The 121896-nt window shown below is 37.8% G+C and overlaps 3 protein-coding genes across 10 annotated transcripts in view; 1 reads left to right on the top strand and 2 right to left on the bottom strand.

The window, feature by feature from the left end:
• Positions 1-8485: 8485 nt before the first annotated feature.
• IntS2 (integrator complex subunit 2) lies at positions 8486-47036 on the bottom strand. Of its 2 annotated transcripts, none has more exons than XM_071684570.1 (20): positions 46361-47036; positions 45131-45272; positions 43429-43645; positions 42141-42271; positions 40582-40794; positions 37196-37368; positions 35816-36016; positions 32283-32466; positions 30103-30251; positions 29279-29462; positions 28023-28201; positions 22617-22816; positions 21973-22122; positions 21204-21356; positions 19506-19683; positions 18146-18401; positions 15746-15853; positions 13907-14126; positions 12985-13158; positions 8486-10444 (listed from the first exon to the last, which is right to left on the bottom strand). In XM_071684570.1, exons 1-20 carry the CDS (start codon positions 46642-46644, stop codon positions 10233-10235), a joined length of 3708 nt encoding a protein of 1235 aa, XP_071540671.1. In that variant the 5' UTR covers positions 46645-47036; the 3' UTR covers positions 8486-10232. The 2 variants fall into 2 exon arrangements, with proteins under 2 accessions (XP_071540671.1, XP_071540670.1); XM_071684569.1 differs by having other exon boundaries at positions 10043-10444; positions 18131-18401; positions 46361-46856.
• Positions 47037-47364: 328 nt separating this feature from the next.
• Positions 47365-70713, top strand: VhaSFD (V-type proton ATPase subunit VhaSFD). The gene is made up of 12 exons (XM_071684571.1): positions 47365-47457; positions 47714-47766; positions 50586-50667; positions 52674-52860; positions 55662-55880; positions 61398-61505; positions 62615-62715; positions 63416-63569; positions 65188-65297; positions 65990-66217; positions 68538-68651; positions 70114-70713. Exons 1-12 carry the CDS (start codon positions 47405-47407, stop codon positions 70169-70171), a joined length of 1467 nt encoding a protein of 488 aa, XP_071540672.1. The 5' UTR covers positions 47365-47404; the 3' UTR covers positions 70172-70713.
• A 6017-nt stretch (positions 70714-76730) lies between these two features.
• The window catches only part of LOC139760855 (kinesin-like protein KIF19), a 71234-nt gene continuing 26068 nt past the window's right edge, over positions 76731-121896 (bottom strand). The window contains exons 6-24 of one of the 7 annotated variants that reach the window (XM_071684561.1): positions 111250-111342; positions 109780-109884; positions 108167-108304; positions 107915-108037; positions 107120-107355; positions 106797-106975; positions 105919-106073; positions 102780-102851; positions 100319-100378; positions 98254-98407; positions 95666-95683; positions 92089-92210; positions 91068-91129; positions 89434-89529; positions 81579-81821; positions 80498-80608; positions 79225-79299; positions 77656-77864; positions 76731-76985 (exon numbers count right to left, since the gene is read on the bottom strand). In XM_071684561.1, coding sequence (XP_071540662.1) covers positions 76876-76985; positions 77656-77864; positions 79225-79299; positions 80498-80608; positions 81579-81821; positions 89434-89529; positions 91068-91129; positions 92089-92210; positions 95666-95683; positions 98254-98407; positions 100319-100378; positions 102780-102851; positions 105919-106073; positions 106797-106975; positions 107120-107355; positions 107915-108037; positions 108167-108304; positions 109780-109884; positions 111250-111342 — 2361 coding nt within the window. In that variant the 3' untranslated portion in view covers positions 76731-76875. Of the gene's footprint in view, positions 76986-77655; positions 77865-79224; positions 79300-80497; positions 80609-81578; positions 83129-89433; positions 89530-91067; positions 91130-92088; positions 92211-95665; positions 95684-98253; positions 98408-100318; positions 100379-102779; positions 102852-105918; positions 106074-106796; positions 106976-107119; positions 107356-107914; positions 108038-108166; positions 108305-109779; positions 109885-111249; positions 111343-121896 lie in introns of those variants that run through there. The other 6 variants (XM_071684567.1, XM_071684564.1, XM_071684562.1 and 3 more) reach the window with 6 other exon arrangements.

Raw genomic sequence — 121896 nt, 5'->3', positions numbered from 1 at the left:
GCCATGACTGCCAATCCTAACTTTACAGAAAAGGAAATTTAAATGATAATCACAACTTAACGTCGCGAGAAATGTAGACAGTACTCCAAAGAGCTTCTTTAAAATCAAAGTTATTCTGTGGCTTCGTGCGACTTTAAGAAGCCCGCAAGTCGATCAACCCCCGAGGAATCTCTATCAGGCGAGTACCTAGGCCGTCGCGCGTCCAGACGACTCTCGTCCTAGGCTACATTGCTGCCGCGCCGCGAGCCTTCACGCGTAGTCTTCATGAAAGAAAATGCTGTGTCGCTGATACCAGCTTTTGTAAGCTGAGGGGGTAACCAAACGAGTATTTCACGGTTATGGGTAAGTAGAAGACGCCTCAGTCGAGACATTTAAGAGCAAAGCACGGTATACTTGCGTCCGAGTTGTGTCGGAAAGAAGATTCTGGTGGCAACTGGCAACTGCTTGGTAGTGTCCAGCTGACTTTGGAAGCAGCCGTGCGTATTATCACCGTAGGTTTTTCAGTGTTTGCTGATGATGTTACTAAAATTAAGGACCCTTGCTTGTCTTTGGACGAGACGAATATAATATCAAGGAAGAAATCACTCACCTAAGAATTGGTGTCGTCATTATACCCAAGGAAACGTTTACTGTCAGACCAGCCGGCAGGGGTCGACATCTGCCACTTGTCCGTAGGGCGAGACGACTCACCCTCACAGTCACTCTCAAGGCAGTCGACTCCCTCAAACCTGGAAAAATAAGCAACTACCATCAGATGCCAACATATGACGATAATAAGCACGTAAATCATATTAAAAAGACATAAACTAATAATCTTATTAGCCCTATTCAGATAATACAAGTTCGAGCACCGCATGTTCCCCGGATTTTGAGGAACAGCAAATCCACGCATCTCTTTCAGCATCGCAAATATGATGAAAACGAAACAGGCGATGGCCCGCTCGAGGGACACTCCCGTCTCCACCTGCTTAAATGCGTCTGAGCGATTTTGTGAACACACTACAGAACTATAAGACAGAGGAAAAAATATAAGAATTGATGCATTCATTTGTTTCTCTTAGCCGCAATGGACACCATCTGCATAAATATGCATCTGATAGGCAGTGTCCACTGACCCTTGAGCACTTTAGCAGATAATCGTCCGTAACATAAGGGATATCAGTATTCATGTCGAGTAACCCCCTTCACTGACCTTCCCACTCTTCTCCCAGACCTGGTCTGTGAGGAAGAAATCTAACCAGAGACAGTCTGAAAGACGGCATCAAAATTGTAAAATACTGTCTCGAGTAAAGAAAGCTAATGATCGGGGGAAACCCTCTTGATGCGAAAATTTCCGCCAGCCATTATTGAGCAGGCGAAATCACGCATTACTCTCGGATTTTACAGCTAACCATCAGCTCCCAGTCAAGGATAAACAGAACAAGCACCATTCTTCCGATCTGCTACCTTTACGACCGATTTAAATAACTGACCAAACCTTCGCTTTGCTCACTTTCACTGATCTTGTCTGCAAAAAAAAAAAAAAAAATCTAGCAACTACCTTCAACACAATCTCTTCCCAGGGCCTCGCAGCAGGTTCACCCACATTGAACCTCTACCTCCTCCTCTCCTCTAACCCTATATTCATCCTACCAGTCTTAGGACTACAGCAAGGTAAACTGGAAAGCCTGTACAGTTATACAGTGCACATATATCAACTTGCAAAAACTAATCAGTTAAACAACAGATATACACAGATCGAGCACACACAAGCAATGCTGACCGAACATCAGGCTATCATACAGTTACTTTCAAATCAGTGACTACCACCGTTACCCCCAAACCAAATGAATGCAACAAAGACCATCTCAACTACAGACCAATCAACCTACTTCAGTTACTTGAAAAACATATGAATGTGTCACCAGCCTGTCTCAAACTATGCCCAACGGACAAGGACTTCCTTCCACACAAACAATTAGGATTTCAAACTCATCACTCCTCCCCAGGATGAACTCAGCATGTCTACAAACTACTCTGCACCAAAAGAAACACATGATAAAGGACAACTGTCCCTATCAAAACGTTTAGAAGGCCTTCCATACAGCCTGGCACACCAAGGCCATAGTTCTACAAACTATGCGCTATATTGAACCTTCCTCTTCCCAAAGTGAATATTGGATATGGAAGTTATTCTCAGTACAAGTTGCTAATATATAACATCAAGCTAGTTGTCCTGTGAAGTTATATGAAAAAAAATAATATTAAGGAGGCGAAGGGAAAGTGTAAATCTCCGACGCTAAATATGCTACGAAAATTCATTTTTTCTAAATACTGTACTCACCCTGATTGATGTACTGTTCGTTGGAGAGGTTCGAAGTCATCATCTTTCCAGCAGTTCAATGTACGCTATCATGCCTTGTTTGTTTATCATACTGGTGAGTCAGTCCAGACACGCGGCGCTAAAATCAGTGTCTCACCAGATGCCAGAATTGTTAAGAGATCACCTGCGATGCTTCCGAACCCTCTAAAGGCATTTCGTTCACCTGCCTTTAACGGAGTTCAGTCAGTCATTTTTTTTTTTTTTATCACTGAACATTTAAAATAAACTTGAATGCTTTGGTAAGATTTTCATGGGTTAAGTTGATTAAAGCCATATTTTCGTTGATATACTACTATATCCTTATTCAATATCGTTAAATGTAAGGCCCCAAATAATGCTTGGCAACTTTTAATGTGTTCTCTACAATACGTAGAAAACTGAACAATGTCATTAAATATCTAGGACTAACGGCGGGGCGGAGTTGAAGTAGACTTTTAACAATGTTGTTACTATGTCGGTATCAAATTGGCGCCCAATGTCAACAAACGGCCACGTGATACCCAGTAACAGATAAATCTAATATTCTTTTATCCCTCCAGATATACATAATTCTCTCTACTATTGTCATATTCAATATCGTTCAATAAAACAATGATCTGGAAGTGTTATCGTGTTCTTGAATCATGATAGTCAAATCTTTATGGCGATGCGAAGATCACATGGTAAATTATCGGGAACATTATTTTCACCAAAGTACACTCGCACAGCACAACAACAGACGCAATGGGGCTCTTCTCGACAAACACACTTGATGCTACGAGGTTGCGCTGGAGGTTGATGTGATTCCTCCTATGATTTGCATCTTTTATTAACTAAATTTCTAGCTAAATGTCTACCTATCCAGGTAACTATTTGAGGTTCTGCTACGAAGACAACAAGAAAAATTACACATCAAGCCATTAAAACTTCTCACATATGTAAGGAACTAAAACCTACCTATTTCGCCTGCACATGTCAATCTGATCTCCGAGGTTCCTGATGCAAGACGGCACTAATATCTACGAGTTACTATTAAAATGACTTATAGTGTTCACTGGTCCTGGACTGTCACGAGCACGCGTAAACCTCAAAATGGAGAAAATTCGAGGTATCCGAGGCACTTGTTCGAGACTGGTTCGATGTATTCGAATCAGTTGTTTCGAGCAGCTTCGAAATGAGAGAACTAATCGTCTAAGTTGGCGTAACATATTTCAAGCAGCCGCCTTAAGTCTTCTCCTATCAACACAAAATACTTAAGAACTGTAAAAATTACATACGTTTGTTTCAGAGTAACGAACAGCGACCAAAACAACAAGAGAAATAAACAACTTTTTGTTGCCAAAACTTCTCACAATCAGTCGTCACGCGTGTTCCGTTTCCCACAAGCTGCCTCGCTGAAATTTAAGACGACGACATACGATTAATATTGGAACCATTTTGCTTCAGAAACTTGTAACTGATTAACCTAAAGCCTTTCATGATTCAGAAATCTCGTAAAACATGAAGCGCGGGCCTACACGTATCTCAGGCATGTGGGAAGTCAAAGGAAGTACATGGGCGATTGAAGCTTTTGTAATATATTGATAGGCTAATACTAGGTTCAATGTCAGATTAACGCTTAGGTCACGTAGTCCCGGTCTTAACCCCATCCATAAAAAGAATGGTGAACTATTTCAATCGTGCATTTTTTCCTCGTTTTATTTGTCAATGAACGATTCTTTTTTTTTTAATCTTTTTGATTATTTCGCTTGGCATTTTAGATATCACACTGTGTCTTTCAGTAATATTGTTTTCGAATGTTATGGTTATGCAGCGTTTGGGAGGGTTCTCAATCACTGATTGGGCCCAAGACCCTACTAAACTTTAATCTAGCCCTTGATTAGGTTAGCTGTATAAGACTGTTAAATGTCTACATTTTGTTGTAGCGAAAGAAAAATCACCTAAACGAAGCACATAAATTAGACCATCTACTTTCGCAATACTGCAAATCAGAGTATGTATGATGTAAAATTCTGTTTAGAACGTGCTTATCCAGTGTTCAAAACATGGGCTGGACTAGCTGCAGGGCGTGGAATCAAACGAAAAGCATGAGACGACGAATTAATTACGTTTGGTCTAATCACTTACACAAGTTTTCCTTTTTGAGGGGAGCCTATTGATAGAGAAAATGCAATTCTTCAATATAGGGCATACTATAGCCTTGGACCAAGAGTGATGGTTAAATATCAAGGCGATCTCATTATCTTTATTTCCTCAGTCTGCTCGAAAAACATTTTCATTTTTCATATATTTCTTTGGCATGTTCGCAGTTCTCAAGATGTGAATATCCTTTTAGAAGGGTGGCACCACTGAAAGCGCGAACAGGTACGGCTCATTTATGGACGTTATTAGTATCAGAAGGTTAATTCAGGGGTCGAGTATGGTTGGTTAATTGGAGTTACAGCATCATTAAAAACACTCTAGCCAGTCTACGTCAAGAATTAGCCGCTAAAGTCCAAAGGTAGGTTGACACAGAGAGTTGCTACGTATCAACGGATTCAATAGATGAGAACGAAAATAAAAATTAGTCTGGGGTGAGAGGTAGCAGTTGGTGGTACAACAAAGCCAGGATGTCCGAGGCTACACACATGAGGTATCTACACTTCCTCACATACACTCCTACACAAATTAAGCTATGTTAACAAAGGAAACGTCGACAAGGGTCAGATTAAGACACAACACACACGAATGATACACCGTGAGACGAGTAATGATACTACATATCGTCATTAGTCTTATTATGCGAGTCTGTAGGCACCACACGCACATACACATAGTCTGTCTTACTTCTGAAAGGTAGTGTTGGAAGACGGCTAAAGAAAATATCAGCTCTTCACAAGACTCAGTGGCTGCTTCTTGTTAACAAAAGAGGTTTGTGCAACACCAGAAAGTGAATCATTAAAAGTCACAGATTAAAAAGGAGTTACTTAGATGACAAGATAATCATGACGACCTGAACGATGACAAAATGCTAACGAAACCAACATGGAAAAGTTACTATATTCAACCGTTTTGCACCACATCTGTGACCCTCACCAAGGTAGGCAGGCAGAGCAAAGTCAGCGGTGCTTACAGTTAGTTTTCATTCTAAGGATCCGAGTCTATCCCAACCTAATCTCTAACCTAACTTAGTTCATGGAGTTGACAGCAACAGGGAATGGACTCTAAGGCTCCTGGGCCACGTCAAGGATATTAATTGTACATTTATTGATTTTACTGAACCAGAATATTCACTGGCAATAGGCTTGTTTATGAAGGGGTCAGTGATAAGGGGAGTAATCCGGGCTTGACTAACAACGTGTGTCAGATCTCATGATTTACTTTTCAAAATTTCTAATGTAAAGAAGCACTAAAAATAACAAGTGCAATTTACGTACATTTTGTTAAAACATTTTGTTTATAACGATTCCCAGCAGCAGCCAAATAATGGCTGGCCTGTCAGGAGCATTCATAATCCAATCGATTCGCCAGGAAACTAAGATGATGTAATCGGTGATGTGTTATAAAATTCGTGGAGTATCATCCAAATGCTTGCCTTCCAAGTAAAATTATCATCCCTTACTGCTCTATTTGGCTCATCTCGTATGATATTTGATCATTCAAGCTTGTTTTTAAGATAGCGGAATCGTATATCTCTATGGAGGGATAACATTCGATATTATTACCAAACTGAACTACATGCGCTGTGGCTGTCAAAGATTATATGCTATAAAACATTGCAAAGGCCAGTTCGGGTTGCGGGCGGCTGTGAACCCTGGTGCTCGAAGCCTCAAGTACCAGAAGTCATGTTGCTCACCCTTACCAGTATACTTATTTGATGATACTAGTATTTCTAGCATATTTAATGATTCCAAATAATTGTAAGAAAACTTACAACATTAATTCCTCTCATAAACATAAATGTAAGCAAATTTTACGGAATCATGATGGAGTACCAGGCCCAACTCAGCGATAGCCAACCTTCCTTATGGACCACACCTACACCAACTAACTGTAAAGGTGTTGTAACTGTTTACTCCTAAAACCTGACATTCTTTTATGTTCTAGATTATACATAAGATGAAAAGATTGACAACAAAACTAAATGTTTTCACAAAACAAAGGTTTTCTCAATTTACATAGACCCTGTTGCCTTGTTTGTAAAATGTATATATACCCATGAGTAAAATTCTAATGCTCAAGAATAAAAAAAAGGGCCAGTGAAATCCTTTGTTTTGTAACGTTTAACTGCAGATGCCAAATACCTCTAGGGATGCAAGGATTGAGAAAAAGAGATCAGTAACACGTCACACAATAATACATCTAATCAACATTAGCAAAGGTGTGAAGCTATGAGAGTAGCTACCGGTGGTGCAGAAGTAAGGACAGTGATGAGGCAGGAGCAATGTCCGTCCGAGTCCCAAGGTGCTACTGTAAGATGGGTGAGGTACTGGACGGGGACCTGTGGTACTACGGCAAGGACAAGATGTTGTCAAGGTTTTGTGGTGCTCCTGCAAGTGGGATGGGATACTTTTGGGGCTCAGCAGTGTTGCTAAAAGTGGGCTGAGCTTGCTTGGGGCTCCTTTAGGAAAGAGGCATATTTGAGCCCTGTGTAACTCATGATGTGTAGGTTGGTATGGTGATCAAAGCTTGAGTACCAATATGGTACTGCTGCTGAATAGGGCTGAAATCATCGGTGTTGTTCTTTTTGTTATTGCTAAATTACTGGTCAGCACGACCTAAGGAAATTCATGGCTTAACAAGTTTCATAATTAGGTACAGTAGTCATGTTCTCTTTTCATAAAGGTTGTTCTACTTGTGAAGTTGAATAGGCAATCTTGCATCACATAGTCCCCAAGTCGTTCCTGATCAGAGTCGCTATTGTGATAATCATCATGCTCTCAACAACAGCACAGTTAATTCGCTGTCCCATCCCGCATCTCTAAGACTTTTCTCATGACTTACACGAATCTCTGATCTTGAACATACAGCCAGTTTGTGTTCACAAGATTTCTGTTGAGCCTACTGACATTCTCATATCCATGGGCCCTGCCTGTTCAAGATTATATACATACTTTTTGGACTATGAAATGAAGTCCAGCAGCTCCACTTTACATCAAATATGCTAATCAGGGTCTTCCTGTTACAGTTCTACCTGATATTTTAGTATCTAGTTTCTTCTTTGTGGAGCATCTGCAGCACCTTTTCAAGCAATTCTGAGATTACAGACTCTAGATGAAATCCATCATGTGTTTGGACCTTCTGCCATCATGTTCAAAATGCACTCCACTCTCTTCCTCGCCCTTGTTTGAACAACTTGGAATTTTATAACCAAGCAAGTTGTCTGTCCTAGGGTCAATGTAGACATCTGGTATTCAGTCCAGTCTTGTCTCCAGTGCTAGACACTTTCAACAGTTTCCTCTTCTCACAGTTTCACTGTGATGTATGTCAGTATTGTGTAATGTCATTCCCCATTACATGGTGACTGCTACCTTTTGACCTGTGATGACCCTTAATACAGAGGACCCCAAGCAATACAAATGCTTGCTGAGTCAACTGCTCATGCCTGCTCCCTTGGTTTGGTGTACCTTCTACTTTTTTCATGCACAAAAGTTGTCAGTCTGAACCAATTGATCAACCAAAATCTACCACACAGATTGTAAGAACTTCAGTAAACACAAAAATACCACCACCATCATTATCTACTTCCCTGTTCTTCTTCTTGGGTGTTTCTACCAGCACCAATTGTCCAACCAACTTTGTTCCCACTGATGGAATCCCAGTGTCATACCTGCTATAATAAATGCCCCTGTGCTGACTGTCCCTACACCAGTTAAACCTTTTTAATACCTACTGCTTTTTGTCCCATAAGGTCCTTAACCTTCACCATCATATTTGTTCCTGCCATCCTCTTTGTTGCACCAGCCTCTCTAGGGGCAACCATCGCCAAATTGTCATGCATGGGATATCAACCTTCCTTCTGTACTTCTAATGCCTGTGTGATAAAAATAATAATAAATGATAGTTTAATGAATTAACTGAAGCCTGAGTCTGAAAATATACAGGGAAAATACATTGTTATTGAGTGGGGCAATAAAAGTAGGAGGGAAATTAAAAAAAAAAAAAGTCTTTACACATATATTGGCATGTTAATGTACATTTTTGCAGTGACCGAAATGGTATGGACAAAATGTAACCCATCATGCTCAGCTCAGGTGAGAGGAAAATATGGTAAAAAATTAATAAAGAAATGATTCATAGCTCCTCTGGTATCCGTAAACCTGACTTTTAAAGGTAAGAAGGATATGGGAGGAGGGATATTCAAAATGGCTGGGAAGGAGCTACTCTTGGTACAGTTGTGGTGCCAAACTGTAACTTGGGAATGAGAAACCTCAGGTAGCAGAAAACGAAAGTGGTGAGGACGTTTCAGTAGCTTCTTCCCAAACTGCTGGATGAGGGCCACATGATGGCTAGAGAGAGTTAAAGGGGGCCAATGTGTTGAGCAACTCATTGGTAGTAATGTTGATATTGCCTGAGTATATACCTTGAAAGGCTGAGCTGAAGTCTGTCCCAAATTTCTTCCTGAATGTGGGGTTGAGAGCTCTAGCTCCAACCCAGGCTGTTGCTAAACATAAATACTTATGTTTATAGCCATTTCATATGTGGTGGGTATGGCAGTGGGAATGGATGAAGGCAGCATGCAAGAATATGTACATGAGTATATATGTATATGTCTGAGTATGTATATGTATGTATACGTTGAAATGTATAGGTATGTATATGTGCATGTGTGGGCGTTTATGTATATACATGTGTATGTGGGTGGGTTGGGCCATTCTTTCGTCTGTTTCCTTGTGCTACCTCGCTATTGCAGGAGACAACAACAAAGTATAATAAATAAATAAATAAAAAGCCTTGTAAGCAATGTCTTGAAAGGACGTCTCTATCTCTGGTGGGGTTAGATGTTTGGTGAATGCCTTCCTTCTTGTAGAAAAATATAAGCTATAGTGAATTCCTCTATCACTGCCCCTGCAACTGTTAGGAATAACAATCCCTGCTCTCTGTTTCCTCCTTATACAAAATTCAGAAGTATTTGGATTGAGAAATAGTGTGGTGCTTATAATAACTGGTTTAGAGATTGTGACTTAGGTACAAAAAAAGAAATTCACAGAAGAGGAAAGACCGAAACAACTCGTGACTGTTCTCCTTCAGAGCGAGACAAGTGTTAAGTGTTAATTCCTGTCTTATCATTGAAGAAAACAATAAGGTCTCTGAATTGGCATTGAATTAGCATTTGAAGACCAGATCCATCACTCCCTCAACAAGACCAGGCTTATTGAATGTTCCTCAAGAAAGGGAGAGGTATACAAAGGATACATCAGCAAACTTGAAATAAGTCCTCCTCAATAGTAGATAACAAGGAGGAAACTTCAAGATACAAACTGGTTAACACAAACTAATATTTCACCTGGTTTAGTTATACATCCTTTTATTCAGAAAACCAAGGCCTAGTTAATCACAGTAACAAACTTATAAAGATATGTTTGTCCAGATATTTGAGAGTATCCTTCACACATAGTGTACCTTGGATACTGGGACTGCCACATCAAAATTGCACTATCCTGTGACAGGTCATAGGGAAGTGTCTCCACAGTATGTTGTCCAGTTGAATGAAAAAATATATTGTAAATAAGACAATTTATAAAAAATCTTTTATTCTACATATAAATTCATAGAGACAAAGTTTTATTCACATAAGGCATACAAGAGCATTCACTTTTCTTGGTAAAGGTACTATTCATAACAAATAAAAAAGATTATAACTAGTTTTTAATGCAAATTGTAATATTATACATCCTTTTTGACATATAACTTAGTAAAGGTGATGAGTCATTGTGCTCTCTACAACCAACTTCTTAAAAGCTGCAATTATATGGGCATAGAGACCATCTTCTTGGGGAACTCTACGGGTAAGGTGTTTGTGGGGAGTCTTGGGAGAACTACCTGAGGGAATACACTCCTCATAATCCATCTTATGCCCCTCCAGATCTTCAATCTTTTCTTCATCAAGAGCATCCAGAAATGCTGAAAAAGAATTATGATGTACTATAAATGACCACTGTATATCTCTCCCACAAAAAAATAGCTTCATTTTGATAATGAAATTCATATCTTAGTATAACATAACTTTTGATGTCTAACTTACATATAATGAATATAGTAAATATTACATGTTCAGTGCATAAAAGATTTCATGACTGGTGACATGAATGTAAGAACTGTAATATCAATGATGGTCAAGTTCTGATGCTCTGATCAGTAACCTGTGAACCTTTATCATTTGAAATATTAACTGCAATCCTTGATCTCTTGTAACATTAATCATCAAAGAAATGCCTTCTTATTCTTAATCCTTGTAGGATAATGGTCTAATGAATATGGAATATATTTAGCTTATTGCAGCTTGTTATTTGTTAGTTCCATTGTTCTCATCAACTTATATGTAAATAGCAGAAATTTCATGATATTCACCATAGGAATAACCAAAAGTGCAGCCACAATTTTTCTTAGTAAGGAGCCCAATACCAAATTTATATTTGTTAAATGCCTTTATATTACTTCTATTCTATGTGCAGTGAGAAGTCTTCAAAAGAATGAACATTTTCAGTGAGAGAGATTTTACAGTTTCATAAATGCAAAAGATTCCCTGTCATATTCAAACTCAATATTGAACCACTTTTTTTCCTAGGGGAATGGCAGTACTATCTGATCCCATCACCTCTGTCTATGCCTCTGAGTATCGGATAGTTTTCACAGAATCCTCAGACAGCAACCTATCAAATATTCTTTCACAGATACATCATTAAAACACTACTCTCTTCCCTAATCCTCTTCATTCTAAACTATAATATTTCTTGGGCCAAATGAACCACTCATCAATGGTCCTCACCCAAATCTACATCCAAGTTTGCAACATACAAATACTGACCAAACAACACATCATTACAATCCTATATTTTCTTCATAAAAGAAAAAAGTGACATGATAGTAACTGAGGCTGAATATGGATGACAAATATACAGGAAATCAATATCAAGCATATTATTGGAAAGATGCTTCTGTAGGGCATTAAGTGTACAGAATTATCAAAAGCTTATCTTGAGCTGTTTTTCCATGAAATAGAATGATGTATAATAACAGAAAACTTAACTTACTAAAATACAATTTTTACAATATAATGATTATTTTTCTTTCAAAGCTGTTACTAAACTATAGTACACAAGAAAGGGTTTCAGTTTTCTTATTCTTGAAAAGTTCAATACTAAATCAATAAATTAACAAAAAATTTTACATAAAGAATAGTAAAAAATATCAAATAGATGTAAAATATAAAAGGTATCCATAATATTCTGAAATAAAGGTGGCACTCAAGGATGCACTTTATATCAACAAGAATCTTTTTTCTTTATTATTATTTTACTTTGTCGCTGTCTCCTGCGTTAGCGAGGTTGCGCAAGGAAACAGACAAAAGAATGGCCCAACCCACCCACATACACATGTATATACATACACATCCACACGCTTCTCACCTCCCACGCTTCTCATGCCACAAGCATCTTTTGTGCAAGCCATCACTGCTTCCCTAAATACATCCCATTCCTCCCCCACTCCCCTTACATCCTTTGTTCTCACCTTTTACCATTCTGTACTCAGTCTCTCCTGGTACTTCCTCACACAAGTCTCCTTCCCAAGCTCACTTACTCTCACCACTCTCTTCACCCCCAACATTCTCTCTTCTTTTCTGAAAACCTCTACAAATCTTCACCTTTGCCTCCACAAGATAATGATCAGACATCCCTCCAGTTGCACCTCTCAGCACATTAACATCTAAAAGTCCCTCTTTTGCGCGCCTATCAATTAACACGTAATCCAATAACACTCTCTGGCCATCTCTCCTACTTACATATGTATACTTATGTATATCTCTTTTTAAACCAGGTATTCCCAGTCACCAGTCCTTTTTCAGCACATAAATCTACAAGCTCTTCACCATTTCCATCTACAACACTGAACACCCAATGTGCACCAATTATTCCCTCAACTGCCACATTACTCACCTTTGCATTCAAATCACCCATGACTATAACCCGGTCTCGTGCATCAAAACTACTAAGACACTCACTCAGCTGCTCCCGAAACACTTGCCTCTAATGATCTTTCTTCTCATGCCCAGGTGCATATGCACCAATAATCTCCCATCTCTCTCCATCCACTTTCAGTTTTACCCATATCAATCTAGAATTTACTCCATCACACACTCCCACCACTCCTGTTTCAGGAGTAGTGCTACTCCTTACCTTGCTCTTGTCCTCTCACTAACCCCTGACTTTACTCCCAAGACATTCCCAAACCACTCTTCCCCTTTACCCTTGAGCTTCGTTTCACTCAGAGCCAAAACATCCAGGTTCCTTTCCTCAAACATACTACCTATCTCTCCTTTTTTCTCATCTTGGTTACATCCACACACATTTAGACACCCCAATCTGAGCCTTCGAGGAGGATGAGCACTACCCGCGTGACTCCTTCTTCTATTTCCTTCAAGAACATCTCTTAAAGTCACTTACTAATAGATTTTGGAGCTGGAGCAGCTGACAAGGCAGACTGGGCAGAAGCGACTCTTCCATACATCACCAACAAATGTAAGAGTTCATCCATAAGTGCTGGGAATGCTCTGCCAATATGAACTAATGAAGGCAGCGATGCTTCCATGATTGCAAGTCTCTCCTCCTCACCTAAGACTGTTGACATGCATATAATTACTAGGATATAGATTCTAAATGTCTGGGTTGCCTACATTTTTATATATACATCTTATACACAACTAGTATTTAACTTACATGTCACCAGTGCACAGCATATAGTAAATCTATATTTCAGCCTTTATCATAAAATACTGAATTATTCATAACATCATACAAGAAGAGTTATGGGTCTACAAACTGAAGATTTCATACAAGAAGAGTTATGGGTCTACAAACTGAAGGTTTCATACAGGAAGAGTTATGGGTCTACAAACTGAAGATTTCTTGTTCTCCTTCAGAGAAACAAATACAAAATGACTAAACCCATCAAGTTCAACCAACCTAATGATCAGAAACTAAAATACAGGTCTTTCATATGGGAGTATTGTGAACAGATAAGTGCATCAGCTCCATCTTTAATCTTCAACTGGCGATCAATCATAAAATCAATTTCACAACTTTGATAAAAATTCAGAAAGATATATCAAAACTCATATATGGACTCCACAGTCTGACTCATTTGTATGAATGTGAGGCTATATTCCATCACCCATCCTGAATCAAGGATTGACGAATAGTCTAATATTCAAACAAGATGAATAACCTTGAGCAGTTCCTAAAAGATTTACCAAGATATATGCAAGCTTATGGATAACTAAATCTCAGGTTTTCAAATCAAGCCACTGTTCAATGGTGTGTGTTAATGTACTGAAAAGAGATAAATCAAATGTTAGTAAACACTTACCTGAGAGAAGAGTAGCCAATGTATTGATTCCTAATCTTGAAATACTAAGTGTAGACGGCATAGCATTTTGGAGAGCCAGATGAGAGGTGAGCTCCACAGCAAACAACTGCTTGTCCAAATCAGGAAGTTGAAGCAGTTCTGGTATCCAGTTAAGGCCAATAGCAATATGCATGGAAGGAACACCTCGAACAACTGGCCCTAGTAACTCACCAGGGTAACCCTGAGAGGAAAAAGAAAAAAGTAATAATAACTGAGGAAAGCCAACGGGGTAATGGCAAAAAGCAGAAAAATATGAGATACAAACTGAGGATTTGAGAAAATGCTAAATGTGTGAGATGACAAGGAGGCAATGTGCTGTCAAAGGACTAAGGCTGGGAATATGAATCAGCCATGGAAAAAACCATGGAAAGGCCTGTGGGGCCTGGTTGTGAATAGTGGGGCTGTGGTTATGGTGCATAACATATGAAAGCAAAAGACAGGATGTAAGCAAATGTGACATTTTCTTTTTATGTTCCAGGTGCATCTTTGCTAATGTGGAAGGAAACAGCAAACAAATATGAGAAAAAAATGACATTTATGGATGTGGGAAAAGTAAGCATATAACAAGTGTGACAGCAATTCTCCGTGGAAGGTGCTATGAATAAGTGGCCTGGGAGGAAAGCTATTAGAAGCAATGAATTTATATCAAGATGGTAAGGTTCGAATCCTAGCAGAAAGAAAGAAGGGTGAATGATGCCTGGTGAAGGTGAGTCTATATCAAGGGTGTAAGATGGCATTATGACTGTTTAACCTGTATATGGTTGAGGAGGTGAAGGAGGTGAATGTGAGGTTTTTAGAGAGAGGGCCGGGTCTGCAATCACCTAGGAGTGGGAATGGGCCTGGAAGGTGAGTCTGTTCTCGTTAGCAGATGGCAAGGCTATAGTGGTTCTGAGTAATCGAGGCCTACACATACAGGAGGGTGCTCAGTGTGCATGGTATAGAGAATATTGGAGTGTTATGCTGTCAGTGGGCTGAACCAGGGCATACGAAGCAGTCAGGGAAGACCTAAATAAGGGCTGTGGAGTATGTTGGGAAGTGGGGGCTCTGGGTGTAGTGCATTATAAATGACAGCCATAGAGTGGATGTGAGCAAATGAGGTCATGCTTCATATGTTCCTGGTGTAACCTCGTTAAAGCAGAGAGTGGTGAAAAAGTATAAACAAAAAAAATGCACAAAAACCTTGTTTATTAAAACTTAAAGCCTCTAGTAAAATCAAATAATTGTGATTGAATTTGAAAATATTGTTCTAAGAGGATACCAAAAAAAAATACTTGAGTGCCACGCCAGAGAGATGGAGGATGTAATATATATTTTACCAGCTAATAAATATTTTACCAAGTGAAAAAGAAACACAATGGGAGTAAACATCGAAACCTTAAAAAGAAAATTTGATGTATGGTTATTCAATGAACCAGATCAACCAAGAGGTGATGCTCACAAAAGAAGAGTAGCTACAAAAGAAAACAGCTAAACAACTACCAACAAGATATGTAGTGAGCACTAAGTTCTAGCCCTACCTCAGGGAAAATCTTGTCATGTATACACTTAGGTAAAGAACCTATGAAGTTCCATGACTATTCATCAAAAAGTGGATGAGAACTGAACTCAGAAGTAAAAATGCATGCACAAATATGGACATGGATACAGGGTAGTAAAATATTTCTACTTCACACAGAAAAACCATACACTACTTTTGTTCACTTTCCATCAATCTACACATCTAAATATATAGCATATATGACACAAATATTGAATGACACAAAAAATGAGCACATCAACAAAAAAAATTCATACACCTACTTGAAAGTGAACCAACTTGGCTAAGGTTGTATCCTTGAGAAATGCCTGATGGATGTATGAACAGACAATACTTCTTATCTCTTGTAAAGCCAATGCACCTGCACCATCCTGAATTATTAAAGAAAAATCACATTGAGCTCTTTAATTCTGTATGCTGCAATCATCAATATCATCATCAATTAGTACACATCCTTGCATTCCTAGTTTGCTAAACTACTGTTCTTTAATAAGTAAAACATGTACACAATCAAAAACAAACATAAATTAAAAAGTGCTGAGTTCTCTTTAAATAAGAATCATTACATCATTTATTAGAGAAATCAGAAAAAGCAGTTTCCATCATAATCTGAACCCTACCAACAGTAAGCTATTTCAAAATGGGAAGAGTGAAAACTAATGAGAAAGTGAACCATACTTGCAATTGCACATGAATATCATACTCTTGTGGCAAAATCAAGGATCTAAAAGAAGCATCTAACTTGTTACAAGGAATATCTAGTTTTTTCTTCAAATTACTCTGCATTTAACAAGAAGTAAGAGGAAGATTTACTCTTTGGCTATGATTTAAGAAAACCTGGTTAGGGAAAAATTTCTCTCAAGCTTTAAAACATTTCTTGACCACAGCTGATGCTACACATGAAATGGGAATGGGAACAGGTCTATTCCAACCGAGTCTTTATAAGAGTTAAGTCCAACTATAACGGAAACAGTTCTACAATATTTCTGAGTCAGAGGGTTAACAAGTTCTAAATTCAATATTTTCAAAATATTTGATTTCCTATATATGTCACCTGACACAGCTGGCAGTTTACTCTCCAAAACTCTTTATCCTCTCTCCATAAACTATCTCCTTGGTACTATTTAAACATGTCCCTTCATATTCATGCATCTGTATACTGTATGTCCCTCCTAATCCCTCCCTCATCTATCCTCTTTTTACTGTTCCTCAAAACCTCTCTCTTGCTATATTTGCCTCCTTATACATATATCAATCAAATGTCTTCTATTTCTTTATCTACACAGCCTAATAATATCACTACCTGACACACCACTTGTTTCTCTATCAAAGCCAATTCTCATTCTTCCAATAAGTGGCTTCCTTGTTTCTCACATTCTTCATCCTTAAACAACTTGTCTCCTCTACCAAATTCTTAACACTGTCCCAAAATTTGTCCTTACACTCAATTGTGTTCTGAATATTGACTTAGCATCAAGTTTACTGTGTCCTTGTAGAGCCTATTTATCTCATTATATCAACCTCTCAATTTTAACCCCACCTTCAACCCTGCTCTCTTTATCATTGCTCTACATCATTCTTGAGGTACCATTCAAGTAACCTACTGGACATAGTTTTATGAAAAACCCAAAGCCTTTCTTCACTCAATGTCCACCACATATTCTCTCATTTCACATTGTAACCCTAATCAAACTGTCCACAACTGCTTTTTCTCTGCCTAAATAAACATGTTAGATATATATAACTCACACTCTATACCAAAGGCAAAAAAATTCTCTTTTAACAATCCTTTCATCCTCTTACTTCTAGCCTCCCATTCCCGCCCCTCTCAGCCACTTTCATCAACACACAAAGGATATGTGAGCAATATTCTTTCTCCCTTATCCCAGGGTTATCTGACACAGTTGCAGATAATGTAATAAAAATCAATGCCAACTACAAAACATGTGAAGCAAGCTGGATGGTACAATGCCTACTAGCTGGATAGAAATTTCGAATAAGTTGACATGTTAGATGCAACAAAATGTACAGTCAGTCAACATATTGTATGGTGCATCAATGCAAACCACTTTCATGTATATGTGCTCATGTCAGTTACCTGAAGTTTAAGACGCTAATTTTATTCTTTTCATACACATTCACCTTTTCCCGCATTAGTGAGGTAGCATCAAGAACACATGACTGAGCTGAGGGAAAAAATCTAAATATCATGGTATTGTCTCAATCAATGATTCATATCTCTGTAAGCCCTTAAATGTTTCCAAAAGCCTTTGGTACATATAAATACTGACATTATCCAACTATTCATCCATCATCTATCTCCATTCCTATTTACATGATACAAATTACAAACATACAGCCAAGTATTTTTTAAGAGAATTAATTTGCTGACCAGAAGTCCCAAAACCCTATCTCACAGGCAGGCAAAGGGCAGGGACCCAAATCCCCCCTAAAAATAATAATAATTTTTTCTCTCACACTAAGAAATTACCCCTCCTTTATGTCTTTCCACTAGGATAGACAAAATCCTGATCATTAGACATTCCCTTGGAAAAAGGCATATCATCATTGGAGAATCTAACATACTTAGCAACTCACACACTAAAAAAGTTTATCTTCAGCTACAATCGGGAAAAAATTTCACTTACAGAAAGATTTCCCACCTTATCTTGGTCTTTCATTAGGCATGCTTCTAGCAGGATCTGCACAGCAGCACTTTCTTGGGTCAAAATAAGAGCACCTCGTAACTTTTCTCTTTCTTCTTCTAAGGCCTGTGGTGAGGTGCTGTTATTTCCCCCGGAGAGACAGTGGGAGGTGCTCACGACAGGAGTGCTCTGCATTTGCTGTGAGAGGAAGGTGCGAGAAGACAGCAGGTACACTTGTAGCATGTATATCACCAGCTGAAGAAGAGGTGCACACCTGTGGATAAAAGTGTATATCACAGTGTGCTATAAGAATTTTACTGTTTCAGTAACTTTTTCAAGCTGAGGTCTACTGCGACTGGAGATTTCAATGCATGCCAAGGAGAGTGACTGAAATCCTTACAGAAAGATGGTGAGGGGATGAAGTCTTCAAATTTTCCATTATTAATCCTCATTTTTTTTTTTTCATACTATTTGCCATTTCCCGCATTAGCGAGGTAGCGTTAAGAACAGAGGACTGGGCCTTTGAGGGAATATCCTCTCCTGGCCCTCTTCTCTGTTCCTTCTTTTGGAAAAAAAAAAAAAAAAAAAAAAAAAAAAAAAAAATCCTATGTGTGCTCAAAAAATCTATTTTTCTTTTTATGAAATGGGCATTGACATTAAAAAGTAAGAAGGATAATGAGAAAGTTATAACAAATACCTTTGTCCTGATCAGATTCCCTGCTTAATGAGGGCTAACGGAGGGATGTGCTTGAAGTGTCTGAGAGTTCTCAATAAGAATTGAGGACATGCAGGGAAATTTATTTGTTTCTTTATTTCATGGCCTATTCTTATATTATAAACAGGCACAGCACTAGTAATAAATAACATGAAAATATATTAAAATTCCAAACTATATGTGCTACAAATGAGTAATGAGGAAGACTGGCTGGTACATGCAGAGAGATGCTGAATTTTGTTGTTGTTAATATTGGCTTCACACCCTAAATTCATACACATGCTCAGCATTGGCAAAGAGTAAAATGAACATATTTGGAAATACTATACCATACATGCTGAAAATAGGTGTGAGGGAAATTGATTGGCATGTGAGGGGAGGTTATCAGACATACAAATATTCTGACTCTTTATCTATCGTTTCACCATAGTCCTTAACCACTTAAGGATCACATAAAGAGAATATGAGAGGCAGTTTTTATGTAAAACACAAAACAATTATTCCTTTGGCATTTTCATTTGACATATATCTATAGCTAATATATACTAATTCTTTGGTATCTTCATTCAACAAATATTTATCCCTAATATATATGTTTATATGTTCTTTAAACATATAAAAAGACAGAAACAAGACCTAATTAACATAGCTTAATTCACATACCTATAAACCTTTTCATCACACCGAAGTACATATAGGGGGTCCAGAATTATATCATCCTCAGTGAGTGTCTTTCTTGACCTACACTGAAGTTCCTCTGGTAAGAGCCCCTCCACGGTCATAGCCCACAAGCGTCGAGGAAACAGTGAATTGAGCCGCATCCAAACTTGTCGGTATGTATCTAAAAATCAAAAGCACAATTATGGTTACAATAAAATATGTGACAAATCAATTTATACTCCTTGCATGCATAGCAAAAATGGTTTCCTAAACAATACCAGTCCAAAAGATTTTCAAATGATTTGTCATATGAAAATGAAGTAATTTATTGTAAGTGCTTCAGTATATGGCCTAAGAGAGAAACTGTGATGGTTATATGAAATATAGTTTAATATTAGTCTTTCAGTCCAATGGGCAGAGCTCCCCCTCATGCACTTATAAGACACAACTGGGAGTAAGGTTATTATAAGCCTCCTCGTGTTACCCTAGTGTATTACTGGAAAGGTAGTCGGGACATGGTACTGAAGAAAAACTGGTTTATCCCTGTTTCCTCCACTAATGACTAGAGGATATGGACTGACCCATTCCTGTCTATCTATCAAGGATAAGAACTGACCTCCTCCTATCTATCTATCTATTGTCGATGCCTCTTCCCTTTGGAAACTCCCACAAGGGGATGGACACAACAAAAGTCTCTGTAACTACCGAACTTCAGTGCCTATTCCTACACTTTTATAAAGGATATTTTTTCTCCATAACTGGTGAATTTTAGTGCCTGTTCCTACACTTCTATAAAGGATAAAGATCCCATCAAGCACTACTGCAGATGGCTAAGACTTTAATAACATTCTAGTGGGATTCTGACATGGGAGAGGGGGGCCTCAATTCCAATGAAATGGCCTTCCATTCCCAAAATAATCCACCACTATATCACTGACATACTTGCCAGGGGACAGAGACTTTAAAGAAATAACGATGACTAAGAATCACCTCTCAAAGTCCCGAAGATGACTCCAGAAGTAAAATTATCCTGGATAACAAGATCCTTACAGCACACTAAGATATCTAGATACAAAACATGCATCATGGGTTACCTGAAAGACAAGAGCTCTAGGAAAAAATAAAACTCTTAGAAGGGATATAGTATTCTTGGTGAGAACCAGGGTCAAAGAGGTTCAACTAGTTATATCTCTTCTTGTTTGCTTAGCCTATAAAAATCTCTCAGCTTGGTTCCCACCTCGAAAATCACATAAATATAATCATAAAAAAAAGGCAAAAACATCGCATGAAAGGTAAAGAAACCCTAACCAAAGGTACCATGAAAACAAGCTCTTCTATATACATACTAATGGAGCAGGTTACAAGAACATTCTTCTCACCTACTAGGTTATTAAAGTACATGGGACCTTTTAATTATTCTACTAGGATATCAGGTTTATGAAGCATTTTCAACCAAAACACTATTACTTGACAACTATGCAAATGATATCAATAGATAATGTAGTTATCAAGTCTACTTTAACATCTGGCATGATTAGAAAATGCTTGTAATTAAAAAGTCAAGGTTATATCCCCATATGGGCATATGCCTAATCCATCTTTTTTCTTTTGTTTTATGAGGAACCATTCAGTGATATGAGTAATCTCACAAAGTCTCATTGAAATATAACTTAATTTAAAAAGGTTCATTGAATTACTTACCTAAAACCTTACGTGGTACTCCCGGCTGTAAAAGGCACTTCATGGAAGCAGTGATAGGAGCAGCCAATGGCCATAGTTGATGAGGAGGCATTCTCATTAAGCGATCAAGTAACACCAGCAGTCTACCAGGCTTGTCTGCTGCATCTTCCATAGCTATGGGAACAATTGTAATCTGAATATAACTTTCATCAACACTAGACAGAGAAGCCACTTGACTAACTGAGGATTTATGCACTACTTGCCATCATGGGTGATGATGAACATCACCTATGACAGCAGACAAAAAGATATGATCAAATAACTGCAGACAATATCTTCAAGTACTGCAACTATGCCTAAAGCCTTAGCCTATGGACAGTGTAGTACACGAAATGAACAAGCAAGTGAATAAGAGTTCTCTGTGCTATAAATGTGAACAATATGCATAAAGTGCTTGGAAACAATCAATGGCAAAAGAAGAAAACCTATATATAAAGACATGGATAGATTAGGTTTCACTCAACAACTGGATTAAGCTGAGAATGAGGAATGAAAAATGGAACATACAGAGATAAATCTAAATCAAGAAACTATTTTCTTTACATAAATGTGATGGTGATGTATACATATACTGGTTTTGCATCCTGTTGGAACTATTAACAAGACAGCCAATATCTAAATATCAAAACAAAATGTACATTCCTCTGTCAAGTGACAGAGTACCCAAAATCTCCCCCTCTAAGAACATTCTACATATTACCACCAGTACGAAAACTGAAGAGTAACAAACCTCTAGTGACAGACAGAGGATCCAGGGCAACTCTTGGTGGTAAGATACCAAGGCGTGAATCAGCAGAGGGACTTTGGTAAAGCCAGTCTTCCACCAAACAAAGTTGTGGATAGTGACTTACCAACAACTTTACCAGAGGGGAAAACAAACCTAAGAGATGAAATCATTATCAAAATACAGATTACAAAAACAGTACCTTTGAATTTCTAAAAGTTCTAAATTTAGGTAGTCTTCAAATATGATTTCAAATTGTAGTTTCTGTGCCTAAAGTGTAAAAGAAATGTAATGCTGCTTACTATGTCACAAAACAATATCAGCTTAAAAATCATACTGTGGCACTATTTCTTCTAGATGAGGTATATGAAATACCATACATGAAAATAAACCTTAGATAAATCTGAGAGCACTGAGGAATGTGTGGAAAAAAAGGTCATTATCTGGGAGGGAAAAAATAGGTCTGCTTCAAGGTATAGTAGTCCCAGAGATGTTATATGGATGCAAGGCATGGATTCCAGACATCCAAACCATTTCAAAAAGGAGCACATGAGATATAAGCAAAATTCTTGTCGTTTTCAGAGAATGATTTAATATTCTTTCTTATATGACAGCATCACAAAAGTAGCTAAGAGTCCATACCAACACACCTGCATATAACCTTTGTTCCTTTTGTGCATGTGAAAGTAAATATCTGATGGGAAGCTGAGTAAACAGATGCGGGGAGTAGGAATGTACACGGCGACTGTTGGCAAGTAGCTGGTGTGTGTTGTTCAATCGCACATCCTCATACAGCAACAAGTAGTACAGCAACAACAATTGGGAAGTCATCACAGAAGCAACAGACACACTGAAATAGGAAAAATATAGTTCAGTGAATGCTGTATCAAGTAAGGGAATAGTCAGAATGTTAAAACTCCTAAGACTGACTAGCACAACCTTTATCTTTATTTCTTTTTTCATTTTCAAGATACAAAAAGGCTTTTCTTAGTCAAATCATTCAAGTTATGTAAACAAAACAAAAACGTGAATGTGAATCAACAACATAACACAGAATGAAATATAAAGTAACTTGATAAATCAGCATAAAAACAACCTGTGTTATTGGAAAATGTAGGTTTTGAAGTAAATCAAAAACAAATCTAATGAAGGCAGAGTGCTAAGAACAAAAGAGAGACCATTTCCTTGCATGAGGTTTAGAAGACCATTTCACTTCCTAAATAAGGTGCATCCACTGTGATTTTATTCTCTTTAACCACTACAACATGAACAAATCCAGCTAATGCTCATTCATGAATGTTGAATGATACTAACAGCAATCCACCCAGTATTATGATGTCACTGCAGAAATGCATGAGGTACCTCCCGACGCACATCATCTCTCGACCTCAGATCCTGAAATGCAACAGTGCTCCACTGATCAAGATATGAGACTTGCCATCCATCATGACTAATGGGATAAACATCCATAAGTTGCTCACAATATATAGCTCTCAGAGATAAAGGTTCCATGAATCAGACACTCCCTTCCCCCAGGACTGAGTTGTGATAGCTGCTTGTCTACCAAAAGGTCAATCAAGGGCAACAACAAAAATCAAAGAAAACAGAAGTGTGACTAGTTGAAATTAATCCCAAGGTTGGCATTCCCCTAAGGTACAAACAACACAATTCTAGTCCCAATTTAAGAGCAAATCCTTCTCCCTGGGGAATAATCCTCTAAAACAACAGAAAAAAACAACACAAACTTATGGAAAAGTCAATTGCATGGAGAAGAGGAGAACATCTGCAGTAATGGAAAGTGCTAGGGCTCCTCAATAGTACATAAAGCAATAATAATCACTTCATACATAATAAGTGAATGTTGGGGTGAAGAAGGTGGTGAGAGTAAGTGAGCTTGGGAAGGAGACCTGTGTGGGGAAGTACCAGGAGAGACTGTGTACAGAATGGAAAAAGGTGACAACAATGGAAGTAAGGGGAGTGGGGGAGGAATGGGATGTATTTAGGGAATCAGTGATGGATTGCGCAAAAGATGCTTGTGGCATGAGAAGAGTGGGAGGTGGGCTGTTTAGAAAGGGTAGTGAGTGGTGGGATGAAGAAGTAAGAGTATTAGTGAAAGAGAAGAGAGAGGCATTTGGACGATTTTTGCAGGGAAAAAATGCAATTGAGTGGGAGAAGTATAAAAGAAAGAGACAGGAGGTCAAGAGAAAGGTGCAAGAGGTGAAAAAAAGGGCAAATGAGAGTTGGGGTGAGAGACTATCAGTAAATTTTAGGGAGAATAAAAAGATGTTCTGGAAGGAGGTAAATAGGGTGCGTAAGACAAGGGAGCAAATGGGAACTTCAGTGAAGGGCGCAAATGGGGAGGTGATAACAAGTAGCGGTGATGTGAGAAGGAGATGGAATGAGTATTTTGAAGGTTTGTTGAATGTGTCTGATGACAGAGTGGCAGATATAGGGTGTTTTGGTCGAGGTGGTGTGCAAAGTGAGAGGGTTAGGGAAAATGATTTGGTAAACAGAGAAGAGGTAGTAAAAGCTTTGCGGAAGATGAAAGCCGGCAAGGCAGCAGGTTTGGATGGTATTGCAGTGGAATTTATTAAAAAAGGGGGTGACTGTATTGTTGACTGGTTGGTAAGGTTATTTAATGTATGTATGACTCATGGTGAGGTGCCTGAGGATTGGCGGAATGCGTGCATAGTGCCATTGTACAAAGGCAAAGGGGATAAGAGTGAGTGCTCAAATTACAGAGGTATAAGTTTGTTGAGTATTCCTGGTAAATTATATGGGAGGGTATTGATCGAGAGGGTGAAGGCATGTACAGAGCATCAGATTGGGGAAGAGCAGTGCGGTTTCAGAAGTGGTAGAGGATGTGTGGATCAGGTGTTTGCTTTGAAGAATGTATGTGAGAAATACTTAGAAAAGCAAATGGATTTGTATGTAGCATTTATGGATCTGGAGAAGGCATATGATAGAGTTGATAGAGATGCTCTGTGGAAGGTATTAAGAATATATGGTGTGGGAGGCAAGTTGTTAGAAGCAGTGAAAAGTTTTTATCGAGGATGTAAGGCATGTGTACGTGTAGGAAGAGAGGAAAGTGATTGGTTCTCAGTGAATGTAGGTTTGCGGCAGGGGTGTGTGATGTCTCCATGGTTGTTTAATTTGTTTATGGATGGGGTTGTAAGGGAGGTAAATGCAAGAGTCCTGGAAAGAGGGGCAAGTATGAAGTCTGTTGGGGATGAGAGAGCTTGGGAAGTGAGTCAGTTGTTGTTCGCTGATGATACAGCGCTGGTGGCTGATTCATGTGAGAAACTGCAGAAGTTGGTGACTGAGTTTGGTAAAGTGTGTGGAAGAAGAAAGTTGAGAGTAAATGTGAATAAGAGCAAGGTTATTAGGTACAGTAGGGGTGAGGGTCAAGTCAATTGGGAGGTGAGTTTGAATGGAGAAAAACTGGAGGAAGTGAAGTGTTTTAGATATCTGGGAGTGGATCTGTCAGCGGATGGAACCATGGAAGCGGAAGTGGATCATAGGGTGGGGGAGGGGGCGAAAATTTTGGGAGCCTTGAAAAATGTGTGGAAGTCGAGAACATTATCTCGGAAAGCGAAAATGGGTATGTTTGAGGGAATAGTGGTTCCAACAATGTTGTATGGTTGCGAGGCGTGGGCTATGGATAGAGGTGTGCGCAGGAGGATGGATGTGCTGGAAATGAGATGTTTGAGGACAATGTGTGGTGTGAGGTGGTTTGATCGAGTAAGTAACGTAAGGGTAAGAGAGATGTGTGGAAATAAAAAGAGCGTGGTTGAGAGAGCAGAAGAGGGTGTTTTGAAATGGTTTGGGCACATGGAGAGAATGAGTGAGGAGAGATTGACCAAGAGGATATATGTGTCGGAGGTGGAGGGAACGAGGAGAAGAGGGAGACCAAATTGGAGGTGGAAAGATGGAGTGAAAAAGATTTTGTGTGATCGGGGCCTGAACATGCAGGAGGGTGAAAGGAGGGCAAGGAATAGAGTGAATTGGAGTCATGTGGTATACAGGGGTTGACGTGCTGTCAGTGGATTGAATCAAGGCATGTGAAGCGTCTGGGGTAAACCATGGAAAGCTGTGTAGGTATGTATATTTGCGTGTGTGGACGTGTGTATGTACATGTGTATGGGGGGGGGGGAGGTTGGGCCATTTCTTTCGTCTGTTTCCTTGCGCTACCTCGCAAACGCGGGAGACAGCGACAAAGTATTAAAAAAAAAAAAAAAAAAAAAAAAAAAAAAAAAAAAAATATGTATATTGTACTCAACAGACTAAAGTACACTTAGAGTACTCCACAATCTTAAAAATTATAAAAGATACTAATCCACAGAAGGGTGCAAAAAACAGGTAAGAAACGGAAGATTGGTACAAGATTTCTAGTGTGCATGCAAACCACAAGAATTCTAAACTGCTGGGCAGATCAATTCCCCTGTAGAAAATTGGTCACTGAAGTCATCCTGGTGGACTCTGATTGGTTGAGGGTAGGTATGAAACAAGTGTGCTGTTGCTATCACAAGATACTGGTTAGCAATGGGTTGAGAAAACTTGTGCTACCCCACCATTTAGACAGAATATTAGGTGCAAACCCTAAAATTATCCAAGAGATATCTCAGTGTTCATGGGACAAACCAGGAGGAGAGAAATCAGTGAAACATGAGCTGTTTGTGAATATTAAAATCTGGCTACTAGGATGAAGATATATCTCCATAAAAGATTCTTTAGCATTAATGAAAGCAACAATTTGTTTCTTCAAGACAGATAAGCACAGAAGAACCATCTACTATGACTCAAAATAAAAGATGCCTGTCTTATTGTCTTCAGCAAAGCATGATAATTCCTGGCACTATATAAGGTTACATAATATCTAGTGTAATGCATGACAGAACTGGTGATCAAATTCACTTCAATCCACAAGCAAGTACAACTTAGCGGCTCTGCACTGTAGAGGTGACCCTCTCATTATTTTGTTTTTAAGAAAAGTAAGTAGAAATTAATTAGGATATCACAAGTATTTGTAAACCTGACTCTTAAAGGAATAATGGTTAAATGAAGGAGGAATGATAAAAGAAGGAAGAAAATTCCAAAGCTTAGTTGTTCAAGGAAAGACAGGCATTATAACAACCAACCGTCGAGTAGTCAGTCTAGACACAAAAACTGTGAGAAGCAGCAGCCAGATGTGTACTACAGGTCCAAATCCTTAGGGAATTGAATGTATACAAGCAGCTCATAAAAACAATGGCCAAATCAATATCTACAAAAGAGAACAGCTACATTATGTTGTATGGAAAGAGACTATCGAAGAGAGGTGATGCCAGGAGAATTACTGAAATGGAAAGCTATACAATCTTTCCTCAAAATTGATCATTCAATATACGTGGCTGCAGTTCAATAACAATCTAGCAAAACAGTCTTCCTACTTTCTCACCAGGTTCAGATAAAAAGCTTTAACAGTAATAAAATAAGACTAAAAATGATGTTCTTCCTCAGCAAGGGGTGCTAAAAAAAATGTATGCCATGGGTCCAAGTCTTGAGGATGGGACACAAACAGACACCTCACATGAGAAGTGACAAAAAAATACTTAAAGACCAGAAAGGAGGCAATATCACGGGAGTGTAAAGGTATGGCTAAGAAAGGTGACAAGAGGATAAATAAGTTGGAATACTACTGACTCCACTGGCTAAAAGAGAAATGGAAGAACTACCCCAAATATGTAATAAGTACTCCATACTGGGGGCAAACGAGACTGCCAGTGTATATGGAACAGAGAAAAGTAATTGTGGGAAACTATCCAGTACCCCCAGCTTTTAAGATACAGGTTTTGAGACGTTCAATGTGTCAGTTTCCACAACATACTGAAGGTTATGATTACATTTAACATACAACTGTGTTCTGAAATTAGAAAGTACAAAAGACAACAGATTTAGGAAAGAGTTAAAGGTAATACTGCATTATGGCACTGTTGAGTTTAACCAGATTACTGTTTCCCGAATCAAATAAACAATTAAAATTAGTAAAACAAATAACAATACATAAAGTAACCTACCCATTGCTAGATGAAGATGTATGATGACCCAATTGTGTTGATATGATGGATGGTGATGGCATAATGTGCCCTAAAGATGGACTGGACACAGCAAGAGATTTTTCACGAAGAAGTGACCGTTTTGTGCATACACTCCTGAAGGGTGCTGCAAGAGGCTTTGTGACTGGCCCTGAGTTGTGCTAAACCAAGAAAAAATGAATTATAGGTAAAATCATTTATCAAATCAAAAGCAGTGAAGTACAACAATATTACAAATACTCAGAATATAATCAAAATGGATTGACAAACCCAAGTACATATATGTTTTTTCTAATACATGCTTGATACTTCCCACATGAGTGAGGTAGCATCAAGAACAGATGACTGAGCCTTATAGGGAAAATTCTTCTTGTTAAGTCCATTGACAGCATATCATCCCCTGTATGTCATATCATTCCAATTCACTATATCCCATGCATGCTGTAAACCCTTGTACATGTTCAGGCCCAATGCAATCAAAACCTTTTTCACTCCATCCTTCCATCTCCAACAGGATCTTCTTCTCCTTATCCCCTCCACTTGTGACACATATACCCTTTGTCAACCTAAACCTTTTTCACTCCATCCTTCCATCTCCAACAGGATCTTCTTCTCCTTATAACCTCCACTTGTGACACATATACCCTTTGTCAACCTATCTTCAAATATTCTCTACAAAGCTCAAACTATTTCAACATATCTTCAGCTCTTAAGCATACTCTTCTTATTAACACACCTCTCTCGTACCTAATAATATCTTACTCGATCAAACCTCAGCATACCATATATTTATGCTCAAACATTTCACTTTCAACACATTCATCCTCTTTCATACATTCTCATCTGTAGTCCACGCCTTGCATATGTAATACTTGTGGGACTACTATACCTCCACACATGTCCATCTTTGCCCTCCCAGATCATGACCTCTCTCTCTCCCCACACATTCCTTAATGCTCCAAAGACCTTTGCTTCCTCACCCATCTTGACTCACTTCAGCTCTCATGGTTCTATTTACAAACATATCCACTCCTAAGTATCTAAACCATGTTCATACTACCAATGTAAAGCTTTGTAAGGGGTCTATTGAACTGCGCCTCATAATCAGTCACATTGTTACTCATAATCTTTTAGAATTCAGTTAATAACAGACTAAAAGTATTCCAAATAATGCTTATGTTTCATGATCTCCATACAATATGATGCATAAATAAATACTGAAAGCACTTTTTCATTACCACAGGCGATTTCTCTGTAAATATGGACTGCGAGAATACAGCTGTTATTTCATCTTCTGAGATTGGCTCATTAAAGGTATCAGACAAACCACCTTTACTGGCTGGTAAGATGATGGTATTCACATAAACTTCAATCAACTGTGGCATGACTGGGTGCAGTGGAGTGGAAGATGCACAGATCTGGCTGTAACAGTCACAAAAAAAATCTATGTATTAAACATACTCATGTCAATAGTTCAGAAATCTGTTAAAAACAATGAATCTAATTCCATCCTATCTATGCCTATTCACTAGCATTTTCCAATCTTGCCTGGTGGGTTTGTCCTCCAATTTTCCATAACTCTATTTGCACATGGGTATCAGAGTTATGTCAATAACTGCTTAAACATGGTAGGAAAAAATAAAAGTATCATGATTCCCTCTTTTGTGCAAAGGCTACATATTATAGAGGAAAAATAAGGTGGCCAACATCTGCAACCCTACAGTTTAACCACTAGGATTATACATTATTTGGTATGTAAAGTTCTGATCCAGGCCCACCATTATAAACTTGGAGTCAGCTGGGATGATTGTTTTTAAAACAGTTAAGGTGGTCTAGGCAACTAAATGCCAATTTATGGCCATCTTATAAAGTCCATTAATTTTCCTGTTTTTCATAATCAATTCAGGATCAATTTCTATGAAAGATTCCTGGCCTTAACCAGCAACTTTCTAAAGGTTCCTGCAGCCCAAGGTTGTACTACTTCCAAGAGCAGAGATATGTAGACCCTTAATCTTAAAAAAAATCTATCCACTGACTTTAATTAATCACAATATCTACTTACTTATAAATCCAGTCTTTAATTGGAACTTTATGTTTAGTAAACATTCTACTCTTCAGCTGATGGTACACACAGTGAACTGGAAGAAATCCTGGAATGTTGGCATTCAAACCAGAAGTTACAGGAACTTTAACAGCATGGGCAGTGACAACCTGCAAGGCAAAATTAGACTCATGGATATAAATGTGGAGATAGCTTCCATCAATTACATCAACAAAAATTAAAACATAATACAAACATTTATAAAAAATAAATTGCAGTAGTCTGGGATTTTGGTGTATTTTTTGTCAAGGCCCTCGACATCTCCAAAGTATTTGACAGGGTGTGGCATGAATCTCTACTTTCTAAATTTCCTTTCTTTGTGCTTTCTGCTTCTCCATTCCTAAATGTAGACCTTCCCCTCTAGTCACTACATGGCAATAATCAATGGTGGAGTGATTTCCCCTTTTTAATCTAACAACAGTGGTGTTCCTTAAGGTTCTGTCCTACTGCCTACTCTCTTCTCTCCACAAATGTTCCAGTAATTCAAGTCACAAGACAGATCAACTAACCCCATGCAGTAATGCACTGGTTCTGGTGATAAATTTACCTACCTGGAGTGCCAATATAAAGAGAGATCCAATTCAAAGCTTCCTTCCCTACAGACATTTCTGTTGACAGTGTGTGACCTTGATACAGTATCTGCCCAGGCACTGCATACTCCTTGGAAACATGAAGCTTGGAAAGAAAGGCCTATGGACAAAACTAGGAGAGAATCTTTGCTTCTCACTCTATGTAGGGCAGGGATTTGCAGGAGCCTTTTCTTCAGCAGGCAGTGAACAGCAACACAAATAAAATTCCACACTCCAGACAAAGGACATTAAGAGAGATAAAAAAAAACATGAAAACCAACAGCTCCCTCTTAGTCAATATGAGGACTTTTGTTCCTCCATCCAAGAGTCAACATTTATATGACACTCTAAGGAATAGAAACCCCAAGCATGAATTGATGCATCCATTCAAACAGCTGTACATCAGTCAATCAAATTAAGGATTCCAGAAGTTCCCAGGGAAGTGTTGGATGATATCTGCTTTCTGCAAATTGCTGCAAAAGTGAACTTCCATAGATGCTCAAGCTGATGTCAAGACACAGTAGCATTTGCATTGTCCTGAACTTTGTCCCTGGTTAGACAAAAAGTGTTTAGTCTGAGAGTTCCAATCTATTCCCAGCCACATAAAGTTCTGGCTAGGAATTAAGTGGAATTTTTAAAGGATGATGAAAAACCTACTTTTTGAGAGGTGTTCTCGACTTGAAACCCTTGCTGATGCATTCCTCATATGGAGATGAAAACACCGAATGGTTCTCAAGGTAAACCAGAACTAACACTTCAAAAAATTTTAGGTTTGGAAACAAAACCGATATCACTTCAGTAAAAATCTGTTGTCAATGCATATAGCAAATGGCACCACCTTGAAATGATATGTCCAGGAACCAATTTCAAATGCCAAACAGATAATCAATCTTGTGCGTACTGAAATGTCCCTTCATACATATATGTTGAATATCTGTACTTATTATTCAGCAATCCTGATTTTATAGCCCCTTCAAAAAAATCTAGAAATGCAAATCTACATAACTAAGTGCTCTAAAATCTACTTAAATCATTATTTCTTTAGAGAGTAAACATGGTGTAAGCATGAAGTTTCTATCATGTACTCTTCTTGAGTTACTGAGCTAACAAGGATGTCTACAGAGAAAGACATGAGAGTGATGATAAAAATTTGCACAGTTATGTGTTGTCTGGACATAAAATCATGAATTCAAATATGGCATGATGTGTGTTTTCGAGAGGGAATAAATATCTGTCAACCTAAATCTCAATGCAATCTGTTTTCAGTCAATGAAAGAAAAAAAAGTGCCCATAAATGCCACTCTCACACCATACAGAAAGGCTCATACTTCAAAGGAGGGGATATCTGTAATCATTAAAATCTCAATCCTTATATTGTATCAGTTAGTTAGCCATGTTGAAACCAATGATCAAAAGCAAATGAATGAGTACTGGTATGATCTGTCACAAGTAGTGGTGATACATAATATCATATGTTTTCTTTGACTTCAACTTATTTGACACTTCATGTGCATAAGATACAGTGCAGTGCTTTCTAAGAAACAATTTTCATACAGTAACAAAAATCTTTACCTGCTCTGTAAAGACATCATGAGTAAAAATATACTTGATGCGTGAAAGACTTGCAGTACGAGTGATGACCTTCATCCCCAAAGCAGCGCTAACTAACTCAATGATAGCATTTAGCTGCTGCACATGAAAATGAATGGCCATCAACAGAAGCATCGCACCAAAGGATGACGACACACCACTGGCTCTTGAAATACAGAAGAGAATTTAATTTTACAACATGATTACTTTTCTGGTGAAAATACTCTTTTACAATTATGAAAATTTTTGCTGCAGAATCCTACAAACTACACACTCACCAAGGAATTCTCTGTTTTTGGGTAAAGGCAATGTTTTCTGATTACATGACAAATGCTATCAACCTGTGAAAATATGACAGCCTTTAGTGGTTTAAACAAAAAGGGAATATAAACGTGGACTGGAACAAAAAGACCAACTGGTGTAAACTTTGAGACAGTAAAGTTGCAGGGAGTTTCTGTCACTACAATCTTTATCCTTTAAGATTTTTCAGTTCATCTTATTAGTAAATAATTTCTATCTGTGTTTGGAAACAAATGATACCTATCAAAGAAAAACAATGGCATTACAAAACAAACAACAACCTGCAAATGGGTCATACACGCTGTGAAAGAGTTTGCATTCTTAGAACTGTCCCTAACACCTGAAAAAGGTGTCAAAAACTTTTCAATTGGTGGATGTAGTTCAATGTTATGGACTTAATAATCCTGGTAGTTGACAGACCTAAAACCAAAACAACTAAACTGGAGCATGTAACATCTCATGAAGCTGGTCTTCAAAAGCATAAAACTGTCCACATTTATGTTAAAATACAAATCTAGGGCAGAAAACTCCATTTCACTGGACAAAGTATCCTATTTATGAGTGAATACAACGTTGTAACAAATCTTTAGACATTAATTACTGGGCAAGGAAGAAACATTGTTGCTAAAAGCATGACAAGAGTAATAATGACAAACAGACACAATGATGGCTTATGTTGTCTATAAACACATTTTCAAACTATTTCTCCCACTAACATCCAAGCTCAATCAAATTTTTTTGACAAATCTTCAAAGGCAAAATTTTCAGCTTCATGTCTACCTGTTTGATAATACAATGTAATGCTGAGAACACACTGGAATGTTATTATGGTACGTTAATTAAAAAAAAACATTCACGGAACACTATTAGTACAAAAAATGTGTGGAAATAGGGATAAAATTTGAAGGAAATTATGAAAATATGAGTAGAGGGACACAATACATGCAAATGAATTACCATGAATTGATGATACAATATGCCTCAAATGCCAAAATGAATGGATGAAAATGATCATAAGTACACACTTTTCATTAGCAGAGTCACAAAAGTGATTCTGTAGGCAGTAAACATAAAATATAAAAAGAACAGTTTTATTTAACACCAAGAAGTCAGCCAAATAAAATTCATCCCTGACTACCCTGCCATAATTATAAGTGCCTGGACCACTTATGGCCAAAGTTTAGTTTGCTTATGAATTATTATATTACAAAAATTCACATTTAAACAAAGAAGTTCAAAAGTTTACATCCCAATGATTTTTCTAATGGTATTTCATTAATCTGTAGAAAGGTGAATATCAGAGGTTCATGTTGAAATGACACAAATTTATATACCACATACTGTATGTTATAGTATTTGAATAATCACTCTTGGTAAATAACAGTTACTCTGAAGTAACATTAATTCATTATAAACAACTGGTACCATAAATTTACTAGTATCATAAATCTAATCATAATCATGCCAAAGTGAAAAAAGTTTTTTACTTCTGCTGCTGTTAAGTCTCATGATAAATGAAATAAAATTTGCTTAAATGTCTGGAGGAAGGTGACAGACTTGATACTACTATTTCAACAAGATAAAATTATTCTAATGTGCATAGGTAAATTTAAAGACAAAATAAGGAGTGTAAGCTGAGTGCAAGCCTTTAACAGCTCCATGATCACATAATTTGTCACTGAGTGGTGTACAAAATGGAAATCTTTTACTGAGTATTTGAACTGAAGATCAAAACCAAAGGAAAATTCTTTTAGGAGCAGCAACTATTCAAGAAACTCTTTGATGTATGAAATAAAGTGGGTGAATCATCTATCACTGAAATATAAAAGAAGGTTCTGGCTTGTCTGAATGTTTCAAGAGAAAAACTAATCTAATGTTATGCTTTGCACTACCATGGATGACAGTGAAGAGGTATATAAAGGTACACCCCAGTATCCTCTCTCTAACAATAATCTAAACAAACCCATCATAAATGTCATCTTCAATAAGCTAAAGTCTTGGCCCAAAAAAGGGCAAGAGTGATGAGTTAAATGAATGATAACAATATAAACCAGTGTACATGCAACAAATAAGCCTAATATCTACTTACCACAGACTTACACCTGTTAATTCAGATGATCCTAACAAAACATAAAATACCAAAAAGTGTAATGGGAGCTAATGATGGTTATAGCCATGAGTTTCTCACTGGCTCCAACCCTCCTAACAATCCCTAATTTCACATCTTAAGTCATAACATGGTGCATGCAAACATTGGCTGAAGCCTGCACTATCTACAGTTGAATTCCATCAGGTAAGATATATGCATCACAGAGTATTATTTTGTCATGAAATCATTGTAAAATGTAGAGGGTGAAAAATAACTTAAAATACTATGAAATGTTTCTTCATTTGAATGAATATTTTTGACATGAATGATATGATGCAAGGTTTTGTTTTTAACTATTGTGCAACTATGAATTCTCCCTCCACCTATGAAACACAGATCCTCTTAATCAAGTTTTCTTCACTTATCTTCTCCAAACATATAAATCATTTCAGCACATCTAGTCAGCCCACTAAATCAGCCTGTGCTTGCTACCTTACCATTCTCTTAGATTGTCATTCTTTACACAATCAATCTGATCCCACAAGACATCTCACTGTCATGCATTTCATTTCCATCACATCCACCATTTTCATTTCTTTAACATTCAAAGCCCACAAGTAGAATTCATACAACACTGTTGGGACCAATACAACTTCAACGATAACCATCTTTGCCCTATGAGATGCCGACCTCTCCTTCTACAAGCTCCATAAAGGACCTAATAACTTAACTCATTCTTCCACCTTGTGACTCTCTTCTGCCCCATCATCCATCCACTGCCATTTCCTCTATCAGGTACCTAAGGAAACCCATTTCCCCTCGATCAAAACTTACTATCTCTTACCATCCTGTCTTAACCCCTGATGCACTTCATCACCTTATGCTTGTTTACATTTACTCTCAACTTTCTCCTTTCACATTCTCCAAAACTGTCAACAGCTTCTAGTTTGTTTCTGGAATCTGCCACCATAGTAGTGTCACTTGCAAATAGCAAATGTTTGATCCCTCTTGTTTCCCCATCCCTAGCATACATGGATATCATAAATAAATACTGAATCTTTTAAAGATACTTATTAATCATATTTCATTTTCCTACAAAATTCTTGAAATTCTTTATGAAACTTACCCAGCAAAGTAGGCCTCCTCTTTGACTAACCATTTAATCCATTCTGAAGCTCTACGTTCATTTTCCTGAGAGAATATGAGAGAAGGACATGCAATGAGCATACAGAGGCCAGTGCTTACAAATCTTACACCAGCTGCTGACGGTGGAGGACGACATGTCACCAGCTGGAGTAACAAACCAATCTCCTTGTCTTCACTAAATCTGAAAGAAATAGAGTAGATTTTTAGATATAGTAAAAAAAATAGTGTACTATGCACTGTTTTTCAACATTGAGAGAATTCACTCTGGAGAAAAACTTTGAATGAACAAAGAAGTAAATTTCTCCACTGTATTATTACATCAATCCCATCAAGTGCCTTGGATTCTACAAGCTTAGCTTTTTGACACAGATAACTGTGCTGTGAAAACAAACAAAAAAGGAGTTTTGGGAACAAAAATCAATTTCTCTCTAAGACCATGTTCCATAAGCTTGAAAGATTTTCTAAGATCCCTTGAGGTTAGAAATCTCTAGCCCCTTGCCTTTTGGAAGAGGTAAGAGTGAGGGGTGACCTCTAAGATCCCTTGAGGTTAGAAGCCCACCTGCCTCCTGAAAGAGATAAGACTGAGGTGACCTGATCACAAACTTTAAGTTTTTGAAACAGACTGATTATGCACACAGCGAAAAAGTTTTTGAAAGATGTAGGGACAGAAGAACAAGAGGACATAACATGAAATTAAGCAAAAAAATTAATACAAAGAATGTACAGTATTTTTATGGTATAGGTTTGGATGAAGAATAGAACATATTGAATGAGGAAACAATAAATGTGTGCAGCATGCAGAAGTTTTAAACATTGTATGATAGTAGGTAGGGTTCAAGAAACTGGGCCCTGCCAATGTAAAACTCCCTCCCTGTACACCTTAAACAAGTGATACAAACAGGAAATGACACACACACACAGTCCAGAGGAAAGCAGCAAAGATGGTACCAGAATTATGAAAAGTGTATTACTGGGAAAGACTATACGCCTTAAAGAAAGTTTTTAAAGCAGAATGATAATGTAGACAGCAAAAGGTTCTTTGAGAGATGTAGAAATAGAACAACAGGAGAAAACCAGTTAAAAAAGATGTAAAGGTGTACTTTTACAGTACAAGAGTGATGGATCAAAGGAGTAAACAGAATAAGGACAGAGTAAGAACGGAGAGCATACAAAAGATGTTTGTATGATGGTAGAGAAGGTTCAAGAGATGGAGCCTCAATAAAGTAAAACTCCCTTCCCATAAAATGAAAATTGCTAAGAACACATATACTTTACAGTCTTCTTAATGTATAAAATAAATCATTATATGCAGTTATTTCAAGCACATCTAATTCACAACACTAGTGTTCAAAGCTCTTACTTAAGATTGGCTAAACTTTTGAGTGCACAGTAGAGCCTAAGGAGAGCTGTAGCATGGATTACTTGAGAATCAGGTAATGTATCATTGCTGTTGAACAGTAGTAAGTTCCTTAACCGCTCACTGAGATCTGTACGTAGAGCTACTAGAGCTGAGGCCTGTTGTTCATATTTTCTCTGTGGAAGAAATTAACAATTAAAGCTCTCTATGTAATTCTTCATACAGAATATCTATATTTCACAAGTCAAATATCTATGGAATTTTGAGGAAATTTAGTCACAGCAAATGATCTAATTTCAGAAGTAAAATCAATTCAAAGTACACAATAAATAAATAAAGATGAACTTTTTTGTAAAACCAAGGTGATTCATTAGTTTTCCTACTATCACACAATACAATTCAGTATATCCCTACAATGGTAGTTGTAGAGAAGTCTAAGAGGTTAAACCTTCAAATATGTTGTATATTGCCCTTGCTATCCCTTAAGTGAATGTTATCTGTTAAGGGGGTTGGTTTTGCTGATATTCAATTCTTAACACTATGTCTAAGAAACAATGTTAAATGATGTTCATATTTTCTCTATACAGTCATTCATTAATTACAGTTCATTAAACAATCATATACTGATCATTCACTGACAGTGTCTAGCTTTATGATTTATAAAAATATCTGAGACTAACTGAGCACAGCTGCATTTTGATAAAAATCTCAAGTGAATTGAAATATACCAACATATGTCTATTTCTACAATGGTGATGACCCAAAAAATCCAAAGAAAACTTGATAAATATTATTATCAAATTATCCTTCAAAAACTAAACCAAATAGGATGATTCCAACAAAATACGAAAGTGTATATACGTATCTGTACATATCCTATATCCAACCAAAAGATGATTTTGTCCAGAATACCACCACTATTTCCCAGTGATACCACAACTGAAGTATAGAGTTAACAGAGATGAAAAGAGAAATATGTGTTAAACGTTACTTTTATTTTCATTTTCATACCTGCTCACTTTTCTCACCTTAGCTAGGTAGCATTAGCAACAGGTGAACCAAGCCTTGAGGGAAAAATCTTCACTCAGTTCCTTCCTCTGCTTCTACTTTTAAAAAGTAATAAGACAAGAGGTTAGGATTTCTAGCTCCCACTTCCTGTCCCTCTTTAAATACCCTCTTCAATATATAAGACATACAGGGGTAGTATTGTAGTACTCTTTTTACCCTATTCCCAAGGGATGCAAGCAGAAAATTTTTTCCTAAAGTCCAAAGCTATCAATCTACAAATGAAAGACAATTTTACACTTGTTCTCTAAATGGTCAGCATGGGTGACTTATTTTGGGGGAAGAAAAAAAACATGAATACCCATGTTATCAAAGGCAATCCCATAGTTAAATATCTATCAAAAACAAGCTTATCATTTGATAGTTCAAAGAGGATATGAAAGTACCTGTAATACCAGCAACATTCATCTCTTGTTGAAAAGGTAAGAAAATGAACATTCATTCTGGGTATGATTACGTGACAATTACTTCTACATTTATAAACTACTTTCAAATCTTGCCATTTACAAGGTGTGGATCAAATGTACACAGAATCCCAATTCACTCCCACACATTAACTTACAACTGGTTTGTTACTGTGAACATGGGATTCTATGTATAAAAACAATTACACACCCTGTTGACAAAAGAAGTGAAATTCAGCATGTCTGTCTTATATCCAGCCTATAATCTGCTACCCATCTCATACGAATATATATTCTTAAAAGGTTTCAATCTATGCATAATGCTCTCTTCATATCAATATTTTCAACTTATTCTTGGTACATAATTCATCTTTCTCTACTGCAGAGACAGACTAAGGTGTACCTGGGTTCTCATAGTGAAAGGGAATCATACACACAAGTCTTTTAGCATACACAGGAAAAATCTCTATACCAGCATGTCAGTGAACATGTTAGGACAGTGGTTCTCACCAGTGGGCCATGGTCAATTTCCTGGGTGGGTCATGGGGTTTGTCATAGGATCTCAACATATGATCATGTCTGAATGACCATGATAACTGATGATTCTGTATGACATACCAGTGCATCTACAATCATTTTAGAATGTTTATAGCATTTAAATTTTGGTGTTGTGTGTTTCCTTTAAGCATTTAAGCATGTGAATATCCCTACAATATACATATATTGAAGGAATTTCCCCTCAAAGGTGCATCTGTAACACTGGCAAGAGGCAATGCTGAACGTCTGTGATTTAAGTCACCCACTGAGTGGCAAGTATTTCACAAGCTGACAAAATAAGATGTGGGCTACTAGGTCTTCAGATAAGCTACACTGGGCCATCACCTCAAAAAGGTTGGTAACCACTGCACTTGGATGAGAGGAACTGATACACCATCATTGCTACACCTTACCTTCACACATACTAATATGGATAATGAAAAGATATCATATATGATACACCAATTGGAAAAAGTTATCATGTACAGTAAGCTCAAGTTTGATTATGTGGTGTATGAGGATGTTAAATGAACAGAGATGAACCCATGGATATTTGGGAAACTCAAGTTTATATGATCTAATAAACATTAACAACCAATGTTTAAATATATATGGTAATTCCTGGACTAATACCCTAGGTTCTCTGGATTTTTATATCCTACCTTTTGTTTAAAACAAACTTAGATGGGAAGTTTGAAAATGTATTCTTATCTCAACATAAGACTCATAAGCATAATGACAAGTGCATGTAAACTTGAGCCAAATGACTATCTTTGAGAGCATAAATTAATGAGAGGTCCATTTAATAAATACAATATGTAGGCTTAAATATTAAAGATCTTCTTAAAGCAAACACAATGCTTAAGCTTGGAGATTACATAATGAGAGTTACCAGTAGTGGCAAAGTCTGAAAGAGACAAGGAATGGCATTATATATGACTGAAACATAGCTCATGAATGCAAAGTGGCTATACAGCTGTAGGCAAGTGTACTAACACGTAAATGCAAAGTTTTAAGGAGAGAGTATGGAGTGAGTTAATTCCAATAATTTTGTAATGTTAAGAGATCTGGTAAAATTATGTTTCATGCACTAATGAAATGAAAAAATTAAAAAAAGAAAAAAATGGAGGTGACAGGAATGAAAAGTGAAATAGTGTACTCAAGCAAAATTAGTCAGAATAAGTCAAGAGAAAAACGTGTATTAAGTAAGGTTAAAAAGTGAGGGGGAGGGGGACATCTCTGTGAAAGTGAAGGAACGCAAGAACATTTGGATCAAACTTTTCATACCCAATTCACTCTTAATTGCTAAGCAAGGAAACAGTACAAAAGATAAACAAAGCAATACAGAACAGAATCCACAACAATCATTAAATACAAACCTACCCTTTGTCCACTCTTGACAAACTGTGCAAACCAGGTACGTTGTTGATGGTTATGTGAGAGAAGTAAGCCTGTCACATAACTGACTACATCTCCTACTTCTCCTCCATAGACACTACTTCCCACAGTTCCACTACTACCTGCTATACCAGATCCAGACTTCCCAGCATCCAATGTTAAGTACACTGCCAGACCTGGCATCCGACACTGCTCCACCTGAAAATTGTTATAAAAAGTCTTTAATATAAGGACCTACAAGCTAAATAGCAGAGCAATCGGTAAACATAGGAAAACAAAATATTCTTGTAATCAACAAAATGGCACATAAGAGGAAACATAAATGGCTAAATTGAGATATGGACAGCCTCCTTTTGATTCTTCCCTCTTTTGGCTTCATGTACCCATATTCAACCCTCTAGATATTCATTGTGCCTGCAGTGCAGAAAGTTTTATTAATTTTTTTAAAATTCTATTAATTCTTTATTCATACTGTTAGCAAGAGCTTCTTTCTGGAAGTAAAAGTGGTTGGAGATTTGCGGATCAGGTGTTTGCTTTGAAGAATGTGTGAGAATTCCTTAAAGAAGAAAAATATGTATGTAGCAGTCATTGATCTCAAGAAAGCATATGACAGGGTTAACAGAGAGGCTTTGTAGAAGGTGTTACTAACATATAGTGTGAATGAGAAGCTATTAACAATGACGGTTTTTTATCCAAAGAGTATGGCATGTATACAAGTAGATAGAGAGGAGGGTTAGTAGTTCCAGGTAAAGGTTGGTCTGCAGAAGGATTTTGGATGAGCAGTAAGAGAGGTGAAATCACGGGTTTTGGAGCGAGGGGAAGTTGATTCACATTGCATATTTAGTGACAAATCTTTTAATGAACCTAAAAAGGTGCTCTAAGCCTATGTTCAACAAATGCCATATGGTATCAGAAAACAATACAAATAAGAAAACTAGTCAACTGACCATAAGAGAGGAAAAGTTTAAACTCTAAAATTCCGGATCAAAGTAGTGAATTTTGATTAGATGGATGGATAGATGGAAAGGAAAATGGAAAATTATATGCAAAAGTTATAGAAAGTAAGTGTATATTATATTTAACAAAAAGAAAAATAATTGTGACAGATTGCGACTGAAAAAGCATTAAATAAAAGAATGGTTCAGTTATCCATAGAACATGCTAATGATATGGAGAGTGTGCTGTATAGGGGCTTACTGAAAAAGGGATTATCAAGTGAACAAAGTAAGAAACAATAATATTTAGGGGAGAAATACTGTGGAAGAAATCATTGGTACTGACACAGCAAACAGAATGGATAATATGAGATTAAATAATGTGTATAACTAGAGAGAAGCATGGAAATAAATTCAGGGCATGTATAAAATACTATGAAAGACAGTATACATGCAAAAGGGAAGCAGCGATCACATAGTTGGTTACATTCAAATTTTCTTGAAAGAGTATTCTAATAACTAAAATATCTAAGAATTCTCTAGCAAAGGTACTAAAATCTGGAAAAGTATATTCAATATATGGTCAATCTGAGACTTTCTGTTACTTACACAAAGAGCTCTCACATTAAGGGCTTGACTGGGATTCATTTGACAAAGTGTCCGGACAGCCTGAAGACGCAATAAACCACCGGGTGAATCCTCATCTTGCTTGTCTCCAGACATCACTAATCCTGTTACAACTGAAAGAAAAAAATACACATTACAAAGTATTTCAAAATGAACTGCACCTCTGTCTCTGCTTTCTGTAAGTTTCCCCTGTCTGCCTTTCAATATAAAGCTCTCCTGACTCCTGAGCTACAGTTTCTATTCAGCACACCACGTGTAATTTACTATTTGTACTTTTTTGGGAAAAGGCTTTACATTTTCAAACAATCCCTACTATCATGCAACTTTTAAACTCCAGTATGCTCCCTTTATTTGTTCTATTCCATTCATCCATCATTATACCATAGATGTGCTTCACATCTTTCTTAATAATCTCCTTGCTTTATTTCATGTTATGTTCTCTGGTTGTTCTATTCCTACATCTCTCAAAGAACTGTTCACAGCCTACATCATCAACCTGTTTTAAAAACTTGAAGCATGTGGTCAGGTCACCCTTCATTTTTCTCTCTTCGATGGTAGGCAAATCTGAGGACTCTAGCTGTTCCCTGTAATTCAGCCCTCTCAATTCTGGCACCATATTTGTTGCTCTTCTCTGGACCTTGTCTATTTGCCCTTTTCACTTCTTTAGGTGTACTGACCACTCATGAGAACCATATCCTAATTTTGGCCTTACACAGGATGTGAGCTCAGTCCTCTGTTCTTAATGCTACCTCACTAATGCAGAAAATGGCAAATATGTATGAAAAAAAATTAACTTGAATGCAATACAACATGTTTTTGCTAGAAGACAGTTAGTCTCCATACCTATTCTCCTAGCAACAGGCTGAGGATGATGTCAACTCCCAAGGTCTGTAACACAAAGACCCATGCAGCTTATTTCCTGCAATGATATTCATACTGAGTTTTTCACTATGAGCCATCCTCATTACTCTACATTTATTCAGGCTGCTTTGGATGCTTAGAAAATAATATAAGCAACTCAAGTATTCACTACTTACTAGTTTTCAACTTTAAACTGATAGATCTGATCAGTTTTTTCTGCTGTCTGGTATTAACTGTGATCTGAATTTCAATTCTTCATTGTTTTTTCCAATATGCTTGTTTGTCCTGAGCCAATGTTTTCTTTTGCCCCAATGATAAATTAACCTACTCCGTGAATGCAACTGGAAATGAAAAATAATCCAGCTGACATAAGAAGTACATTAAGTAGCACATCATTAATGGTATATACCTTCCCTGAAGCAATCTGGCTGGTTAGCAACCATACGAGCAATAAGTGTTGGGCCACTGGTAACATGAAGAAGAGCTTCTGCAACTTCTGCTGGTGGTAGCAAGGCTGGTAATTCAGCAAGAGCAATACACAATACATCACTCACTTCCTCAAGGTAGCAGGGGTTATCAAATAACTCAGATGATTTGTGATAAAAATCTTGCCTTGGTTCACGTATCTGTGCAATGTAAAAAGAAAGAGAAAGTATTTAGCTCACTATCCACTACCAAGAGTACAAAATTAACCAAAATGAGATTAAAACCTTAATTCACTTTATATACGTATATATATATATATATATATATATATATATATATATATATATATATATATATATATATATATATGGGAGCGGGTGGCTGGAAATCCTCCCCTCTCGTTTTTTTTAATTTTCCAAAAGAAGGAACAGAGAAGGGGGCCAGGTGAGGATATTCCTTCTAAGGCCCAGTCCTCTGTTCTTAACGCTACCTCGCTAATGCGGGAAATGGCGAATAGTATGAAAAAATATATATATATATATATATATATATATCACTACCTCGCTAACACGGGAAATGGCGAATAGTATAAAAAAATATATATATATATATATATATATATATATATATATATATATATATATATATATATACATATATATATATATATATACATTATATATATATATATATATATATATATATTTTTTTTTTTTATACTTTGTCGCTGTCTCCCGCGTTTGCGAGGTAGCGCAAGGAAACAGACGAAAGAAATGGGCCCACCCCCCCCCCCCATACACATGTACATACACACGTCCACACACGCAAATATACATACCTACACAGCTTTCCATGGTTTACCCCAGACGCTTCACATGCCTTGATTCAATCCACTGACAGCACGTCAACCCCTGTATACCACATCGCTCCAATTCACTCTATTCCTTGCCCTCCTTTCACCCTCCTGCATGTTCAGGCCCCGATCACACAAAATCTTTTTCACTCCATCTTTCCACCTCCAATTTGGTCTCCCTCTTCTCCTCGTTCCCTCCACCTCCGACACATATATCCTCTTGGTCAATCTTTCCTCACTCATTCTCTCCATGTGCCCAAACCATTTCAAAACACCCTCTTCTGCTCTCTCAACCACGCTCTTTTTATTTCCACACATCTCTCTTACCCTTACGTTACTTACTCGATCAAACCACCTCACACCACACATTGTCCTCAAACATCTCATTTCCAGCACATCCATCCTCCTGCGCACAACTCTATCCATAGCCCACGCCTCGCAACCATACAACATTGTTGGAACCACTATTCCTTCAAACATACCCATTTTTGCTTTCCGAGATAATGTTCTCGACTTCCACACATTTTTCAAGGCTCCCAAAATTTTCGCCCCCTCCCCCACCCTATGATCCACTTCCGCTTCCATGGTGTGTGTGTGTATTTTTTTCGTACAATTAGCCATCTCCTGCATCAGCGAGGTTTTAATCACACATTATAGTGACCAAGACCATTGGATCCTAGTAGACACACCTTATTCTGAAGATATGACAATGCTTTGGCCAAGGCTTAGTTTTGAAGCGAGATATGACTTCCAAATAATAGCTACTATCAGGTTTTCATGTTTGAAGAAAAGAAATGAACAACTTGTTCACAAGTAAGAATAGAGTAGCTACCTGAGCCATCACAAGAAGAATCTCAGAGAGAAGCAGGCGAAGTCTTCGTGTAGGATCTGAGCACTCAAACTCTAAGGCAAGTCCATTTGCCAGGTTCTGGACAAGAACACTCTCATTCTGACTGCTGCCTCCCAATTTTTGTCTGAAAATAAAAACCTTAATCACAAATTCTGATCAAAACTACATTTCAATTTTTAATGAGTGAAGAAATCTCAACTTCTACAGTAAAAACAGGTAATTACAAAAAGAGAATTACATACACAACACACAACACGATTAATATTGACAGGAAATAAGTTTCATATAAGATTCTGTGCATGAGAAGGGCTTGGAAGTCAACAACAACCCTAACATCCCACTTAGAAGAATAGTAAAGGACAGAAACTATCTTCAGGCAATTATCAGAATAGAGTAAGATTACCATTCCGGACATCCATCTGTTTCCTTGAGGGACCCCAATAGGAATTGGAGTATAGATGGGGGAAATCACAAAAAGTAGTGATTTAATATGGAAACAAAGGTCAAAATCATTCAAATAACATCAAAAACCATCAAAATCTATTTTCTAACCAAACCAAACCGAAACTAGGAAAACTTTGCTGGATGTCGAAAGGGTAATAATACCAAGAATAGCTTTTAAGTATATGGTTAAGGAAATATTCAGCATGCTGTTCATATCCTACATACTGGAAAAACGAGAGTGCACTTCTAGTTTGGTCACTGTACCTAAAAAATCATAAATATCTAACAGAGAAGGTCCAAAGGAAGGTATCAAATTTAAGGAATCAACTTTTGATTTAAGTCATCCTCTATTTTCTCAGATAAACAAGTTTCCCTATCTGATTGTATCTAATAAAATATAATACTCAAAATGATGCCACTTGGGTATTTCTGTAATCATTATGACCTATATAAAACACATAACACCTAAATAAGAATTTACTAAAACTAGTCAAGATGCAGAGGTAAACAGATTAATTACCAAAACTATATATGCAGCTGGTTGTGATGATACTATTTCAATATTTGCAAAACTTTTCTTATGTGGGGACACTCTGATGAATCCAGTAGTGTGTTAAAGGAAAAGCAAACATAATCGGCATGATACCATTTGACCTATCAGAGATAATATATCAACAAAATATTTATGGCATATATCAATGATATTTATCCTAAATAGCCGTGCAGTTTCATACTCAGGCAAATTCCCTTCCTACTAGTATTACCCACCTTAACTGCTGTTCTTTTTTAACGTCAACTTCAAGTGCAGGAAAGTCAATGGACAGTAGAGCCACCAGAGAGTTAACAACTTCTATACCCGAGAGAATCCTAAGTATCACTTTCCTGCCAGCAATACATTCTTCCGAATGGTCTAGAGGAGCAATTAAACTCATCCTTACAAGGCATGGCAATATGGGTCTTATTTCTTCCTCGCGGCAGCATGCTAGAGTATGTATATCAGACTTTTCTATTGCCTTGAATACTCTAGGAGAAACGGGGGTGTTTGCCGGCATGGTGCAGTATGTCTAATTGATCTTGTTTTCAGCTAATTGAATTATATTCAGATTCCATTTCTAGTGAGCAATCTTTTTCATCATTCCTATTAATACAGTGAGTTAGCAAAAGTCTCACTCATTCTCAATGAAAGAGAAAAATACAAGTTTATTTGACACAAGTTTCGACAAGGTCCGCCACCAAGTTGACACACACAAGATTTGCTGCTCTGAGTTACATATTTGGTGAAAAGAACTTCTAAATTCCCAATAACAATAACATCTTGTTATATCAATTATTCTTTTCCTAATCTGTTCCCGATTACTAATTTCCACTCAGTGTATATATGTACATTGACAGATTTCTGTAATGTTTACTGTGACTTTGTTTACAAATAGCCTCTCGATGGTGTGATGGTTCAAGTTCAAGCAGAAAATACATATAAAAATCAAGGTTCATTAGACTTCCATTATTGGTTGATATGTAAAAACATGAAGGGTGATTAAAAAAATGTTTCTATAATTCATCATTAATCATTCAAAGGCAATCTTCGCATGCTTTCCTTCTTATCTATTTAGAGGATTATGGGAAATCATCAGACATCGTCTGCACCAAAACAAAACGTCCGATTACCTTTACACAAAATAAATAATTTTCCCTTCTTACATTTCAGCGGAATTTTAGATCATGACTACAAAACCATAATAGCACAACGCTTGTGGCATTGGACAGTTTACGTTCTAGTAGGTTACAATTGTAAGGCATGGGTTTGTCCTCTATATGAAAATCTTCAAATCAACACTTCCGAATACAGGCTTTAGTCTGACACACAGGTGTGTCAACTTATTTCCTCTTTCGTCTCCTAACAAAGACATTATATATCAAGTTTTGATCTTTGTTTACACAATAGTGTACCCTTCATCACTAGTAAAAAATAAATTTCCATTAGCCCTTAATCTAGAAAGTCCAGATGAGATACTTTCTAAGTCATGTTCATTACGCCATCAAGATTGGTACGTCTGGTCTGTAATATCCCGTGACTATCAGAGTCTGTAACATAGTCTGACCATTAGTTCTTTACATTTGCAGGATGTCTCATACAACACCGGCGATGCCTGCCCTCCCGGAGGATATAGATAGAGGTAAGATGTATATTTATCATATTTCATCCTTAAAAATCAAGTTAAATTTTTTTCGTAGAGTTGCCCTATAAATCATGCTACTGATTCCACTGTACATACTTTAACTCACTTTTCCCTCCATATTCCTATTAATACTCGTTCTCTTTCTTGTAATGATCATATTTCCTGTATCATTTCAGACTTGTGCTGTATTTCAGATTGGAGAAGCAATAACCTTGTAGAGATCAATAGTACTAGAACGCAATTTCTCCTTATATCTCTTTCTAAGAATCATTTGTCTTACTCTGTGCAAATTCAAGACACCACTATTCAACCCTTTAATAGTATGAACATATTAGGCATAACCATCACCACTTAGTCCTGGAAACCTCACATAATCAACATTAAGATGCCAGAATTATTTTTCTTGTGAGCAGGTTGTTCGCCTCTACACGGGTTTCATATACCCAATTATGGAATACTGCTCCCTCATCTAAGGGTTCAGGGGAGGGGGTCACCTTCCACCACTCATTCAACTAGAGCGGAATTGAAAACCTTGTCTTGTTAATTCTGGTATCACCATCATCATCCCTTTTCTATATGCTACAGTGTTGCATCTCTTTCTCTATTTCGGCCCCTGTTTTTGTGAACTGGCTGAATGTATTCCCATCCCTTGGGTTTAGACTTGTGAAATGTGTTTGGCTGCTGCTTCACACAACTTAGTATGGAGACTGGCCATTTGAGGATTGACTTTGATACCTCCTCCTCCTCCTTCCCATGAAAGCTACGCTGTGGAACTCTCTTCCTTCTTTTATCTTTCTATCTTAATATAAGTTTTCATTTTGTAAGAATCAGATCAACAAACACTTGCAACAAACACTTGCAGAATCCTGCATAATTTCTGCTTTCTTTCTCTAACTTTTTTCATTCACCCAAGACGGCTTTGATTGGGGCAATTTATTTGGTTACTTTATAAACTTATGGATTGTGTCAATTATCTCCTTACCCTTGCTAGTGTTTCTATAATGTTTTGGTGCACTTGCTTTTTATATTAGGATAGACTCACCTCATTCCACATATCTCCATTGATGACAGATATCGACCCAGCAAGCTTGGCCCAACCGTATTATTCATAAGAATATTCATCACAGACAATGTCTCAGTGGTTGATAGCCGTAGCTATGAACACAAACCTTTAATGTCATTTGTGGTGGTGGCTCACTCCATGGCATGTCGTAACACAAAATAATGGCTCTTTCCTTGACACAGTATAACATAGGATGGTGACTTACTACCTAACATATCCTATCACATGATGGCAGCTCGTTTCTGACATATGATGATGACTCACTGTCTGAAATATCCTATCACACGATGTCGGTTCACTCCCTGACACACAATAGTGGCTCACTCCCTGATGCACCGTAACACATAATGACAGCTCACTTCATGAGACAACCAAACACTGTTGCAGCCCACTTTCTGACACAGCTTAACACATGGCAACAGCTCATTTCCTGACACACCTTAACATCTGACAGCAGCTCATTCCCTGTCACACCTAAACACATGACAGTGGCTCAGACACCCAACATGCACTGGCAGTTCACTCCCTATTGCATCATAATACTTGATAGCATCTCACATCATAACACACCCTAATACATGATGGCAGCTCACTTTCTGATATTGTTATTTTATTTCTAACTTATGATATTATTTACAAATGCAAGTCCTTTTAAATATGAACATTTCCTTTCACATTTTATGAACAGTTTACGTTATATTTTACCATACCGTACATGTATATATAGAATAGCATATCATATGTTGCATGTATTGTACTTCAGCAGGAGTCTGATAGTTAATTGACTAAACTTTCTGAACTCTTGTTGAAGTGCAATTACCCCTTCATGAAATACTCATGGATTAATCTGATCATTATATTATCAACACACACACATAAGTGTGTGTGTTTCATATTTATTTGCCCGTTTCTACATTGGAGAGGCCTCATTCACTAACATCCACTCTATAGCTGTCATGTAGACTGCATTGAAGCTAGGCCTTGCAGACCTTCAGAAGGGTGAGAAGCATGTGTCTCAACAGTAAGATAGGAAGCTGAGGTTTAAAGCCTTGTAGGTCAGAGATATCTATCATGGCTCATAGGACACTGCACTAAAGAGAAGTGGAGAAAGTTTTACCATACCTCAGAACTTTCATTACATAACCGTGCAATTTTTTTTCTTCAAGTTTACAAATGTGAATAGAGACTTAGGTCATCCAGACAGCTCACCTGTGTGCAAAATGAAAAAAAAACTCATTACAAAAGCTCATTATTTGTAATATTTGTTCTGCAAAATGAGGCTGTATGCCATTAATATATCACTTGAAAGCAGGCAGTTTAAGAGCCTAGATATTCAAGTAGTTGGAATAACAATCACCATTCACAACTTTCTACTACATTAAAAGGCCAATGTTTTTATCTACAACAAAAAAATGGGCAAAAAATCATTAATGAAGGTCCTATGCTCACTGACCCTTCTATTTTTAATTTGTCCTTACCATGTAACTGGATGAATTTTAGTGACATTATGACAGCAGGAGATTACAGAGGATGGTTTAACAGGTACTGTAGTTGATAACTGTCTGATATGTCATGCTTGTACTGTCTCAAAATTTCATCTTCATTTACTAAATATAACTTCATACATCTGGATATTGAGATTAAGCTTATTTTACTGGTATATTAGTATTATAGTATGTACAATGACATACTGGTAGCATGTTTTTTTTAAATTCTGAATTTAGAGATAAGAAAGGGTATCATGACTTTTCAGGTGTGGCAGGGGCAACCAGTGTCTTAGTGCAGCGAGCAAATGAGATTCGCCAGCAGAAGGTTAATTGGCCCTCATACCTCCAGTAAGTGATTGTTGTAGTTAAATAGATAAATGAATTTGTTACTCAATCTTTCCATAAAATGAAATTTTCATATTTCTATTCCTGTTTGTCATTTGAAGATTGATGATGGTTCGCTTTGTTTTTCGTGGTGAAGTTTAGGGTTTGGTCAAGGGGAAAATTTCACCCCAATCACCTCTTTATTGTGTACATTATGAAATTTCTTGAAATTTATCTATACTGCAGTTGTTCATTGTGGTGTTTTTATTCCTTCTCAAATGCAGTAGCATCTTAAAATAACTGATATTTTAATTTCTTACCGAACCTTCATTTAGTTCTTTTTTGTTTGTATGAAAATGATTTATATAATTCATAGAATCTTATAATTTTTCATTTATTTTGGCATCTTTACTCCTTATTGATCAAACAGATGGCAATATTTAGATGTATGATAGCCAGATGACAAAATAATTTTTCAGTCATCATATTAAACACTATTTTCGAATCCTTTGCTCAGTATTTTGCTAGTGATTTTGAAGCAGCACAGTGGTTATAAAAGGCAACACACAAACCAGTGTCATAGATATCTGCAGACTTAGACCGTATCCCTGAGAACACCGTCTATTTGTTGTACTTTATATTAAATTAATCTATGAATTTGTTTGTGTACTGTTGATACACAAATTATCTAATGAATATAAATATTATATCTGTTGTTTGCTGATGATGCAGCGCTGGTGGCCAATTCGTGTGAGAAACTGCAGAAGCGGATGGCTGAGTTTGGTAAAGTGTGTGAAAGAAGAAAGCTGAAAGTAAATGTGAATGAGAGCGAGGTTATTAAGTTCAGTAGGGTTCAGAGACAAGTCAATTGGGAGATAAGTTTGAATGTAGATATCTGGGAGTGGATTTAGCAGCAGATGGAACCATGGAAGCAGAATTGAGTCATAGGGTGGGGGAGGCGGTGAAGGTTCTGGGAGCATTGAGGAATGTGTGGAAGGCGAGAACGCTTTCTTGGAGCAAATATGGGTATGTTTGAAGGAATAGTGGCTCCAACAATGTTATATGGTTGCGAGGTATGGGCTATAGATAGGGTTGTGCGGAGGAGGGTGGATGTGTTGGAAATGAGATGTTTGAGGACAATATGTATTGTGAGGTGGTTTGATCGAGTAAGTAATGAACGGGTAAAAGAGATGTGTAGTAATAAAAAGTGGTTGAAAGAGCAGAAGAGGGTGTATTGAAATGGTTTGGTCACATGGAGATAATGAGTGAGGAAAGATTGACAAAGAGGATATATGTGTCAGAGGTGGAGGGAATGAGAAGAGGGAGACCAAATTGGAGGTGGAAGGATGGAGTGAAAAAGATTTTGAGCGATCGGGGCCTGAACTTACAGGAGGGTGAAAGGCGTGCAAGGAATAGAGTGAATTGGAACGATGTGGTATATTGGGGTCGACATGCTGTCAGTGGATTGAACCTTGGCATGTGAAGCGTCTGAGGTAGACCATGGAAAGTTTAGTGGAGCCTGGATGAGGAAAGGGAGCTGTGGTTTTGGTGCATTACACATGACAGCTAGAGACTGATTGTGAATGAATGTGGCCTTTGTTGTCTTTTACTAGCGCTACCTCACGCATATGCAGGGAAGGGGGTTGCCATTTCATGTGTGGCATGATGGCGACGGGAATGGATGAAGGCAGCAAGTATGAGTATGTACATGTGTATATATGTATTTGTATGTATATGTTTAAATGTATACATGTGTGTTGACATGTATGTATATATGTGTGTGTGTGTGAGTTGGGCCATTCTTTCGTCTGTTTCCTTGCGCTTCCTCGCTAATGTGGGAGACAGCGACAAAGTATAATTAAAAAAGAATATTATTTTAAGTAAAAATGAGGGAAAAATTTATAGATAATGCCAACATGCTCAGTGTACACAAACAAGATGATTACCAGATGTATTACATTTTTGGATGTGTTTATAGTTTCAAAGCATAATGTATATTTTACTGTATATGGATGATATGCGTATTTTAGGTCCCAGATGATCAGCCAGGAGGATTATGAGGTCATCATGGGGGTGGAGATGCCTGGTCCTAATAGAGATGCACTTCTCACCTCGCAACGTTATCAGGTTGCTCGTACCTTTATGAATCTCTTGGGCCACATCAGCAAGGACCAGACAATCCAGTATATACTTACTCTTGTTGATGATATTCTTTCTGTGAGTAAACCTAATATTTGTTTGCTATAGTACCATATAGGGATGTTGTGTCAAAAGGTGTAGTTTTATTTGGGTTCAACATGTATATCAATACAGTTGTTCAATAAGGAAGCTGATAATAAGTTTGTATATTTACTGTGCAGTCTAAAAGGCTACAAGAATGCCTTCTTTATAACGTGACTCCTGACCTGTGTCTAGGAAAGATTTCTGAAGGCTATCACAAATGATGATCTGAGGAATATTCAAGGTTTGAAGATTAAAATTGTACAGCATATAAAACTTCTACGTGTTAAGAGTTTATGTGGTTGGTATGAGAACAAATTTCTAAAAGAAAGCTACCTCAACTATTTAGTATTTTACTTTGACCCATAGATAAGCATCTTACTCATGTAGGACAGAGGGATTGTACATTTAAGAAAGACAGGGACCACCAAGATGCACATGAATGTGGTACATGTTAAAATGCAACTTATGTTTACACGTTAAATAGGAAGTTAGGAACCAGAGACAAAAAATACACACAAACATGCTCAGTAACTGTATTAAGCTGTAAAAAGCATTGTATACAACACTATCAGATTGATGGCATGGCATATGCCTCCCAGACCTTGGCTTTGATGATGCTCATGGCACTTTAATAATATCCTGGCATGCAAGGATTTTAATACCAACACCATTGTCCAGGATGTCCCAGATTTTTGGACTGTTCTTTCAAAATAAAGGTCTTCCTTGTCTTCTTGGATGATGAGGAGGTAGGTAAAGGCCACTTCATTGTGTGAACATTATGTTTTGAGGTACAAACTGATTGGATTAACAAAAAATTTGTCAAAATGCATTATTGAGCAACCCTGCTGTACTTCATTTGACCTATAAGTACACTAGTCTTTGTTATCGAGAACCGGCTTGTCATAGAAGATATTTTGAAAAATGGCAGTCAGTTGTGAATTTATAATAACCCTTTATCTTATGTAAAAATGAATTCCTTGCTCTTATGTGATATCTAATCCTAAATTCTACTATGTGCTATAAATCTGTGTATCTGGTTGCAGTACAAGTGATTTATTATGTCACTAAATACAGTGTCATTGTATATAATATAGTGTTGCATATCCAGAAATGAATTTCTCATTATTTTCACCAGACACCAAGTAGACTCGATATCTACCAGAATTTGGCATAAGGAATTGTTTATAGCTAAGAATGCTCAGTCTATCTTGGGTTTTCTTTAGAAAAGTCCTGTAAAGAAAGAGAGGGTGGAGTACCCCTTTCTAGAGACTGTGGGAGTTGATATTTGGCTGAGAAAAGGCTCAAAATGAGCAAGCTGTCACAACAATGATTGAGTGGTTAGTGAAGGTTGAGGAAGGCCATTGCTTCTTAACTGACCATACTTAGGGTTAGAAGATCCTATCCCAGATTATCTAAGTGATATCCTGTGGAATGTCTCACATGCTCATGGGACATTTCCTTGGAGAGAAATAGTTTTTCACTCAAAACCTACATTTTTTGTTTTCCATAATTTGTGGGCCAATGTAATAAGAAAATATGTGTTGTCTTAGTGCTTAATTACTTTTCCCCCTGCTTTAGTAACCCTTAAATGTCAGGTGAATCACTTTTTAAAGTCACAATATAAACAAAAAATAAGGTCCTCAGATTTTGTTTTCCATTATAACATGTAAAACTATAGGATTTTTATACAAAAGTGAGGTAATTTAACTTACATGGCTATGGTTCAGTGTTGAATTTAATGTATAAACAATCCAGCAGAGATGGTGGAGGAAAGGTGAAGTTTGTTCAGGGTTAAGCCTTCAGATGCAAATTTAGTAAGGACAATCACTTTTTATGAAACAAATACATGTATGAATAAAGATTATATAAAGGAGAATAAGCTAACGTAACTTATATAGCTGTTTTATAGCTCTGAATTTAACACATACTGAATACCCATGGCAATAGCAGTAGAGAGGTGACAGAGGAAGGGAGGAGGGGTGTGGCTATGAAAGAGGAACACAGATTTACCAAAATTACACACCACGATTTATGGCCTATGTTTACATAATTTCATATATATTTACACATAGTAATGTACATCTACTCATGTTTACATTTGTTTTCACATGTATATACACTTCTTAAGTGCTTCCAGTGAGTGGGAGTCTCTGAGAAAAGTATGTACCTATAGTGACCAAGGCAACATTTAGCAGCTATATAAATAATCCAAATATTAGCAGGGGATTTAAACAAAGCCCCCAAAACTTAAAGCTCATATGAAGACCCCTGGGGCCTGTTACAGATGTCTTCATATGAAAATTTGGGAATTAAGGGTTAAGGAAACTAGTTTGTCAAGCTGAATTGCTGTTACCAAATTGGTAAAGTTTTGGAAGGGATGGATGTAATGTGATAGATAAGTGGATGGTAGAATTATAGTCATGAAAATGACCAAGGTATGTAATGTACACTTTTTTGTTGATATTTAGAGAAGAGAAACAGTTATTTGAAATACTCTCAGAAGACTATGTAGTATCGTAATTGAATTCATGAGATCCCTGAGAGTCAGGCTTTATATTTGAATTCACCTGTTTGATCAATTGCACATGTGATGGGAAATAACACTTTGGCTAATCAAGGAGTCAAGTATTACTGAATTATTGGTTGCAAATATTTCATTTTCGTAACTTTTTTTGCATAAGTTGGAAAGGAACAACTGTAGGAACAGGCTTACTGAGATGAAAATTGCTCTGTACTTTGTTCTTTTTGGTAATGTTGTATATCTGCTGCTTACATTGTTTACTTTTCATTTTCAGGAAGATAAGTCTCGCGTGGAAATTTTTAAAGAATATGCTCGTAAGCACCGTGAGAGTATGTGGAGCCCTTTTCTCAACCTGCTTACACGACCTGACACATTCATCATCAACATGACAGCTCGTATCATTGCTAAGTTGGCATGTTGGTCTCGTGAACCAATGGATGGTTCAGACCTCACCTTTTACCTGACATGGCTCAAGGATCAGCTCCGTACACCTGTATGTTCTTTTTACTGGTCTAATATCACAGAATTTTACATGAATTAATTATTTTTGTTTGGAATGACCCTTCTACCTCAAAATATATTCAGGAGAGTAGTGAGCAGGAACATGTGGAGTTATAATCAATAATCAAGAGAATGATGCATGTGTGCAAGTAGGTAGAGTGGACAATGAGTGGTTCCAGATGAAGATGGTCTCTAGCATGGGTACATGATGTCACCATAGTTCTCCAATTTGTTTATTGATGGAGTAGTGACAGAAGTAAATGCGATTTTTTTGTAGGAGAGGGGTATGTCTGTAGTCTATTAGAGGTGGGGTGACTGAGAGGTGAATCAGTTATTGTTGGCTAATGACATGGCCCTGATAGCAGATTTAAGTGAGAAACAGCAGATGATTTCACTGCTTGTGTTTCCTAGGCAGCAAGTGATTGTTGTAAGTGATCTTTTTTGACGGGTTAACAGCTGAATTACATCTGCTTTTGATAGGTTAGATAACCAGCTTGTGAGGCATAGTTTAGCGGGTGGATTAATTCTTTTCAGAGAAACTCATTTATGGATCTGGAGAAGGCATATGATAGAGTTGATAGAGATGCTCTGTGGAAGGTATTAAGAATATATGGTGTGGGAGGCAAGTTGTTAGAAGCAGTGAAAAGTTTTTATCGAGGATGTAAGGCATGTGTACGTGTAGGAAGAGAGGAAAGTGATTGGTTCTCAGTGAATGTAGGTTTGCGGCAGGGGTGTGTGATGTCTCCATGGTTGTTTAATTTGTTTATGGATGGGGTTGTAAAGGAGGTAAATGCAAGAGTCCTGGAAAGAGGGGCAAGTATGAAGTCTGTTGGGGATGAGAGAGCTTGGGAAGTGAGTCAATTGTTGTTCGCTGATGATACAGCGCTGGTGGCTGATTCATGTGAGAAACTGCAGAAGCTGGTGACTGAGTTTGGTAAAGTGTGTGGAAGAAGAAAGTTGAGAGTAAATGTGAATAAGAGCAAGGTTATTAGGTACAGTAGGGGTGAGGGTCAAGTCAATTGGGAGGTGAGTTTGAATGGAGAAAAACTGGAGGAAGTGAAGTGTTTTAGATATCTGGGAGTGGATCTGTCAGCGGATGGAACCATGGAAGCGGAAGTGGATCATAGGGTGGGGGAGGGGGCGAAAATTTTGGGAGCCTTGAAAAATGTGTGGAAGTCGAGAACATTATCTCGGAAAGCAAAAATGGGTATGTTTGAGGGAATAGTGGTACCAACAATGCTGTATGGTTGCGAGGCGTGGGCTATGGATAGAGATGTGCGCAGGAGGATGGATGTGCTGGAAATGAGATGTTTGAGGACAATGTGTGGTGTGAGGTGGTTTGAGCGAGTAAGTAACGTAAGGGTAAGAGAGATGTGTGGAAATAAAAAGAGCGTGGTTGAGAGAGCAGAAGAGGGTGTTTTGAAATGGTTTGGGCACATGGAGAGAATGAGTGAGGAGAGATTGACCAAGAGGATATATGTGTCGGAGGTGGAGGGAACGAGGAGAAGAGGGAGACCAAATTGGAGGTGGAAAGATGGAGTGAAAAAGGGATTCTTTTTCTTATCCAAATCTGGTAGCAGTAGGTGTTCTAAGTGTGTTTAGTTTGATTGCTGTCTTTGTAAATGTTTGGGACATGGGAAGCTAATGTCATTTGTGTGTTGTATGTGATGCCCAGTATAGCAAGGGTTTTGTGGAGTGGCTCATTCGAGGTAATGGGAGGGTTCAGGTGAGATTCATGTCTGCCTAAAGTTAAAAGGGTGAAAAACTCTGTAAAGATGCTGAATTTCTTCTCTGATTGAGCCAATGTTACAATTTTGTGATGCAATTTTGAGTGTTTGATGCTGGATGTTTAATGTCAAAGTACTGTGATATAATTGTAAGATCATCTGAATATGAGAGTTCCCTCATGCTGTGGACTGCAGTAGGTGATGGTAGATCATGTAGGAAGAGTTTGAAATGGGTTGGAGGAAGAACTGCTCTTTGAGAAACTCCGTTGTAGGGCTTAAGGATTTTTAAGGTGTAGCTTTGACAAGTGACTGGCTTAGCAGCCTGTGAAATTCATCAGCTACTTTTTGTCATTGTTGTAAAAGATGATGTCAAGAATCTTAATTGATGTCTGTTACCAATGATATTGTGCATACACATATTTATTTCCTCTTTATATATATATATATATATATATATATATATATATATATATATATATATATATATTATCCCTCGGGATAGGGGAGAAAGAATACTTCCCACGTATTCCCTGCGTGTCGTAGAGGGCGACTAAAAGGGGAGGGAGTGGGGGGCTGGAAATCCTCCCCTCTCATTATTTTTTTCAATTTTCCAAAAGAAGGAACAGAGAAGGGGGCCAGGTGAGGATATTCCCTCAAAGGCCCAGTTCTCTGTTCTTAACGCTACCTCGCTAACGCGGGAAATGGCGAACAGTTTGAAAGAAAGATATATATATGTATATATATATATATATATATATATATATATATATATATATATATATATATATATATATATTGCGTGGTATTTAAAGAAATAACTTCATCTAATTGGCATAACAGAGGAACTCCAGCAAAATTCTGTTTCTTAAGATATCAACGAAGAGAGGTCATCTTCGAGTAAGACCATTGGAGAGTGTAAGTCATCTGCATGTTGAATTAAAGGAATTACTTCTTGGCTGCATTCTCTATCCAGTAAGCTTATCTGTCGTCAACTCTTCTCTACTGATGAGTAGTGCCCATAAAGACTGTTCATTGAATATACAGTAGAAAAGCATTTGAATTCACAAGTAATTGAAATTGCAGGAGTATTTGACTTGGTAAAGGTACTTGTTTACTATATAATGCAGTTTTCTGCTGTATAGTTCATTATAGATGGTAGATTTACTTTGTCAAAACCTGCATTAATGAGAATTTCACGCATTGTACAAAGCTCATAGTTCCTTAGGTAATCAATTTGTACAGTAATTTTGATAATCATTTGCGATACTACAAAATTTATTTCTGTACTTTTCTGCATTCAGCAGCTTTCAAACGATATGCTCTCTTTTATTCATACAATTAGAGTTAGGAAACTGAAAATTGGAAGGCCCCAGCCACCCTGACACTGTCCACTACACTAGACTGCTCAGTTTACAAAGGCCAGTCAGTTGCAGCTCCAAAATATGAACACAGCAGCATTCATTCACTAACCCAACCCACAACTGCCCACTAGACAACAGAACTCTTAAACCAAACCCATCCAACTGCCTGATTCTTACCTTTTACTTCTTCTGGAAGCAAATCTAGTTTGTTGTGTTGTATGTCCAAAATGGAGACTTTATTTAGTCCAGTCTTACATGACAAGTTTGTAAATGCTATCATACACAAGTTTATGAAGTAAATCTCAGGTGTCAGCAATTATAAGATTTAGCTTAAAAATCATTTTAAGCATGAAGGTTGATTATTTTGCATAATCTTTCCATATTACAGTGTCACAACCCACCAGTCTAACAGGTTGGATTTGGATCTCAGACAAGGCAGCTGTATCACATCCAACACACCTGTTTTTCCTTCTTTTGGAGTCTAATTGATGGGTGACAAACATAAGCTGTGTATACGTAAAGTATATGATTTTCGTGCAACTTCATGGAGTACAGCCTCGAAGCTGCTAGAGCCCCATAAAAGGGTTGTATAATAATAATGTTATACACAAGATTAAGGCAAGATATGCATACGAGGTTGAGATAGGACGTCACAGGTGTAAAATTCTCCCCCAACACACAAATAATAATAGGAAGCCACACACTTACCCCAGCAAGAAATTAAGTTCATCTTAGTCATGCATACTAGAAGCAAATTTTTTATGTCTGTTTGAAACTGAGCTTTTTTGCCATGGGTGAGGGTTAATAATTAGGTGGGTGTCTTTTTTTTTTTAAGGGCATTTACTGGTCTAGTGTAGTTTGAACTATTCAGAAAGGTGGACATTTTGCAGTATTTTTTCCAGCCATCCTGACAAACAGAATAATGGAAGTTTGTCCTCTTTAAATGTTTTGTGTGAGTGAGTAAAGCAGTCTCTAATTAGAGTCTGTTTCTCAAGAACCACATGTAGAGGTATATATTTTATCACGATTAAAATCAAAATGAAGGCCAGTACAATTTCGATGTTTTTAGTGCAAGAATAACTTGACTTTGTTGAATACTGTACATATCCAAAGTATAGCTGTAAAATTCTAAATTTGGCTTTAATCTTCCCATAGTTCTAAAGCAGAATAGATTGTTAAAAACTAGTAGGCTATTGGCCTCTTTCCCACATTTTATCTTTCAGTGCATTAGCTGTGTTGCTAGTTGATGAATGATTAAGAGGATGAGGGTTTTTTTCAGTCCCTAGGGATAGGGGAGAAAGAATACTTTCCATATATTCCCTGTGTGTCATAGAAGGCAACTAAAAGGGGAGGGAACAGGGGGGCTGGAAATCCTCCCCTCCCATTTATAATTTTCCAAAAGAAAGAATGGAGAGGTTTGCCAATTGAGGATATACCCTCTAAGGCTCACTCCTCAGTTCTTAACACCACCTTGCTAATGCTGGATAAGGCAAATATGTATGAAAAAAAAAATATATATATATATTTATATAATATATATATATATATATATATATATATATATATATATATATATATATATATATATATATATATATGATAGGGAGAAAGAATACTTCCCACGTATTCCCCGTGTGTCGTAGAAGGTGACTAAAAGGGGAGGGAGCAGTGGGCTGAAAATCCTTCCCTCCAGTTTTTATTTTTCCAAAAAAAGGGTACAGAGAAGGGGGCCAAGTGAGGATTTTCTCTCTAAGGCTCAGTCCTCTGTTCTTAACGCTACCTTGCTAACGCGGGAAATGGTGAATATGTATGAAAAAAAAAGTGTCTGTGGCCTTTCTTTGTTCCTGGTGCTACCTCACTAATATGGAAAACAGCAATCAAGTATGAGAATATATACATATACTATATGGTGGTTGGTAGTTGTTAGAATTTTAACAAACAAAAGTGAATTCAGATTCTTAGTAGGTCTTGGCCCATAAAAACATTCACAGAGTCATGCTAACATACAAAGAAAGAGGGGCTTCAGTAACCTGAAGGAATGATGACAAATGTTGGTATGTTCCAAGATATGAAGATTTATAAAAGTTGTTTACTCATTATGATAATCCTGTTATACAGTACTTATGCAATGAATGGCTAATATGAAGTGTAGTTCTTCACAACTGAAAGATTCTCCTTCATTTATGATTATTCCTGTAAAACAGTCCCTCATTGCATGAAAAAGTGCTTATATACTGTAAAAAATGCATTTACTCCCATTTTTGTTCAAATACTCAAGACATAAATACTACATTAGGAGTTGCCTTATGATCAGGGAGGCATTTATCATCTGGATGAATTATATGTTACAGTTGAAATTCAAGACCCTAGTGACATTTTATAAATGGGTTTGATTAAGATAATTAATTTTGATTTTCACAGAACAATGAGTACATTCAGTCAGTGGGTCGGTGTCTCCAGATGATGCTAAGAGTGGAGGAGTACCGCACTATCTTCTACCAGTTGGATGGGGTTGTCACTATTGTGCAGGTCAGTAAAACACTTTTTTGTTCGGAAAAGAGAAGTTCATCTTAAGGGGAGTTGATGTGTGCACCATCCTGCTTTAAGTACAGGAAATGATTTACACAATTTAAATGGAAGGATAATATGTAATGCACATAAACCTTGATAACCCACGTTGATCTCAGACTTGCACAGTATAGATTATTATCTGTGTCTGTCTGTCTTTCTATCTCCATATGTCTATATTCATACATATATCTCTCATGCCTCATTCTTTTTGGAAACTGCCCTGTTATTTGCTCATTGCTACAGTCCATTGTTTGCTGTTTTGAATTGTAGAATATAGGTCAGTGAATGAAACTAAATCATCTAACCTCAATAAGCTTGTATGCTTAACATTTTGCCTGTTTTAAGGATTTATGGCATTTTCTTTCTTTTTTGTTTTTGATTGTGTGTGTGTGCTTTAGCTTCACTCACTGATGTAAGTCATATGGCTCTGATAGCTTTCCCAGAACATGAGTGAAGGGCAAGTGAGGATTGTAGTTCAGTAAGCTTTTTACAGGGCAAAAGCTAACTTTTCAAAAACATGTTGAATATAGCAATTACAAGGACACTTGTGTTTGCCCTCCATCCATTCTGGTGTATGGTAATGCTACTGATGCAATTTTCTATTAGGAATTTTTCTGACTGGGCTGATTTCAATAAGTTATTTGTATATATGAAGGGGTTCAGTAACCATTTAGTAATGGGTCTGTTAATTTATGAAGACTATGATTTGGTAGTCCTTTAAGATATGTTTCTGGCAGAGGTGGATTTTTATGTGGACAAAATCTTTCCCTTTCTTGTTCAGTTGTTGTGAAAGAATGGAACCAACTGATATGCATTCTTGAAGTCTTACTCAGGTTGCTGATATCACCTTTAATCAAAAGCCAATATATTCATCACATTTCAAACCCTGTTCATATTGGCTACTCTATACTTCACTTGCAGTCAGCTTATCTATTAAGAATATCAGTATAAACTGGTTTTGTCATTACTGTTCATCCCATTCATGTAACATACTTATGGTGTTATTATGAATTACTCAGATATGAAAACTTAAATCTCCCTGATGTTTGACTTTTTGTACACTGCAGGTTCTAAGTTCCGGGAAGCTCAACTTTCAAATACAATACCAGTTAACCTTCTGTCTCTGGGTCATGACATTCAACAATGCCATTGCAGAGAAGATGAACAAGTAAGCTGTACTTAAGTATCTTTTTGTGTTTTGCATCTCTGATCTGCAAATATGTGTTCTGCAAGCCATGGTCTCAAAATTTGTGATTTTATCCAGTTTTTAACCTGAAATTTACTTACTTTTTTTTAAATCATTCCCTTATTAGTTAATTCAGCTTTTCTGTTATGCAGAATCAATAATCAATACTTTACAAGAATAAACAGATATCCATTATAGAGCTTGCTCGGTTACATGTCCTGCCACTCATGAGGAAAGCATAGCAAGGTGCTGCCTGTGAAATATTTATAAAAGTGCTCTAAATCTGGGCTTCTTAAGCTTGCATTTTCATTTGGAAAACACTTTGTTGTAAAAGAAAGGGGATTCACCATAACATAAGTCTGTCTTTGACCACCAGGGAACCTTGGTAGGGGTTGCATGTTGGGTTGGGGAGGGGTTAACAATGTGACACACTGTTTTCACGTCATTTGGATAGCATCTGGCCATTTTTCATTGATACTCACACAAAGTATAGTGTAGCAAACCTTCTAATGGACCTTTTGATTATCTTGGAAGTACTTTACCTCTGAAAAGAGTAAAGAACTACTCTTAAACTAAAGCAAATTGATCACCAATTCCACCTTGCTATACTTAACAGAGGTTGTACTGTATTTTTCATGTGAATTTTCATTCTACTGACTCCTTTTTATTTATTTCTGCTCAGATATAGTGTAATACCAACATTAGCGGACATCCTTAGCGAGAGTGCTAAGGAAAAAGTGACTCGCATTGTACTTGCAGTCTTTAGGAACCTCATTGACAAGCCTGAGGACCCTGCTATTGCTCGAGAAAACTGCATTCAGATGGTTCAGTGTAAGGTAAGGCAGCAGTTATACTTGAGTGGCAATTCATTCAGAATCATGAATATAGAAAACAGTAATGGTCATTGATGCCATAGTGTAAGCATTGTAAACATTGTTAAGGTTTCTGGCAAAATAAATTAGAGGTTTAAGAATGTTCATTTTTGAATGTTGCAGTACATATACTAATGAATTATTTTTGTACTAATCCTAAGCAGTCTGGTTGTGAGTTCCATAAAATTTTATGGAAGTTTTGAAATGTGAGCATAACTTCATTAACAGTATAGTTTGTTTACCATTGCAGAAATCATAATTGATGACAGTTCACAAATGCAGTGTGGTGATAATATCAATATTGAAGCATATACAAATCTGTTTATTTGTTACTTGTTCAGCTCATGTTCGGTGTTGTTATATAGTGCAGTATTTCACTCATATGATTATATTGCAGAATATAGAATTTCATTTTTTTAAGATTTTTTTTTATTTATATTTTATTATACCTAATCGCCGTCTCCCTATCAGCAAGGTAGCGCAAGGAAACAGACGAAAGAATGGCCCAACCCACCCACATACTCATGTATATACATAAACGCATACATACATATACATACACAGACATATACTTATATACCCGTGTACATTTCATACTTGCTGCCTTCATCCATTCCCGTTGCCACCTGGCCACATGTGAAGTAGCATATGATTATAATGCAGAATATTGAATTTTTTTTAAATCAAGATTTTTTTTTTATTTCATTATACCTAATCACCGTCTTCCCCATCAGCAAGGTAGTGCAAGGAAACAGACAAAAGAATGGCCAAACCCATCCACATACACATGTATATACATAAACACCCACTCACACACATATGCATACCAATACATTTCAATGTATACATACATATACATACACAGATATATACATATATACACATGTACATATTCATACTTGCTGCCTTCATCCAATCCCGTCGCCACCCTAACACACATGGAATAGCAACCCCCCCACGAGGTACCACTAGTTGAAGACAAAAAGGCCACATTCGTTCACACAGTCTATAGCTGTCATGCGTAATGTGTAATTGAAAAAAAATTATATTTTCTTTTGACACCCAACTCCCTGTGCTTCATTTGCACACATTTACCTGTCATATAGAGGAGAGGAGAGAGAGATACCTAAGGACAATATGTGTTGCGAAATGGGTTGATTATGTAAGAAATTATAGGAAGTGCAGTTTGATTGAGAGGGCTGACCATGGTCTCCAGAAATAATTCTGACAAATGGAGAAAATAATAAAAGACTGACTGATTAAGAGGAGCTTCTTGTCAGAAGTGGAGGGAGCAGGTGAGAGTCGGTGATTGATAGATTGTTGGAAGTACATGTTCCGAAGATAGATAATAGGGGGATTAATAGTCTATGACGAGGTTATCTGCTGGAGATAGTAGTAGTGTTGTAACATTATATAATCTTAAGTTTGGAAGAGACAGGATAGTAAAACAGAAGGAAACTTTCCACCCACTCTGACTAAAATTTTTTGGGAATACTCTGTATTTACCAGTCTCAGTTACACGATGGAATATGTTAGTTACAGAAATAGTGGAGGAGGGTAATTTCACATTTTCTTTGATCAGGTCTTGAAGCAGCTGGAGATTTTAGCCCAGCGTAAGTTTGAGGATGAAGACATCACTGCTGACATAGAGTTCCTGAATGAAAAACTGCAGAATTCAATACAGGATCTAAGGTAATTCTAATGCTTATTACAGCTTGATCTTTTAAGAGGGGGTTTTAAATTTTTCATGTACATGGCATGAGACAGAAACATATTTGCCTTTCTTGAACTGTTAAGATTGGCTACAGGTCAGAGGACACACCACCTAAGTCATAATTATCACGTACCCATATAATTGGCTATCCTGATTTTCTGACCAGAATTTGAATTGACCAGGCATTACTTTTTAAGCACTTGAGAATAGCAGTTTCCCTCTCCCTTGGCTAGTGGGGCTGTGCTTGGGACTATTAGTACAAGAGAGCATTAGACTAATCTATACATGTAGTTAGGACATAATTATAATTCTGCAGTGATGATTATACTCTACTGTGCCATTGCATTTCTCTTTTTGCCTAAATAAGAAATCTTAAGCTAATATGATACTGTCCAAAAGGAGAACTGTAAAATTAATGAATTAAAGTACTTTTTGAGAATAGTCAAAATAATGGAGTGACAAGAGTAGTTGTAAGGAATAAATTGAAAAATATTGGTTGACAAACACATTTGAAGTAAAGTTTGAAATTCATTTTGCATCTTACTGCCATAAATGGCCAGAGACACAAATGAGATACAGTCTCCCAGTTTTTTTTTTTTTCAATGGATGATTTTAGCAGATCTGATTTTATAGATATCCTTTAGTAATGTCCAACATTTTCTAATGTTAGCTCATTTGAGGAGTACTGCTCTGAAGTAAAGTCTGGTCGTATGGAGTGGTCTCCAGTACACAAAAGTGAGAAGTTCTGGCGTGAAAATGCTGGACGACTGAATGAGAAAAATTATGAGCTACTTAAAATTCTCATCCATCTTCTGGAAACAAGCAAGGATAATTTAGTACTGTCAGTTGCCTGTCATGACATTGGAGAATACACCAGACACTACTCACGAGGCAAAAGGTTCGTAATAGTTAAATACCTGGTATTGTATTTTTATTATTCTGAAATATTCTGTTACTATAGTTATAAATATTGAATTTAATGATGTTGGTTGAAGAATGTAAAGACAATTAACTTTTATGTATAAATCTTATGTAATATAGATATTAATCATTACTGCAAGAAGCTGGTTTTTAGCAAACCCACTCCTTTGCTTTCATCTCAGTTTTCCTAACAAAGCCATCTAATCAAGAAGTGAGGTAGGTGAATACTCATTAATAATGCCAAAGTCATGTGTAATGCAAACAAAAAATGTAACTTTAACATCCAGAAAAACTGCAGGACACATACTGATAAAAAAAAAATTGCAGTCCCTTGCTCAGCCATTCCTGCATATGGCTTCACACCATAGTAGTTCTACTGCGCATCTTTTGTGCTCATCAGTCTCACAGTATTTTTAGGTTTTCAAAGAGGGGCTACATTTAGGTCAAGGTTAATCTTATTTATACTTTTGCCTTATCCATGAGTTTGCTTGTCATTCTCTTGAATAATGATATTCTTTTGGTGACTAAGCAACTACCTTTTGTGATATAATTCTCATATGTATGTGATACTTTTCTTGCTGACAGGATGTTGTCCACATCAGGCCAACTATACTGATGTTCTGAGTGACCAGCGTGTCCTTTTTTCTTTTATTCAGTAGCACTGGCATGCAAGGAAGATTGTCAGTTATGTATCACAAATATCTTAACGTTTATGTATTAAGGATGCAATAATCAGTGGCAAACACTGATGTCAACGTCTGACTTGCTTAACTTAGAGTGAGCATTATACACATACTAAATGATAGCACTGCTTTTAGGAAAACTTGATTTATCACCTATTAGAAGTGTAGGAAAAAATGAAATTGAAGCATGCACCCACCTGGCAAAAGGCATAAAGTTACAGAAAGACCTATGATGCACAAGCAGCACAATTCAAGCTAATATATCTTTTCCCCATACAGTAACTCATTGTCACATAGTGCATGCTGATATGTGTAAAATATTCCATCCTGTGACGTGCAAAGCAGCATAGCACATGCTGTCTTGACTTTGCCTGAACAGTGTCTTTTGTTGTGTCAGGCAACACAAGTGCTGATTTGGCTTTGCCTCTTCAGTACAGAGAATGGGCTATTTGTGTGATGCATCAAGAAATATAACATGAGCTGATGTACCTTTTTCTGTGTAAGATCTTGATATGTCTAGCACACTGCTTGCTCACATGGCCTGATTTGTTCCTCTTTTTCTATTACTTATCTGGAAACACTGTTCTTACTGACATTTGACTTTATAAAGTCTTTCTTTGTTGCATCAAGTAGCAAATCCCAAGTTAGCTGTAGTTTTATCTGGAATCTAGTGGTTTGGCAATAAAATCAGACACCTGTTGCTCCAGCATTAGTACAGGAAGCAGTGCATGTGGATAAGCCTCTTCTTGTTTCTGATAGTTTCAGAGTGAGTGGGTAATACAGATTGTCAAGTTATACAGAGTTAGTTTCTGTGCATACCCTTACCTCTTTAGTGTTAATAATGTGTAACTAATGCAGGCAAATGTGAATGGATCCTTACATGACTTATGGGTGTATACAGCCTTGTACCATGATTAAATGCAAAAGTAATTATGCAAAGAAAGTGAGAAACATATACTTCCATAGTTTCTTTTTTCTTTCTTGTAGAGAGCATGATGAAAAATACAATGAGAAGAAAACTATTGTTGCTGATGGTATGCGAGCCTATGGTTTGTTCCAGTGCCTGGTCATGAATGTTGCCTAGTCCTGTGTCTTTCCCAAGTAAATACAAGCTCTTTATGAGAGTCCTTTGATTCGTGAACTCTATGAGAAAAGAGCAGAGCTATTAGAGAGGTTGCTTCTCTTTCACTGGACCCTTTCAGGGTTGCCCCTATATTAGTATAGTTGCAGGTACTAGGAATGCAAATGTACTTGGACAGTTTGCCTTTAGCAGTGATTTTTAGTAAAATTTTTCATGCATCTCCCTTGGACACTTTATAAATTATGATTTTTAAAAAAGTGATTTTAATATGACTTTGCCATTATTAGTTGTTTTCAGATACCTCATGGACTAAATGAGGCAGCTTTATTTGAAGAACTGTATGATGAAAGCAGGTGAATGGTCTGTCTCAAATCCATGCTTTTCACAAGCTTATTTACTACTTTTTTTTACCTTGTAATATCTAAAAGTTTTAAGTCCATGATATGAATACTAATTACATTAGTCATTTTTAGTCAGAATTTCTCATTAACTTCCAGGTGTACTTAAGAATATGATTTCTTTTATCTCACTAGGGTCTTAGAACAACTAGGAGGGAAGCAGTGGGTTATGCAACACCTCACACATACTGACCCTAATGTGCGTTATGAGGCTTTGCTAGCAGTGCAAAAGCTGATGGTTCACAACTGGTAAGTAGATGAAATTAAACCAGTCTTCTCGTTCTGCCTCATCCACACATGGACTACTGGCTTTCTGTCCACGAACATACATCTTTCACACATAACACTTGAAACACTTAATTCACCCAGCTCTTTCTTTGAAACTCTAGATTTTCCTGTGGTGAGCACTATGTGCTAGCCTTGCCTTTTGGCAAAAGGTAGGAACAATAGATAAAAGTAGTAGGTATGAAGGAATACTTCCCACGTGTTCCCTGTATGTTGTAAAAGGTGACTAAAAGGGGAGGGAACGGGGGGGCTGGAAATCCTCCCCTCCAGTTTTTTACTTTTCCAAAAGAAGGAACAGAGAAGGGGGCCAAGTGAGGGTTTTCCCTCAGGTTCAGTCCTCTGTTCTCAACGCTACCTCACTAGCGCAGGAGGTGGCGAATATGTGTAAAAAAAAAAATAAAAAGGTTGGAGCATAAGGCAGAAGCTTCTGTAAGCACAGTGCAGACTTGCCCCCTGCCAGTGTCCAGTTGAGGGTGAGGCACTAAAGGCTAAGCAGTAGCTCTGAAGTGCACTAGTTATGGAGACTCCATTGCTGAAGCCACCCCCTTGAGAGAGTTCCAGAAGGGAACAGGTATCAAAGATACAGATAGATCAAACCTTGATGATATGATTTACATACCTGTAGTTTTTTTGTTTACAGCTTTTACACTGTCTGTGATAAAACAGGAGTAGCACATTGGTAACCTTCTCCAACCTTACTCCTTGCAGTTTTTTTTAATCTAGATTTTTAAGTCATTACTTGAAAAGTAATGACTCAGGATAGAGTGAATTGGAATGATGGGATATACTGGGGTCAACGTGCTGTCAATGGACTGAACTGGGACATACGAAGCTTCTGGAGTAAACCATGGAAAGTTTTGTGGGGCTTGGTTGTGGATAGGAAGCTGTGGTTTCAGTGCATTACAAGTAGAGAATGGATGTGAGTGGATGTGCCCATTCTTCGTTTGCCCCTAGCGCTACCTCGTTAACATGGGAAACAATGTCAAGTATGAAAAAAAGAATGGGCCATTCTTTGTCTGTTTCCTTGAGCTATCTCACTGACCTGGTAAACAGCAATTAAGTATAATAAAAAAATAAATCATTATGGATACATCCTTTTTTGAAGAGTAAAATGATGTTTTAATCATGAGCGGGTAAGTTTTTCCCGAGATGCTCATAGGACTTTACTTAGTAGAGTAGAAAAATGTCATAAACTGTAATTTTAGCAACATTTTATGAATGCCATTCTATTGTAACAGGAAGAAATGTATAAGACATATAGAAATAAATAGGTGTATATAGTTGTGTGTTTGTTAGGTTAAGAAGGCTTGCATAGTTCACGAAACAAACAGAAGCATCAAATGAACAGAGCATCAAACCAGAGACATATATTTAAATGTTTTGTCTGGAGTGACTATATTTAACCATTTCCATTTGCCCTCTGCAGGGAATACTTAGGTAAGCAGCTGGAGAAGGATGCACAGCAGAGCACACCCAGGACTTGAACATATAGCTGGTTGTAACCTATAGCCAAAGCAAAACTGAGTGAAAAGAAGATACTACTTCCCAGAATAACTAGTGTTTGCTGTTGGTACTGAATCCAGTCTCTTTTATAGCTTAAAAGCAGAGGAAAATTGTAGCAAAATGTTTTTGATATGTTCTTATGATTATGATGCCTACAGTTTTTTAATTCAGAGAGATATTACATTTGTGAACCAGTGCATTTTCCAGTAATATGAATCATCATTGGTTTTAAGTGAAATATTGTCACATTTCCCATCCGTAGGTGTAGGCATTTATTTGATGTATGTTTGTGGGATCTTGGTGTTTATTGAGGCTCAGGCTTTCATTGGTATTCAACATAGCTCATTAATCATAATACTATGAAACATTCCTGTGTGTACACAATAGTGGTGAATAAAGAACAGTGGAATAAGTGTGGTTCATTGTCAAATGTTGTAATATAGAGGTCAGTATTAAGACTGCAATGCACAATTCATGTTAAGGGTATTGTACTGAACTGTATATAATAAAGTTGTTTCTCTTATCTGTGTTTAAATATTATGTCCTTGGTTGATCTGATTTGGATTTCACTCTCAAAATACATATGCAATATATGTAAAAAAATATTTCACAAAAAAGTATATAAAGTGTATAAAATCACTGTAAATATGGCCCTCATAATATATTAAAATGATTGATAGCACAAGGTAAAGAATAAGAGAACTCAAAAACACAATTTAAAAGATATAAGATAAGAATGGTTTCATTCTGATGAAAAACTGATATCAAGGAAGAGAGCCCACTTAAGGGCACCAATACAGAAGAATTAAAAATTAGTAGCATACTCATTAAGAGCATTACCCCATAACATTCCATAAAAAGGATCCAACTTGTTTCCTAAAAATTCTTTAGTTTAATACTGACTGACGGTGGAAGAGCCTTCCATAAAACTAAACTAGTATCCATAAAAAAATGCCAAAACCTCTTACCCAAGGTAAAAAACACAAGAAAAATAACTTGCTCCTTCTCCATACCTGTGCTAATGATATTTATGAACCATTTTGATGTTACATCTCAAATAATCTGGGGCAATACCATTCAAGATGTTTTACATACATTATACCAGGAGAATAACAGCCATAATAAATAGATTAAAACCATTATGAACTCTGGAACGAGCATTAAGCAAATACTTATAAAATTAGTTTACATAACCTGTATCCTAACCCCTCGTTTCTTGAAAGGCCACCATACCATGATAAGCTAGCTTAATCAAAATGACACTGAATCAAAGATGATATAAGAAGTTTTGTAGTCTTCAGATCAAAATTGCAAGTGTCTCTCTACAAAAATTTGAGCTTAATTGAACTTTAAGTATTTCAAAAGCAATACTGTCACTAAATAATGACTTATCTAACACCTACCTCTTCTCTGACACTGCCTCAGATATTATCTAAAGTGCATTTCCTTTTTCCTTTTTATGATGCCTTTCTAACAAAACAGATATATCAAAGCTCATTTAAATAATTAAACCTTCCTTATATCACCAAAGTGCCGATTTTGACTGACTGGTTGCTGGTCTTGTCAGTTCCAAGATGGTTTCATACTGGACCACAGACATGAAAAGTATGATTATTCAACCTCAGTCATGCACTAATTGCAGTTCAGACAAGTGACGTGTGAATGTCCACCACATACTGGTTTGAGGACAAGTCACATATGGTTTAGGTCATCCTGTCATCCATGTAAGTGCCATGTATTTATCTTTGCTTGGGAAGGGTTGGTTTGGTGGTCTGTTGTAGTTCATTCACTATGAGCACATTCATTATTGCCAGTTTTGCACTCCTCTTCAGTTGTGGTGTGCTGAGATGTTTCTTCTTCACCTCAGATGTCTGTTGTGGACCAAGGTCCTGAATGAAGGGGTGTCGTTGATCCACCTTTCCCTGTTGCAGTGCCCTGTACTTAGTGTGGGTGATTCATGCATTGATGGTTGCAACACTAACCATTCCATATAATAGGCATAAGGGCCACCTCTATCTTCCTGCTACATGAATAATGGCCAGCCACCACTTGGTCAAAGTGGTCCACTGCACCCTGTATCTAGTAGTAATTTGATTTCTGGCTCACTGTTAGAATAAATGGTGGGAAGACAGTGCAAGGGGGACAGCAGAAGGTCCAGTTTTTTCGGTGGCATTAAGGGTACCATGCTGTCTGTTGAAATAGAATGCACAGCACCCCTCATTGTGCCTTGTTTTTACTGTCATCTCCAAAGGAATGTGCGACTTAATCAGGTCCGCCATCAAAGTTACAGAAGAAAACCAGCAACTGTAAGTTACTGTTACTGTAAGTTATTAAGCTATGGTTAAATACTGCCACTACTGAAGCCCATCAGAAGATTGAGAGCTGATGTCTTGCCAAAATATGGAACAGCATTCAGCATGTACTTTGCTTCCACATTACAAAACATGCCTCAGCAAGCTTGCTGGGTATGTACAATCTGAATGCACATCGTCCTATAGTTTGCAGATGGGAGCCAGCTTGTCAGTCACTACCATTTCTGTCCTTGTTACAGAAACATCAAATTGTAGGCACCAGGGTAGGATACTCAACACCGTGGCCCGGAACATACAATTAACCTGCCAGTAACACAACTCAGCTGTGGTTAAGTGGCTCACGCCTACTCCCAGTGAAGATATGGATCCCTATAAAAACCACTGTCTCCTCGACATTTGTCTGCTCAATAGTATCCCAGCCAAAACACACACAAGGAACTGGAGGGATACATTTCCTTAAACGACATCCCATGGCTCAACCCGTAGGTCCTAGCAACTTCAAGTGTATTTAAAGAAAGTATTACATTAAATATACAAAATAACAATAATACAGCCAGCAACATTTTCTGAAAACTTCATCTGGGGCCTACCGTTCCACCTACTTCATAACAGTACATACAACATATCTTTTACCCTTTCATCCCCAATTCTCCATAAAATTACAGTAATCATGGGAAAGGCCCACCATGACGTACCTTAGTCCACAGATCACAGTTGACCGACGAACGAAATGGATCCTATCCCAGACACGTCTGTCCTCTCGATTCAGGTATACCGATTGCCTGGGTCAACGTCCAGCTACATCCATCAGCCGAAAAAAAAAATTAACACCTCCTTTTGTTGAGGATAACTATAAAACCACTTATCACACGATGTAAATACTTTTTCCTCGAACTTTGGAAAACTGAGGTCAGTCACGCTGACTCGTTGTTGACCTGCAGAACCCCAAACTCCTGCTAATTTCTCCAAAAATTGCTAGAATGGAAATCGAACTCGCTAATATTCTTTCTGTCGATAATCGCTATAAAAATAGACATACACAGAATAAATATAGATTAATACATATTATCACCTCAAATTTCATATTTCGCAATGAACAGTAGAAATCGGACAATGTGCCGCAAGGATTCAACGAGGTTGTCCATAGTATCCCAAACGCATTTACCTCACCAAGACAACAAAATAAATAACTCATCAATGATATCCTGTATAGTTAAACAAAAAATCCTTCGTTACATTAATGATATTCAGTTATCGTGTTCTTAAAAACTGACGTACATCTTTTATTTTTTAGCTACCTTTCGTACCACGAAAACTCGTCATTGCACATTTTCACGCATTTGTCAATGCTACCAAAACGAAGAAAATGTATGATTTTCATTTTACTCTTTACAATATGAATCACACAAGACAGTCCAAAGAACATTTACCATATACACAAGACATGTTATTTTCAATAATAAATCGCCAATTCCAGCCGTTGCGGAATATTGCCAGGAACAGACGAAGAAAACCCACATTCGTTATCCAATATATATATATATATATATATATATATATATATATATATATATATATATATATATATATTCCCTGGGGATAGGGGAGAAAGAATACTTCCCACGTATTCCCTGCGTGTCGTAGAAGGCGACTAAGAGGGAGGGGAGCGGGGGGCTGGAAATCCTCCCTCTCTTTTTTTTTTTTTTTTTCCAAAAGAAGGAACAGAGAAGAGGTCCAGGTGAGGATATTCCCTCAAAGGCCCAGTCCTCTGTTCTTAACGCTACCTCGCTATCGCGGGAAATAGCGAATAGTATGAAAAAAAAAAAAAAATATATATATAATATATATATATATATATATATATATATATATATATATATATATATATATATATATATATATATATATATATATATGATGCTCCTTTCCTTCTGTGCATTCGCTTGGTCCACATGAGTTTTTGTATGAAAATCTCAATTTCCTTGTCAAACAGTTCCCCTTGGTAATGGTAAGGATCAAGTACACCTTCATTGTTACCGTCTGTAAGGTCGAATTTAGATGATGGCAAGACATCTTTTGGAATACACGCTTAGCATCATTCACACACACACACACACACACACGCATGCTTCAGCAAGGTAGCACCAAGAAAACAGGCAACGGCCACATTCGTTCAGACTTAGTCTCTCTTGATTGCCGTTCTCTACATTAATGAGGTAGCACCAGGAACAGAAAAAGAAAGGCTGCATTTGCACACATCCATTTTCTAGCTGTCATGTACAATGCACCAAAACCACAGCTCCCTATTTCCAACCAGGCCCCACAGACCTTTCTAAGTTTACCCTGGATGATTCACATGCCCTGGTTCAGTCCACTGACATTATGTTGACCCCAGTATACTGTTTCGATCAATTTCTCTCTTTCCCTTGCATGCCTTTCACCCTCTTGCATGTCAAGGCCCTGAGAGCTGAAAATCTTTTTCACTCCATCCTTCCATCTTCAATTTGGTCTCCCTCTTCTCCTTGTTCCCTCCACTTCTGACACATATAACCTCTATGTCAACCTCACCTCACTCATTCTCTTCATATGCCCAAGCCATCTCAACACTTCCTCTTCATCTCTCTTAACCATACTCTTTAAATCACCAAACCTCTCTCCTACCATTCTATTACTTATCCGATCAAACTATCTCACTATATCTTCTCAAACATTTCAGTTCCAACTCATTCACCTTCCTCCATACATTCTCACCTATAATCCTTGCTTCACATCCATACAACATTGTTAAGACTATTATACCTTCAACCATACCCATTTACTCCCTGTCATACTCGTTTATCATTGCCCAGATTAGTGAGGTATCATCAGGAACAGAGAAAAAGAAAAATCTTCACGACCTCTTTTTCTATTCCTCTGTTATGAAAGCAATAACTTATGACAAGCAGGAGCTAGTTTGTTAGTATTCTTTCACCAATAGGTCCAGGAATAAAATCAGGTAAGAGGAACAAATTCTGAAATAAGAATAGATTTCCTAAGATGAAACTATAGATGAAAGTTTGTTTGATATGAAGAATCTTTACATCAGTTATCGACAAGGGAAAAAATAGGAATAGATATCCTAAGATGAATCTATAGGTGAAAGTTTGTTTGATATGAAGAAGCTTTACATCAATCATTTACAAGGGAAAGAATACAGAAATAATTCCTTACCGTTTAAGCCGGTTAAAAAAAATCCATCATGAGAACCTGGAGCTAAAAGTTCTGGCTTTAAGATGTGATAGTCTCTGAAGTAATGTAAGATCAGAAAGTTACAAGATTTGAAGGTCATGACAGAAGTACCAGCCAGCTGGGCTAATCCTGCTTTTCCACTCTAATCTGATAAATACAAATGAGAAGCATGTATACTTTACATTTTACTATGGTACACAGAGCTTTTACAAGAACAAATCATATATTAGCCATTACCGTACATAGATGAAAATATATGAACATAATTGATGTGAATAATTAATTGTATTTGAAATATTCAACTGATCATAAAATATTTCAAAAAATGTAAGAATACTTTAAATGAATACAAGTACTTTACTGGTACCTTTTCTTGAAAATTACTTTTCAGAAAGTGTAATGGCCTGTAGTAGCTTACAAAATTCATATATACAGTGCTACTAGATTTGGTTACTATATGATTCACAGAATTGGACAGCTTTCTTATACAGTGATAATTAGTAATGGTTGAAGAATACCGGTACAGACAAAATATTAAAGTAGAATTTTTGATAAAAATATCTGGGGCACTTTCCATTACTACAGGGTGGCATTATCCTAGGCATATCATCAGTGTCTACTATAACAAAGAAACCCATAGTCTGCACCCTGTGATGAATATCATCCTGTTAACTATCTTACCATCAAATTATACCCGTCTTCTAATTTGTTGTAATATAATCATTCTTGTGTGATAGAACACAATTACTTAATAAAAATTCATAAAGGAGTTTTTGCAGGATCTTTTGTAATGCAAATATTAAAGCAATGCCATTGATGTGTATGGTAAATATAATCAAATTACAAAACAATGTCTTCTTCAAGTACAAAACAACTGAAGGAATACCTAGAAAATCAAAAAGTGTTTTACTGACGTTCACTACTGCTCTTCTAACTACAGCTAACACTTGTACAGTCATACAAATTTATTTACAGAATAAAGAAAAACTCATACCCTGTATAATTACTACTGTAAATATTTTATTGACATAGTTTGTTTACAAAGTGGATTGAGGGGCTTCATTTTGTACATGAAGACATCATCAAGGGAAGCAGTTCAGTGCCTGAGTGTGGAGACAGAAGGTATTGTGTATATCTTCTTGGATTCAGTAGTGGAGGGCAAACCCCACCTGGCCAAATACATCAGGTGACTTAGTTCGGGTTCTGCGTCCATGGTTGTTTTGCCGCCGTGAACCATTTGGATTACCTGATGTCCCTGGAATGGATATATCTCCAAATCATTGTGCATTCATTTAATGGAGCTGTGTATCTTAGCACTAATGCCATACAGAATGCTATACAGAAATAAAAGGAGGACCCTTTGATTCACTGATTATAGGGCACATGTCAGAAGTGCATTTTCAAGCTCAACTAATGTAACTAGTGGTGTTCCATAGTGTATGCTTCCGAGGTTCTTTTTCCTGATAACCTGTTACATGGGGTGTCATATATATGGGGATAATGCCAAGCTTATCATATATAGAGCAAAACGTGAATGGGAGGAAAAGATGTGTCAGACAGGACATTTCGGAACAGGTTTCTATGACAACATGGTAATGCAACTCAGACAAACCAAGTGCTTAGGATGTGAACAAAGCACATTTAGAAATTTGAAAAATCACATAATGGAAGAGAGAAAGGAAATGCAACACTATTACAGTAAAAACTCTCTGTATCTAACTTTAAGAAAATGAACAATATTGCCAGCCATGACTCCTTTCTTTCCCCAGCTTAATAAGTGGCCAATGATAAAGAATTTTTGCACAATCAGAATCCTGTCTTATTCATATACTTTTATGTCAGGAATCACTGTAATCTTCGTAAGTTGTACTACACTCTATAAAATCATAAGTTTCAGCTATTTTTGCTTACAAAGATCCACTTACAAACTCCAGGCTGATTATCATATCGTTCTAGTCTGTTAAGACTGTGTCCTCTGCGACGCTGTGGTGCTGCTCTATCCTTGCGGTGATATTTAGATCTCCGGTTAGGGGAATCCCCATCACTAGAGGAAGCAGACCCTCCCCGTCGTCTCCGTTGCTGTGCCTGCGGTTGGTTTAGAGTATTCGAACGAGGTGTAGGTTTACCACGAGACCTGTAAAGAAAATAATATGTCCCAACATGATTTTAACAAATATGTAATTGCAGCATACATATATTTTTCATGTTTTCTGAAAGACACTGGTGGCCTGATGGAGACACCTTATCATCATAAGGTATACACTCCAAAAAGAAATTAAAATAAAGTTTGAGATAAGCACATAAATGGTATGCTACTATATAACTGGAACTCTTAAAGACTCTATGGGCAACTATGAAACACACAAGATAACTAATTATTAAAAAAGTGGCAATTTCTAAACAAGGATCATGGCAAGAGGCCTGGCACATTACTCAAGATCCCAAGATAAAAAACAATGTGATGGCAATGAAAATCTTGTAATATGAAAATCTGTTTACAGTTGTCTTTGGAACAAAAAAAGTCACCAACTCTTTTTTATCCAACATCCGTATAATCAAGTATTATGCTTGTGCCATATATTATCATCAAATGAGGACAAACAGAAAGGTGATTCTCTAACTAGCAGGCAATGATAAGGGTACCCACCTACATAACTTACTATGACAAGATTTTGCCTTAGGTAGGGCTTGTGTCTAGTGCTTTGCTGATGACGCTGTTGTCTTCTGCTGCAAAACTTTGACTATAATTGTCAATCCTTGATTGACTCAGTACCTTTTTAAGCCAGCTATCAAACTTTCTTTGGAATGTTTCGATGTTCACACTGGACATGGTTCTTTTTTCTCTGGGTAAAACAGTGAATAGCCTTTCAATCTTCTGACATAGCACTTATGTTCTTTTTTTTTGTTGTGATTGCAATACAATTGCTGTATACTTGAGGCTTTTAGGTATAAAATGTTTGTTTTCTGGCCTCTTATCTGCTGTCAGGCATATAATACTATAAATACATCTTTCTCTTCTTTTTAGGCTGCACAGCTGCAATTCTTCAAATCTCCCTGTGTTCCAATCCTTTGATTCTGCTTGTGAAATGTTTTCTGAATTCTAACTAACTTGTTCATTTCCACCCTATTTGGCTGGTGACTAAACAAAACGGCTGAATTCAGTCTTGCTTCTTCTGTACACACAACATTTTCACCACCATCTTCCCACCTTTAGTAATGAGAATTCTCATAGTCATACCACTCATCACTTGGCTCAATATTATATTTAATTTTTATTTATTTGCTATTTGAATTCAAGGTTTCCATTTGTAAATATTTAAGCAGCTATTTAATGGTAAAGAAACTTCATGAGATGGGACCCTATAAATGTAAAACTCTCTCCCTAGACAGTACAAAAAGGAAATTACCTCTACTGGGTCACAGAAGGAGTAATGATAAAAAGAACAGTAGTTCCTTAGACAACTTACAAACACCTCCCCAAGGGCCATACCTACCTGGCCTTGCGTGGAGGACTGTCCAGACGGAGACTAACCAAAGAGATGCTATCATCACTGGGGTAGGCCAGAGATCTGTAAGCAGATGTTCTTAATCTCAGCATGCAAGGAGCAACTAATTCACTACAGTGATGATGAGTCAGGTTGGCTGTTCTTAAGTGCTTAGAGTTGCTCTACTCAGCAAGTGCAGTGTCATCTTATTTCTATAAAGAAGGACCAGCTTTTACTACATACTTATGATCTAAATTTCTTGTAATCTAAACATTCCTAATATGTACATATGTACATCGTAGTATACACATAATACAACATATCTACAAATTGCTTTTGTAATAAAGCTAACCACAGCAAACTGAAGTTTTTGTCAACTCTGTAATGATACTGACAATGAATTTGCTAAAGTATAGATATCATGCCAGTAAAATCTTCCCAAAAAGCATAACAAAGAAATTAGACATTCAAATTGCACTTCAATGTTTACAGTGATCTTTTCTCTTGTACCAGAGGAAATTAATTGATTTCCATGCAATTCTATCAAAGCAGTTAAAACTTATAAAGTTAAGCATATCATACACACTGATATCCATGATCAATCTTATCTAAGATCAGGAAATAATGAATAAAATTTTTTATCATTTAAGAAGTTCTTATGCTCTAAGATAATGAATAAATGGTGAAGAATGAGGAACATTGAGGGAAATATGTTGGTGGAAAGAGTGAGCCTGTTTCAAGTGCTTTGTTTAGTTTAGTTAGCAACTTTATTATACTTGCTTTTGACTGGGTGTTACCAGACTCTGCCAACAAGTAGTTATGCCTTGAGCAAGAAGTCACATTCAGTGAGGCTGTATCATCATCTATGAACAAAAAGGAGTACTGTCTCGTCAAAGACATTTTTGCTCTGAAGGAGTCCATCATTTCTGTACTCCTGCATGAACTACAGCCTTAAAGCTGCAAAAGGCCCATAAAAGGGGCTCTAAGTAGTATAATAATAATAATACTGTAATACTACATAAAAATTTTCAGGAACAAAACATAAGAGATACTGACAATGCTTAGTTACAGAGGATGAAACTTAGAATGGATTAACATACATCTAAAAGAGAATTAATCTAAGTACTTTTCAACATAAAACTGTACAAATTAGCAGCTCAAATTTCTGAAGCAACAAAAGATTGTAATATGAAATAGTGATTATACAACATTTCAATTAAGTGAATGAGCCTCTTAATAATGCATGAATAAGACGAGGATTAAAGGACATCAACTAACTTACTTCCTGTGACGATTTGATTGTAGACCTGGGGAATCAGGATCAGTGAGTTCATCTAGAGCATCGAATGAGGCATGCCGATCTCCTTGACTCAAACCCTTCGACCCACGACGCCTGGACATAATAGACACAACATTCTTTCACTTTCCATGCATAAAATGAGTGCTTGTGCACAGGGTATTGCCAGATAGCAGGTTCATCATTCACCCATGAATTATCAATATCATTTTCTGCTCACTTATCATCTACATGTCAGCTTATACATATGTACATAGGGTTGGACCAAGTGTACACAGCCCCTCAGTTCACTCACACATATTTTAATATGGCGATGCTGTAGGACACAAAGACTTATGACACTCTACATACGTTTCTTAATTTTTCAGTTTGCACTATCCTTGATTTATTAAATAACCCTTTCAATCAAACCTACACTTTAACAGAGAAAATACCTCTAATGAAGAAGAACAAAAATAATTCTCTTGCCACCCTTATTTGAAATCTCTCATCTCATCATACCTTAAACCATACTACCACAGATCTCCACCTACCTATCATGTTTACGCCCTTCATGACAAAACAATCTTTATTCTTTTCACCTCGGTCTTTTCATCAATTTCTTCACATCATTTACCTTCCTCAGCTTTATTCTTTATGCAATCTCATACATCTTACTATAAGAAAGTACAAATCTCAACTCTTAGTTTTCAATCTATCTGAAATTAGGAAAACAAAAATTTATTGTTCATACATAGGAGGGCTTCTTATCCATGCACAAGAGGTGCGACAAGTACTGCACCATGACTGCTCTCAACTTATGGTTCCCTACTACTTTCATTAATGATGGCCACTGCCATTACACCTGCATTTCCCATTCTGTACAAATAGGTGATAAACATATTATAATACATAAGAGCTGCCCCTCTGTTTTTTTTGATAATTTTTTCAAGAGAAGCCTCCAATAATCTGACTTCTCAACTAATTTCAGAACTATTTTCCTTCTATTATATCAAACTAATGTGCGGTCATTGTACATATAAACAGGTACTTACACACAATTCAACAAGAAAAGAATGAAACTCACCTGGCTACAACAGCGCTGATGTTCTTGAGGCCATGTCGCATCTCATCTGGATCTAAGTCTGGAGAGCTGAAGGGGATGGCACCACAGATGGGTGGCAGGGAGGGTACATGAGACCCAGGGGCTGTGCCAGGAGCAGAGGATGATGCTGAGCTGCCTTGCAAACACCCAAGGAAAGGTAACACCCTCTTGCAGAGGGTGCCATCCAGGTCCAAGGGGAACAGGGGATCAGACAAATGTGACACACTGTGAAGGCCATGAACAGGATGCCTTGAGCTAAGCTTACACTTTACATCACTTCATAAACCCAAGGCACTAATTGGTATTACTCTATATTCTATTCACAAAGGTAAAATCATGGGTATTCATAAGATGGAGACTCATGAAAATTAGTATTTGAAGTAACTGTATACATTATAAATTCAAGGTAATTATATAAGGAGGTGTAAACACTGAACAAGAATCCTCAGAGTGCTAAACTGAAAAATCTTTGAAAGAAACTGCCTCTACAAGGTGCCACAATCCACAGTGCACGACGAGTAACCTTTTGTGACTAAACATAGAACATCAAACAATTTTCATGCATACAGTTTAATGCATCAAAAAGAAAGCTGCATCACAGTGATACAAATACCATCAAAACAGATCTGAATTTATTGTTGTATACCATATGCAATGGAACAAACTTGGAGTATCTGATAGTCTCAACATATATTGAGTACTCTAGACAAGTAATTTTTTGGCATATATGGCAACAGACAAATCTTGTATTGCATAGTAATTACAAAGGCTTCTATAATCTAGAATGAAGTATGATAAGATGAATCTGTTCACTGTATGAAGATCAAGGATACTTGGCACCTATTACAATCTGGGGTAGTAGACTTCAGCTATTAAAGCAGTGCTAAACTCTTCTCTGTAAAGGAAGGGAGGCACAGCACCAGCCTAGCATCACACAAAGGCAGCCAGTGAGTAGCCAAGAATATGTATCAACATCCCAGTCCCAAACAATGACAGCTTATATGAGGAGAGACTGAATAAAACTTACATTAGTCACATAATCATGGCCATTTAACTAAAACAAAAGGCCAATTTCAACTAAGATGGCCTGAGAATGGTTAGATGTTTACAATGCAAATTCTGTGCTCTAACAAGAAGACTTGTGGGTGGCCAAGTATCTAGTGCAACCCCTGTCTTACATAGACAGTGGCTAATGAGTGACACCAATTGGAGGAAGATGGTCAGGAGCGCTGTGAGACTTTGAACTGGAGGAGTGGGTAGGGCGTGCTGATGGTAAAGTGGGTATTTGGCTGTTGCCCACTTGTTTTGTGGAATGTAGATAGGACCTGGAACTGTGTGGGCGAGATGTGGTGCATGATCCTACTAATGCAGGTGAGTCGAAGAGGCGACGACAAGCAGAGTAGCTGGCATGATGGTTGCTGTTAGGGATGCATGACCCAGTGGTTGGCAGGTTGCGGCGGCTCAGTCCCAAAACACTACTGGAGCGAGAGTGAGCAAGTGGAGGCAAGCTGTCTCGCCCTGAGCTTGCAGAACTGCCAGAAAGACAAGTGGTGATGGCTATCCTAAGCAACATATCCTTAGTGTTGTGTCTTGGATGTGCTTGGAAGAATCTCTAAATACTAAGAAAAGAGGAAAGGAGGTGCCCAAGTAGCCTGGTCTCTACAATCTAAGCATTCACCAGCCCCATTAACCATACCATTTCAAAGTGTTGTTTTTGCTATTCAACTTACTGCTACAATTTTCATTTGTAGAAATAAAAATACCCAATGATTATTATAAAGACAATACCCTGTAGCAATGAAAATAGCCAATGAATATAATAATGTAATCATTGGCATAACTGAATATTCATATCAATGATTATATGAAGATTTCAAGACCAAAGATATTCAACGAAAAGTATGCAGAAGCAAAAGCTAAAATGAGAGGAGACTGTTCTGGGTCACATTATGCCAATTCACTCTGTGCTCTCTCTCATCTTAAGGTAAGTAGTATGCTACTGTTAATGTCACTTTTTTGAATCTTTCTTTTTCTAAATATCATTTGCTGAGTGTTTTTCTAGATATCATTTGCTGAGTTTTTTGCACCTATACTCATATGAACAGTACCCTTATGTGCAGGTTCATCTTTGCTGTGAGGACAGTCTTGAAGCTTTGTACTATGTGAATGCTAACCAATCTGCTTTCCTGTTGTTTGCATACGTGTTTTGCAAGGTTGGGTAGGTTAGATGAAGTGTTATCAGAATAGGTAAGAGGGTACAAGAGAGTTTATGTAGTATGCTCCAGGTTGTCCTTGGGGGCAGCATTAAGATGCAAAAGGTGATTTCTGGTAAAGTTGGTTGCTGAAGGTGGTGGGTTGGAAGTCAAGTTCGTTGGTAGTGTAAGTTAAATATGTTGAAGGGATGCAGTTAGTTTTTAAGCAGTTCATCAGGATCTTTGGTGTGTGTTGAGCCATGCATGACTGTCAGTGATGAAAACTTATCAAATTAAAGTTGGGTGTTTTGATTAGGTTCTATAGTTGGGAACTGTATCTGGGGGAGGTATACACAGATGTTGATTACGTTGTTATAAGTGTTTTGCAGTGCAAATCTAATGAACTGTATTTCAAGACTGTTGTTTCTGATCTGTTTTATGCTTTGAGTGGTGCCTGGGAATGGGATACTCAAATTGTAATGTATGACCTCACACAACTTTGTAACAAGCTTTCTTTCTTTTCTTTCATACTATTCGCCATTTCCCGCATTAGCGAGATAGCATTAAGAACAGAGGACTGGGCCTTTGAGGGAATATCCTCACCTGGCCCCCCTTCTCTGTTCCTTCTTTTGGAAAATTGAAAAAAAAACGAGAGGGGAGGATCTCCAGCCACCCGCTCCCTCCCCTTTTAGTCGCCTTCTACGACACGCAGGGAATACGTGGGAAGTATTCTTTCTCCCCTATCCCCAGGGATAAACAAGCTTTACCTTACCATATTGTTTTGATCAAAGTGTTATGTAACTTTAATCATCTTACTAATAAGACTGACATCATAAAACTTGATGCTATAATTGTAAACTTCATATTTCTCAAATGTAATATTTTCTAGCTTAATTTATAATGGGTATAATGTTAGTATGGAGCGGGGGGCTGGAAATCCTCCCCTCTCATTTTTTTAATTTTCCAAAAGAAGGAACAGAGAAGGGGGCCAGGTGAGGATATTTCCTTAAAGGCCCAGTCCTCTGTTCTTAACGCTGCCTCGCTAATGCGGGAAATGGCGAATAGTATGAAAGATAATGTTAGTAGAATAATCAAATATCATAAAGTCAGTCACTCTGAATCATAAAGATTCTCTTTGTTACTTACTTTTGTAAAGAACACATATTTTGTAAATATCAAGATACTGTATGCAATAAGTGTGTGAAGGAATAAATATGTTTATCTGTTACTCAGGATAACAAGAATTGCATATGAACACTGTTTAAGCTGAGCTTTGGACAGTTTATATTCATTTATTTGCTGTCATATAAAACCAAGAGCAAACTGCAGATTCAATACCATCAAATTTAATTAAACCTTCATGAATGAGCATTTTAGGGCAAAATTTGTTGATGACTGTCAGAAAAATGATGCTTTAAATACAGTATTTTGTCCACTGATTTTGATTCAAAGTATTTACAAAGAAACGCCAATTTCAACCTCTAGAAATGAATTTTTTGGGCTCTATACAATAATCTAAGCAACTACTCAATATAAATGTAAGTACCATACATCAACAGGACTAAGATTTTCAAAATGAAAATACACTTGTCTGACATTTTGCCTCTCTGTAACCTTACATCACAATTTTACCAAAACTGACCCTAAAAAAAAGCCTGTTATACATAGAGGAACATTATCAGCATATTGCTAAGCATTATAAAAAAAAATGACCTAAAAAAGTTATCCAGGTACTTTCTGGGAACCCCCAGGAAGACTGAAAAACAAGCACCATAAGCACAGCGTAAACAGATGTGCAAAGATCATATCACAGGTTACATCATAATTCACCAAAACTTTGATATTGTACTTAATCATGATTCTAAATACAGTATAACACTTTCACTCATTAATGTTATGCCTGTGAGAGATGGCAAATACAGTGAGGAAAGTTACTCTCATGCAGTGATCTTGTGACAAGTGAACATTCATATACACAATTATGTAGCACATTCCACTGAAACATTTACATCCACTTACAAGCTATCACACTTATATCAAAGGAGATGCTGAAGATAATATGAATATGTACTGAAATTTTATGAAAAATAATTAATGCAGTGCTGACACTGAAGCTGCAGTCCATAATTTTTGACATCACAGGGCAATGAGCACTTGTGCAGCCACTTATGAAAGCAGGCAGTAACCTCTAAAACACTGAACAATACAAATACAGTTACTGCTAGAAAATCCAAATGAGTCACTACATTTACTGAACTCATAAAAGTACAGTCATACAAAAAAAAATAAAACCAAAAATGAGAATTTTGATAAATCAGATGAAGAAATGTGTTAAACACTTTAACTTCATTACTAACACTTTTAAGCGAAACTTTTATATATATATGAAACCACAGCTCCCTATCCATATCCAGGCCTAACAGACCTTTCCATGGTTTACCAAAGACGTTTCACATGCCCTGCTTCAGTCCACTGACAATATGTTGACCTCCAGTATACCACATCATTCCGGTCACTATTTCTTGGAAGCCTCTCACCCTCCTGTTTGTTCAGGCCCCAGATGTTCAAAATGTATGCATTTGTATGTATATATGTTAATATGTATATGTATGTATATGTACATGTATGTATATATGTGTGTACATGAGTGGATTGGGTTGGGCCATTCTTTCGTCTGTTTCCCTATTTTCCCTACCTCGCTAACGCAAGAGACAGCGACTAAGTATGATAAATATAAAAAAATAATGAGTGGATGAGTCTTTCTTTGTTTCATGGCACTACCTCACCAATGCAGGAAACAGCGATCAAGTATAATAATGATAATGATAATAATAATAATAATTATAATATTCATTTATCATACTTTGTTGCTGTCTCCTGCGTTAGCGAGGTAGCGCAAGGAAACAGACGAAAGAATGGCCCAACCCAACCACATACATATGTATATACATACATGTCCACACACGCACATATACATACCAATACATTTCACGTATACATATATATACATACAAAGACATATACATATATACACATGTACATAATTCATACTTGCTGCCTTTATTCATTCCTGTCACCACCCCGCCACACATGAAATGACACCACCATCCCCCCCACATGCACACGAGTTAGTGCTAGGAAAAGACAACAAAGGCCACATTCATACACACTCAGTCTCTAGCTGCCATGTATAATGCACTGAAACCACAGCTCCCTTTCCACATCCAAGCCCCACAAAACTTTCCACAGTTTACCCCAGATGCTTCACATGCCCTGGTTCAATCCATACTTGCCCCTCTCTCCAAAATTCTTGCATTCACCTCCCAAACAAACCCATCCATATTTTTTACTGATATCATACTTAGTTGCTCTCTCCTGTGTTAGCGGGGTAGCACAAGGAAACAGACGAAAGAATGGTCCAACCCATCCACATACACATGTACATACATAAACACCCACACATGCACATATACGTACCAATACATTTCAACATGTAAGGCATGTGTACGTGTAGGAAGAGAGGAAAGTGATTGGTTCTCAGTGAATGTAGGTTTGCGGCAGGGGTGTGTGATGTCTCCATGGTTGTTTAATTTGTTTATGGATGGGGTTGTTAGGGAGGTGAATGCAAGAGACTTGGAAAGAGGGGCAAGTATGAAGTCTGTTGGGGATGAGAGAGCTTGGGAAGTGAGTCAGTTGTTGTTCGCTGATGATACAGCGCTGGTGGCTGATTCATGTGAGAAACTGCAGAAGCTGGTGACTGAGTTTGGTAAAGTGTGTGAAAGAAGAAAGTTAAGAGTAAATGTGAATAAGAGCAAGGTTATTAGGTACAGTAGGGTTGAGGGTCAAGTCAATTGGGAGGTGAGTTTGAATGGAGAAAGGCTGGAGGAAGTGAAGTGTTTTAGATATCTGGGAGTGGATCTGGCAGCGGATGGAACCATGGAAGCGGAAGTGGATCATAGGGTGGGGGAGGGGGCGAAAATTCTGGGAGCCTTGAAGAGTGTGTGGAAGTCGAGAACATTATCTCGGAAAGCAAAAATGGGTATGTTTGAAGGAATAGTGGTTCCAACAATGTTGTATGGTTGTGAGGCGTGGGCTATGGATAGAGTTGTGCGCAGGAGGATGGATGTGCTGGAAATGAGATGTTTGAGGACAATGTGTGGTGTGAGGTGGTTTGATCGAGTAAGTAACGTAAGGGTAAGAGAGATGTGTGGAAATAAAAAGAGCGTGGTTGAGAGAGCAGAAGAGGGTGTTTTGAAATGGTTCGGGCACATGGAGAGAATGAGTGAGGAAAGATTGACCAAGAGAATATATGTGTCGGAGGTGGAGGGAACGAGGAGAAGAGGGAGACCAAATTGGAGGTGGAAAGATGGAGTGAAAAAGATTTTGTGTGATCGGGGCCTGAACATGCAGGAGGGTGAAAGGAGGGCAAGGAATAGAGTGAATTGGAGCGATGTGGTATACCGGGGTTGACGTGCTGTCAGTGGATTGAATCAAGGCATGTGAAGCGTCTGGGGTAAACCATGGAAAGCTGTGTAGGTATGTATATTTGCGTGTGTGGACGTATGTATATACATGTGTATGGGGGTGGGTTGGGCCATTTCTTTCGTCTGTTTCCTTGCGCTACCTCGCAAACGCGGGAGACAGCGACAAAGCAAAAAAAAAAAAAAAAGAAAAAAAACATACACAGACATATACATATATACACATGTACACATCCACACTTGCTGCCTTCATCCATTCTCATCGCCACCCTGCTACACATGAAATGGCACCCCTCTCCCCTCGCGGTAGCGCTAGGAAAAGACAACAAAGGTCACATTCATTCACACTCAGTCTCTAGCTGTCATGTGTAATGCACCAAAACCACAGCTCCCCTTCCACATCCAGGCCCCACAAAACTTTCCATGGTTTATCCTAGACGCTTCACGTGCCCTGGTTCAATCAACTGACAGCACATCGACCCCAGTATACTACATTGTTCCAATTCACTCTATTCCTTGCACGCCTTTCACCCTCCTGTATGTTCAGGCCCTGATCGCTCAAAATCTTTTTCACTCCATCCTTCTACCTCCAATTTGGTCTCCCACTTTAAATCTATGGGCTTACCAACTTGCATGAAATATGATGAAAATGTTATAATTCTGTTATTGTACATTACTGCTGCACATCATCTACACAAAATTATTTCAAAAATCAACAAAATTGTGATTATTGGAGTCATGTAAGATACCAATCCTATTCTTGCTAATCCCACCATTCTTATATGATTCACATGTTTATAAAAATATGGCTCAGGGGTGATTCTAACATGTGGTACACTAGCCAGTCCAGGTATTCTAAGAGTTCTATCATCTAGCCAATGTACTTATAATCTTTCATCCACTTTGTATCTCCTACTGAAGACTGTACAACATCATTCTCCTAGACCCTCTTTTTACCTGTTAACTGATTTGCATAAAACACATTTCTCATACTTTCTATCCTAATGCAAGCTGTCTGTGCCTCACACCATTCAAAGATTCTGTTCAACACCTGTCATCAGTTATCCATTCAACTCTAAGAAAGCCTGGGTATTACTTATGGTAGACTGGTAAATATGAAGAAGATAAGGATGTACAGCAAGGGAGTCAAGATAAAAGGCTCACCTAGTTGGGCTACGAAGACTCAGGACACTCTCAGGACGGTGAACATCTCCAAGGCTGTGCCGTCGTTGAGGCCTGTCAAACAGTTTTTCTGGTTCTCTGTAATATCCAGTGAGAGTTGTACATTTCTCTTGAAATTATGAATTACAAACATAATCTTTTTTTTATGTGAACCTTACTGCAGATTTTGCATCTAATGTGCATCAGTGGTAATACACACATTCAACCTTTCAGTTGCTGATTATTTAGTACTATTGCTGTGATCTTTAGTTAATGTATCTACTATATTTGTTACAGAATTTTCCCTCTCAATTCATATTCTCACAGAACTTGATCATCTGTAAATAGTTGCCACAATTCTCTTTCCTGCCGGAATCTGTGCCCCCTCTGATACCTCTTTTAACATCTTCCCTCACCAGGTATTCAAAATCAATCACCGTGAGATACAATATATTGAAGAAAAATGGAAATGAGATCAACAACTTCAGAATGACAGAGGTAAATGCAAGAGAACATTAGTTAAAGGGTTAAAACAGTCATCCTTCTTTGGGATGGGCTGTAACAATGTAGGTCTTCACAAGTTGAAAAGTTTTGGTGTTTAGGTAAGAGTGAAGCAAATAATCATGTACAGGGGCAAATCAAGTGGCATGCTCCTTCAAAACAAGCTCCAGTCTGTATGCAGTGCTTTTGTCCAAGGAGAAAAGTGCTTTTCAGACTGCATGAAAATAAGTCATAAGAAGAAGCAGAAGATTAATAATATTTGCATCAAGAGGTAAGAATGCTGAAGTCCCCCTAAAGTGAAATTTGAATAGAAAGAAATGAACGTCTACAGTACTACCAGTACAGAAAAATAAAGGAAAAAGGAAAGGAGCATCAGAAGCTGTTAAAGAAACTTTTGGAAAAAAAATAAAGGAGTGCTTCATCTCATGAATAATAGTTCTGTAATGATTGCAGGTGATGAAGAAAACTGAATGAGAGTCAAATGAGGGAGAGTTATTCCAGTTCTGGTTTGCCATGTTACTGTAATATAACTGATGCGTGAACTGACCTGGAGTTTCAGGAGTAAAACACGGAAATACAAGGGGCAATTTCAGAGGGACATTCCTTCAAAGTCTGAGTAGAGATGTCATTCAATCTTTACATTTTGCCAAAGTAAGGGGAGATAAGTGTTTTTAGATTATATGTTATGATATCAAATGAAAGGGCACACAATCAATAAGTGTTGTGCCATAATGGGTAGGAATGTTCAAGTCCACCATAGATAAATTTCAGGAAAAAAAGTAAGAAGATAGGTGTATGGCTGGTTTTGGCAGAAGATATGATGGCTATCCAAGTAGTTCTGTTTTAATGAGACATAAAGTAAGACCAGCAATCTCAACACACAGGGCATAAGACAATTCAAGGAACAACTTTAACAACATAAGCTAGGACAGTAGTAATTCCCTTGTAGTGTGCTACCTACAATCTAACACTTACAACTGGGAAAATAATACCCCATTTCAAAACCAATATTTCTGAATTTACCTTTGAAGATTAGTCTAAAAGATTTCCTTTTTTATAGCTGTATCAAAGCTAAGTTTTAGAACTTACCAAAATTTCTCACATGAAGGTTATAATTTCATTAAGGTATTACTTACTTGCTCCCAATTGGTGGAAGCTTCTCAAAAGATGTTCCCTTGATCGACAAAACTGATGGAGACTGTGGAAAGAGAAAAAGAATGAAATACTTCAGAAGCAATGATTGTTAACCATCTAACATCATCACTGAGTTTACTCTCCACCTGTGTGATGATTTTTTCTATAACACTACTACTACTTTCATAGAGTGAGAAAAATCGATCATAAGTAAATTTTCCTTAAGAAATTTATGGGAAAGACGCTGCCTCACCAACAACATAAACACCAGTGGAAAATGTTGCCATCATCAAGTTTTAGAATTCATTCTTTCTACCTCTTATTTTCTAATAATGTTATGCAAGATAACATGGGCAACCAAATACCATAATCAAGGAATCAGCACTACATAAATTTTTTTTCATACTTGATTGCTGTTTCCCACATTAGCAAGGTAATTCTAAGAAAATATGAAGAATGTCTGCATTCCTCACATCAATTCTCTACCTGTCATGTATCATGCACCAGATCCACAGATCCCTGTACACAACTAGACCCCACAGACCTTTCTATGGTGGTATGTACCCCAGCTGCTTCACATGCCCTATTTCAATCCAGTGACAGCACATCTATGCCTATAGAACACAGCATTCCAATTCACTTTATCCTGTGCATGCCTTACACCCTCCTACATGTTCAGGCTGTGATCACCAGATTGTAATTTTAGTATACTTTAACAAGAAATACAACTGACATTTTGAAACTTTACTAATAAGTACAGAAATACATTTAAGTACAACATCACAATATCAAAACAGCTGCATCCAACACAAATCAGTCATTTTCTAAAAGTAGGGGGTAAAATAAAACACATTTAATGGGTATTTCTAAGACAAATGGGACAAGGTATGGGAAAAGCAAAGGAAGGAGTTCCCTGTCCCCAACTCATTAATATCAATGTCTCTATCATGTAACTATTGTATTACTAGGAAGAAAATACAGAACGCACTCAACTTTTCTAACACCATTAAACCTCACACCTACCCTAAGTGCATGGTTGATGTTGTTGAAACTCCTTCCATCTCTGTCACTGCTGGAATACTGAGTTTCCATCTGGTAAAGGGTGTAGAGCTCTTGTAGTTCTGGTGGCATGGTATGATTCATCTCTGTGTGGGATGTAACCAACATTCTAGACACTCCACATACATATGACATACATTTACAGTCATGCTTACATATGCAAAAGACTGGAGATGTGATATGCTTACAAAGAAATACTTAAAAAATAACAAAAGAACAATTCAACACTTTCATCGCAATAGGTGATGAAAATTATCTGTGTAAACCCCAACTTTATCAATCAGTCTTCATCTACATAATAAAAAAATGTTCTATCCATATCATAATGAGATTTCCTCATTTTCATTCCACAGTGAAATTTTCCCGTCAAAAATTCCTGTTAGTCATATGAATGATGCCTTTGGTTACTTTACAGTCTCGAAATGGGTAACAATACATTCATGACAGTTAAACTTACAGTAATGAGACGACTAGTCTGATGTCAAAACATTCAACCACTAGTAATGGACCATACCTTAATGGCACAGGCACCTTACTATGCCTCAATGCAAATCTTTATCAGTTTGTTTGGTAACATACACAAAGTGAGCTGGCTACAATGCTCTGCTTTCAGAGTGCTATGCTTCATCATCCCCAAGGTTATATCTTATGTCTTGAATGGTGAATTAACATGAATGTAACCCAGATGAGAAGAAGGGAGAGATAGGTGATATATTTGAGGAAAGGGACCTAGATGTTCTAACACTGAAGAGGAAGGGAGATGAATGGTTTGGGAATGTCTGAGGGACAAAGTCAGAAGTTAATGTATGGGCAAGAGCTAAGGATGGTGTAGCACATTTGCAGAGGGTGGATTTGTAGAAATGTGTAAAATGAAGCAAGACCCAGACGGATGTGGTTAAAAATGGAAGCGTATCATGAGAGGTGGGTGATTATCAAAGCTTATGCACCTGGACAAAAGATGAAGGAAAAGAGGCAAACAATTTGTGAGGAACTGAGTGAGGGTGTCATCCCAAAGCAAGGGATAAAGTATGATTCAAATGTAAGAGTGGAAAATGTGGTAGGTTAGTGTATAGCTGGGGAGCAGGGAGCACCCAGTGCTGTGAACAAGAATAGTGAACATACATAAGTATAAATCAAAACACCCTTACACCATAGCAGCAACATCAAACATGCAACACTACATTACACAACTGAAAAAATGGCATGAAAAAAAGACATGAATCCAGCTCACACCCTTCAGTCACTTTGAATGGACAGTCTCTCCCATTGAGCAAAACAACTAACATTCAAGGCATTAAATACAACATAAATGACATTCACTCCCCAAACCAATGACAACACAAAGCAACAATCAAACTAAATTCCCTTAGAACACTAATTGGCACCAAATTTGGACAAGAAAAAGAATCTCTCGACATTCTATACAAATAATTCATCTGTTCACTGTAAACTATGACTGACCTCCGTTGTCTTCCAAACATTCTATACAAACAATTCATCCATTCACTTTAAACTTTGACTCACCTGCCTTGTCTTCCATCTTCTCAAAAGCAAACACAACATAGCTGCAAACTACACAAAATAGTCCATTCAAAATAATCATAGGCTCCCTAGGAACCATGAACACTAAACACCTTCACAATGAAACAAAGATCCTTCCAAAAGAGTCTTACCTTAACATGCTTTGCACTCAATTCCATGCAACACCACTAAACCTCCCTCTCAACCAAACTGCTCTATGACTAACCACTGATCACTGATTACAAATAAAAAGCTTACCACTGCCTTACACCTCAGTAACCTCTACTCATAGATCTCTCCCACCCCCAATGAAAGTAACACTGGTAAACATATACACACTGAAATAATCCAACAAGTACTAAGCAACTGACCTCCCAACTCAGTTCTAAACTCCAACCCACCAGACATCCACCCATCAGAATCAACACTCCCCAGACAAAGACAAGTCACAATCTCCCACTTATGCACAGGACATCATCCATCCCTACAATAACACAAAAAACATTTCAACATAACCCAACACTTTATGATCTGTAGTCCTAACCAGTGGATGTGGCCAGCCTCCTGAGTGCTACAGGAGCCTCATAAGGATAGAGGGGACGCCTGGGGCAGGAAGTAAGAATAAGTACAATATCAAAATAAACAAACAGTAAATAATATAAAAGAGAAGGAAGCCTGAGCCATGAAAAACCCAGCTGCAACAGCAGCAGCACACAGCATGTCTGGCCATGCACAATCCTAGAGAAATTGCAGCTCTGAGAAGCTGGTAGGGGGTGGACCAATGACATCAGCCTGGTACCAGTTAAAGATTGGCTGAGGATGAGCCTGTTTAATGAGCTAGCTATTATGATCACCAATTGGATCATTTGTGCACGGTGAACAAAGGCTGATGCCTTCTCACCAGAATCATGAGGGTAGGGAGAGTCCTGACCCATGTATTTCATTGGAAAATTCCTGAAACTTACAGGAGAGATCACAAAGGAGAATGATAAAGGTTTTAAAGGAAGAGAGAATCCTTATGGATTCACATTTTTTGGAGTAAACGGCACTTTTAAACATGTACCCTCTCATTTGCTGATAAGACTCTGCCTACAAAAGGGAAATGTTTTTTTGAGCTTCATAACATACATTTTCTTAAAAATGTAACTTGTGTTTCATCACATAATTACAAAAAGAAACTCAGAAAATCAACTAGATAAACAACAAATGCTTCCTGATATGAAATTATCTTTTAATACAATCACATAACAACAGTACTTTGATGTTATGACTGTAAATGCAAACATGTTCATTTGTGTTATGTGGTTGACAGCCAATATACAAAGGATTACAAAGAAATTAAAACAGCAATAAACCGTGAATTTAAGAATCATGAAGAGTACATGCAAGCTTTATCCTCCAAAGAGATTAATAATGTCAGTATCATGCAGAACAAAGTTTACATCTCTGAGGGGATTTTTCAAAAGAAATAGGATAAACCAAAGTGAATTATCCTTATCACATTGCATAGCTTAGAAAATAAATCAGATTCATAAGATTTTATTTGCAATAATTAGGCCACCTTCTGCATTCAGAATTTGACACAAGTGTTGGACACAACAGTAAGTAGAGAAAAAATTCTTCAAAAACACATCACTACAAGAAAAACAACAATTCTGAAAACCCTTTTACGTATATCTGTTTTTGTAAGCAGGGGCATTCACTTATATAAGTCAACAATGTCAGTTCTGGTGATGATTAACAATCTCATAAATTTTAACAATGAGTTAATAAAATAAGGTTAATTCATATGAGTTTGAGGTGTCGACAGTGAAAGCATCCTAAAATATATCTTCTAAACAGTCTCATCACCAAGACATGAACATGGAATAATCAAAAACCCTATACCAAAAGTGAATGGAAAAAATGTAGATAAATCAATACTGCTTGTGAAAGCAGATAGGTGCTCTAGCTAACCAGTGACCACACAAAACACCTGCTCTTACCCATCATTCAAAGCTGCAAGCTACACCACACTTACCTGCACCATCATGCATGGCTAGAGGGGAGACAAACCAATTTATATACGTACATAACATATACATACAGAGTATACTTTACAGCATATATATTTTCTTCTAATCATATCACCCCAGGAACCATTTTGTGGAATTCCTGCTATTTTAAGATAATGCTCTAGTCAGGAACTAGGAAATTATGGAATTCTTTGGAGTAAGTAGGAAATGGTGGACTTCTCTAAAGTGAAAAGTCCCTTGACAACACAATAATCCTTTTCATCCACAGGCCATTACACAACCATGCCAAAGGTGATATTTCTCTCAAAGTGTAACCACATGCTGGAATAGTCTGAAAATCCAATAACCCCATATATATATATTATGTATATGTCTCATTTCCAACACATCTACCCTCCTCCACACAACCCTATCTATAGCCCACGCTCACAACTGTATAACATTGTTGGAACCACTATTCCTTCAAACATACCCATTTTTGCTTCCCGAGATAATGTTCTAGCCTTCTACACATTCTTCAATGTGCCCAGAACCTTTGTCCCCTCCCCGATCCTGTGACTCACTTCCGCTTCCATAGTTTCATTCGCTGCTAAATCCACTGCCAGATATCTAAAACACTTCACTTCCTCCAGTGTTTCTCCACTCATACTTACCTCCCAATTGACTTGACCCTGAACCCTAATGTACCTAATAACCTTGCTCTTATTCACATTTACTCTCAGCTTTCTTCTTTCACACACTTTACCAAACTCAGTCATCAGTTTCTGTAGTGTCTCACCCGAATCAGCCACCAGCGCTGTATCATCAGCGAACAACAACTGACTCACTTCCCAAGCCCTCTCATCCACAACAGGCTGAATACTTGCCCCTCTCTCCAAACTCTTGCATTCACCTCCCTAACAGCCCCATCCATAAACAAATTAAACAACCACAGAGACATCACGCACCCTTACCACAAACTGACATTCACTGGGAACCAATCACTTTCCTCTCTTCCTACTTGTACACATGCCTTACAACCTCAATAAAAACTTTTCACTGCTTCTAGCAACTTGCCTCCCTCCACTTTGTACTTTTCTAAAAGAAGAGACAGAAAAGGGGGCCAAGTGAGGATTTTCCCTATAAGGCTCAGTCCTTTGTTCTTAACGCTAACACCACTAACGCAGGAAATGGCGAATAAGTATGAAAAAAATATATATATACAAATACATATATATACATATATATGTATTGTCGCGGGAGACAGCGACAAAGTATAAAAAAAAAAAAAAAAAAAAATATCTTTTTTTCTTTCATAAATATTTGCCACTTCCCATGTTAGCAAGGTAGCATTAAGAACAAAGGACTGAGCCTTAGAGGGAAAATCCTCACTTGGTGCCCCTTCTGTTCCTTCTTCTGGAAAAGTAAAAACTGGAGGGGAAGATTTCCAGCCCCCGCTCCCTTCTCCTTTTAGTCACCTTTTACGACAAGCAGGGAATACATGGGAAGTATTCTTTCTCCCCTATCCTCAGAGTTGGACAAAAAAAAGAGCTACTTAACATTCTTTTTACACACAATTCATCTCCTCCACTCTACACTATGCTTCACCTGCCTGGTCTTCCATCTTCTCCAAAGAAAATATAATAGAACTGCAAACTACTTAAAATGGATCACTCACAACAATCACTGGCTGCGTAGCAACCACAAACACTGTGTGCTTACAAAATTAAGTATGTGAACTACTGGCACTCTGTCCACAAATATACAATCTTTCCTTGCCATACATAACACGTGACAACACTAAACTCACACAGCCCATTCTTCATAACTCTAGATTTTCCTACATTGAACACTAATGCTTGCCCTGCCTTTTAGCAAAATGGTAGGAGAAATAGATAGTAGAAGTAGGTAAGAACATACAGGAAGGAGCATTAGGTAGAAACATTAGGTAGAGGAAGTAGGAAATAGCATTAGGTAGGAGCCTCTGCAAGCACTGCATTAGAGTTGCCCTCTGCCAGTGGCCTGTTAAAGGTAAGATACTATAGGATATGAAGCAGCACTAAGGATCCCTAGTTATGGAGACTCTATTGCTGTGGCCAGCCCCTTAAGAAAGTTCCAGGTGGGAACAGGTGTCAGAGAAATGAGAATGATTATCATTCCTTTTCCTTATCATAAACACATGAGTGCTAATAATTCATGTCTAGCTTTCTCAACTACATGAGTTCTTTTCAATATTTATGGTTCTCAATACAATTTCATGCATTTGATAAAATGTTTAGATACACACAAGTGCTGCCTACTGGAGAAACCAATTTTTCCTTTCTTTGCACATGAATGTTTCCCTAGAAATATAAATGGCCTCTGAAAGATAGCTACGTGCAGCTTGCATGGCAAGATTACTGAAACTATTATAAAACTCTACATTTGAATTTACAATGATATCTCATTGCTTTATATATGCCTCAGTAAATCATCAAAGCAATTCTCATCATTTTATGGCCTAAAATCAATCCTATAGAATGGCACAAAGACATCCATAACTGCCTATCCTTAATAAAAATACATCAGTTGGAGGTACCATCAGAACAAGAAAATGCACTACCAAGAGTCTAACCTTCAATCATTTCTCGTTGGCGAGTGATGATCTCATCACACAGAGTGCGTTGGCGGTCATACCGCATGATAACAAGGTCTCTCCGACGCAGCTCATGCTCCTTCAGTAATGCATCACTCTGCATCTCCACCTTCTCAATCTGCAACTCATGCACCTATGGAGGATAAGGATGAAAGTAAGAGCAAAAATATGGGTGAAATTTAACCACTACACAATGGGCTCATTCTAAAGATTATCCTTCACGTGAAAAAAAAGTTTAAACATGATGTGGCCTAACATCCAAGATTAAACATCATATGATGGTGGCCATGTTCAAGAGATAAAGTAATAAAACTTTGGTTTCTTTTGTGGTTCACTGTGATGTTAAACCACTCTGGAAAAAATGTATATATTGGCTCAATTGTAATCCCAGTATGACAGAAATATCTGATATACAAAATCAAAAAAATCTTATCAATTCAATTGAAATAAATGTAGTAAAATGTAAAATTGCTCAGACTATCTTATATTTTCATGCAATTATTGCCAAGACATGTTTGCAAAGCATATCAAAATCTGTACTACACTAATCTTCAGTCTGTGTGCGATGAAAAACTTAGAGTGGATTATCTAAAGATAAAGGATGGAACGGGAGACAGGCTGAAAGAAACAGGGGTGAACAATGATACACTAAAGAAAATTTTGTTGCACACTAGTAAATCACAAGATAAATTGGATAGAATAATAAGAAAAGTTGAAACAATATATATTGTTATGAAATGCGACTCTAAAAATAATGAATTAGATAAAGCAGGAAGGGCTCAGCTCAAAAAGAACAAAAGAAAATCATATACCCACTACAGACTAATTACATTAAGGGTATCACTAAAGAGAAAAGCAGGATAACTAAGACAGAGATATACTGTCCATGAATAAAGGTAAACCTAGTAAAAGATAAACTTAAGATGAAGGACAGCAGTGCTCATAAGGCAGGACTACAAGAGGGCAAGACAGAGAAATATTCATCACAATGTACACAGAAGAGGAAACAAAAATATGATCAATGGCAAAATTCAGATAGAAGGTACAAAAGGCAAAAAATAAGCATGTATCGAAACAACTAGCAGTTTCTTCTCTGAACTGATGGAAATGGAGAAACAAGCAATACAATATTTGTAATAAGGATCATGTACACAAATGCTGATGGACTGAAGGGGAATGGCAAAGAACTTAAACATAAGGACTACATGGTGAAAGTAGGCCAGACTTCATAAGCATAATTAAGATTAAACCAGCAAGAATGTTATATCACTTGTGGTTTTTCCATAGGGGTATAAAATAAAATTCCTTGAGGTAACAGTCACCATTACTCATTTCATTCTCGCCCCACGAGTATACACTGAACACACTAATTGAACTTGTTTACAAAAAATGGCATTTTTGCATATGTATGAAAGAATTCATTTTATGATGATGTTATTAAATTCAGTATATGGTCTATATAAAAACATTAAAGCCTCAATCTGAAGATTTATCTATAGCACTATGGTAAATAAAAAAAAAAAACATGGAGAATATTCAAATCATGGTAAAGACAAAATAAATGACAGCTAACTACAGCCTGAATATAATCATCAAGTGATGAATAGTCAAATCATGGTAAACACAAAGTAAATGTCAGCTAACTACAGCCTGAATATAATCATCAAGTAATGTGCTTTAGAAATACCTTTCTTATCTTATATCTTTGAAAGGAAGCACACTGATAATCTTGTTATGTTAATGTACCTATTTTTCCTTTGGTAAAATCATGAACAAATAAATGTAAAAAGTGAATGACCAAAAACATAACAAATTACAATTGTTTGCAAATATTAATGGGCTGGTCACCACTGGTTACCACATCCCAGGTTCACCTCATGGATGATGGGTAAGCCCCTGCCTGGGCCCTCAAAGTGTTGATATATGGTTACAAACACTTCCCTATGAATGCTGAAAAAATCTAATAATTCATGTTCTTTTCAAAATTAGTGCACACAAATAGAAAAAAAAAATCTAAGGTGAAAACAACCATAGTAGAACTGACCTTGCAGAGTAAAGAAAGAAGTTCCCTCTGCTCATTAGTAGTTATTGTCTTTGGGAGTGCCTGGAGAAACAGACACAGATCTGCTTAGATGGTTGTGATATCCTGGACAAGATGGACAAGATGCCCTTGCAAAATAATCATATTCTAGCTAGGATAGTCATGAAAATTGGTGATAAAACAGTCATACTACAAACAAAATGATGGTTATGGTAGTTCATCTAAGATGGTCAAAACATTTTTAAAAGAATGGCTGAGACATTTTAGTACGTTGGTCAAAATCTCTAAGCTCAAATGGTCATAACATTCTTGCTAGGATGGTAATGACATATTGGTCATACGACTGCAAAATAGTATTATTAATAATTCAAAAATTCCTTATTTAAAAGCTGATACAAATGCACAACTCATTTACTAAAATATGCAATAGCTATCAACTCTACACATAATACATGTCATAGGTCAATTTAACAATTCTAAGTACATATGGGAACAGTATCAAAACAAAGGGATGTGCTTTAAACATTCTCAAGATGAAGCTGGTAATTCTAGAACAGCTTTATAATAGCTTTTTCAGGAGTCAAAAGTTCACCTATTTCAAAGCTGGTGGATAAAAACAAACAAACCATGATTTAACGCATCCACCATAAAATGAAATGATGGAAGAGATGAACTGACGGGAAATGAAAGAAATTGATCTCACCATCCTCTGTGAACCTATTGAAGGAGAGGCTTTAGCAAGCCCTGAAGATCCCTGGACAGGTGCATCTACAGAATGATGATGCCTAATATCACCCATCCAAAATGAAGAAGGAAAATGCAAAACTAATGATTCTAATGAGAAATTCTAGTTGCTTTCCTAAATCTTTGAGGATCTTCAATCATCTGAAGACTCTGTTTCTAATGGTAAGCTGCTTTTGTGCTCAACTCAAACAGATATCAAAACAAGCTTCACAAAGTTCAACCGATCTTATACTAAGAAGGAATGTTTCATCCAATGTAGGGCAGGACACAAGGGACTGATGAGAAAATGAAAATCTTATAAAAACATCTTGTCTAAATGCTAGTTGTTATCTGCACATAAATCCTAATCTGTGTTAGATTCCTGTGACAAGTCTCAATACTTTGATAAAAGCATATGGAAAACTGGAAAGAGATATAAAATCTAGGTTAAAGTGTAATGGACCTGTCAGGTTAAGGCATAGCATATCTGTAACAACAATCAAAATAAGTACATGAAAATAAGTATAGCTTATATAGGCGTGCATGCATGCATGCATGTGATACACTGGACTGGACCCTACAGTTGTTTGATGTGTATTATGTTTCTATATTACCTCAAACATGAGCAAAGTATGAAAAACTACTAAAGACACTTTTGTATGGTAAGAACATAAGGAAAGGAGGATGAGTACATATTCCCACTGGTGCCATGTTGAATATGATCGAAATAACAATCCACACACAGCACAACTTTCAGATAATATATTGGTATGAAGCTACAAAAACTCATAAAGATGGTAAGGTGAACAGCAGCCAAATCAGATGGCATACTAACTATATGGGTCACAGTTAAAAACTTTCAATGTACATCAAGTTCTTATGGGCCATTTACTTGCACCAGTCATGTCAGGAATCATTTGGTGACCGGAAAGATACATAAATGAACAAAGAAGTGGAACCTCTTCCTACGGTCCACTCTGAGCTACTGCATGTTTGTATCAGACAAGACAGGAGAGTGAAAAAAGAAAGACAAAATCTCTCTAAAACATCTATAAATGCAACAAAGCATCTTACATAAATAATAGCAGTTTATGCCCAAAGAAAATTATCAAAATACTTGGGATATTATCTAGAGATTGTTACACTTGAAATAAAAAGTCTTATTGCAGTGTCTAACAAATACAATACACTGAAAATGGAACTAAAGTTTCAGGCTAAAAAACTAAAAATGGAACTAATGCTTCAGGCTAAGTAACTACAAGCAGCAGAGAAAAGGAGGAGACTTACAACATAGAATTAAGAAAGAGCACCACCAACATGTTGTCTGGGCATGAGACACCAATGAAACCAAAAGTTACCCATCCTCAACCAACGAATATGCCTTGGCTACACCTATTTGAGCACAGAAAAACTAGAAACAAAGCCAATCCTTTCAAATATCAGCTACTATATTCAGTCACTACGAACTATGGGTTTAGAGGTAACCATCTAATAAAAACAAAAACAATATATGGACACTACATATATTGAATAGATATAAAACAGGTTTGGAAATCCTGAAAACTTCAAAACCAGAATTACATCAAGTATTTTATGGTATTTCACTGGCTCTTCAATGATCATAAAGGTCTTCTGCTGAAAACTTTCAAATGGATAATTATTTTGTGGCTCTTAAGATGACTATAAAACATGTCTAGTAGTGTATAGCCTTAGCAGATGGTCATGAAATACCGTCTCCTACCTCATGCCACTTTCTGAGGAGCTTTCGGCAACATTTCATTCGTTTTCTGCATCTTTTACGCTTTGTTAACAGCTGCATGAAGATACATGAAAGAAGCACTGTCAGAAGGATTTAGATGTATAAAAAGCTAACAAGCAATTTACAACACTTAAAACAGGGTTGTGCATGAAGAATCTTAATCAAACACAACTCACTGTACATAACTGCACGTTCTACTGCCACAGACAATATAAGCATTATTCCATACCTTAGTGAAGAATTCTGCTTGAAAATTAGTCTTCTTCTTGCAATGCAAGTGTAAATGCTAATAATGTAAGACAAATGTCAGAATGCCCTTAAAAAAAGGAGGTATGTGAATATGGGCAGACTGACAGTAAATGTAAGGGAGTGAGGAAAGACAAGACACTAGGAAAAAACAATAGATGTAAGACAGGTTAATGGGACTACAGTGTTGCATGTGACAAAAGTGATGTAACCACCAATTGGGTGTAGGCAGCTAAAAGCTGGCAATTTTTGTTCTCTACAACTTTTCCTGAAGAACTGAGTCTAAGTAAATGAATAACAGAATCCAACCAATACACAACCTAAAGGAAACTGACTTTTAAGAGTAAATGATGTTAAAAGGCAAGGAAAACTTTATATGTTTCTCATTTTCTAAAAGAGGAGAACCATCTTTAGATTTACCTACAAAATTTCCAAACCAAACAAAAACTATATGATCTCTATATCATCCTATCATTTCTCTTTCTTACTTTTTCCCCCCACTCCCTCTCTTTCTTTCTATCCTCCAACATTTTCCAGTCTATACTGTTCTACAGAATTTTTAAGGCAGTTTCTTACCACTACTCACATAGTATCATTTTCTCATCTTTTTCCTATCAGGGGTTGAGCTGGAGGGAGGGTCGAGAGGAAAGTGCCTTCTGCTCTGCTATCCTGCTTCTACCACAATATTTAAATCTTTTTTTTAGATAACTTCATTATGAACCATCAGGGAACCTGGAGTCTATCCTTCCCATGTAGTCTCTGTCCTACAAACATACAATCTCTCCATCTCGCATATAACATGTGTCAACATGTTACTCAAATGGCTCATTCTTTATAACCATAGAATTTCCTGTGGTAAGCACTATGTGTTAGCTCTGCATTTTGGCAAAAACTTGTCATAAATACTCATAAGTAAATACGTCCTCTCTCAGAGCGGTTGTTTTGTATATAACTCTCAATATCCTTCTACACTATTATGGTCATCATATATTCTGTTAACCTTTTCTTCTAATATCTAAATCCCTTTTGTTTTCTTTTATGCAGTTTAACCTCATGTAAATTTCAATTTGCCTGTCAAAGCTACAAGGTCTCAACACAGATGTCTTTGCTATGCCATATGGGTCTTCTGGCACAAAATGGAAATGACCTGTTCTTCTCTTCAACTTAAACTTTATTACACATACATATGAGGAAATATCTTAAGATCAAGATTGTTATTCCATTTAATATACAGATGGCACACTTAACTACACAAGAACTGTGTTTTGGTTTTTGGGTAAAAAGAAAGTGTCACAAAGTTCCTTGCCAATGCTGTACCTAATGGCAGATAAAAACATAGTACATTATTCTGACAGTGCTGCAGCTGACACTGAAAGAGACAAACTTATTTGTTAGAATAGCATCTGACATGCAGTATAAGGAGAACTTCAGAAAATAGTGAAATGGGAGTGCTTAAGTAAATAGTAAGCTATGATTGCAAGGGAGTTTTATGATGTATTTATATATACAACAGTAAATTCATATGAAAGGTGAATGAAAAGCATAATGAAGACTGACATCAGGAGTGGAAGGCTATAGCCCTGATAGAAAGTGACCTTTAAAAGTACTATAACTGAGCAACAGAAAAAATTCAGCAGGCTGAGTAGCTAGTGGGACAAAGGATAAGGGTATATCAATTATCATCAATATACTTACAGAAATTTATATTTGTAGTTAACTTGATTAACATTCATTTGATAACAAAGAAATACTCTTCTCATTCTTCCATATTTAAATATATATAATTTTAGGAAATACTGAAAGTAATGAAAGAAAATGCAAAAATCCCAACAAAAAGGAAAAAATTTCTTCCTAATTTTATCCTTCTATGTAAAAGTCTCTACCACCTTGGCAAGGTAGCATGAAGAGCAAACAAACAATGAGTTCATCTACACTATCTACTCTTTAGCTGTTACATATTATGTAATGAAACCTAGCTTGCAAGGCCAAACTTCAAAAGCTACTTCACTTCATAGGCCCTGATGGAGCCCAATGACAGTATGTACTTCCTCCCAAATGAATGTCATATCAGTCCAATTAATTCTTTCTCACGCAAACCTCATACCTTCCTTACTCCATTCTTCTATTTCCCTCCTTGCTGCCTCCTCTTCTGTAAGACAGTCAGTCTTTTTTTTAACTTATCCTTTCTAAATGTCTAAAGCATTTTGGCAAACCATGGTCAGCACTCTCAATCACATTGCACTTAGTATCACACCACTCTTACACATTGTTATTCCTAGCATGATAAATCTACTTCACATCACATATCGTCCTCAGGGATTTAACATCTAGGATATCCAAGGTCCTCTTTTATTTTGCATTTCAAGCCAAAGGTTCACACCCATACATCAATGTCTGGACTACTATACCTTCAAATGTAACCCATGTTTGCCATAAGTGACCTCTCTTTCTACACACTCCTTAATGCATCCAGGAAATAAGCCTCCTCTTTCAGCACTTCAGCCCCCATGGTTCCTTTCACTGCCATGTCCACTCCCAGGTATCTAAAGCAATGCACTTCCTCCAAGTCCTCCCTATTCACACTTACACTCGCACCACTCTGTTGCATCCCCCTATAGTACCTCATTACCTTATTTTTGCTCACATTTACTCTCAACTTCCTCCTTTCACCACCTAAAGCCTAATACCAACCTCTGGTGTTTCTCTCCAAACAATAAACACTTATTATCATTTTTGATTATTCAAATCCATAATGTATAAAATGACACCAGACAACTGGGAGACTTGCACTAAACAAAACTGATGTTCTAATTCTTAAAAAAGTTTGTTTTAACCATTCACGAGATTATGCTAGCTACCTAACTTCTGAACATACCTCCTCCATCTCCTTGGCTTGCTTCTTCACTTCAATGATCTCCTGTTCCACCTTCTCTCGCATCTCTGTGTATCTTTGCTGCTCTTTCTGCAGGTATAAAAGGTCCTCCCAAGCTTGAGTTACTTCCTCTGGCTCATCATCATCACTGTCATCATCTACAGAAAAAAGGAAAAGTGGAGGTTTTGATATGAAAATCCATTTCTCTATTATACGAGTACCTGAGAGAGAACTTGCTTCCAGTGGGTTAAAACACCATTTTACCCAGAGGAAATGAGTGAATCAATAAGAATTTTCCCGCTTTGACCATTATAAAGCATATGAGGTCAGCTGATGCTCATTCAGAGGGACTTAATGACCTGACAATAATCTGCCCAGACCCATGATGCCAAAGTGCAAAAGTAACAAGGCAGCACACTCAAATCCATCACCATTCATATACTGATCCCTGGCATCTGAATTAGGCCTGTTACAGTCCAGAATCAAGAAATTGCATCATGAAATGGAAAAAGGGGAAGAAACAGAAGGGAAACTAGATGGACGTTCACAAGACTCTGCCTATGATAGGGAAATGATATTTCATTATTCAAAATAACTTGAGGAAAGTGCTCTCAGTTGGTCCATAGGGCTTAGTGCATAAAAGAGTAAAATTTCATTATGATACAAGCAAACTGTCTGGTGTTGTTATAACATTACATGCAAATGAGAAATATCGTATCTACATGAATTTAGACTTTACAATAAAAGACTATCATACTATTTGCAAATTACACCTACAGCATGAAAAATTTTACTGGCATATCATGAAGTTCTAATTAAAAACCAGTAACTCTTCTTCACAAATATTTTTCATGTTGGCATAACTGAAAGGACCAAATTACCTTTTTCTTTGTCAGTGTCCATGTCAATTATTTCCTCGCCTTCTGGCCCCTTGACTGGTTCTGATCGGATTTTCGCTCGACTAGCTTTCTCTGTCTCCCATTCAGTCACCACTAGGTTTTGCCTTTCAAATTCCATGGACAATGCTAATATGTTACTGTCAATATCCATCAGCTTACTCCTGGTGTGGATGAAAACATGTGCTTATATTGTAATTATGACTTACATTTCATGTAATGCAAATATTCTTTATGTTTTAGAGATGATTCATCATTAACTCATGTCAAACAAAAACTGCCATTCTTCCTCAGATCACAATATTTACCTTAAAGACATCTGTTCACGAAACATATCAAGAAGGTCATTCTTGAGTCTTTCAAGTTTCTCTGCATTCTTTTGCTGCTCTGCCTCTAACTCCTGTGGATTCATTCCCAAGGTGTTCTTGTCATCATCTTCACTGGCAATTTTGCCCTTTAGTCGTTCAATTTCCTCTTTAAGCTCACTAATGATAGTCTGGTATTGTGACACATGGTATGACACATCCAACACATTAGATCGCACCTAGAATCAAATAGGGCTCATTAAAAAAAAAATGGGGATGGACTTCCATCATAAGCTGGATCTCATATATATGAAATGCTTAACCAAACACAGGCATATGTTACATGTTTCAAATTAAACCTAACAAAGGTTACAGAAGGAAAATGAGTACTAAATAAATCAATGTCTTTTGCTAATGAGAATTGAACAGAAATACTTTGCTGAAACAAGTGCTACAGGTAAAATATGTGAATATTCAAAGAGGAAAAATCTAAAGTCCTTCTATTCAAGTTTATCAGGAATTTGCAGCACCAAGAAAAAATTACACCTATTTGGAAGTCAGCACAAACCCCAATGACTTAAAAGTGACACAAAAGTGACATGAAACCCTTTAGAAAAGTAATATAAACTTTAAAAGTTCTGATGTACATAAATAATTTGTTCTAGTATATTTAATCAAATTTTAAATTTTCATGCATGATGATAGTGTTTAACAGTCATTTTTTTCAAAGTCATCATTTAGAAACTAAAGTATGCATATCAAACCTCTAGGATCTAATATGTTTTTCCTCATTCTGACCTGTTTTGAAATATTTTTGGCCCTGTCAGCATATATGAGAGTGTTGCGCGTCTCTTCACGGTGAAGGTGACATGGAGAGACATGTGCCACCATTACTGTTCGGCAGTTTCCTGACAGAGCATCCTGGTGAAATTATGTCTGTTACTGATAAAGTTAATTCATACCATACATACTAATGTATTGATAAAAAGAAGAAGGTTAAGAAAATAAGAAAAAAGTAGGTACAAGAAGAGTAGACATTGCTGTCTTTACCTTAAGAAGCCGTGTTAGTTTAGAATCCCTGTAGTTAACGTACTTGGCGCGTCCTTCAGCTAAAGCATTAATACAGTTGCCCAAGGCCAGAAGGGAGCGGTTAATATGAGCTCCTTCACGCAGTTGCTTACCCTTATTCTGATGGAAAAGAAAAATGATCACTAGAATGTCCATCACTGAATGTAGCTGAGCTGGAATTATGCACATTAAAGAGAGCACACCTTTTAAACAACAGAATTTTCTACCATTCAGTAGGAGATCAGCAACTTTCAAGTGTAATGTGCTTGCCTGTTTCACACTGGTGACAAAGATCCAGATCTGATCATATTTTGTCTAGCTCAAATCTATTATCTTCCCTTGTTCCATAAACTGAAAGATGGAATTACTACACAAAAACAGTAAATACAGTACTGGAACAAAGCTAGCAGCAAAAAGGCATATGTTACTGATTCACATTTCAGACACTAATAATGTCACCTTCCACTTGAGGATTTCAGCTGTCTATGATGAGACCTTTTAAAAATCAGTCATTGTTGTAATTAATTAGACTTTTTTCTTAATGATAAAAAGATGTGTTCACAACTTACACTTGTAATTGTAAATGTCAATATTTCAAAATAAAAATTCTGAGGTTTGGAAAGCTAAGTTTATCTGTCTACCACTGTTATATACCACAAATAAAACTGTTGCTCAAATATAATGCACTTAACATATACTAGTTACAAATTAGATTTCCTATACCTTTAAACAAAGTAAAAATTAATGTATAAATTACTACAACACATATGAAAACCTAAACTCATAAAAGTCAATAAATTGATAACTATTCTTACCACTGTGTCTTGTTCATCTATTTACTTTATAGCACATATATATCAATCTTTTAGCTCTCTGGGCAGTGGAGATCTTTGCACTGATTTTAAACCAAAATATTAAAGACATAGGATGTGCTGGCACTATATAATCCACGGGGATAGGGGAGAAAGAATACTTCCCACGTATTCCCTGCGTGTCGTAGAAGGCGACTAAAAGGGGAGGGAGCGGGGGGCTGGAAATCCTCCCCCTCTCGTTTTTTTTTTTTTTAATTTTCCAAAAGAAGGAACAGGGAAGGGGGCTAGGTGAGGATGTTCCCTCAGGGGCCCGGTCCTCTGTTCTTAACGCTACCTCGCTGGCACAGAAAATGGCAAATAGTTTAAAAGACAAAAAAAAAAGAAAGAATATAATCCACAAATAAGTAAGAAAAAAATCATGCCTTTGGAATGACTGGTTTCAAGCACATCAATAAATATGGCAGTTATTTAATCCACCTTGTAATTTTAGATCCAAGACAGAAAATATAAAGTTCCCCAGCTACGAAGTACATGAAGCACAGAAACAATATTTCCACCAGTGAAAGACCAGTCTTACAATGATAATCTGTTAACTTTAAGAAGTTGGTATGCTCTAAGATTTTTTCATCCTATTTCATATCATGTCACTCTGAAAGTGTAAAGATTGTTTTAAGATTGTTTTAAGATATGCATCAGCATATCTAAATATTACTCTGAAACTTCTCATTAAGGAGCCTAACTATTCACTTTCTTAACCAACGTGAAAAATGACTATTCACTAACCTTAGTTTGTTTGGCACGTTCAGAGCCAGCTAAGTCAACCATGAAAAGTCGCCCATTCTTCACTTCCTCACCGTCTCCCTTTATAAGTGACTTACGCACATTCACCTGTTAAACAGAAAAGTCATGAAATCTGCTAAGAGATGATGGATAAACGTGTAATCACAGGGTTTAGACACCTCATCTCTTGAGGGTACCCATCAAAACAATCAAGTTTACTTACGAACTTTATAGAAACTAAGAGCAATTAATCTACAACAGATTTGGTTCCAATCTACACTCAGTTCAGCTCAAGACAAAGAAAACAATAATTAATCTTAAAAAGAAGTGTTAAGAAACTGTTATCCTCCTTCATGTTATAAGCTAGAGTAATATTCCAATGTCAATTACTGGTATAATGCCACACTTCTAACGAGACATCATTTTGAGGGTTTGTACTAACTGTGAAATAAATTTCCATATACTACACATACAAAAAATTAAATACTCTAAAGGCAATAAGAAAAACTATACTATATTAAAATTTCAAAGATAGTCTTAATGAAAAATAAGAAAAATCATGTAATAAACAATTGAGGTGTAAGCAGGAGCATATGCAGGGTGTGGTCAACATCTCGGGAAGGGGAATCAAACTGTGTACTCAGGATGATAATGATGGAATGCTCAAAACGAGAATAGTTTGCAAGTACACACTGTATCAGAGAACCTATGCTTTCCAAGTTATCTAAATGTCAGAAAAAAATCACTGAGATTAAACTTTCAGAGAACTGAATACAACTGTTGTACAAAAGTAGGTATATCATGAGACTTGGTGACCATTTTCAATAAACAAAATCATATTTGATAACAGAGAACAGGTGATTAAACTGATTCAACAATCAAACGAACTGTGTTCAATTAAACAACTAAAAAAAAATTCCAGATAGAGAAAATTCAATTTCTGTTAAGTCAGTGTTTTAAGGAGGTGGTGAAAATGACAAGGATATTTCATTGGTCACTACTCCAAAATCAATGAGAGTTGAGTATACAAACAAATACATTCATTTTTCCTTATGTGGAACTAAAGAACTTAGAAATATAAAAAAATAAAGTATTATTGCATACAGTGTAGCTCAACAGATCCCACTTTTCATAACAATGAGAAGGTGAAGTTTGGTTGCCACAATAAGGTATGTCACAGCTCCATATCATTTAGGTGAGGTTTCCGGAGGAGTTACATTGATTCCTACAGGTTTTTCATCAACTTATGCTATAACTAAACCAGCTTTTCTATGATCATACTCCATTGCCTTAATGGCTTATAAATAATCGTAAGGGTAAAATGACATTGCACTCTGTTTTTAATTTTCTCCAAAATAAATCCTACATCTCAATAAGAAATTTTATGGCTACCAAAATCATGGTAATCTAATATACTTTTACATAAATAGAAGAAAAACCTTGTACGAAATGGAACAACCATCATGACCTGACCTGGAGGAGGGCATGGCTACGGGAAGAAGTCTTGTTGGCAGCAGTGGGTTCACACGTTCTCTCCTTATTGCCTTTTGTCAGCAGTTTCATCACCTAGAGCACAAAAAAGACATGATAACATCTGCCAAATGCAACCATAACCAGTAAAAAAAAACATAATGATATTATGCACTCCGCAATACAAAGGGGCTGTACACTTTATGTAAATAGGCACGATGTTGGAACTCAGAATGAATACATTCTGAGTGATAAAGTTTTCCTGTTAGTACTAACACTACCATTAACCTAAAGTCCATTCATGAAAATAAAAATCGTGTTACATTGTTATTTAATGTGGCAGACCACCGAATGTTAATAACAACTGTGGTAATCTTATAAATGTAAAATCTTTATTTTCATTTTTATCTGTGATGGACTGCTTTACAAACACAGACAGACCCCCCCCCCAAAAAAAAAAAACCTATATCCCTGATTAACATCCATTTTCTCCATTTGTTCTGAGTAGAACATCAACCTTAATCTTGCTTACCACCCAGTTCTAATGTAATTTTCACTGGTCAGGCTATGAAGCGTTGACTGGCTGCCTAAGATCGAGCGCATAGGTTCGAATTCTGGTTGCGGTAGTTGGTCCACAGTCAACCCAGCTGTTCATCCATCATAGGAATTGGTTGATAAAATGGGCGCTTGGCTTAGGATATATATATATATATATATATATATATATATATATATATATATATATATATATATATATATATATATAAGCTCCAAGACGTTAATGAAAATTACGACAACAGGAGGAAAGGTTATGATGATTAACTTGTCAAAAATGCGAGCATAACTGCATTCTAATTCGGTATTTTTTTCAATACAGTGCTTCTATTTCTATCAAAAGCTGAACACCAATGATCGTTAAAACCATGCTTAAACAGCTGAATAATCAAGTAAATCATCTCAAATATGACCTATGGAATATAATAAAGAATAGTGGGCTTTACCAGCTATATACAGATATAAACCACTTTCGCTGCAAATGCGTTCATTCTTGTATGTTTCAGCCGGCCTTTAGAGTGCAATTAGCGTGGGTTGCGGCGTCTATCCGCTTTACTTACCGGGGAAGCAGGGGGAACTAGTCTCTCCAGGAATTATCAACACTACATCACGCCATCTTCACAAAAACACGTGAAGCAATAAAGCTGTAGACAATTCATGAACATCTAACATCTTGACTTTCTTATTACTAACATCAAGATAATCAATATATACTGAGCTGGCTACCAGTTGTGATTTCTTAGAAGTGAAATATCAAGGACTACGGACTTATACGGTCAGCAAGAAGTCTGATTAGTTTTATAAGGCTGCAGAGAGAGAGAGAGAGAGAGAGAGAGAGAGAGAGAGAGAGAGAGAGAGAGAGAGAGAGACAAAAATGTCTAAATCATATTTTTTTCCAGCGTCTTAATAGAAGGGGGAAAAAAAGTTTGGATATACTTAAGGCATCAGAGCCAATTTCTAAAGTCAAATATTTTTATGACAGTACTATACAATTTTTTTTTTTTTTAAACTATTCGCCATTTCCCGCGTTAGCGAGGTAGCGTTAAGAACAGAGGACTGGGCCTTTTTTGGAATATCCTCACCTGGCCCCCTCTGTTCCTTCTTTTGGAAAATTAAAAAAAAAAAAAAACGAGAGGGGAGGATTTCCAGCCCCCCGCTCCCTCCCCTTTTAGTCGCCTTCTACGACACGCAGGGAATACGTGGGAAGTATTCTTAATCCCCTATCCCCAGGGATAACTATACAAAATACTGAACATAATTCTGATAATACCTAAACGCAAGCTGTGAGCCTGGCAGGCTGTCAGCGTATCAGTGTTGATCTTTGCCTGATATGGTGAGCCCTTCGCCAACGGCAGGGTGCCAGTGCTGAAGCTGATGATTCAGTCGCATTGCAGCTGCTCACATTTTCGATCTTGTTATTACTTATTTGAACAGCACGGAGAAAGTGGGGGCCCAGGCTCTCGTGGTTGAGGAAGGTAAACCCTACCCGACTGTTTCTGAATTTCTAGGTCCTCTTCCCTCTCTGATGTGTTGATATGGGTAGTCTCACACTAACATATATGCTAGCGATTTACTCATTCCTAAACGTATCTGTTTTTCATCTTCTATGTACACTGAATCATTTGCGACAGCGGGAGAACATGCCAGCGTAGGCTTACCAACTACATGTGTAGTTTCCTACTCCCTATCTACCACCTTTGGCACACACCAACTGACAATGTTTATGAACCTCTAAAATTTCTATCGCCTCTCTAACTGCTACCCTAAGGTGAAGTGGATACCCAGCGACCTTCAGGTGGAAATCTAACAAGCTGTTGCGAGTAATCGATCCTTGACAGTCAGGCACCAGTCCGGAAAAAAAAAAAAAAAAAAAAAAAAAAAAAAATATATATATATATATATATATATATATATATATATATATATATATATATATATATACATAACCGAGAAACCGACTCTACAAATGTTTTACTCGGAGGATTAAGTATATCAATAAACATCGGACAAAAAGTACATAGTATCTTGTGTGTTAGTGAAACATACAGCCAGCCACGTGAACATCCTGACCAGGCGGTAGACACTGTTGCCATGGCGACAGTGTTTATTCACAAACAACGAATGTGGGACCTGTTGCGTCCAGCAGGGTGGGCCGCGGGTAAACCCTTCGCCACTGTTGCCACTCACACGGTTACTGTGTAAACTGCTGGTGTACCGCAAATTTACGGGAGGCAGTGTACACATTACTGTGATCTGATCAGGCAGACTGCCACTGTTCTGTCTGCTACAACACTCAACAACTCCGCCAGATAGTAATAAGGAATCGATCATCGACCTGGCTAGTTCAAAGTGCCTCTCTCCAACTCACTTTTAGTATGATCCACCATGCAACGCAGGTTTTCTCTCACCTGACCCATAAAGGCCATGTTAAACGTCGGGCCAATATATCCGAGGGTCGAACCGTTGTGCTTGAGGGTTTAAATGAGCCAAAACACATCCTAAGTATCTTTAGATATCCGGTTGGTGACACTGGTCGCGCGGCACCTGGAATAACCACTGTGGCTGATACGCTGTACTTCATCATTTATTGAGCCCTAATTACTGTGTGCCGAATGTCACAAGGTACAACGCCCTGTTATTTACAGCGTGGCCTGAAACCTTGATAATGTTTATGTGTGTAATTACCTATCTGTTCTGGATGGGGAAGGAAGTTCTACGCTAGTGGGAGCCCCTCTCTCGAAATATCTCTACAACCATACAATTTATTAAACTTCTGTATGCTCCCTGTATTTACTATTTCTTCACTCAGTTTAATCCATTCATCCACAGTCAATGCTACAAAAGTACGTCGTTACATTATTTTTTTTCAAATGTCGACTCCGAAATCTCCCACACACAGATTCCTGCAGCTTATTTTCTTTTAAATAATATTCATACCGAGGCCTCCTTTCCCTGTGTTCGATACAAATTACTCTACATTAACTCAGCTAAAATTTCATCCACCAAGTATCAGACCATCTTTGGAGACTGTTCAGGCCCCCTTGTGAGTTGAAGCAAACTTCCTCGCTTTCACTTTCCTCATGACCTCTGCGTCATCTGCATACATATTCAGGCAAGAGCGCATATCTCCTACCATGTCATTTACATTGATCAAGAAGAATAATGGTCCCAGAAAATAACCTTGCGGCACTCTATTAGTGACCTGAACTCATTTCGTGAAGGCTCAATCGACATACGTCAAAGCTGTAGAATTTGCTCTCCGTAATGTACATACAAATAAATATTCACAGACACACACACCAATACTGTTCTGCACCATAAATAACTGAACTCACATGTCCAACGGGCAGATGATTCGTTAATTATTTGATTTTCATTCCACGCAGTTATACTAAAACACAGAGACTAACAGACTGTTAATGACATTAACCAGGTATCAAAACAAGGAATGGAGACGGGGTGAAATGAAGAACAGGAGGAATAAAGAAGTGAAAGGGAGCGAGAGAGGGGAGATAAAAAAAAAATGACAAATAAGAAAGTGCAACACGGCAGGCTAATTTGAGCGTCGGACACACGAGGGTCCACCACACCACACACTTTCGCTTGACTGCCCGAGACCATAACAAAAGCAACAGTCAAGATTGATTTTGTGGTTAAGAAATGTTGCGTGACGTTGCCACTGAGGGGGTTGGTACTAATATATAGCCGAAGCCAACCATATGTTTTCCTTCCTATCCGATATCTGTATATCTTTCAAGAATTCCATCATCCACAAAATTGTTATATGCTCTCTTTCTCTCATGGTATGCAGTAGGTGGCAGGTAGCCACCGACCAGGGAGGTATTACAACTGGGCATCGGGAGAATAAGTAACGGCTACACAGTAAGCCAGCACTTCAGTGGTGTCAAGTGTAACTCCTCTGGCCCAATTCGATGTCTCTTTTTATACCTCTCCCACACGTGGGCTGCTGGCATTTAATCCACAAACATGAAAGTTCTCCCCTTCATACGTTACACTCAACAAATACCATACGACTCGTTCTTTCGTAACCTTATACTTCCCTGCGATAAGCGATATGCGCTAGCTCTGCCTTTCGGCCAAATCTCGAGCTAAGTGCTCGCTAATACTCTACCTCCGAGGAACTGTAAAGGTTTACATCGTACAGTACCGAAGGAAACATCATACTACAGCAGTATTTTTCTTTTCTTCCTGGCGTGTGTGGCACTGGCCGCGTGAGCCAGTGGGCCTCAAGTAGGCGCTGTTCCTGGGGTCATGCGGCCGACCTTTTAACAAAATCGGGCGTTGGCCACGGCCGGCCCGGTGTGGGTTGAGGAAGTAAAGCACTGGCAGCGGCCTCACCCTCACCACACCGTTTCTCAAACATTACAGTGACGCGGCGGTGGTCACCAAAAAGCACGATTCGACAGCGTAGGGATCCGATAGTGTACAGTGAACCCATCACCATGTCTTATGATTCTACTAATACTACCTTATGACGCTGAATAATCCAAGGTTTCTAACAATACTAACGTTTAAAAATTCTTCACCTTTTGCATGCTAGCTGAGACGGCACGGGTAACTGACGTCCTAATCAAGGCCATCTCTTTAACACTAAATATACGTACATACCCTGGCCTGACCTGGGCACCCATTTTATCGACCATCCCCTCAGGATGGAGGAACAGCTGAGATGACTGTGAACAAACTGCCGCACCCAGGATTCGAACCTATACGCTCTATCCAAAGCGGCCCGTTAACGCGCAACGGTCAGGAACGGTAACCCCTCCACCGTAGAGGTGGCTTGGTTGTCCTGGTTCTCATGCTGGTTGTTTCGCCTCCTTAGACCGACCATAACGGGAGGTATCCTTAGTCTTTTCGCATACTATAAACACAGGTCCACACTGCGCATCTGAATACTGAAAGATATACACTAAAATATTCAGAGGCGGAAATGTGTGACCTTATCTCTCGTACACGACTCGACTTCCGCTACAGCGATGCCGGCTTACATAGACATACGTGCAAAGAATTTTATCCCGGCAGGTCTGACAATGGTAACAATATGTAACTCATGCGTTTCAAGAACCACGTTACAATTCCTCCAAGCCATCAGTCACAACCAGGCCTCCGTGTATAGGCAATCCGATACAATCCAGGTGGTTTATCGTTGGTTTGCACTGATTTCGCAAACATGGTTTTCACTATGAAACGCAAAACAGGCCCATGTGGTGTGTGATATACATTTGAAGATATTTTGATGTAGTATGCATGTGTATGGCGCCGCTACAAACCTGAACGGGAAAACAATCATCCATATTGTAAGATGGCTGCTACAAACCCCTGTGGCAGCAACTTTCTTCCGTATCATCAAGATGACCGCTACAAATCCATACGGAAGCAATGGTCTTGCGCATCACCAGCCTGACAAATTATATGACACGTCAGTAGCGAGATAAGTTAGAAAGGCAAGGGGCTGTGTGTCCCGCGAAGCCGTCATGACAGTACGAAGCACGGCATAGCGTGAGCTGCGGCTCGCCAGTTAGCAATTTTGTCCCCCTCTCCCTCCCGCCCCTCCCACCCTCCACGCAGCCGGCTTGCTACCATGTACAAGCATGCCAATTAATTCTAATCACTCGTCCAACTCCCTGACAAGTGTATGAATCAATCGTTCACGACGGAAGCCCTACTGTCCCTGCACGTCGTCAATAACCCAAGGTTGAAAATATTGCCCTAACACACTGCCAGCGTTTAGTATCGATACGATAGCCTCGCCCATACTCTATAAACTTAGCTTTACATATCATAAGGCCTGTACGCGATATTAGGTCCTAATGTCTTACTATCGTCGTTATGAAACTTTAAAGGGTCTGGTCTTAATCATCGCTAGCATTCAGCAATCCACCTAAATTCTCAAGAACTATCGACGTAAAGATATTAACCCAGTTATCATGACAATCTCCCGGAGCTCCGCACAACTGGCGCTGCCTTGCAAGTTTTGGTAATATTTTAGGAACAATAACTATGAACTTTTCCCTCCTGGATGTAAGACGGTGCTTTCTAAATGGTCAGTGGAGCCTTGCGTGCTGCCCACCACTACTTGACATAATGACTGGTTCTGCCTCCTTTCGAACCCAAATCATTTTCGCCTACTCACGCACACATTGGCCTATAAATACATAAGTGACCACAAGCATACGCTCGTCAGGTCTGCATAAAAGGGTAATATTGAAAAAAATTCTCGAAGGTTGTACGACCCCCTTTTTTTTTGTTAAGCATGTTTGTGTTCCGGAGCTGTTTACCTGAAATTTCAGTGTGCTCTAAGAACATATCAAATGAAAATGGACGCCATCCAAACGTTACTAGAATAGTGGTCAGAAATGTCTCACGACGTAATCAAATATGGATGGTTCCTCCCGTAGAGTTAATTACGTTAACACGGTCAGCGTCATTACACACCTCCACCCATTCTCTCTTTCATCAATGACTGTTTATGAAATTCCTTACCCACAAGCTTAATCATAGAAACATTTCTCAATAATGTGTCATAGATAACCTAAACGTCTGTGGGGAGACGGAGAAACTTCCAATACACAAAGTAAATTGATAATAAATCTAACAGATTCTATAATCTTCCGCGTTCACTTTTCTACAACATACGATTAGTTCTTGCACTTCTTCCAAGTTCTGACCAAGCTTAAAACTTTTTGGACACGACGGGTCGATCCCTGAGCGAAACGGTGCGGCCCTTTAAGGAGAAGGATTCTACTCTTGGGAATATGGCGACACAACTTCCTATACAAGAAAAAAAAAATGTGCTTCTCTTAGCTGAACAAGCATGATTCGTATCGTAAATCAATCTATCCTTCGTCAAGTCATTAGGGAAGATAATTATCGTAAATCAATGAATGATCCGAAAGAGAGTTCTCCACTATCGTCCACGTCTCTGTTTACTGTTCCTCCATACAGTATGCGACACTTTGCATTTCAAACTCAAGGGGTTCAGCTTTTGTCCTAAAAATGTCAATCATCATGATCTCCTAAGGAGGACTTAAGGTAACGAGTGTAGCGTCATTTTTCTCTGTGACACTCTACAAACGCCTAACATGATATCTCGAAAAGGATACAAGGTTGTCCTCCCTAGGGATGTCGTGTGACCTTATGTGACGTTCGCTAACCACTCAGATCATAGGTCATCATGTCCTCTAGTAGGGACATGATCCTAATCCTCAAAACAAGAAGGTCCGCCACTTCTAGGCTTCCTCAAATCATCGTTCTCCTTTTAATCCCCAAGGGATATCGCCCCTGACATGGACTGCCTTCACTCCATCATCATCACTCGCGGCGAGGCGTGGCCCTGACCGCATATAAATACCCGTGCATCAGTCAGGCATGTATTGGTCATATGACTCCTGACTCATTCTCTCCATCAGGAGACCTGTGGAGACTTCACAATCGGTTGCCTCCCTCACCGCTGACAATGAGCCACGTAAGGCAACGCCAACGCTCATATAAAGTCGTTTCTAGGGTAGCTTAGCTGCGCCTCTATCCTTAGCACAAGCTCGTCAGCCCCCGCGCTCTTTCCGAACTACGTAACCTCAGTGACCTTTCTGCTGCACCCGCAACAAAGCCATGGGACCCCGGCACACCACTCCTCCTGTTAATTGCACTTCGAAACACAGGCAACGACGCACCTGCCCCTGCACCAACGCCAGGGGACCCCTTCTTCGTCCTCTCGTACAACATCTCAACTCACTTCACTTTCTTACCTAATCCTACACCACCTGCAGCAGTCAGCCGTGCAACGCATCACCTTTTTATATGCCTAATGAAAGCCTGTGTTATTACCTGTGCTCCCTGACCCCTTTCACTCCATCACTACCCCAGACAAGAGAAGCTTCACACCAAAAGAATACATTCCTGAGCAGGGGGGGTGAGTGACCGAGGAGCACTCGACCTTTACCGTTCTCGCCCTCCAGTGAGGTGATGAGCCCCAGCCCTAAAATGGATATCACACTCCTCCTTCCCTATCCTCCCAATTTCCCTTCACCTGCTTCCACCCTTCCCATCAATTCTCACTTCCCCATTATCCTCCATCCTCCCCATTACCTTCCACATTCCTCCTTATCACCTCACCTTCTCCATTACCTCCCACTCTCCCCAGCCCCTCTGCACCCCCACTCACCAATGTTTAACAACCCCCGAAGTATATTGATCCAGCAGGAAGGGAGGGAGCATTACCGCAGACACTATTACACCAGTGATAATTAATTACTGCACTGGTTATTATGCCCAATAAATATTGTTGGTTTAATTACTACAGTCATAGCTGCAGCATTGTTTTTAAATGACTGGTGCCAGTCACTGTAAGGAGTGGCAGGTGCGAGGGACGGAAACTAGTGGCTGGTGCCTGTGACTGTAGCTTGTGACAGGTGCCTGTGACTCGTGCCTGTAACTGGTGCCAATCACCGGTGCCTGTGACACCTGTTGGTGTCAGTAACCAAGGATACATCGCTGGCATTATACACAACCGACCACTCCGCGGCCATATTGGACAAGTAACTAAATTCCTTGTTGTCATTATGCCATTTTCTGATAACTCCAGCCTCGGAAACTATCAGTAGTTCATGTTGTCTACTGTGCCTACAAAGCAGGGCGGGAGGTCATGATAGATCAACCCAGCTCTAGCTGAGAGCTTCACATTGATCTGTTTTCTCCTACCCTCACTACCACACACTGGAACAGAGCGTCAGCCGTGGACGTAATAGGCGACGCTGGTGTGAAGTATAAGCCCGTTGATGGATCAAGATATTAGCACAGGATGGGTGATGAGGGAGGTGGAACGTGCTTATCATAAGTACCTCACTGGGGGGGACTCCAATACCCACACGAAACCGCTGCTTCTCCCGATCCACAAAATACGCGTTCCGTGAACGTGACAAGCCAACTGCGCTTTTGCATTTGTGACACTGACTTCTCATATCACAGTTTCTATTTCGTTGGTGAGTCAGATCCGTCTGACGTGTATGCTACGACCAATCTGCCGCAGACATCTCCATGTCTGTTAAATCAGATCTCGTTTACTGTTGACAGACCGCAGTATGTACTACTATTAGATCCCGCGCGGCTGTGCTACATCCCCGTGCGGCGCTGTGTTCGATGTCCGTCATCGATGTTCGATAGGTGAAACCTCCGTCTGTCGATGTGTCAGGTCCTCATTTGCTACTCTACCAGAAGCCAGCCTGCCAGTCTGTCAGTCTATCGTTTACTGACGTGTAAGTCTGACCGTCTATTGGTTAAATTCCTGGTCTTAACTATGAAAAATTTAGTTCCCTCGGTGTGCTGAAGACCTGTCTGACGATGCGTTAGATCGCTCTTGTCTCTGTTGCATTGTACGACCCCTGTCTGCCACTACAACACTGCAGGCAACACCCTTGAATTTTTCTGCGATCTAATCGCATGTAACTTTGTCTCTGACCTTACCGCACGCTAATGTTTGTGTGACCTCACGACACGCCACTGTCTGTGGGTCGGGGAGCCGACAGCGTCAGGGCAGGCTCGTCCCCTCCTCTAAGATTAGCACTTAACCTTCCACTATTGTTTGTTGTCTTCACTAACGACCTTCCACACAAGGAAAGAGGGTAACACGAGTATAAAACTCTCTCCCTGTCACACACACATATACTATCTGAAACTTTCCAACTACTGTCCTGTTGCTATGCTTTTCACTGTTTTCAAAGAAGTTTTAACCCTTGCTTCTTAAAGCGTCCTGAATCATCATCTTTGCTTTCTCAAGACGAGGCCCACCAGTGATATCCCTCCCAGTCTTAATGTCCCAGTTAGACGTCAAATCCTAACCCACTTGCCCAGAGCCGCAGTTTTGGCTTTCTTCCTCTTTAGTACAGATATTATTACTCAGGTTTCTGCTCCTGACAATTGAGATGGTTATGGCCCTCCTACCCCTGCCAATAGCTAGACCACACTGTATGCGGCAAGCCACTGTCAAGCGCTGCCATCTTGAGGGTTATGCGTTAAGATTTCTGCTTCTTTCCCTACGCCGCCAAACTTTGGAACTATTCAAATTCACGAGTCTTTTCA

This window comes from Panulirus ornatus, chromosome 38 (genome assembly GCF_036320965.1).
Source record: "Panulirus ornatus isolate Po-2019 chromosome 38, ASM3632096v1, whole genome shotgun sequence".
In the NCBI taxonomy this organism is placed as follows: Eukaryota; Metazoa; Arthropoda; class Malacostraca; order Decapoda; family Palinuridae; genus Panulirus; species Panulirus ornatus.
The sequence above is the reverse complement of the archived record's forward strand: the minus strand, read 5'-3'. Positions and strand labels throughout refer to the sequence as shown.

Coding starts and splice junctions, on each gene's coding strand:
- VhaSFD (XM_071684571.1), top strand. CDS start 47,405: ATGAAAATCTTCAAATCAACACTTCCGAATACAGGCTTTAGTCTGACA. Junction 47,767..50,585: donor CCCGGAGGATATAGATAGAG/GTAAGATGTATA, acceptor ATGACTTTTCAG/GTGTGGCAGGGGCAACCAGT. Junction 68,652..70,113: donor AAGCTGATGGTTCACAACTG/GTAAGTAGATGA, acceptor TGCCCTCTGCAG/GGAATACTTAGGTAAGCAGC.
- IntS2 (XM_071684569.1), bottom strand. CDS start 46,644: ATGCCGGCAAACACCCCCGTTTCTCCTAGAGTATTCAAGGCAATAGAA. Junction 43,646..45,130: donor TTCTTCTTGTGATGGCTCAG/GTAGCTACTCTA, acceptor TACATTGCACAG/ATACGTGAACCAAGGCAAGA. Junction 40,795..42,140: donor TTAATGTGAGAGCTCTTTGT/GTAAGTAACAGA, acceptor AACAATTTTCAG/GTGGAGCAGTGTCGGATGCC.